The 144,179-nt window shown below is 44.7% G+C and overlaps 2 protein-coding genes across 4 annotated transcripts; one reads left to right on the plus strand and one right to left on the minus strand.

Moving 5' to 3' along the window:
• The first annotated feature begins 34,961 nt into the window (after positions 1-34,961).
• LOC8040715 (LIM/homeobox protein Lhx2) lies at positions 34,962-73,006 on the plus strand. Of its 3 annotated transcripts, XM_042293013.1 has the most exons (7): positions 34,993-35,014; positions 35,113-35,171; positions 50,578-50,899; positions 51,904-52,100; positions 63,619-63,738; positions 71,131-71,279; positions 72,728-73,006. In XM_042293013.1, exons 2-7 carry the CDS (start codon positions 35,168-35,170, stop codon positions 72,884-72,886), a joined length of 951 nt encoding a protein of 316 aa, XP_042148947.1. In that variant the 5' UTR covers positions 34,993-35,014; positions 35,113-35,167; the 3' UTR covers positions 72,887-73,006. The 3 variants fall into 3 exon arrangements, with proteins under 3 accessions (XP_042148948.1, XP_042148947.1, XP_029849933.3); XM_042293014.1 differs by lacking the exon at positions 35,113-35,171 and having other exon boundaries at positions 34,962-35,055; XM_029994073.3 differs by lacking the exon at positions 63,619-63,738.
• Positions 73,007-87,715: 14,709 nt separating this feature from the next.
• On the minus strand, positions 87,716-108,215 carry LOC121837206. Its single transcript, XM_042292765.1, has 2 exons — positions 104,534-108,215; positions 87,716-87,861 (listed from the first exon to the last, which is right to left on the minus strand). The coding sequence occupies exons 1-2, from the start codon at positions 108,213-108,215 to the stop codon at positions 87,716-87,718; spliced, it is 3,828 nt and encodes a 1,275-aa protein (XP_042148699.1).
• Between the last annotated feature and the right edge of the window lie 35,964 nt (positions 108,216-144,179).

Genomic DNA, 144,179 nt, shown 5'->3' on the forward strand with positions numbered 1-144,179 from the left:
CCTGATTGCGCAATCCTTATAGGCCCCGTTGTAATTGGGCTGTTCCTGGAACGATGTCGCGTATCGGTTTTTTGAGGGGATTAGTTTTTCCGTTCGCCAGACCGGCTCGCGAAGCAAGTGCGAAAAACGGGGAAATATTTGAAGGAAACTTCCTTCAGCACCCGCGGCGCGAACTCGTTCGCTTAGCGGTGCCGACTACGCTCATGACGTAAGACGGCGCCACACCTGTCGGCCGAATTCGGCCTGTCTGAGCCTTCGTCATATTCTGCTTAAAAAAGATGACAGGCAGTTCAACAGCTGACCTTTTTAAAATAGTAATTCCTGCTTGTACTCACAGTGTTAATTCCGTTGTAGGAATAGATAAGAAACGGCATGCAGAAAACCAGTGAACTGCATAAATATTTTTTTTTTTATTACGAAACTTTGTCTTGCTGTTTTACGTTGCGCTTATTTTTGGTGTCTTATGACCATTTCATTTTAACTAAAGTCCCTCTGTCTGCGTCCAACACAATTTGTATTTTGCTTTAAAATGCAAATGGCCTTCGTTTTGCTGTAAGCTGTAACCATGCACACAGTTCAATTAAGAATTGGACAAAATCTGCATCTATTTGCTCTGATTAGATTTTTGTGCTAAGAAAGCTCAATAGATATAAACATTAAACGGTTAACACACAGTGATGTCAAGAGAATATTAAAAAAGATATCACATTTTCGCTAAGTAGTTGGTAATTAGCTTTGTAGTTTTTATGATAAAAGAAGTAACCAGCAATCAATTCCTAATTGTCAGGGTGCCCAACGTTCCGAAAACATCTTGGATTCTTAATAAAAAAGATGGCGCAGCCGCGATCTTTCTTCTCACTTTACGCAGCCGTTTATTAGCTGTTTACGCAGCCATTAAACATCACCAGTTGTGAAATGACGCGGGGCAACTCTAAGACTTCGCAAAGTCACGCGTTCCGTCAAGCATAATTTTGTTTTCTGCGCCGGTCAGGAGGCAGGAGTCAAAATTGTGGCCTCAGTAAGAAAAAAGCAGCACTCGCCTTCACAAACGATGTCGCCGCTCTAGCAAGGCGCACCTAGCAAGCATCGTTGAGGCGCTCTGTTGAGGATTAGCTTCTTTTCCTGGCAGCGGGCATGACCGTTGGACCACAGCAGTTACTTCTTCTAAGAGATTGTCTTTTTTTTCGCCTTTGTCACATGACGCAGCCCGTTAGTGTATACGGCAGGGAAATTACCACGGCAGCTGCCATTATTTTCTGATGTAGTCTGAATGTTCTACGAACATCTTAGAACATTTTCTCATGAATAGCCTCAATTGCGAAGATGTCCGTGTTCTCGGAGTCAATACAGTGGTCATTGACGTCATCATGCTCAGCAACAGCGCTGTGCTTGTGGTCAAATTTGGGCACATCGCTTTTTCTTATTTTTTTTTTTTTTGGCAAATCATTTTTGAGTGTTTTTTTTTTAATTGTTTAGGCGATTATGTGTTTGGGCGACCCCCGCAGAGAGTCTTGCAAACGACATTCTGTGCTCTTTCCTTACAAGGGCGATTCATTTGGCGGTCGGCTGGTATATGGCGTCCAAATACTGAAACAAGCTGTATTCCTTCGACGGAACCCTTTCTAACCTTAAGTGTGTGCGTGTATGCAGAGGACACCGATGCGTCGGGAAGGGGGGGGGGGGGAGGGGTACTGTGTACCTTGGGGTTGTAGGGGTCGATAAGTATGACCTTGCCGACTGGCGACGCGGTAAATGGGGAACTGTTGGTGTAGCCGTTTCTCTTCAGATCGCTAACAAAGGTTTGCTCCTCTCTTTTTCTGTTGGTCTCTGATGCGCCAATAGCCTACGGCCCGAGCAGGATCGTCTGTACCACAGACGCTTTGTGGCATGGTGGGTGGTAAGAATCAAACTGAAGATAGAGCCCTCTACGTCTTGGCTCTCTGTATACCTTGAACTTCAGATTATCTCTCTGCCTTTTCGCCAGTACACCGAGAAACGGCAAGGTGTCCACTTTTTCACGTTTCACAGTAAACTGGATTGCGGGGTCGATGGAGCTGACGTTTTTCCAGGAAATGATCCGTTCCGACCTTTTTAGACTGCAGAAGAAGTCGCCTATATAGTGCGAGAATCATTCACGATGGGTAGAGAGCCTGCAGGGCTCTTTGTTTACGACTTTCATCGTCCCGCTCGCCGTGGTGACGGAGATAAATGAACCACTTGCGATTCAATGGTCTTCTTAAGAACTTGTCTTTGATTGCGAATTACGTATTGCTAAGGCACTCAAAGATGCTGCAGAGTTCTTCCACGCTAAAAATATATCTTTTGAACACGTTTTTTGTTTTTTTCTTGAGGGCGTATATTGCCATGGCGACGACCAGGGGAACCGGTACACTTGTGAAAAGTGATATAGTATTACGTCAAAATATACAGTACACTACTTACCTTGATTTACAATGTTCCGTTTCCCATTAAGTCCGACTGCATCCAATGCTACGATCCAATGAAGTCAATTAAGCGTCGCTAAAAGGGCTTCTCACGGTGATCGTCGTCTTTGTGCGTTTCCTATATAACCGTGCAAACCTATCAAGCACAATAATGCATTACAATTTCATTATAATCATAACCTTAAAATGCAAGCCTTTCACTATTGTTGGTGTGAGACTGGTGGCAGCTGACAGCTGACATCTAACCCCTGGTTAGCTCAGTTGATGAAGCGCTCCACTGGAATCGGAGAGGTTCCGGGTTCGATACCCGGACCAGGCGGATTTTATCGGTCGAGCAGCGATCCCCTAGCTGTGTTTGGAGATTTGAGTTTTTCCTTTTTCCCTTTTTGTCCCTTTTCTGCAGGGATTATTATCGTGGAGCATTCACTGAGCGTGATTGCAGCAGCCGGGAATCGAAAACCCATGACTACGAGGAACGCTTGGGACGAAAGAGTTTCGGCGCATCTTCATCAAACCCATCAGATTCTAAAGCCAACTCTAAGGTCGGACTTGCAGTGAAACGGAGTATAACGTTTGACTGAAGCGAACTTCAAGCTAGCCACGATGCCAACCCGGTCAACCACCTGTTAGCCTCCCTTACATTCCGAGATCACGCAAGGCGCTTACCAGCGCGCAACATCGCAACCGGAAAGCGACAAGCGGAATCGAATAAGCGACAAGAGAGATTCGGTCGACACTCCCGAGGCGCCTTCTTGTTTCCCGCTTGTCTAAGCAGCTCAAGGATTACGTGTGGGCCAACGGTAGAAAAAAAAAAAAAAGACGCAACTGGGGTCGGACTTCTCCGTTTTTTTCCCGGGGTGCGGGAGAGCCTCCCCCTTACGTGGCGTAGATCTGCATTCCTGCTCGAGGCTCCCCGTCTATATTTACCAGTCACGGCCGGTACGCCGCGAAACTGGGACAGCCAAAGCCTGGAGTTGGACCCGATGAGTGAGAGCTCGGTTGTGCGTTTTCCTCCAGTTGAAAACGGAACATACGTTTTACCACGAGGTACACGAGCGCCGCGGAGGAATGAACGTAACAACGCTTTTCGCGTGTCCTTTCGTTTCTTGTTGGCAACTGGCGGCTTCGTACTCGTAGACCACAAGCTTTACGGTACTGTGAGAAGGAAAACAAAATAACCGGGGCACGAAGGCGGATGACAAAGGTTTGCTTTTTCAACGAGGCGCTGCTGCTACAGCGAATCGGAGGAGGCCAAGACTTACCCAGGAAAACTTCTATCCTCGTAGGGTTTCTCAAACACAATGGAACGGTGAGAGCGATCGCAGTTTTCGGCGTTGGAAGTAATTGTGTGTGCTATCGCCGCAGCAACTCGCGGCGTCATTATGGGCACGAGTTCGGCTCGCTTTGGGTGATAAATGCGTGGTTTATTTTTATGCTATGCCCTTGTTGCTTCGCGGAACATAACACGTTGTAAGACAAACTCTGTTATATACCGTAGTTATGTCAACGTAAGGATGCCGATGGAGTGTTAGGCCTTCTTATTTATAGGTGGACGTGAACCTAGAAAGTATTTTCTTACATATATATATATATATATATATATATAAAACATTCGTAAGAACATAAATATTATTTCGGCGTTAAAATTAAACAAATCAGTTACTAAAATTAGCGCATTAAAGCGCCCACATGACGGCACCGACGTATAGTTTGATTCAAGAGAAATAGAAAAGGCAGTCTCCTGTGAAGCTACTTTTTCCTTAATTATACACTCCATTGTAACTGCTCGTATTCTCTATTACTATATATGCATATTTATATGACTGGAGAACGAGACACATAACACACGTAAATTATGTGCCAATTTATTCAACTGCCTAAATAAGCCCAATAGCCACGCTTCTTGACTTGACCAGGACCACAAAGAAGGCGTTTAAATATTAGCGCCGAGATGTTTGGATAGCTCAATCCTTTAGTGACGTCAGAGCTAGGATTTGCCTCGCCGTAACGTTACGAGTTGTTACCTTGGATAGTTATATTCAGCTGCAACGACAATTTTGATGGTATGTTTAAATAGCTCAGTGAATGCATGAAGCCATAACATTCTAATAGTAAAGCCGTCAAAGTTGACAATCGGGCAATATATTTATGCCCGGGGTTAGACCAAGTATGAAAAACTTACGTCATAGCGACGTTTTTGGTCACTCAGGTCGCTAATGTCTAACTTTCTGTGTTTTGTAACCTTCTTTTCTTTTTTTCTTCTTTTGGTGTACGCGTGCGCAACGGTCTTCTTGCTACGCTCGCTCTCCCTTCGCTTATGGTGTCGGATTTCACAAGACTCTGGCCCACTCACGCTTCGTTCCAAGATCGCTACGATCACGCCTTCACTTACTTGACCTTAGCCTACGGTCCAGCGATTCGCGGCCCAAGAGACCCGTAGGGGTCGCCACAATCTGGCAACTATGGCAATCTAAAACAAGTCGTGCCGTGCCATGTGCCAGCTGAACGCACAACGCTCGGGTTTCAGCAGGCAAGCAGGGGACTCAAAATGGTTTGCCCCGATTTTTAGTCACAAAGGTTCAAACCTGTGGCGTTATGTAGGCCTGTGCGAGCTAAGCTTGACCTTTTCCGGGGAAGCGATGGAAGGACTGCGGGGGTGATCGGACCCGGACATTTTAGTGCAGGGACGTTTCGGAGCACGAACGTTTGCGTGTACGGTCGTTTCTTTGTACAGGCGTTTCGATGTACAGACTTTCGGTGTAAACACGATATGTGTTTGGAAATCAGTAGTTCTATTTTCAGCAGAAGTTGCAGACCTTTGTTTATTTTAATATTTTAATGCATAAAAGATGCACGATGTCCTGATATGGATCGCATATTTGTCTTAAGTGGACTTAATTTTTTTTCAATTACGGAATATATAAAACAAATATAAACTTCAAGAAATAAAATTAATTGCGTCTCTGATTAAGCAATATTTTATTCGAAGTCATCTTGTTGCGAAGATAGATATCTGAATACAGTTAGCAAGGCAGACACTATGAAAAACTAAATATTTATACGATTTAAAAAACAATGCAACGTGTTTCTTTAGTGGCCGGCAGTGATGCAATTTAAGGGTATACTAAGGATAAGTTTGACTTTACGTTAGGTAAAGCAAAAAAATTACATAAAAAGTAACCACCTATACAATAGCAACAGTGTTGCCTGCGGTACAAGTAAACCGAAGCTAATCACTTACGCATTCGATTGAAAAACATAGAAAAAAAATAATTTTTTTTTGTATAGGCAGTGATGAAAGTCATTTACGCGAGATGTAACAGAAATATTGTATGAAGATGTAAAAATAAGCAGTGTAAGCATTAAGATGTGCGCAGTGTGTTCAGAAATAATCAAGAGATGACCCGGATTTCAAAGGATACACACCGGAACGTTCGTACACCGAAAGGTCCGCAACCGAAATTTCCGTGTTCCGAATTGTCCGCACCGAAACGTCCTGCAGCAAAACGTCCTTCGCCGGAATGTCCTACGCTAAAATATTGTATACCCAGTGCTCATGAACGTCTATAAACGCACAATGTCTAGTTCACGCAGTAGCGTCGGTTGCGTTTAGAGAGACCTGGGCAACATGCTGATGCGACAATAACAAAAGAGTTACACGGACAACTGTTCCACCGCGCCAGCCGCCGACAACATGTAAGCACTGAAGCCGTGGCGTCCCCCGTTCCCCCTTTTATATAGCCCTATCTACTAAGTACGACATCATGTTGTTAGTAAACATTTTAATCCGGTTTCTCGCTAGGTACCGTACGTCTTTCTAGAGTCGCGAACAGGCCAGTCTCCTGTTCATGTTTCATTCGCGCAAATCATTATACATTTTTGTCTCGTGCTGATAAAAATACCCTTATTATTTTCGTGTAACAGGGGAGAGTGAAGATTTCTCCCATAAGGCACGCAGTTGTGCCGTCGCCGGCTCAAGCATGGACCTACGGATCCGTCTGCCATTCAAGAAAAATTACACCTCTAAGTATAAAGCCCGTCAAATGCAAACAAACAAATCAAGCCTGTTTAAAACGATCGTTACATTGAAAAGCGCAGTGGCTCGCTTGCAAATTTGAAAACGGGTTTCCACAGGTAGCACGTGATTTTTTTTTTTTTTTTTAATATATAGCTGGCATTTTTGGGTGGGCGCCTACAGTGAATTTGTAACTACAAAACGTAAATTTAGACGCTTTATTTAGCGGTCATACGTTCGGCTATTTGTAGCTGTACGCATGGCTACTAGTAATGCAAAACTACCGAAAACTTTTCTATCGAGACTATAACGATAGTTTTTCCAAAAATATCAATATTGTCAAAAACTATCGATAGTGGAATATCGATAGTATGTCGGTAGCACCATAGATACTACCATCGATAATATTATTGATAGTTGACTATCAATAATACTATCGATAGTGCAATCGATTGTGCTATTCATAATACTGTAGATAGTTGGCTTTTGGTTGTCCATCCATAATGTCGAAAGTCAGCTTTCCCAAAACTATAGAATGTCACGAGAATGAAGCAGTACCCAAAAAGGGAATGACGACGAATACGTACGGGCAGACAACGCGTGGCTCTGGGAAAAAGATTAAATTGAAAGAAAACAAAACGCAAAGCTGCATTCTCATACAATGAATATCGCCGTTAAACAGAAACGGCGCTTTGCTCGTTTTCCTGCGCACATACATTCTATATTCATGAGGTTCAGACATTAGCCTCACACACGTTCGTATGCCCGCATTTGTAAAACATTGAAGTATATTCAGTATCTGTTTTTGTCTTCCAGTTTGAGAAAAGTCTCCGTGAAGATATTCAGCATCAGAGTTTTCTCAAGTTCGTTTCACTCTTGAGTTTTCTCGATTATTGAATTTTCACGTATTACTTTTCATAACCTTGACCACTGACCCGTGAAAATGAACACGCTTCTGGGCATCATTTTTTCTCCTGCTAATGTCCATTCAAGTGAAATCCCGAAAATCGGGAAATAGCTGTTGACAAAACCAGTTATACTTGTTTGCCCTGACATATTACCACTTTTTGTCCACTTCTGTCTTGGCAGATTTTAATAACGGTGGCTAGGAAAATATTTGCTTGTTGATATAAAATACAACTTCAAAATACAGAAGCCGTCACATAATCTAGAAACAAATATTTTTGAATCAATCATATATGTAACAGAAATTTTGTTGCGAAGACTTAAAATTGAGCATTTTCAGAAACATATCGCATGAAACCAACACTAACTGAGGCTTTAGTTTTTCCATTCTTCAAACGCAACAAGTTTTGGAACATAAGGTGGAGAAAAAAAAAAAAAACGTGAAACTTTACCGTGATTCAAGTAACGTGATTGGTGGAAAAAAGGCATTATTCCACTGAAAACAAAAACTGTGAATCCGAAAGGCATAACCTTGGAGACGCTTAAGCTTCGCCTTTAAGAATAAAACGCGTTAGCGTTATCGGGCCCCGTTTGCAAAGCCTTCTCAGTTGAAGCCGCGCCCGTGCCCAAGCCGTCCAAGCGTGTGTGTGTGGTCTAGTCGGTAGCGTCTCATGTCACGTAACGTCGCATGACGTCACCTGTTTTCATTCATTTTCATTCATTCATTCCGCTAAACTTGGCGGAAACGTTTCTCGTCAAATTTAACGGACCGATAGATTTATGACGTCACAGCCACGTGTGACGTCACACGTGGCTGCGCGCGTTGCATTATGTGACTTTTTGTTCCAACCAACGCCGACGCCGACGTCCGAGCCGGAGTTTTTGCGACACGAACTCTGATACACTATCGCGTTAATATTGTTTCCTTCCTTTCTCGCAACCTATTTGGTAAAAAAACACAAAAAACAAACTGCATTTATCTTTTCATTTGGGTAAAGTCATGTCCCCATCTTGCGCATTCGATCACCATGGCTAGCATTGTATTCAGGCAGGTTTCCGGATATATGCAACACATAGTTTCTTTACTAGGTACGACAAGGGTTTCCATATTTCTGATTGATCTCTGGCTATAATAAGCGAAGAGCAAACCCCGGAAAGCAATCTAAAAGAGTAAAAACCTTCGCCAACTATCAAGTTGATATTTTTATTCATACTTTTTTCCGTAGTGAATTACATTCAATATTGTTTAATAGTTTATAGTAGTCTCTGAGAGAAATTTCTACCGCTCTCTGATCGTTTTCCAATGGGCTTCGGCTTGTTCCTCAAGAATTGTGCGGAAGTTCCTAATTGCTACTGCGTTTTTTCCCGAGCTACACGACAATTCCTAGATAGACATATGACGTTCTCCGTCACCTAATACAATATTATCAATTACTTCGTGATGCTTGGCTAACAATATTTTCACAATATTCGGCTATAAACAATATCACGATAGTCGACTAATGGTATTATGTTGTCGATTTTAACGGTAGATCGATAGTCGACTATCGATTGTATATTATAAATAATTCTACGATTTTCGACTATCAATAGTCGACTATACATAGTATATTATCGATATAACTCTCGATAGCTTTAGGATAGTCGACTGTCTATAGCACTATTGATTTTTTTTCACTATCGATAGACAAATTTGATTTTTAGTATCGATAGTTTCAATGGTACTATCGATAGTTTAGCAGCACTAAATGTTACGCAACGCCATGATCATGTGACGTCACGTTACGTAATCCAGTGTTCGCTCGACCACGTGACCCATGGTGGCTCAAACCACGTGACCACTTAACCTCGTTGCCAACGGCTGCACAAACTATGTACCGTCGCACATATTTTAAGTACAAGTTTGTCATTTATCACCAAAAGGGTTAATAATCTAAAATACATTCTTACACCCACATTATGTGTTTCCAGCGACACGCCAAAGCGCAACAATACATTGGCTGCTAAATTTGTTGCAATATTTCGTCCGCTAAATTTTTGCAGACATTGAACAACATTGTAGCTAGTACAATAGTATGTGGTATCTGAGCGTACGACTAAGCAGCATTGCCCTAACAGTAACGTACTAGCCGTTAATTTTTAACATTTTACAAGTTAGAAGATGGCGATCAAATGCAAAAAGCACCAATTTAGCTATATGGAGTATCTCCTGACGTCACAATTCAGTGTACTACTACAGGGTTAAAATCGCTGTGTGCTGGTTACCACTACCAGAATGGTACCGAAAAAGTCAAATTTTTGGAAACGTTCCTAAAATACAAGCTTTCGAGACCCGAGAAAACAGATCCTAACTGAATTACCAATGAACATGAGCGGAATTGAAATAACTGCTCGTACGTTCCACTGATATATACTGAACATTTGGAATACCTAGGGAGGCACTTACAAAAACATTAAATGGGACATTTTTGTAGAACAAGTTCGTAAAAAAAAATTAGGTTATTAATGGCGCAGATGTATCACATTAAAGCTCTGGTCCCTGAATCCGTACTAAGAATAATATACAATTCACTGGGCAAGTCCGCACTTCAATATGGAATAACAGTCTATGCACACTGTGCCAAATATCCACAACTATAAAAAGAATTGATCCAAAAATGGATAGTTCGAAATACAAGTTGACTAAGTGAACAAACTGATCTGCAAAACGATACGCAAAAAAACTAGGAATGTTGCGTTTTAGAGACCAGACGAAGTATATTATTATTAAACATTTTTTCAACAACAAACATGAAGTGGAAAATGCCCCAAAAAAAGAACGTTAAGACAGGATATAAACTTTATTAAACCATTTTATATCAAGTTGGAAAAGCCATAAGAAATTATTGTGTCCCTAACATTTTTAATGAATTACCTGAAGAGTTACTCAAGATAAAATACCCCAAAATAAAAATAAAAGCTGTCGAAATCGTGGAAAATTGAAGGGGGTAAAAAAACACAACTTGAGAATTGGTTCGCTTCGATAATAGTAGTTAATGACGTGAATGAAAGAAGTAATGCCAAAATCTATTGTATGTTATATATTACTTCTGTAAAGTTGTTTAGTGAAACAGACTGTAACTATACTTTTCTGGAGATGGAAACTTTACTTAATTTGCGATGGAAAATAAATGTAGTTTATTTTGCATAGCAAGTTTCATCATTCCCTTTTAAAAATGCGGAGGCATCTGTCGTGTCCCACGCACAAGCCAGTATTGGTTTAAGTGGGATTCACATTTGAACTACATTTTGAGAAGCAAAAAAAAGTTTGCTTTCTATTGTATTGCATTGTAAACACGGAAGTGCGCTAATGCGCCTGTTAGGGCTAGGCGCCGATTAAATATGTTATCTCAATTTATTGATAGATTTTAATATATTAATTGATACATTAATCGATTGCGTCGACCTCTTAATATAATACCTAAAATATGTCGTTTACACTTCCTTGCTCTACCACTCATGGTGGAAAACGGAGCCTCATTTGAAAACTGACGCTGTATATTGCCAAAACAAAACAGGAAAATTCTTGTTAATGTTAAATATTTGTAGATTTGTTTTGAATTCTGAAATTTTCTCTACATTACAATCATAAAAGATGCTTGTGTTTTACCGTTGGATACAAGAACGCTGCCTACTGTAAAGCCGGGGTCACGCTTCTTATACTTCATACAAAAGACAGTGTGCAAACAGATCCGAACGCAAGTCACCACGATATCCGTGCTTCGAATGCCGCATAGCAATGAGTTCAAGGAGAAACTTCGGCACGCGGCATTCGAACCACCGATATGGCGGTAACTGATGTTTGCAGACTGCCTTTTGTATGATGTATCAGCAGTGTAACCTCGGCTTACGGCTTTTATGCGAATCTCCAGCCTCCTGTCTTCAAATGAACATCACAAAGCAACGCATGGCAATTGACAGAAAGTGTTTATTGCACTAGCATTCTGCTTGGGGGTTTCGGAATTGGGAAGAGGTGACCGAGAAAGCCTTGTGAAGGTGCGACGTCACTGCTGCAGCTGCCCGATCGTTCCCGTGGTGCCAGTCCACACCAAATCCTAGGGACGTGGCCGTCGAGGTTCGAGTCAGCGGTGAAGTCCGAACCATGTCACCGGGCCATCGCCCAACGTCCCGGTCATTAGCGGTCATTACCCCCGCGCAGGTCCCCCGTCACCCGGTTCCCGCGCAAGTCTCCTTCCCAATGCTCCGTTTCCCGCCTTCCCAACTTCACCGCTCCCGCGACCGCCGCGCGCCAGCCAAGTGTGAGCCTCGTGTCTAACGTGAGCGGTCTGCCACCGGAGCCCGCCGCCCATCTCTGTCGCACGTGTAGGCCCTCAGTCGACACTCTTGATCCTCGAAGCCGGACTGCCCTAAGATCTCGAGGGGGAGGGGAGGGTTGTCGTGTCAGTGAACCTGCGCATCGCCGGTGTTCTCCGGAGCCAAGCTTCAGTTCTTATTTCTTCTTCTCGACGTCTCTATTCTACTTCTTGATATTCGCTATGTTTCTCCCTGCTCTTCAAGTTGTTTTTCTTCGTCTTTGTGTCGAATATGTCTATATCATTGCACTGACCCTCCAAAACATCAGAGCTAAGCGTTAAAATTGAATTCAATTCTCGAATATTATGACCGTGTGGTGTAAAGCACGCTTCAATTTGGAACTTGTGTTCATTGCGAAATAAAGTCGTCGTCCTCTTGCTTCAGTGGCAAGTTGGTCAGCTATTAAAATAGAAGGCTAGCCACGAGCATAAGACGGAGTTCACCTTCAGGTAACCGGTCGCTTCGGAACACCCAGTGATTCTAGTCCATCGGTGTCCTTAAGCGGATTCACCAGAGTCGCTTGACGCGACAACCGTCAATATTTCTTTTCGGTCATCTGTCCAGGTGTAACGTGCGGTACGAAATAAATACTTATTTACGCAGGTTATTCCCGTCATTCGCTTGTTTTCGAGCCCACGACGGTGCAGCTAATCATATGCCGCAAATCGTGGATTTGAATACAGCAATTGTGGTCAAAAGACGATTTCTTATCCCGTTATGCACCGCTTCGAGTTGAGCGAATACCCCTATAGTTAGAGCCGGGAACCTTAACCGGCGGCGGGAAAGCAATCTGTCCCAACACCGGATTTATTTACCCTGCCAAGCCTGTGATTGCAGATATAAAACCACATCTTCTGTCATGCGCTGACTGTAATCAAGTTCTACTAGAAAACAAATCCTGCGCATTCAGACATCATTAGTAGATCCCTGACCCCACCTGTACGGGCGAGAGTATCCGGCAAAGCGGCAGACGCGTGTATGTGCTGACGACACCGCGTGCCGGCCTTGCCCGCGTTTGAGGACTCTGCCAGACTCGCACGAGGTGACGCGTGCGCGAGTTGGAAGACGCTGGGATTCCCCTAAAGAGTCCTTGGTCGGTTACACATCTTCGGAGCTCGTACGGTCGTCCGAAGCGACGAGCATGCGAGTGTTGCGCTGTGAATTTGTAAACATTGGATAGGTGCATAGTCACCGAAATGATTAGATAACGGAAGGAGGGTTTTTCAGGTGTCCCGCCTATAGCGCGAGCTTCGTATACCCTGGAATTTTCGATAACGCTTCTGAGTCTCGTCAGCCTCGAGGTGCGCACGTGCAGCCGAAGTACGACGGAAGGCACCGAGCGGATGGTGGATAAGGGGAGCATCGGAAAGACACGGCCCGCCGCGCTCATCCTGTCAGCGATTATGATCATGACGTCGGAGTTGACAGGTTGTTTTCCTTGTTTTTTAAGGCGGTATTATAGTCATTGAGGGCACGAGAACGGCAGGGCGTTTCGTTCGAATACCCGACCTCCAGCGCTGGCCTGTTACCTTCCGTCGTGCTTTGAGAGGTGCTTTGAGAGATGCACGCTCAAAGCTCACAAAACGAGGTTTGTTTGTTTGTTTGTTTGTTTGTTTATTTATTTTGAGTGCCCCAAAACAGCCAAAGCCTATACATTGGTGCACTTTTTAGTAACATTTCAGATAGCATATAAACGCAAACAAGAAAAGTATGGTCGCCTCACACACCTCTAAAGGAAAAACACAGGAATTGAATAGTTGCAAAGCATGAATATTATTTAAATACATGAAGCAAGCACTTCCTAAAATGAGGTTGGTTAGGGTTGAAAATGTCAATGCCATCTGATTCCAGATGATTGAAGTAGTTTTGCAGTCGGCCCGAAGGTGACGTGAAATCGCTGTAATTGACATGGAAAGTGCGACTAGAACGAACATTTCTACCTGGTGTAAGCACTACGCGCGCGCAGAAAGCATATTCGCGCGAGGTGAAGCGTCTACGCATGCGTCGAGCCGACAGCAGCGCCACCGCTGTGGCGTGATGTCACAGCAGCGTGTTGGTCTATATACCACTAAATGAATTAACGGCTGACGAAGTAATACTGCCTTTGGGGCGCTGGCGCACTTGAACACTGATAATGATAATACTAATAATAATAATAAATATTTATTTTCAAGTGCCCAAAAACAACCAAAAGGTTTTTTTCTTTGGTACACATAATAAATGAGGAATTAAAATAACAAAGACGTGACAAAAATACACAAACGTTACAAATTGGCAACAAGTACTTTCATTTTCATCGCGAACACCCGAGAGTCGCTAAATATATCCACTTCAGCATTGTTGATGCGGTTAAAAAGCAGTTGGCAGCGTAATAAAGGCGAGAGATCACAGACAGTATTAATGTAAAAAGTACAATGATTTCTAGTGGGTCGGGAGGGAACATGTAAATTAACATCACTTAGAAGCGAGCCACAATGAGATACACCGTTTACTAACTTATGAAAAAAGACTAAGTCACGTTCCGCTCTTCTATCGGACAAGTTTGTCAACGAAACTTTTTTAAGAAGAAATTCATAATCAAAATAGAAGCGACGATGAGAGTATCGATCATACACAATGCGTATTAACCTCTTCTGTACATTCTCAATGTTCAATGCCTGAGTTTTATTTAACGCATTCCAAGCTACTGAAGCAAATTCAAGTATAGACCTGACTAGGGCACAAAATAACCGAACCAAGAAGCCGGGTTATTAAAGTGCGTCGTAATACGAGATATAACACCAAGCATTCTTGTTGCACTGCCAACGACAAGTAACACATGGGCAGTAAACGTTAGAACATTATCAAGGTATACGCCAAGCTTTTTTATAACAGAAAGACGTTTGATAGGCATCCCCTCTAAAACATCGCAGTCTATTATGGTGTGACGCCTTGAGAAAGATACGACTTTTGTTTTCAATGGATTCAGAGATAAGTTATTCGCTGTACACCAAGTAGCAATCTGTGAAACATCATGCTGTAGAGCGTTGCAGTCGATAGAAGAGTGAATATTCATAAAAAGCTTGATGTCATCGGCAAACAACAAAATTTGAGCGTTATCAACATATGACGGCAAGTCGTTGATGAATATCAAAAACAACAACGGGCCAAGGATGGAGCCTTGAGAGACACCAGATGTGGAAAAGAAGTTTTCGGAATGACTGTTTTCTACACGAACTGAGTTCCGTCAAGATGATAAATAACAACGGAACCAGTTACATAGCTCTGGGCAACAACCATATGACGATAATTTGTTTAACAGCAATTCATGGTTTACTTTATCGAAGGCTTTAGACATGTCAAAAAAGATACAATCAACTTGTCTTCTGTTTGTAACAACAGGGGCAGAGTAATTTAAAAAAAAGAGCAAAGATTTGTTTCAACCGAACGTCCCTTCAAAAAACCGTGCTCACACTCTACAAACTTATGCCGAAAATAAAAAAGAATCCGGGAATACATAACCCGTTCAAAAACTTTAGAAAATCCAGATAGCAAGGATATTGGGCGGTAATTGCTTTTCACAGAGCTGTCACCTTTTTTCAAAACTGGTACAACAACCGCTTTTTTTCAAAGGGAGGGAAAACACCAGAAGTAAGACAGAGGTTGAAGATGTGCAACAAAATAGGTATAAATAATTCGCTACATCCCTTAAGAATAAAGGATGGAATAGAGTCAGCTCCTATAGATAGCTTCGGTTTTAATTTTTTTATTGCTTCCGCAATTTCAACGGCATCTACTATAATACCAGACAAGAAATCATGGCAGTTGGTTTTTATTTCTTGCGGCTGAGTGCTTTGCTGACAGGTTGAATAACAACTGCTGAAGTAATCAGCAAAAATATTGGCAACTTCTGTAGGTGAAGATACATAGTTAGCGTTGTTATCTGTGCGCAGACAAAGACCTTGGTTTAAGTTGCGCGTGTATTTCTTGGCATAGCGCCAAAGGATTTTAGGGCACCGGTTTAGGGTACACTCCACTTGTTCAAGGTGCAAGCGTTTTGTCCCTAGCGTACAGCTTTTTAAACAGAGCCCTGTAAATGCTAAACTCAGTATAAAATAGAGACAAACCAGTACGTTTGAAGAGTCTATGAAAATTGTCTTTTTTACAAAGGTAGATTTTCAACTCTTTGGAGAACCATTCAGGGTGAATTGAAGGCTTGGAAATGCGCCGTGGTACAAATGCATCAATTGCGTTTTTAACTATGGACGAAAACGTCTCGGTCACCAGCTCAACATCATTTATGACAAGAAGTTCACTCCAGTCAAAGTTTTGGAAGTATTTGTACATGTTCAGGTAATCACCTTTATGATAGCAGTACGTAGTGTAGGGATTTGAAACTGGCCTCTTACGAGGAAGAAAGAGCCCAACTGTGAAAGGTGTATGAAACAGATTCATTTGTACCATTGGACTCAAAGAAGGAGTTACATAGTGATTAGACACGTTAGATAAAACAAGATCAAGGGTATTTTCAGTGGTGTTCTCAGTTATGTTCAGTTGATTCAACCCATAAAAGTTCATAAACTCCAACAAGCATGTGGCCTTATAGCGTGTTATCAGGTTGTTGCTCTTTACATGACCAAGTGTCCAGTCTACTCCTGGAAGGTTGAAATCGCCATAAATCTGTACTCTATACTTGCTGAAATCTATATGAATCTTGAGTGCCTCCAGATGCTCAACGAAGACCATTTGATCAAAGAGTGGTGGGAAATAGTAGTTACCAACTAGGATAGTTGAAACCATCACGAGATTTTATTTCTAACCATACACACTCAGAACAGGATTCTAAGTCGAAACCACGATGAGAACAAAGAGATGCCTCGGCAGCAATTAAAACAGCACCACCAAGTTTGTGATCAGTGGTGTGATAATCTCGATCCTTTCGATAAACTTTGTAATTAGGTGTAAAATAGTTTGAGGTAGGTATCCCATTGCACAGCCATGTTTCTGTAATGCAGACAAAGCTTGTACGAAACAATTAATAGAAACCTAGTGGGTTGTACGAGTCCTTGAATGTACGAGCGTGTGATGCAATTCCCGTGACTCGCGACGAGCCTTGCTTCGACTCATGTAATACATGTGGGCTTTGGCATATGCAGTTCGCCAGTTTTGCGGCTTCTATAGCCTAGGTATATCTGAATTGACCAAAACGAGGGATAGGAGAAATTCATGCCGTCTACACCCCCCCCCCCTTTCTTTAGCTCGCTGGTCTAACTTCCACGTGCAACTTTATTTAATTTTTTTTATACTGGATGAAGATTAAAATTAGTGATTTCTTAAAAGTGTCTACGGGCTTCATAGTACAAGGCGATATCGCCATGTTCACCTTACAAATATTCTCGGGAGTCTATAACAAATGTCGTGTACTGGTAGAAAATTTGTCAATAATAGCTACTGCAAAATACACACATGCATGGGTTATTATTATTAAACTTGGCTTAGTAATAGGTTTTGTTAATCTTCCCTTTATGCTGTCCCAGCTACATGAACGGAAAAAATATATACAAAAACAGTTTAGATTTTTTTATATTTTATCAGAAAATTACACTTATCCCACAAGATTAAAGTCTATTTTAAGACATGACTTCAAAATAAGATATGAACTTTAGACCTGTACTTCTGCTTCGCTATTACTGCAATAGAACGAATAATTTTAGTCATTAACATGAGCTTTTTAGAAATTGGCCTAACTATGATGTAGCAATGTTTGTCAAAATATGCCATGGTATCCAGCGGTAATTGTTCAAAAGTTTATTTTACTGAATTTTGGTTAAAGTAATCTGAAACTGAATTTTAATGCCATGGAAGCACGCTCATACTAAAAAGAAACATTAAGATGTATCGAATTTAAAATTACAACATACACTAGCTATTTTCATGGATTACTGCAACAAAACTGCAAAACCATAGAGAGCGTGTGTTTGGGATGTTAAGATTTTTCGTGAGTTAATACAGGGGCCCTAAACTCGTCAAACACAAAGTTGGAGCTGACAGTTCGCGGAGCGTGCCGATTGGACGGCGCTGAAAAAATCGCGAAGTCATCGTCGTGATAGGCCAAACGGTGCGCTTCGTCAACTTCGGCCCCAATTTTGTGCTTCACGAGCTTCAGAGGCCCTGGGCTCACACGACGGTTCAATTCCATCTGCTTATGAGCTCCTTTGTGATCGTGTTAACGCAACATCTGAAAATTTTGATATTTTCTTTCATTTTTATCAAATATTTACCAAAAAGTCTCCCCTGCTTACATATATCCCAGATCTAAGTTTTTAGCATTGATGTATTTTGTTATTCGTTCTATGTGAAAGTGAGGAGTGCATTTTAATGGGTCTGAATGCCTTATACCTATGTAAGCATCACTCCAACCATTTGATTAGCATCAGTCCAAACTAATGGTTGGACTGATGCTAATTAACTTTTGAATTTTGTCGATTTTCATGTTCCTTGTCGCGTTACCAGAAATTTTACTGTCTTTTATACTCAAATCATGTCTCGACTCTCACCACTGTCCGGTATGCAAATTTCATTTAGTACAATCGCATCGTCTACTTTGGACATCTTCACAGATCTCCTAGTTTTTCGCCGGAACTTGGCAAGTCTAGTTAAAAGTTGAAACTCTATTACATTTTGTGTGAAGTGTGCGACCTATTTGTATTCATGCTGATTTGTACATTTTAAGCTGTGCTTGTGCTGTGTTTCTCCTTTTTGTCTTATGTGCGCCAATTTGAAGACCCGCGTGGTTGTTTTTTGGGCACATTAAATAAACAAATTATTATTATTATTATATTATCATTATGTTTTATGTGCATTCTATATTTCATACTTACAAGTGTGCCAATAAATTGCGAAGACACAACTAAAACAATGATTTAATAAACTAGTGCTTTAAATAATTAAGTAAATTTTACAACCCTCGCGACGATTTTTGACCTCAATCCTACTTCACAACCGGGCTATGAGCTAGTTCATTATTACTGCTGAAATGTAATTGTACTTTGACCACGTACAAAGTGGTTTAAATATTATTAAAAATACTTACAACGCTACTGAAAGAATAGACATCACTGTACGCCTATCCTGAGTTTTACTTTTCCATATTGTTTTTAATAGGTTGGACTGCGGAGCATTTATGGGCTTTCCTGGCTTTGCTTATCGAATTCCTTATTGAACAATACTGCAGATGGGGACGATGGTATCAAAAACAAACCAGCCAAAGTTGTTGCAGATTTATCATGTGCCCCACTGCGCTATATTTGCAAAATTGCTTTATCTACAGGAATTTTTATATACAACATGAACATTTCGAAGAGTTGTACGACACAGTGGAGGCGCTCTTGGTAGAATGAGCAATTAGCGGTCCATACTCCCACTGTTTATAAAAATACTTGAACCTGTGATAAAAAATCGGGTACGTAAATTTCTTGATGAGAAATTATTTCTGTTAAGGAACAATATAGATTCCAGAAGAAAAGATCTACAAAAAAGGCTCTAGTAAGTATCAAAGAAACATCAATAAAATAAATGTAGAAATTATACAATTCACTGTCGGATTATTTCTGGATTTTAAAAACGGTCTTCGACTCCATAAAACCCGGTAGTTTATTTTATAATCTCCCGTTCTCTAGGGCTAGACGCGCTGTGCTAAATTTGGTTCGTAGCTATTTATCAAATCGGGTGCAATATACCTGTCTGAATTGCTACCGATGCAAGAATGAAATAATTACCTATGAGTTTCCGAAAGAATAGATTTCGAAATCTTTTTTTTTTATACGTTATGTTAATGACATTGTAAAGATTCCTCAAACTCCTGATATTTTGTAATCTCACAATATTGGGCTCTTGCTCTTTTTTTTATAATTATTTGCGTGATCTTGAAACTGCAGCTAACTTGTAATGGGGACAGCTGTCGTCCTGACTCGATTCAAATCAACTACAGTTGAAAGTTACCAAAACTAAATTTGTGCTATTTAGTCGCAAAACAAATTGGATGACTGCGATTTTTTTCGCGGAATTGCATAATTGAGTGAGTCCCCGTCTACAAATTGTTAGGTGTTCTTTTTTAATAAAAGCTATTGTGGACCCTCCAATAAAATATTGCGAACATCTTTCGATCCATTTGCATAATATGCAAAGTTAGATCGTTAATTTCAAGCTTACTAATGCCTTATTTATATTACTTTTTTGTGCATTCTTAACTTCAATATTGTTTATTAGTTTGGGGTTCTACAACTAAACACATTTATATAGGATTTTTTATAATTAAAAAAATAGCAGTACTCTGTATCGAAAGTCTTAATCGCGTAGACCATATATACTGCTCCCTATTTTCTAAAGCACAATTTACGTAACTTTAGCCAATTATTTCACCTAAACCTTTCAATTTGTATACCAAATGACGTAACAAGAAACCATACAACATTTTTTTAGATCTCCCGTTGCAATATTATTTAATATAATTTCAGACATCAATCCTATAAAATACAGCGGTTAAGGAGAACCTACAGAAACCAGAAATTAAAACATTTATTAGCTCATTAATAAAACAATCATCTAGATATCATTTAAACAATACAAAATAGCGTTACTCATCCTTGCTACAAAACCCATGTAAAACGATATCTTCTGACCTGTCCGAAATATTACAGTTTGGCGACTTATTTCCACATAGCATTATGCTTAGCATTGTCAATACATTTTAGTGGTTTTCTTCAGTGTAGCCACCGTATTCATATGAAGCGCAGTTTTCTTCTTATTGAATGTTACAATATAATTGCGCTGTTGATTTCTCCCGATGTTTTTTTCTTTTTTTTAATTTCATTTTTGTTTTATTTTTGCTGCTAGCTGACTGAAAGTGTTAAGGTGATTGTGCCTCGTCAAGCAGAATATTTCTGCCTTTTTTCCTGTTCTTCAGAGACCTTCTGCCCACATAAAAAAAAAAGAATGATATGTTAAGTTTTTTTTTGGTGAATAATTGATCACAATGCATTTGAATCATTTGGATTTGTAACCATTGTTGTGATATGAACTATTCTTGTATAATTTTTGTTGTGGGCGGCAAGCTACTTTAAGCCAAGCAACCACTAGCGGGAGAGGTAGTGTTGTATATCGGATGATACACTAATGGCGTCTATACCGTGACTTAATGGTAAACTTGCTCAATGCTTTTCCTGATTTCTCTCCGGGATTTCCTTTGAAAAATCGAGCACTCCAATTCCCAGCTAGAACAACTGCTTCTGGTTATATATTTCTCGAACTGTGATGAATCCAGGTTTCAAAGTAATTTAAGGAATAATAGAGTACCAGATCTATATCGAGGTTGGGCAGAAAGACACGCAAAAGTATTTTGAAATAAAGATACCAAAAACATGAAAAAAACAGCTGAAATATTTATACAGAATTTCATTTATAAAAAGGTATCACGATAAGTATCAAAAGATCATTTGAAGAATAAAGAAGTATTTGGAAATACAAACAGAAGAATCTGTTTCATATGGTTCGCGGTACACACCCGTTTCGATCCTGTGGTTCGGTTCCCCTGTCCTCATTACATATACATCTAGGAAGGGCAACTTGCCCTGCTGTTCTGCCTTGCAAGAAAACTGTATCGCGGGGTGAACACTGTTTAACTCCCGGTGAAAATCGTTAGCAGGACTATTATCTAAAATGACGAAAGTGTCATCCACATATCGGCGGTAAAATGTGACCGGGAAGAAAACTTTTTTCAGCACTTTCTCCTCAATATGCTCCATAACGAGATTGGCAACACTAACAGATACCGGGCTTCCCATCGGACACCCGTTCACCTGATGATACGTCTCTCCACGGAAGGCGAAAAAACATTGGTTGAAGCAAAAACACAAAAGTGAAATTATATCATCAACGTGAAGTGACGTGCGTGCTCCCAGGCTTTGATCATCAAGTAGACGCTCGCGTGCGACACCAATAACAACATCGTTAGGAACATTACTGAAAAGGGAAACTACATAAAAAAACATGCCTTCAATCCGAAGGCATGTTTTCTTCTGCTCGCGTGCGACATTAATGGCAACATCGTTAGGAACATTAGTGAAAAGGGAAACTACATGAAAAGAAAACATGGCTTCATTCGGAAGGCATTCGTATCGCGATACTGCCCAACCCTGATGCATGCCATGAGTAGTATTAGTCCTCGTTCAGTGTTCCCCTAATTTCGGTTTGGAGCGAGCGGGTACGCTGGGGAATTTCTGAAATTGCAGGTTACTTAAAAACCCATTGAGAGCTGTTGACTGTATAAATTTTTAGCCGACAAACACGCAAGAGTTCTTGCCCGTTTCAAGCCGCGACAGCTAACACGAATCAGAAAGGCAGTTCATTTGAAAAACACCTCTAAGTACCAGACATATTCTCCGTCCCGGGCAATCCCGAAGCAATGGTCTTGGGATCAAGCGTGTGCGTCACAACCGGCACGCGCCGGCAGTGTTCAATTTGTTGTTATGCGAATCGTTGAAGAGGCAAATAGTACGAGGAAAGACGCTATCTTCTGAACGCGGCGAACGCGGAAAGTTTACGCCCGAGGCGACGGAAAGCAGGAAGAATTAAAACTTCTCACAACGGGTTTCCTTTTGTGTAATATTGATATAACTGATGGAGCTTGATTGTTTTGTCTTGTTTGTGTTATGCGCATCAGCGAATCGTATCATTTGTTCGCGCCATTCTGAGAAATATTTTTAGTCCCGAACGAGAAGAAAATGACTGGGCGTGGGCATGAGTGCACTCTTAACACATTTACCTTAAGCACAAGACGCACTTTGTTGGTGCGTCCGTTTTTACTACTTACTTCTGAGAAAGGTGGGGCTTTGCCTTCAGCGAACCACCCAAGTTCGTATTGTACAATGGGCCTATAATATAGAAACATCTCTTCTATTTTTCTAGCCATTTCTCGTAAACTTTGTTTTATTTTCTCCATCTGTTTAGAGTGCTGGCTCATTCGCTGATTTGTTTAGTCTTCTTTCTGTCGCCATAAACGCAAACGGTATTTTTTTGCAATCTTTGCACGCGTCAGAGAAAAATTATGTTAATATTTAAGGCCTAATAGTTCAAGGATTTGTATATATCTCTGCAATATGGTTATTTTGCAGTAGAAAATTTTGTGGAGACCGGGATTCTCATTCGGACCCCATAAATATTTTTTTTATTTACTAATTAATAGAACCGACTCATTCGAGTCGCTCAAAAATGCACGACATCAAAATACACCTCCAAAGACCTTAGGAACAGCAATACAACGAGACAGACAGACAATATATAACACCTAGATGAGATGATGTTCATTAGTTAGAAAATATTGTCACAAATGGTGATGATGATACAAAAATAAAACATTTTCGAAATATGTTTTTCGCGATTTTCTTCTTCCCGCGACGTTTGTGAACATTACGTTTCGCCAGAATAGAACTCGTTTAGTATACATAAACTAAACAAACATTGATAAGGGGCTATCAAAACATGAGCTTGTATTTACTTCCCGAACATTTCCTCTTAGAGTGGCTGTCCAAATCCTCCCTTTTTGTGCTACAGTTCTGTCAGACTCGCCACTTCAAGTTGTCACAAGAATCTGCAGAAACACATATTTATATTTTGTAGTCCATGCACCTTTTATCGGCCTAAGAAAAATCTAACAATCACATACTTCATTAGAGTTCATAGCATACATTACTAGCAAAATGTTTGTGTTCAAGCTTGTCATTAAATTGTTTGATATATTTTCTACTCATAACGTAATGACAAAACAAGAAAAGCATTTCAAATATCACGAGCCTATGTGGTGCAAATTCCTTTCTCATTTACATTTACTCGGCCGGTGTTATTAAGATCTAGGTGAAACAAACCAAGTACGAGGAGATGAAAGTTTCAAGCGAGACACATTTGTTCGACAACTCCAAGGCGTTACATCAGAGACGTAGCCACACTCCGGACGTGAACACCGCGACGGATTTGTCGGCTTTCGGGGAAACTGCCGGTGCAAGTGCGACGCCCGCAGAAGACTTGCAGCCAGTCGCGGGGCGGGCAGCCTTGCGACCCACATTCTAAATCGGGCCTCTAAAGTAGCCGCGATCCTCCTTTTTTCCTCTAGCCCACAGCCAGGGGAAGTGCCCAGCAAGTCTGGGCATCCGTTTCTAGGCGCCCAAAAAGGCGACCTTCCTGGTCAATGGACCTCTACTGGTTTGGAGAGTGGGTGGGAGGGAAGCTGCTTTTGACGCGGCCACAACAATCCGTGCGGGCGAAGGCACTGCGTCATTTACTATTTTTCTTTTCTTTATTATATTCCAGGAATCAATTGCTGTCGACTTTATCTTTTCGACCTGGCTGCCCAAATGATGAAAATCGAGCCCATGTTATTTTGTACGCTGAGCACATTCGAATCTCGTCTCTCTATACAGCAGTCACGGTCTAAAATTCAACACGGCCATTTATTTCTTCCGTTGTTTTATTTGAAAGATAAAGCAGGCCTCGGGGCGGTTCCCTATTAAGTGCAGGCGCCTTCAATGAGTTTTTTGATCAAATGCCTATATACATGGGCGTACAAACCGGGGGCAGGGCGGGGGGAGGGGCAAGGGGGCCCTTCCCCCCCCCCCCCACCCCAGTTCTCAGAGTGTGTGTGGGGGGGGGGGGGGGGGCAAGGAATATGTTATGTCGCCCCCCCCCCCCCCTCCTGGAACAGCCGCCATTGAGCAGGGCGAACACTGACCGGCGGCGCCCGAGGACTACTAGGGGCACTGCCCCCGTCCCTGGTGGAAGGGGGGGGGGGGGGGGTTGGTTTGCCCCCCTACACAAAAACAAGTTGATACGCCACTGCCTATGTATGTGCTCACCTTTCGCCTGACTGTACACACTTTACATACACTGGGAAATGATTTATCTATAAGTTGTGTATCCACTAACGACGGCGTCATAAACAGGCCGGATCTGCAGGGTCATGATGTCGCTGGTTCGATTCCAGTCGGGGCGCGTTCAGAATTGTTTTTTTCTTCTTAAGTATGTGCTATTTTTTTACAACTTGTGCCCTGCAGGACAGGCATTTTATAACAGTTTCCATGGCGTTCCGTCACACTATCCCCGGTGATCCCAGCCTTCGAACGCATTCTGTGTTAAAAATAAAAGAAGCTTACACTTGAACAATGTACCACCGCTAAACTAGTTACGACATGTGAGCATCAGTTTTCTTGAAACTCGCGCATTCAATAAGAGCGCCTCAGTTCACAAGGAACGCTTTGGAATAATGCCTCATTCACTCTGGCGATTGAACCGCATTCACGAAGCGGTTTGGGACGCTTTTTCTTAAAGATTCACTGCTGTTTCACGCGCGGTTGATTATGGAAACGAGCAGATCCTCTTGGCGGTTGCGATTCGGACGCCAGTGTGAATGGAGCTTAAGAAAGCTTAAGTTTACCATGTTTGTCAGCGTTGCGTTTCTAGAGGGAGCTTCTTTTATCAGTGCACAAATCGCGAGCGAACCCGCAGTGCCCGCAGGTCATAGAATACCCTCAACTAAAACTCGTTAAAAACAGGTCGTCTAAAACTTTATAAATTGAAACTAAACATACGTTAAACGCTCCTGGGTTCTGGCACTCGATCACTGATAAAATTTTATTTGTCGCACTGGCATGATAGGAAGCAAAAGTAATACTCATAAGCCATAAGCAAGTGCATTGTGTTCCATATGCTGGTATTACAACCGCCTAGTAGTAAACTATCTCGGCCAATGTGAGCTGAAACGCTGCTCCGCGTGGCGAGCGGTACTATTAGAGCCGCCTGTCGGAATTTTCTGCGAACCGTGATGCACGCTAAGGACAAAACAACCATCATCCAGTGCTCGTGGCATCAAACTGCACTTCCGTGTCGTGTGCTAGGGTGGAAGATGAGGCGACATCCCTTCGTTTAATCAAACCGTAAAGCGTATGCATCACACAGCATAATCTATCGCGAACATTCTCCAAACCACTTCTAAAGATCCCTGTCTTATGCTCACGCAAGTTTCAAACCACAGTTCTTGTTGTTGTTTTTTTCTGCTTACTTGTTTCGCTGATTTAAAGCGTGGGCAGCAGAGATAAGAGCGTGGTACTGAGCAGGCATCTGCATCTGCCTCTTATAGTTCAGCAGCTCGAGATAGTTCCAAAATAAAAATAACTTATACAAAGCAGTACACAACAATTCTACAAAACAATGAGTTGCTCAATTACAGGTGTCTCTCTGCATTTGCCAGAGTCTTCGGAAATTCGATAATGCTGGTAGGAGTGCGTCAGACATCTGAGCATTAAAAGCAGGGTTGCGCGAATAGTGGTTGAAATCGAATATTGCGGCGTCATTTAAAGGTTTGACAATGCAAGGAGAAAACAAGACGTTCGGTTCTTTCAACAATGCAGAAGCTATGGATTACGTTACGCCATTCGATTCGGGCCACTATTCGCACAACCCTAATTAAACTTTGTTAGGCAAAGGGCTGTAGTGTAGGAAAGGTCGTTAGCAACTGTTAATCGTATACTTCACGCCTACAGAGACGAAGATAGACATGGGAATGCACCGCACGAAAGGCGTTCTCGAGCCAAAAGGAACAAGGAGAGCCGCTTGTTCGTCGAAGCGGTATTGGTGAACCCTTTCCAATTAGGACGGGAGCTTTGAGAAAACCCGGTGATCGAGGCGTCCATCTGGACAGTCCTCCGACAGTTAAGATCGGACGTCTCAGTAGCAGACGACACGAAAGTGCAGCGTGGCGCAGCAAGCGCCGGTCGGTAGTTGTCTTGGTCTCAGCATGCAGCGTTCGCATAAAATGTGTCAGGCGGCTGACACATTTAGGGTGATATTACCGCGCTTCACGCAGACCTGTGTTTGAGCTCATATTGGCAGCGGAAGTATATTGTTCTAATCTAATCAGTTCTTGTAAGTAATTTGCTTTATTTCAAAATATTACAATCAAAGTGAAAAGTGGTAACCATATCTGAGTTCTGAAAATGCTCAGTTATAGTCTTCGAAATACTCAGCCACGAAATATGGCAAACAGATGTCGTTTGTCATCACGACCGTTAATTCTGTTTAGTCTGAATGCACTGCACGGTCTCAATATAGCCTTGTCACTTCTCATAACTCTTCTGTTTTAAAATACTCTCTCTCTCAACTGGCATTATCCCTTAACAGGTACCTTACATAGAAACGCGACCAAAATTTAGAAACGAACAAAGGAGATAGGGGAACGTAAAGTTTAAATAGCTCACGGAAAAACTACTCTAGGGCAGTCATGTTCCTCATATTTCGAAGAGCTTTCACGGGGTTTACTTGGTGTGTAAAGTTCTTCATGATTTTGTTTTCAAAAGTTTGTTTTCAGTTTTCTTAGGTCCAGCTTTGTGTAACAGAAGCCGATAAAACAAACTATTTGTAATACATGTTGAAAACTAGAGTGCCAGCATTTATTGAACATAGTTTTTCTGCACTTGTCAGTCGGTCGGTTGACGATACCGCGACTTGGGTCAAATATTAAAGAAAAAAACTTGTTTTCATAAGATTGTTGCGCACTTAAACGTCATTAAATTAAAAACCGTAGAAAATTTGGAGTCAGAATACACCTAAATATGTTTTGGACTCAATCTTTAGTCCCTTCAGTTACGTTGTCCACAGTATGTTAAACGTACTTAAGTAACTGAATTTATCTGCAGTAAGAAAACGTTGGCAATTGTTTCCGATTTTCCAGACCGGAGTCTTTGTTAAAATGTTTATTCAGATGGCGTACAGAAAAGGGGAAGTAATAAGAGTATACTACTACTAGTAATAATAATATTAGTGTTATTCAGCAAATAAAATAAGGCATTACAAGAACGCAGGTCTGCCTAGGTCAGTGTAAGGCTTCTGCGGCGTGACCTGGCAGTTGAAGCACATTCTTCACATAAGTGATAGTTCAGCATCAGGTAAACAGATGGCACTTCAATTTTGAAATGTCTATCCCGATCATTATACAATATGTTCAATTTTTTGTCAGATGAAAATTGGACTTTGATAAAAACAAAATGTAATCCGGCAAGGCGTTAAACATACTTTGAACATAAAACTGACAAAACGCCCTAACATTTTCCCTATAGCTAGTGCATTTTCGTGAAATTTCATAACGCGTTTTGCACCTCTATGTACGAGGGGCAATTCTTTTCCTTATAAAATCAATATGTCAAAAGTGACGCTGCACCACGGTGTGTAAAGAGCATAATAAAAACGGAACCCGAGCAGCGACAGTTGGGAGGCGAAGGAGGGTGTCCGCACAGCGCAACCCCGTGGGTATTTACATAGCCTCCTCTATGCCTGGCATTTCGACGTCGGAGCCATGGAGTTCCCGGTCGCAGATTTAAAGCGCGAGGATCCGGTAGCGCAGAGCATTTCTCGGGGAACCTGGACGTCAGCGCACAGCCTTTGCAGCGGTGAGGACCCGAAACATGGTTTTCAAACCCGATCAGAAAAGAAGCGGTTGCGCGAGGTACGCGAGGAGCACGATCGGACATTTCATCCCTCGGGAGAAGTGTGTTTCGGCGTCTCGCCGCAGCGGGGCGCCCGTCACGTGGCTCTTTTCTCATCCGTTGTCTGCCGCTCTACCTTTCAATTTCGGCGGCCGCTTCTCGTGGCGATCTGCCAGGCTTCGAGGAGGCTATTGCATTTCGCAAAGGCGGCTACGGGAGGGTGGGTGGCGAGGGGGGGTTTTAGGTTTGGAAATGAGAGCGTCACTGAAGCAAGGACGACGGTGGCCAACAGGAGAGAAGGGAAGGGGAGGGGGGGACGAGAAAGAGCCTTGCCGTGTGTGAGAAACGACGGAGAAAGGGATAGCAGTGTCTCTGCTGCACAGTGGGGTTTTGGATTTGTACATGAACATTTTTTGCTGAGATAGTGAACTAACAGCTACCGCTGTAAAACCAGACATTGGAAGATTAGTAAACAAGTCAAAAGTCTTCCTTTGCACACTGCGGTAGGTTGTAAGACACGCTCTTCAATATTATCATTAAAATATTGTCGATTTTGGCATACCATTGAAGAGAGGAATTAAAAACAAGTGTTACATCATACCTTAACGCACTGTAAGTCAAATGATGCATTAACATTTACCTGGTGGCGAATGGAAGAAAGACATCGAGATTAAAGAAATGGCACGAATAAAGAAAAAGTGTGAATTCCAAGATAAACAAAAATTTAAAAAAATATATCACGATACTTAATCAAAGGCATATATTGAACAGGAAGCAACTGCTAGGGCCACAGTCAGAGTCGTGTAAAAATAACTGCGGAAACACTGAATATTTTCCAGGGGCTACAAAAGCAAACAAGCTTAGTCCTTGAAGAATTCACACGAATTCTGTTCTCTCTAAACCAGTCCATGCCCGCGATTGCATCTGTTTGTAACGTTTGCATGGCAATTTCAATATCAGTGTGACTATTCATAAATAACTGTGTCATCTTCATATTGCAATATGTCACTGGTGGACACTGCTGATAGGTCGTTTACATAAATATAAATAAATGAGGAGATAGAATGGAACTCCGCGGGACTCCAGGGTTTAGAGGAATTTTTTTACTACAAATGCCTTCGAAATACACTAATTGCGTACGATACAATAAAAAATGATTATATTTTAAAGAATTAAAGCGTCTACGAAATAGATTTAGGCTGTAAAATTTACTTCGATCGGGAGGATTTCGTGGGTTAACGCGAGGCTTCGGACATTTCACCCAATAACGTAAAAGACAAAAAAATTGAAAAAGATGGGCACGTCAGTTGGGAATAAATATAGTGTAATTTCATTGTACCCGTTGATGTTTTTCTTTGTTGTTGTTGTTGCAATTTTCCTATTCGCTAGCCTGATCCTGCTTTCTTTTTTTTTTTTTTTTTAGATGCGTAGCACGCATCACGAGTTCTTAGAAATGCCTCAAGCATCATCTCGATTTTTTTTTAAATTGAGCAATAACGACCTGCTGATTTGCTGCTCACTATGCCAGTGGTCCGTCGGATCAGGCCTCGGCTGCAAAATTTCTTTCAAAATTGCAAAAAGTTTAGAAATTATATTTAGTGCCTTTTTGGAATAACTCGAGTACGCTGGAGGACGGGTCAAACTCTCCTTGGTTGGTAAACGTGAGTAAACTCTGTTTCTAGAATCTTGCAGCCGTGTTTTACTGGAGCAGTCCAAAAATAATGGATAGTTATAAATTTAAAAAAACAAAACAAAAAGGCGCATATACAAAAATGTTAAAAAATACTAAAGAAGTAGTGTTTACCGCTGCAAGACCTATTAGCAGTGGTGAGCAGACGAACTATATGCTGTTTACCTACAAATAATAGCTTCATATTTTAGTTAAGTTACAATGTTACAAGCCAAACGATGTGCTGGCTACCTTGATGTATTTCATACTGGAAGGATACTTAAAAACAATTACTAGTATTTGGTCATACCTTCTTTGTTTCCCTCTTTAAAATATTTTGTTATAGTGACTAAATTGTGCCACTGCATCAAGAAATAAAAATATATTTGTCGCGTTCATACTTCTCAAGTTATGGGGTGCTGATTTCCCTATCTGCCATTCCCCCCCCCCCCCCCCCCCGCTCCCCGCAGTGTTGACAATTCTGAGGCTGTGAAAAAAGGCAGATGTGCTGTAGCAAGTTTAGAATACACGAACTTTTGACACGGGACTTGGGAGAGTTAGTACACCTTAAATTGTTTTATCATAAGTAGCACAAACTACAATAAGGGCCTAGGTGTAGTAGACTCATACTTCAAGGTACATACTATTTCTATATAACCTTAATCCTTCCGGTCGGTATCGCATACCTATACTTAGGGGCAACCTTCTGCGGCATTTCCGAGGAGCGGAGGAGAGCGCGTGCTCAGCTTTAATCGGCGCTCAGTGTGGGAGAGGCTACGCGTACCCGTACCTTTGACTGCATTGGCACTGAAAGTTGCCTCCAAGTACGACACTGTTTTTTCTTCTTTTTTTTAAGCAACGAATACTTTTTTTTTTTACCATTGTATTATATATCCTTGGTTGAGCGCTGCTTTTTGCTCCTATAGTTCCTCTAAGTTCAACACCAATTAATCCAGAAACGCTTATGAACTGCATATTATTGTGTAACAAACCGTCTGGAGTGCTCTAAACTTTCTCAATTAAAAAAATACATAAAGGTGTGTTGTATGTTTCTGTTTCTTGTGTCGCATATGCTAGCTGTTTTCAATTGTACTGCTGGTCCAAAAGCTTTATCGCACGAGCTAAGATGTCTATTCATACTTGGAACCCTACAAAGTTGGCCGGCGCTGTGATGCTACAAGTATGGCGACAGACACTGCTGCCAGTATTGGAGAAGGCTAATCTTATCGTCTAGGTTTCGAAGGACAACTACAGCACGAGTTATTTGAGTTAACATCTTGATCAACTTGATCAACATCTTGATCACAGTGTAGGGAAGATAGCAATCCTTGCCGCACATTATTTTATTTCTCAACATTTTCCACATAATTGGAATCAAGTTCTTTCGTCGCCGCTAAGACTCCCAGTGAACTCGCGTCGGAACAAACTATATTTCGTTTCATTTTACAATGGACCCCAGAGAACGCCAAGAAACAATCAAGCCAATCTAATACCTCGTTAGTGTCACGTGATCTTCATAAAGGGCACAGCGACTTCGTCCCCCAAAAGGGGTTGAAGCTGCACCTAGAAGGAGGTAAATACAGTACGTTTAAGCAATTGCTGGTAATCCCCAAAAGAGGTGAAACGTATGGTGAATTACCGCCCAAAAGAGATGGAAACAGCCTTTTAAGACATTACCCCAACAGAGCCTAAAATACCTTCTTAAGGGAGCGATGTTACCCCCTAACCCAGGATGTAAAGTTGCAACCCTATTACAGGAGATAAAGTTACCTCCTTATGGGGGAGTCCACAGTGACAAGTCTAAAGCCTGGTTCAGACAGTTGCGTTTGACTGCGTTTGACTGCATTGCGGCAGCGAGAAACCAGGACATCCCTGCTACTTATATCGCGTGCTAAGATGATTCTTTGAATTGGATTGCACGCTTCATACGAAGCACAGATGTGCCGGTGACTCGCTTTCGGTTCTCGACGCAACGCAGTCAAACGCACTCAAACGCAAGTGTCTGAACCGGCCTTTAAAGTCCTACACCCGTTTTTTTTTTATTTCTTTTATTTTTTCTAGAGTGTAGACTGACTGGGACGAACCCCGCCCCATGCGGTCTATCGAAAGGAGAAATCTAGTGGAGTATTTTTCCCATCCCCGTACTCTGGAGACTTGCGCCATCTAGCTTCAGTCTCTCTAAACCCGTTTTTGTGCCAGTTCGGCTTTCCCAAACCAGAGGACGCCGTTGTGACGTCGTTCAGTGTGGTCGCTCACGTTGCTCGTGTGTGTGTTTTCTATTAGACACTAAAATATTGTGACAATATCGGAATACCCTTTCCTAATTCAGATGCAGTTCAGATCGTCTGCTCTCGGTGCAATCGAAACTGTGCATGGGGCAACTTTCTGTGGCGCTGTATTCAAAGGAGCGCATTCGGTCGCGCTCCTTAAGCGTCGATTAAAGCTGCGCGTGCGCTTTTCTCCCTTCTAAAGAAATTCGAACGATAGCTGATTTCTTTTTTGTCTTTCTCTGCAAGAAGAAACGCAGGACCTCTACCTTCGTGGGGCTTTGTAAAGCGGCGAGATCGCCTCCGCATTCCCGTATCCAGGTAAAAAGGGTGATCTGAAGGTATGGTTTATGCAAAATACAAGCCCCAATTTTTTAGTTTGAAAGCTGTGGGAAAGGTTTGTGTGGGGCGTGTACATTTCCGCACAACGTTATAGCACTTTTTGACTACTCCAAGAAAGCTGCATGTAATTTTGTTATGATTAGTAATTGACAGCTTATTTATGCAAAACTATTTTAGAAATATAGCTATTTCGTACGCAGTGGTCCATAATGAGCTCCCGGTAGCGGCAAATAAAGTGGGCCTCTCATGTATTCGACCATTTGTTTTCAGTGATAACGCGTTAGACCCACGTTCTCTAAAACGTTCTCTAAGTGCCAGGCATCAATTCGAGGCTGTATCGTTTTCAATGACTCCTTTTTACAGTGCAGGTCAGTCTGACTCGCACTGTAGAATGGAGTGATTGAAAACGACAGAAGCTTAAATTCATGCCAGGAACTTACAGGACGTCACCACGAACATGAGTCAAACAATGTTGTTAACAAAAACAAGTTATCGCACACATGAAATGCCCGATTCATTGGCCGCTTCAGCGCTACTAATTGTTTTAGTTCTCACTTGGGTTTTCAGAGCGCGCGCTAAATTAAAATCTGTACAAAGAAGCCATGGTTGTACGCATTTCATCTCAAGGCCGAGCAGTTACTGTGCTATACAACACTGATGAAATGACCGAAGAGAACGAGTGTAGTAGGCAGCCCCCAACAACGTTCCAAATAACTTTTGCAGCTAAGTAATTTGTTTACTTATCTGATCACGTGGAAGTATGGCCGACACCCCTTTCCTGATTTGTACGTTCCTGACGTAAATATACAGCGTGTTTCATGAAAGGTAGACAAATTCGATATTGCGAAAGCTACCCATCACACCAAAAAAAGGCTTGTGTCGTTTCGGTCCTATAGGCCAGGTGCCTATTTAAGAAAATTATTAAAGTTCGAGATAACTAAGTTGTTAACTATTTTCTCGTCATTATTATTTTTTTTAATATGGAGTTTAAGAGCATGGTTTGATTTGCAAACTTGCTAGACATACGCAGCAGAGGCCGGTTGCACTATTTCTCCACCATAACCATAACTACGCAAGCCTTTTTGGTGTGATAATTAGTTTTCGCAATATTGAATAGGTCCACCTTTCGTGAAACACCATGTATATTTATATATAAAAAAATGATCACCACCATATATGTTTGGCCACTTTTAGCAAAAGCCTGAACATCTAAAGCAGGGGTATGTTTTGCTTGGTGAGGTTGTTTTAACAAAATGCCGTAATTTGCAGGCTTTAATCCGCGGGTTATACATGTTTGAAACTTGAAATTTGAGGCTGGGCGGAATATCTGCGCGTGCAGACTATACAGGAATTTTCTTTTTAAATACCGTTCATTATTACAAGACGTGACGGATTTTGTGAATTAAAGAGTAAGTTAATGATGATTTATGTATAACATAAGCATTTTTGTTAGCTAAGGAAGAAGACATTCCTCAAGGTGTGCCGTGTATAACAAGTTTTTGGTGTCGACTAAGGACCAGGTGCCGACTATGCTCGGCATGCGGACTATCTAAGCAAAACTTTTTTCTTTCGGCCTAAATTGGTTCCTGCGGACGATAGCCCGGAAAATACGCTATATTTTATTAAATGAAAGAGGAGAGCACTCAAAAGCCTACGAAAGTACTGAACTAGGATTGTCTTGACGCTTTCAGGCTTCGAGTGGAGGTTAAAGCGTATGTTTCGCAAATAATGTCTTTGCCCTAGAACGTTATAAGAAAGTTGTCGGAAGGGATCACCTGTGCGTTCACAATTTTACGACAAAACCTCATACTCGATTGTGTATCTTAACCTTTCTCCTTTGTCATAAAAAGAAATAAATAAAACCCCGACTCGTCCAAAAACACAGTTTCTAGGAGACTTTCATTTGTAAAGATGTCTCAGTCAGAGCTGTCATTTTGGCATGTCTTCCACTTGTCCTTGCGTATTTTTTTCGCTGTTTTATTTCTTCTGATTAATCCCCCTCTTCCACGAACCTAGCTCTACGCGTTACCTCCATCTTCACAGACGCCTTTAAGCACGCAACAATAAGGTGAACCGACGATCCGTCTTATAAATACGATAATAAAAAAACAAAAATAATAAAAGGGGATCAGAAAGGATGACAAAAATAATCGCAATGGCGGACGTCGATTTTTACTCGCGGAACGAAGGGAACGCACATCTTTATTGACACAAATTCTCTCGTCTCCGTTCTATCCCCCATCTCCTAGAATCAGCCTGGATTGCTGCACGGCACCGCCCTTTGTGTTCTGATTGGCCACCAGGCTTTGATCATGTGACACGCGCTCTCCTGACAGGGGGGGAGGGGGACGGGGAAGGATGGAAGGGAAAAGGGGAAAGGGGGGGGGGGGCGGAGCATTGCTCCGCCCTAGGGTGGTTTCCGTCCTCGGATGCAGCGGGAGCTGGAAATTGATGCGGATGGAGGATACGGATCTCTGCTGACTCTGGCCTGGCGCAGCGCTCGAGTAGAGGGGGTGAGCCTACGCCGCCGGGGGTGCCCGTTACCCCTCACCAGGTACGCATAGTTTGCTTGCCATCTACATGTCTGTGTTTTTTTCCCCGTTTTTTTTAGGTAACTGTTTTGAGTAGCTACACAAAGGAGGATCATTATTCGCTACATCCTGGGCATGTGTAAGTGTATGCGTTCAATTTTTGAAGAAACAGGCATGCGAATTGTATATTTCAGTTATGCAAATTCACTTTTTTTTATCATTTCTTTTTTGCCTGGAAAGCAGAAGCCAGCTCGGATCCCCACCGCCCTTAAACTTGCATACCAAATTTCGGTGGGATTAGAGACCAACCTGGAAATGATTCTTCAATTTATAAATACAGTGGTCAGAACTGAAAAGTGGATTTCGAAGACGTTTTTGTTTTGTTTGAATTTTCGTTCTGGGCTTCATCGATGTTTGTGTGATATACGGCTGCGCCGCTCGCCATCAGCTTCGTGTGTACCGATGGGCTCACGGGTGGTGGTATCTTCATTAGTAGGCATGATTGCAAGTTTTACCAATTATTTTGTTTTAGAAGAAATTGTAGTTGGGCTAGCTAGTTAACCTTATGAAGCATGTTATAAGGCCCAAAAAACAACGGACACAAGAGAGAACACACACACATTTGAAAAGTGCAGAAAAAAAAAAGAAATGCATACCTCGTCATTCTTCAGACGTCCACGCATGCGCTTGGCCGGGGGTTACACAGTTCATCAGCCATTCACATAAACTTGTAAAAAAAAAAAATTAATATCTCCGCGTTATAGAGTGCAACAGATGTCTCGCTTACGCATTGTGCGCCCCTCTTCCTCTCAGGCAAATGAAATGTAAGTGTGAGCCGCGCCTTTCTGAGACAACGATTCTGGGTAAGGAAAAGCATGCGAGTTAATGAAGCATCTTCACCAGGAAAAGGGGCCCACACTCCGTAACCGATACATCTATTGCACTGTATAACGCGGAGATATGATTTTTTTTAAGTTTCTGTGAATGGCTGATAAACCGTGTAACCCCCGGCCAAGCGCACGCGTGGATGTGAGGAGGTTGACGAGATATCTATTTCTTTCTTTTTTGCACTATTAAAATATAGTTGTGAGTAGAGCTTGTGTGTGTCTTCTTCCTTGTGTCCGTTGTTTTTTGAGCCTTGTGCCAATCTTTATATTATATTTTGTCTAGAAGATTGTTTGAGCTGTGTAGCTGACACATTTTAGTTTTAGTTTGTGATACTGCGCTTCTTAGTGCTGGCGCAATTTTTCAGTACCTTGAACCTCAAGTACCGCCCTTAAAAAAAAGCTTGCGTTACTTCAACTCGCAACGCTCATAATTCGTTGGGTGACTGAAACTTTTAATGAAAGGTAACTGCTCTGAGATCAATTGTTTTGAAAAAGAATTAAACCCGTTCAGTAAGACTGCCTATAGATTACTTGCTCCTGAGTTCATGATCACGAAATGATCTGTTCAAATGAGATGGCTCCTCTCATACATGTAACCTTTTTCTGAAAGGGCGTAATTTAGCTCATCACAAAAATTACGGAGAACCTGTTATAACTCACCTGCAGGAAAAGTGCAGGTGTATTTCGAACCTTTGGTTTGGTATTTCTTCAAAATGATGAATATAAAGAGATCGAGAGCAGCTGAACTTCAATTATCTTGGTGATTGCAATAAAGCTATTGGATGAGGTGGCGAACAGAATGGGAATGATATCAAATGAAAGTTAGGTGCAATGCGCATTTTCCCTCACTCGCCTTACGAACACAAGTATGGACTTAGACATCTTGGTTAATCTGCATTTTCAATGTATTATGTATGCTCGACAAATAATATAGAGTAATGATTCTAAAAGAAACACTGCCACGTTCGAGGATGATCAACGTCAATAATTCGACGATGCCCTTTTTTCTTTGCGTAATGAATTTTTATGTTATGTGAAACCATATTTCGGCGAACAAACTCATTTGCAGATTAGCATATGAGAATGTGTTGGCTCTCAATAATGATATTGTGCAGTATATTTCATTATGGAAATATATGTTGATTGTGGCTAGAAATCGACACCAATCAAAATTTAGATATCTGTGCAATTTCAAAGTATTCGTTAAGAAAATATATATGTCAACAATGGCTCCAAACAAATTTCTATCGAGCTCTGTTGCTCTTTTCTGCAACGCAAGAGATAAACAGCACCGACGTACCACAGGTCGGAATTGCTCCAGAACCCGCAGTGTCAACGTTTGTGACTTCCACCATAGCTTAAACATGGGATTCTCTGAGAGAAACATTATGTAAACCCTTTGCTGATACCAAATAAGTGCCATTTAATTTATACTTGGGGCTTCTATGATATTATACGATTTTTTTTTAACGTTGAAGGGGTGATGTCGCTTCGCATGATAATATTCTTGGTGTTCAAATGTTTTTTTCTTGGTGTATGTAGTGTTGTCAGGTTGGCTGCGCAGGCAAGTGTTGTGTTTTTTTTTTAACACGTGCTCTGTGGAAGAGCCGTGTACACAATGTGGAAGAACTGTGCAAACTACGCAAATGTTAACACCGCAGCGCACACAAAAAGATATATAGACGCCAGGGTATAGTACGTCGATTTTAACGTGCCTCAGGATGCAGCCTTGGTCAAATTCTCCACCCACCAAGGATCGATAATGCTGATAACGCAAGTACAGGCGCTATGCGTGATAGCCTTGTCCATGTAAAAAAATCGAAGTAAATGACCAAAATGTGTTCTTGGCGAACACACCTGCAAGATGTCATTTGTTTGAGATGTATGCTTTGGAGCAGTAGCTGCTGCAGCCACTAGTACATATTAAACTTCACTACACCTATATAGTTAAAACTGGCTGTTTTTCCAATGTCTATAATTCACACGTATTAATAAGTGTTGTTGCAGAATTACATATTTTGCAAAAAAAATAGTTCCTGCATTACATTTTTTAATGTATTTTTTTGAATCCCTACACCTCTGTAATTGGTATGCCCGAAGCGTCACAGATAATGAAACAATGTTGTATTTCTTCTATGTAGGTGTATACATTTCTCTGCTCTATAAACTTTTTAGAACGCAAACACTACAGCCTTGGAGTGCACATGAGCTACGCATTACAGTGATAATGTTTTGATTGTTAGAGAGCCCTCTAACGATAGAAGTAGCATTCAAGGAGTCATGCCCAGCTGAACTGCTGTACTAGGCTGGTTATGTTTGTTTTCTAAAAGGAACAGAGGAATATATTGCCCTCTAAATAAAATGAACAACGTTCAGAGCGTCAGGCATACACTTTCACTTTCGCTTGAAAAAAGAAAAGTTGTGTCAAGCTACAAGCTTGCCAGTCAAGGGTTCCCCGATCGTTGGGCATAACATAAGGTTATTTGATACAGTAAAATTTGCACAGTACATGTGTTGCACTGCCGCCCAAAAGGTGTGCGAAAAGTGACACTCATATTTAACAAACGCACAGTAATATTTTATGCAGAAACATCACAGCCGAGCTTTCGGTTCCCGATAAAAACATATTTTCTATCCGTTTCGCTAACTCCACAATAAAACACCGCTAAAATAAGAAGACCCATGAATGGCACTGTAATGCGATTGATTTATTAGTCCATAAACAGTAAAGAAATAAAATAGCAATAAAAAGAAATATATTTTTTTCTTAGACGGACTATTACCGCAGAAATGTTTCGGTGGTGCTCCCTTATGGTATCCGTTCGTGATGTCACGACCAGGATTCGCGTCACGAGTTGAAATCTTGGCTACTTATTATCAGTTGAAAAATTAGTTCTCTGGTATTTGTAAAAGCATGATAGAAGCTTAGAGTCATCGCATTTTTGAAATAACACCATACAGGTTGACAGTCTGACATTGGTCTTGTTGCCGTCGATGAAAGAAGGATTACTTAAAATAAAGACATCATAGCGTTTATGCAACAACGAATGCCAACCAATCGTTCGCCCGTGTCACAAATACCCCCCGTTTATTTCTTTTTTTTCAGCTGTCAGTCTGTGTCATTTTTTGAACTTTTTTCTCTCGCCAGTCTCGCCTTTTACACAAAACGATTAACTATCATCAGCTCCCTTGCACACTTGGTTTTTTTTAGACAATATCAGTTCACAGAAAGATGTTCCCCGCTTCATCGCGATTTGGCGTGAGAAATACCCATCTGGGTAATTTGTTACTTCTGATTCTAAATGTGCTTCCTTACCATGACGATATTATTCACACGTTTCACATATAGTTCTGTTCTGCAGTAGCGGTGTCTGACCTCACCATTAATTTCCAGTAGTCATGTCTCAAAGTTTCAAATCCTACATAGCACATGCAAAAAAAAAATTAAAGACGTTTACAATTCTTTGTAGTACCGAGTTAGAGCGCAGCTCTTGAGGAGGAGGAGGGGAGGGTATGGAGAGGGGTTCACGTGTGACGTGACGAGGGCAAAATATTCCCGCTAAATTGACGGGAAATATTGTACGCTAGATTTAGTGAAAAACTTCTACCCTCGTGACGTCACACGTGACGTCCCGTCTGACGTCACGAGGTAAAATTTTCCGGCGAAACCTATCGGAAAACTGTCCCTGTTAAATCTAGCGGAAAAATTTCCCACCAAATTTAGCGGGACAATTTTACCTTCGTGACGTCACACGTGACATCACGGCTGACGTCACGAGGGTATGATTTTTCCCGCTAAATTTGGCGGCAAATGTTTCTGCTAACTTAGGGGGGAAATTTTCCCGCGAAATTTTTCCTTTAAATTTAATTTAGAAATTTCCCCGCTAAATTACTTTTCCCCGGTTGAGTGGCGTCACGTGTGACGTCATAATGGGAAACATCCCCCAATGCAACGCGCTGTTACGCCGACGGTGGAGGCGACCCGCTCGAGCCGGAAAGGTGCGCCTAAGAGCTGCGCTCTAAAAAAAAAACTGTGTGTGTCTGTTTGTCTCTTTGTGTGTTTGTTTGTCTGTTTGTGTGTTTGTGTGTGTGTGTTTGTTTGTGTGTTTGTGTGTGTGACGGGGGGAGGGGGGGTTACCGAACATAGAACTTTGCGACTTTGTTAATGAAAGTCAGATGTGCCATAGACGACCCAGGTGCCTCTATGCATAAAGAAAACTTTTTGCAAAACATTCAGATTACGTCGGCAGATACGGAAACGTCCCTGAATTTGATGGTAACAGAGGTAATTTTTACAAAATTTCAACATGTATGCAAATGTGAGTCTACACATGGCTCTACCTTCGATAGATATTAGATCATTCAAGACGTAGAAATGAAAACACATATGCAGGGTGTATATTTCTAAATTTAACAGATTTGTTTAAAAAACGTTATGTAATCTACTTACGCGGTTTCTTCAAGGGAGTTACACGGCCAGGGGCACATAGTACATGGGGATAATCATAACGATAAGTCGGCTAATTAACTAAAATTCGTTAATTAACTTTTTAACAAGTGAAAACAGATAGATGGTTCCATTTAGAAATTTGTTGAGCGTTATCAAAAACCACTAAATCAGTCATTTTCAGAAACACTTTTAGCGCGTGAGAAGCGTAGTAGTGCACTAAAGTTACCACTCATGGAGCAGGTACAAGGCTAGCGGTTGCGGTAAGGCGCCTGCGCGATTTTTCCGTCCCTTATCTAGCCCCAGCCTTGTACCTGCTCCACGAGTGGTAAATTTAGCGCACTACTGCGCTTTCACGAACTCAAAGTATTTCTAAAAATTACTGATTTAGGGGTTTCGGGCGACGCTCAGCAAATTTCTAATTGAAACCATCAGACTATTTTAACGAATTAAACAGTTAATTAACAAATCTTAATTAACTAGCCGACTGATAGTTATGATCAATCCCATATGCTATGTCACCCTGGCCATAACTCTCCCGAATAAACCTCAGGAGAGTAGCTTTCACAGCTTTTTTTAAACAAATCTTATAATTAAAAAAAAAAACGATATATATATATATATATAGAGAGAGAGAGAGAGAGACCAGAGAAAATAAGCGAAATGACTAGAAACCATGCACTAGAAACCCGACACCCGCATGAAAAGAAGTTGCCTACCGGGCAACTTTAAACACAGCTAAAGTTAAAGAAAAAACAGCTAAACTTGCAACACCGCTTGCGATTGACAATCACTGTACTAGCTCATTAAAAATGATGGCAGGATACTTCAGCTTCGTTATATGCAGTCTGAAAAACAACCTTTCAATGACATATGCTGTAGTGAAGCACACTTTAGGATATTTGGTATTGAACATTCAGTACGCTGCCATCAAAGCAGCTAAGCTTTCAGTGCTCTTGTTCGCTCAAGAGTTTGTTTACACTGCACGGGCAAACCGGTGCTCAGAAAGTGCTAGGCCGTCTGCATAGAACACAGTGCAAGGCGGGCCGCATGAAGTGCGTCTTAACTCGGTAGAAGCAGCAGGAAGCAGTCGTAGATATCAAGAACAGGTACGTGATCATCAGAAATGCAATGCAGTTTTGACATCTGAATAACTTTAATAAAATTTTCTCAAACTATGACATTCAGGAAATAAGCGATGAAACATAATTAATAAGCTAATGGTTCTGTAGATTTAATTTTAAAATTCATGAGTGGTTGAGAGCAGACTTGTACACGTTACTGAAAAATAGTAAGGAATTACATTTACAATTACTCAAGGCTAAATTGTAATTTATTACAATTACAATTACCCTCTCATGAAAGTAATTGACCGTTACCCTAAAAAGTAATCCGTTCCTTTGTGGCGTTACTTTTAAGATTATTGTCCTCAAGAAAGAAACAAAGGGAAGAGGGTTATTTAAGTTCTTATTGTTGTAACGTGTTCAATTTAATGACCTTGAGTATTTTGAGCAACAGCTGGCTCTCGAAAGTCTCGTTCGACATTTTGCTTTATCTCTTATAGAACATGTCGACCGCTGCGCTGAACACCATTTGAGCTGAGGCACTGGATGGGAGTGCATATTGTTCCTCAGGAATGTTTCATGCTCTGCATTGAGCTTTTTCAGCAAAGCAAGGGAAGTACTATTTACCTCGAATGTAGAGCAAAGCTTCGTCGTTGCAGCCGTTGCCTGCTATCCGAGAGATTAAGGAGATCCTTCCGATACCTCCGATACCCGCGATAACGGTACCCGATAACAGGGAGTTTTCGTAGACCGCGTTCCCCCTCCGCTAAGTCCTCCGTAACGAAGCAGCCGCTACTGCGCCTGCGCGCCTATAGCCTCGACTGTAGAGTTCCGGCTAGCGTAGCGGGTTGCTGAGAGCCGTTGCGGGACAGCGGAAACGATCTACGAAAGCTCCCTAACGATATGATGCATACGCAAAACGGCGGCGAAGTATCGGATATCGTTATCGGAGTCATCGGACCGATCTACTAAAGTACTCCATTGTCTAAATCGCGAAGCTGTGGAAGTCATCAATAGTAAAACATAGTTGTAACAGTATTAGATACCATTGGAGTGTGGATTTAAGTATGTAGGACAGACGTCACGCTGCATAAATGACAGATTAAACGAACACAAAAAAAATGTAAAGAACAATGCACAAAACTCGGAAATAGCAAAACATATTCATGAATGTAACAACTGCACGGCGCTCTGGTCGGAAATGGAAATGATACACAAGAGAGGAACGATGTAAAAGAGAGTAATAAGGGAGACGCGCGGATAATAGCGAGTTTTAGTAGACCGTGTTTCCCGCTCCGCTGAGCCCCTCCGCTACCCGGAACTCTACAGCCAAGGCCATCGGCGCGCAGGCGCAGTGGCGGTTTCTTCGTAGCGGAGGGCTAGCGGAGCGGGAAACACGGTCTACTAAAACTCGCTAAAGTCTCTAGGCAACTGCATAAGTCAGGCTTCACTACAGTTTGGAAGCAATTCAAAGGGGCTTCTAAAAGTGTAAAAAAAAAAGAGTAAAAAAAATTGTTTTTTTTGTCATTTAGGTTGTTTTAAGTGCATGTGATTTGCCAAAAACCTGTAAAACTTTTTTTGCTTTGTGTGGGTCTACACGTGTATTTGCCCAACTAACGTTTCAGTGTTTCTTTTTTTTGTTTGTTTGTAGAGAGGGCGTGTTATGATTCAGAAGTATGAACTGTGTATAGAATAGTAGGGGAAGAGATCCTTTTGTTCAAGTTTTAAAGTGGATGGATGTTGCCTTATCGTACCGACCTGTAAACGTGGTGAACGTTCTTGCATTGTGTGATAAAGGCTGTGGCGCTTGATCTGTATAGACTTCATCCTTTTGTGTTGGTGGAGATGACCTTGAGATTGAGGCTATATAAGGAGGTGGACTAAATAAGTGAATTAGTTGAGTTTGAGACGTCGTTCTGACTATTTTCTGTCCCTTCTACGTTTTGATGTTTGTTCTCTACCCCAGTCTCGGGTTAATTCAACATGGTTAGGAAACAAAGGGATTAAATAAAAGCGAAAATAACAGAACCCTTTTTCTTTCTTTTTTTTATGTAGAAATGTTTATTTGGATTTTTTTAGATTATTTTCAGGGTTAAAATGCTTTGATAAAAAAATAGATTCAGCAGCTTGGTGTTGCAAAAACAAAAAAAGGCTTCGCGGAACTCAAGAGTGCCAAGCCTCCCTTTGCGCTGCTCAATTCGCGTCACAGTGTCACTGCGCTCGTCTTTACAAAAACGGCAAAAAAAAATTATTTAGAATAAAAGAGGGGAGGGGGTTCTGACAAAAAAAAAATGGAACTCATTACAAGGAATTTGTTGCGTCAAAAATGTAAGGGAATTACTTTAAAATTACTCCAGAAAGTATATAATTATTCGGTTACTAAATTACTCATAAATGTAAGGGATTACAAGTAATTTCGTTACATGTAACGGATTACGTACAAGTCTGGTTGAGAGCCTCAACAGCGAGAAGTTCTCACTGGTGCCAACTTGCCTGTTTTCAGATACAATATTAGTTCACTAAGTAATTAAAGAAAAAAAGATTTTGTGCCTAAATGGTGGCCACCTAATTTTTACGACCATAGCTTCATTTCAAACCATGGTCGGTGACAGCTCAAGAACGAAGTGGAGGCTCCTCCCACTGCTTTCCACTTTAGTAGGGCGAACACTGGAGAGGAGGCGACCTCCCCTTCACCGTTCGCTCCGCTGAAGTGGAAAAGGGTGGGAGGAGCTTCCACTTCGTTCTTGGCCTGTCACCGACTATAGATCTTTGACACAAATGAACTACAAACAAATAAGGGACCAGTGCCTCTGTTAAAAAAATAAAATCCTGTTTCTTTACCGCAAGGAAAACAAAAAAACGAATTGCATTGCGCACCGTCTCTACCGAAATGCATCGATAGCGGTTTGCACCAGATGCCAAAGTTTCAGAGCTTTTCATTATCTGGTCCAAAAGTTGTAAGCAATTTTCCTAAACTTACATTGAGAATTTGGGGTCCGTTTACTGTATCTGTATGCTGAGGCTGCCTTTATTGAAAAGCTTCGGTCGTTTAGCATTTTTTACGCACATTATTTATTTGTTTATTTATTAAGGTTACCTCGCAACGCCTAAAGGTCATTATTGCTAGGAGAGGATGCTTATACGTTTCCATAAATATACGAGGTGTGATCAGAAAATTCAGGGACTGATTTTGAAGCGTAAGAAGAGAGGCTAGTGCAGTAATGCACGCTCAGCAGTCGAAGGAAGGGATCTTCGTGCTCTGTGAGCATTTGGAGCTGCGTTTCACGAGAACTCGTGACCATGTGCATGGGCACAATGGCGATTTTACTATAGACTACAATGCGCGAATGTCCCAGTAACTTGCGGTCGTATCTCGACTTCAACCTGTACTTAAACGTTTGTTTCCCCTCATTCGAATACTTTCGGTTTGAACCGTAAACATAAACACTAGTACAGCTTGGTTACTGAAGCGTAAACGAGTTCTTACTGGCGTCAAGGGAAAGCACAAACTGAAATATGGCGAATGAGGGCACCCAATATACGGAGCGAAGTCTGCAGTTTTTAAATTCCTAATCTACGACTGGCAATCCCGATTTTTTGCCCACCTCGAAAGAAAATATGTTTGTATTCAACATTCTAGTCCAGAGAGCACTAATAAAATGGTCACCTGCTGTTACGCTGCCATGTTTCCGTTAAGTTTTTATCGTACACACTTATTCAAGTGATAAATGTTCTAAATAAAAATATGCATTGACTTCGATTGATAGGACAACAAGCGGCATACGGAGAACGCGAGAATGTATACGTTGTTACCAGGTTTATATGAGTCCTTTTGATATCATTTGAATCTTATAATTAATCCAGCTCCTTGGCAGATCAATATTGAGCATTTATATTGATGATCAGGCTATTGACGTGAGGTAGCGTCCCACAATGAAGGGAACATATCAAGGCACTCTTTACGACCCTCGCTAGGGTGCCGTTGGACGATCGTTTAGGGGACCTACTATGTCACGTTATATTCAGCATTGAGACGGTGACCATTTTTAGTCGCAGGGTCTGGCAGAACCTGTCAAAGCTTGCAATCGTGTATTTTAATATAATACACTGCGTTTTTTTCAAAGAAACTCGCAGACACTGGTTTGGGCTGGGAGGGAGGGTTGCAAATCGTTTTCCAGGGCTGGATGCAACTACGGGGGGCGCGCTTTAAAACAGTTTTTAGAGTAACAACACGAGCGGACGGTTTCGTAATCGCTTTCCAAAAACACTCTCTTTTAAACCTTGAATATCATAGGTCTATTCCTGGAATGAGGCGAGATACGCGAAAATACGAGTATTTAATTGGCGGTTCGCGGTTCGAGGGTAACACCCCTGGCTTGAGACTACGAGAGGAGCTGGTTCTCTTTCGAAGTGTGCTTCAAATCTCAAGAAGCTTTTAATATTCAATCATGCATTTAGCTTAGACTTCTAAAAGTTAGAAATAAGGGCATAATTTAGCCAAGACTTCTTCAACTCCAAAATAAATATATAATTTTAGGACAACGCTTCCACTTATTCTGGGGTTCTCAGCCGGGCTTGAGTCGCGTTTAACAACTTCACCGGAAAAGAGTTTTAGCAGCGAAGAAATTGATTTGTCTGTGTATTACTCTGAAGATGACCCGGATCATTAAAAAAAATGTCAAGATTTAGTGGTTTTCATTGATCGACTTACATTTTGTGAACTGCTATTGCAGCCATTGCCATCTCGCATAATTTGAGCACTGCGTTTAGATATGTGCGTATAAAAGAAGAAAAGGATAACTGAAATTTAACACTTATTAAGAACGCGTCGATAAAAGTCAAATTCAATTCAATGTTAAAACAATTGTTTTCTTTAGCTCCGGTACCTAATAATATTACTATAGTGCCTGGAACCCATTACTGACAAGTGTCTATATTATCTTAAACTTCTCTCTCGTCACAGCTTTCCCTAAAACAGGAACAAAATATGTCGCTGGTAGCCGTCGAGGGAGAAGCGCGGCAGATTGCCAAGAACCTGGTTGGGTCTTGTACGCGTTACTGAAAAAAGCAGCCGATTACAATTACAACTACTTTACTGTAAAAAGTAACCGATTACAATTACAGTTACAACCTCAAAAAAGTAATCAAAAAATTACTCTAAAGTAATCGATTACTTCCCACGTTACTTTTCATTCAACTCTTTTTTGGTTACGGTAGCATAATCCTTGGGTTCTCCTGCTCACTTGTTCTGAAAAAAAAAGCAGAAAAAAAAACACCTTTATTGTTTTTGCTTAAGGCCCTGTCACACTGGGGCAACACGACGGGAACAGCTACACAACACGTTGTTTAACAGTCGGGCAACTTGTTGCTCGCTCCCCGTGTTGACCGACAAACCTATCACATCGCGGCAACAGCAGTACTACATGGACGGCAACTAAAATTTTGCCTCGGTATGACAGCTTTCGGCCACAAAAACAGCGGCAACTTGGGTTGGACAAAGTGTGTTTCCCTGACCACTGGCTGAGCGAATTTCGGGCCGGCAACACGACAACACATCTACCTTCGACGGCAGAGCTAGTTTCCTATCGCTAACGTCTTACTCAAATAAAGGCTTGAAAAATGTTATTTAACAATACTTAAGGCTGGCGTGCAGCTAAAATAATTTGGTGAATGTTTTTACTGCGTAATTACGGAAAGCGATTGTCGAAATGGTCACAGCTACGGTCGTGAACGTTCAGACTGGTGCTGAAATTAGAACTGTCGAGAGACCAGCTGACATTACTGGTAGCGAAATAAAATGGCATGCCCACTCGCCGGCTGATAAAGTAAAAAAAAAATATAGAAAAGGGAAGATTAAAAAATTGAAGCATTAAAACGAGCACTTTTGTATTGAGTGTTGATGCTTGGAACTTGGAAACAGCCACTACCAGAACCCTGATTTGCTTCGAAAATACCCTGGACGTTTTGAGAATCAAGCGATCGCATAGCAGGAGGCAGGCAAATAGACAGCGTTGAAAAATATTTATTCCACCGACTGTTATGAAAGCCGGACGCGTCTGTGTCGCAGTTTTTAAGCACTGTTAGTTCAGCTCAACACCACGGTACGGAAATCGCTTTGGGGCACTGGCGGTGCTAACTCAATTTTACAGTATAAATAGAAATAGCATGAAAGAAAGGACCGTGCAGAAACACTTCATACGGTGGCGTAAATCGCGTAAATGCCGAACATATATCAGCGATCTCACTTTCCTCGGTTAGGGCTATCTGCTTTGTCAGCGAATGAAGAACATTTTGATAAAATAAACGGTGAAAAATACTCGCCGTTTTAAGTTGTCAATCACAGTCACTGGTTGATGTCGTACCGTGGTCATTTTCGGCACTTCGAATGCACTAGCACTTTGTAGAGTCAGATTTCCAGCAACTCCTCGACGCACACGAACGAAGGTAAACAATCAAGATTGCGGCATATTCCCCGTGTTGTCCCACCGTCAGCGCGGTGTGATAGGGTTGTCGGACAACAAATCGGACAACACGGTGGCCGGGCAACAGCAACATGTTGCCCGACTGTTGTTGTTGCCTCAATGTGACAGGGTCGCCGGTAAGACGATTTCCTTGTGTTGCGGGATCGAGTTGTCCAACTGTTGCCTCAGTGTGACAGGGCCTTTAGAGTTGAGTGAGCTACGCCAACAGACACAATCTCTCTCGTGAAAACAATAAAAAAAAAAAGAGAGCTCTTTAAATACATGACTCACAAGAGGCTGGACAAGGTCATTTTGCATACCCTGAAGTAGTCCGCGGTGTACCAAAATAAAAAAAATGTATCCAGAAAACAAGGATAGTGAAACGGCCTACTAATCCTCGAGGTCCTGTTCTTGGTGGTTTCGAAACAGATAAGAAAATTGACCGTTGCCCAGAGCTGAGTTACTCCAGCACATCTAACCCCTTAAAAAAAATACAAATTGAGAAACTTTGTAACGGGTAATTTTGTAATCGATTACAGCAAAAAAAGTAATTCACTTACAAGGATCGTTACCCCTTAAAGCAGATAATTGAAACGTTACAAGATTACAGTCAAATGTGATCGATTACAAGTAATTCATCACTTGCAAGTATGAGCGCAAAAAAAATGCGAACGTATGAAGGTGTTGCTGGAGTTGCGGCATTTGAACTGCAGCCAATCCCCATGGTTGCTTCAGTTTCCGTTAACTTTCTGGCTGCAAAACAAGCTACTCCAATACAGGTTTCTGACGTATCCGTCTCATTTTGTGTTCCACCGCCAGGACCGTGCAAATCTTTTTTCTGCGCTTGTGACGTTAATTCCTTAAAACCGAAGGGACAAACTAACGTCGTGGTAAACAGACCAATCAGAAAATGCGTTTCGTACCGTTATACCGAGGATGCTCCCTGAGTTGTTAAGAACCTTAAGATATAGGACAGCGAGGAAAAACCCCTAGCGAAACTAACTGGCGATAGTTTCTTATAGCATGGCAAATGGCATGGCGTACAGACTTCCTCCGAGCACAGGTGGTTGGGCAGCCCAGGGTAAAGGTATCTATCCCTCTGCCCAGCGGCGAGTGACCTTCCCGCGCGTTTGTTTCGCGCCATAAAGCGCGCACTGTCGCATAAATCCCGCGCGAAAGCTGGTTAACCAACGCCCGCGCCGACTCGCCACCGGCCGCCGCTGCCACTCGGATCCTTTGTGATGCAAGCGCAGCCGGCCATGCGTGAAGTCCGGCCCCCGCCAGGGTCGACGCTGCCATTGTCGCCACGCTCGTGGGGCTGCGACCAGCCGTGCCTTTGCCACAGGTACACAGCGTCGCACATGAGGGACAACGCGGACCGCTGGCCAATTATAACAGCCAGCACGTTGCGGAGGTAGCAATACGCGCCAACGCATGAGGAATGAGGTGCACGCCCGTTTTGTTGCTGACGCCGCTTAAAGCGATTCCTTACTAGTTGTTTAGTTCTTCTTTATTTATAGCGTCTTTTGTCTTTCGTGATTGCGAAGGTTGCGCGCTTCTGTGGTGCTGTAGCTTTCTTTGTTTGTGGGAGAGCTGGTGTATTGTGCTTGAAGATGCTATCGATGGCTTGAAAAGACGGCGGCGGACCCGCCATAGACTACGGCCAGCGAAGGGGGAAGAAAGAAGGAAGAGTTCGTTTTGAAACTTTACAATCATAGCGACTTCGTATTTTTTGTGTTGTCAATTGTTTTATATACTGCTGCTGACTGATAGTATTAGCGATTTGGAGCTGTACTCTGGGCACGTACTCTTGTCTGCGTACGAGTTTCCTCTGGTGGGCATGGAGTTGGAACAAACTATTTCGTGTGAAATATAGTATCTGCAGCCGTTACGCCAAGAAATTAAGATTGAAAAATAAAGGTATTCATGAATGAGAATGTGGAGTTATAGTTTTTATGTTCATAAGAAAATAAAAAGAAATGCCGCATCAGCAAAATTCACCACGTGCGACGGCAATGCCGACGGCAATGCCAAGGATATACTGTTCACTAACTTATCTCTTCTTTTTACCGCTTTAGTTTATTACAGCGATCACAGAAGAGGCTATAGTACTTGAGAAATAACTGCCATGCTGTCGCCATTTGTGTGTTCACCATGACCGGTGATAGTGCAGCTCTGCTCTGCCAGATGTGGGAATTCACCAGCGGCGTTAACATATTGGGTATTGAAAGCGTGTACCTATTTTCCGCGCGGATTAATCGTCGCAAGCACTGGGATGGAGGGGCGAACTATGCCCAATTTCACCCCAGCCTGGAACACAGCGAAGGCTGAGGGCGCAAATTCAGCACACAAAAAGCGCAAATTCACTTGAGAAGTTCCCAAGCATTGGGACTTCATATCATTCAACATTTACAAATCGACTCCTCACCATAAACACTCCACATCCCATCATGAGCACGTTAATCGCTATTTATAAAAGCAAATAAAAACCGCGCCACAGCAAAAAAGAGAAAAAAAAAACGCAGAATGGAAACAGTTTTTAACACATAAGTGGTGTATACTCGTCACAATTCATGAGCAAGATGGTTACATAATGTTGAAAACGCGCGAACAGCTTATGCTAGCTGCGTTTCTCAACCAAAAGGCTAAAGGAACCTACGTCATTGCGTCACCCCCTCGCTTGCAGGCGATGCTGGCATGATCACAAGCTCCAGCCCGGCGAATCCTTCTGCATCAAGGGATCAACAACCAAAGACGTCACCCGATGGCCACGACCAGACCCCCTCACATGACCGGCCGTGTTCCCCGAAGCCTGGAGTCGTGGAAGACGGGTCTTTGTTGTGCTCGGGATGCGAGATCCCAATCCAGGAACGCTTCTACCTACAGGCGTTGGACAGACCCTGGCACACAGGCTGCCTGCGCTGTTGCCGATGCGGGGCTGGACTAGACACACAAGCGTCCTGCTTTGCCAGGGAGGGACGAATCTACTGCAAGGACGACTATCTAAGGCACGTCTTCTTTTTGTCCCAAGGAGTTCCTCCCGATCTCGGCAGTGACACAGTAAAGATGTGCAGATGCGTACAGACGACGTAAACAGTACTGCCCATACTGGGGAGTATTTCACTCATTGTTTACCCTACCAAAAAAAAAAGCATAACTTTTCACTGTTTGGATTATGGAAGTGGAAATTTGTTTCTGGAAATCTGATATCCAGATCGCAGACAAAACAATAATTTCTGAAAACCTCAAGTCCAAATAGGATCCAAATAGATTTTCTGTTCCATATTCCAGGTAGCGTGAAGTTATACTGGGTTTTTCAATAGAGTACGCGTCAACGAGTTTCACAGGTATTCTAAAATAGTGCTTCAACTACAGAACCTCTTCATTTAGGAAAGGGACGGTCGAAGAGAATTTAGGAGCTCATGAAACACATGAGGGTACCAGGGAGCCCCAGGGTTTCTAGGAACCCATTTTGAGAATCCATGGTCACAGATACTGTCATGTTGTAGAACTGGCGGTGGACACAAGAGTATTGTAAGCAACGAAAAATTCACCGTTTGCGTGTCGTCTCTGTGAAATGAATACCAGCTTGCGTGTAGCTGTCCTGCTGAGCATGCGACGGATCACTTGCTACGAGGATGGAAGTCGCCATATTTCAAGACATAGATTACCGCTGAAGACTAAATATTAATTTCGTTAACTTCCTTTTATACGTTGCAAAGGAACATGAGTGCATTCGCACCCAATCTCCTGCTCTCAACGTGAACTTTGAAACTTTGAAAGAGGAAAAAAATACAAAACAAAATATCGAAGACTTTGAAAGATTCGTTTTAGCTTACTTCTTCTTTGAGAGAGGAAACTCGTGTATATTTGATGTACAAAGAACACAAGAGGAATCCTCGAATAAAAAAATTTACTTCACTCAAAACCTTATGAAAGCGTTCTTATGATAGAAAATGTAACATTACGAAGTTTATTTGACTGAATTCCAAACTCTTTTTTTTTTTTTCAGGGCCTTCGTGCGCTGCTGCGCCTGTGGCAGCGCCCTTGCTCCCCGGGACCTGGTGATGCGAGTACGCGGAGTATCGTTTCACGTAGCATGCTTCCGGTGTGCCAGCTGTCACTGCCCGCTGCTCAAGGGAGACGTGTTTGGAATGCGCGACAACAGGGTCTTCTGCAGGCTGCACTTTTTGGGCCACAGTCCGTCAGGTAAGGAAGACGCCAAAACGGGCTCATAGCTCACAACGCTGCACGCCAATAGAGTGAATAGAACCGTGAAGTACACGACAACCACTACAATACATAGATGAACTCGTATTAACACCTCCGTGCTCAGTGGCGTAATAACTTGTGTTTGAGTTGGGGGGGGGGGGCAAACCAGCCCCCCCCCCCGCCCCCCCCCCCCCGGTCGCATATTTTTACTAGTGATGGGCCAAACATTTGCCGAATCGAATATCTGGCGCAACTTTTGCCGAACTTTTCTAAAGATTTGGAAATGATTCGGCAAAAATGCACTGTTACCAGATTTAACATTGACATTTAGTTTTTGCTGACGAAAAAAGGTTAATATGAAAAGACAAGCCCCGAAAGACTAGGACAAAGTAAGGAAACCACGATACAAGGCGCACTTGCAACTGAAGTTTTATGTTTGAAAAAACATAGTTTTATATACACTTAAAACACACTACGTCACCTTCCACGCGCCCACTCTTTATCTAAGAATAAACGCTCTTTATCTGGCAGAGTAACGGAAGGTTCACTTATGCACTTATCTGCACCCTTCTCTTTTATTGCATACGCCTCATGAACTTCCATCCTAATCTTTTTGCTGTATCGCGTCAGGATCGCCTTGTCATTGAAAACTGGTGTGCGCTCGCATCAGTTGAAATGCACAGCCAGGTGCCCAGAAGGTGACTGTTTTAAGGAAACAGCGTCACAGTGTGCTCTTTCGCGCCATCATGTGCACAACGCTGCAGTTTCCGCTACGTAAGACCCACCGCAGGAAAGCGGAATGTCATACCAACACCGGTCTTACATTCCACGAACTTATTCTGGTGTCTTCCTTACACTCGTCACTCTTCCCTTTAGAATCATTGATTTTCCTGCATAATGCAGATAGCATTTTAGAGGCTGAAAAGACGACTGGAACGTCATAACGTTCCGCTACCTTTTGCAAGTTATGAGATACCACGTGAATGTTGTAAGGGACTACAAATTACATTTTAAGGAAGCACGCAAATACCGTAAGTGTCAGTTTTCAGTCAATCAACTACCTCGTTGCCTCAATGGAAAGGTCAAATAAAAATTACACTATCCAGAATGCACCGCATCATTTGTCACTTGTGCAGTGGACTGCGGAAATTACTGGTCGATCTTCTGTTCTTGAGGATGAAAATATTGAAGAGAACCACACTCGCAAAAGTTCAGAAACGCAGAGGTACCGTGTCGCCTACTCCACACCTGGCCGTGACCGCTGGTTGTACTGAACTGTGCGATAATAACCCCGCGACTGCGCGGCGTCCATTTGTGATTTATGACCCTGTCGCGTTCGTGCGCGTGCGCATACATTTACTCAATTTTTGCCGAATCTTTGCTGGACTTTCTTTCAAAATTTCGGCATGTGCGGAACTTTGCCGAATCTTAAGTTCGGCAGATTCGGTCCACCACTAACGTTTAAGGCGTGTGTGTTGTAGGCGTCGTAAAAGAGGGGGGGGGGGAGGGGGAGAGGGCCAATTGTGTATGCGTAGCGGGCGTTTTGGCCACTAGCTCCTCTTACGGCGCAGGCGATAGGCCCCCTAGCAACGACGCTCACACCGAATTGGCTGCTTGGCAACGCGCGGAAACTTAAATTTCAGATTCGGACGGCGCGTGTATCACTCGAAGCGCGTTAACCCGCGCGTTAACCCACCCCCGCGCCTGCGTTCTCGCCGCTTCGCGGCGACAGTGTGCGATTGCTAATTACAAAACGATTAACCAACTCACCGTCCCCCCTCCCTCCCCCGTACACGCCACTTTGCGGCGTCCAGCCGGCAACCCAAACCCCGCTGTCCCCCATGCACCTCCGTAAACAGAGTCCCATACGATTTAGTTCAGCGATGTTTCGTCAGCAACATTCGTTTTTTTTTCAGTGTTAATCGTAAAAAAGATACGTCGTAAATATCGCCAAATGCCTCGACAAAACAAAATGTTCGAGGAAAAAAGCATAGAAGAAGTAAGCCCACACCATGAATAGAACCCGGGTCTGATACGTATGAGGCAGACATCTTACCACTAAGTTTTGCTTCTGCTTCGGAAACTCGCATTATAACCGCTGCCTATGTTGACGGTGGCAGCGCGCCTACCTCCACGAAGCAGCCAATCCGGCGTGAGCACCGTTGCTAGGGTTTGTATCGCCTGCGTGTTAAAAATATGCCTCCGCGGGTCGGGAGGCGGTGTCCTTGGTATTCCATGGGCGCCGCCGGCCAGTGTTTGCCCTGCCCACTGGCGGCTATTTCAGAGGGGGGGGGGGCAAGCGTCCCCCTTGCCCCCCCGGTTGGTACGCCCATGCGCCTGCTGAGAGCAACCCAGCAAACCAGCTATGACTAGTTAATTCTATATTCTTTTTTTCTTTTTTTTTTTAACTATATTCGTCTTCACCTCAAGTACCGTAGTAAAAAATGTTCGGCACCTCGCGGAGCACTACTAATGTCCCCTTTTATGTGGAGAATTAAGATATTCATAGGTTCATTTTAGATTATATATATGTTCTATTATTTCCCTTTAAGTACGACCGCAGCCGTTGCTGGGATCCAATGGAACCAATCAAGCAGCGCCAAAAGTGCATGGTCACGGTGTTTATTATTAAAGCGGTAGCTTTAAAGACCAGTGGAGCTCTGTTTCATGGGCTCTGCCATGTTTGTTTATGCTGAAGCCATGACACAGCAGCGGGCTGCGCATTTTTGCGAGACTCTGTTTTTTAGAAACCTTCGTACATATCGTGGTACAATAATGTCAGAAAATCATAGTGACGAAGCTCCAAGAACATCACCGATGCCAAGATTGCGGTAAAACGAAAAAAAGTTGTTTAATGCGCAGCTCCCCTCTTGACAAGAGCCTGCGTTTAGGTTAGTATTTCCCATTTTTATCGCTGGGGGCTAGGATTCTGGAGACTGGTCTATAGGTCGAAACACGCTCAAGGTAGTTGCCTCAGAGTCACGTAACTCCAAATCATAGTCAAATTTGGGGGTTTTATGTGCCAAACCAACGACGGGCATCTGGCACGCCCCAGCGGAGGACTGAGGATTAATTTCGACCACCTGGGGATCTTTTGACGTGCAACCGAAAGCTCGGTTACACGGTGCATTTTCCGCAATAAGGCTCCGTCAGATTGCGGGCACCTCGGCCGGGATTCGAACCCGCCACCTGGGGATCCGTAGGCCGGCGCTCTCGCCTCAAAGCCACCGATTTTTTTTTTTTTTTTTTTTTTTATTGCCAGGTTTGCATAAAGCAATACCGAGTAGATGCGAACAACTGTATGTTGGGAACGGTAATAGACACGCGTTACAGAACCCACATCTAAAAAGTTGAGTGAAATCTAGCCTGTCTTGCTAGAGTAAGTGAAGTTAAAAGGTTTTTAAAGTTGCCAGCTCATCCAGAACAGGCAGCCACTCAAGGTCACTATTAATCTTTTTGTAGCATTCCTGGAGGCGTTTAACGCTGTCAATGAAATACTCGCGGACAGTACGGGCGTTTACGTCTGCATGACGTACCGCCATTCGACTTTTCCATATACTGTGGAGCCCCAGGAGCAGGATTGTGTCATATGGTACCGGTTCACTGTCTGCCGTTAGAAAACGAATCCCATGCGCTGTTAACGGTAGTTCCTTTTTGATTGTGCGCTGGAGCACGTCCCAATATAGCAAAGCATCCCAACAATCTAAAAAGACATGCTCGATACTTTCTGGCTGCTTCCATAATTGGCAGTTTACTCTCCAATACAAATTTATTCCTTTAGCTTCTAAAAAGGTTTTTACGGGTAGTGTTTCACTGTGTAATCTAAAAAAGAAAGTTTTAACCCCAGGGGGAACCAACGCTTTTTTAACACGTTTTAGCACGTCCTGTCCGGGTGCTCCAGCGTATATGGTCCTATACCATGACAAGGGAATTTACACATGCACTAAATCTCGCGTCAACCTTTTCTGCGATACAACAGACAAATATTCCCGCGAAAACCGTAGAAACAGGAAACGACATGATGATGCAACTTCTCTCAAAAAACGCGATAATGTTCCGTAACGAACACGGCATGACGAAACCACATAACTGGGCAACACATCAAAGAGCTTTGTTTGTATTACCTTGCGCAGAAATGGGTCAGATTGATCGCGCACAAACATAAATCGTTTAACGAGTTGACGGATGAAGAAGTGACAGAGACCAACACCACCATCTCGGGGTCGAAGGAAAGGATTGGCTCTACTAGTCCGCTCCCACTGAGACGCCCAAATGAATACTGCAAACACCCGGTGAATTCGCTGAATATTGACTCTAGAACAATGTAGTGCTTGAAGAACGTACCATGGTTTCGACGTAAATAACAAGTTACAAACTGTCGCACGTGCGAAGATCGACAATTCTTTCGTTACCCACTTTTCCGCGGTTGCCTTCAGTTGATTAGTTTCCACCCGCCAGTAGTCGTTAATTTCGCGATAATGTTTTAACGGGACACCCAGATACTTTTGGGGTTCCCGAGCCCATTGGATATTTTCAAAAAAGTTTGGCGCAGAAGCCCACTCTCCGTGCCATAGCCCGTAACACTTCGACCAGTTGACCGCACACGCTGTGACGTCACGAAACCGCTTAGTCGCTTCCACAGCCCTTGTGACGCTTCTAGAGTCTCAACAAAGAACAGCTATATCATCCGCATATGCTAAAATTTTTACTTCGCACTCGTGTAAAGTGAAACCCCTAATGTCCTTACATTGAATGATGTAGCGGCAGAAAGGTTCCAAAAAAATCGCGAAAAGTAACGGGGATAAAGGACACCCCTGCCATACTGAAGAAATAACGTTTATCCGCTTAGTGACTTCTCTGTTAATTATTAACTTTGCTGAACAGTTTAAATAAGCCATTTTTGCTCCTTCGAGAATGAAAGACCCGATTCCTACGAGCTCTAAAATTTGAAAAAGTGCGTCATGACATACACGATCAAAGGCTTTTTCCAAATCGATTTGGAGCAGTGCCATTGTCCGATACTCAGCATCACAACACTCCAGCACACTCCTAGCTGTGTGTATATTCGTACAAATACTCCGGCCTTTAATTCCGCAGGTTTGATGAGGCCCTACAATTTTCCAAATTACACTTTGCAGCCTCCTCGCTAACACCTTCATGAGAACTTTATAATCAACATTAGCAAGGGTGATCGGTCTATAGTTGCTAGTGAAGCGTAGCTTGGAGGCGTCGTTACCTTTCGGTATCAAGACTGCATGTGTACACAAAAAGGAGCCCGGTAACCTATGATTCCGATAAGACTCATTAAAAACCCGATGCAACAACGGTGCGATTGCTGGTTTGAATTTCTTGTAAAAGGCAACGCTCAATCCATCCGGGCCCGGCGATTTGCCTGCTCTTAGTTCATCTATCGCTTTCTCGATCTCTGTTACGCTGACTGGTTCTTCCAAAACTTGCTCGTCATCATGGTCTAACCGTGGAAGACTTGGCAGGAATTTTGTATTAAGACCCGTCTTTTTTGGTTTTTTTTTTTGTCGAACAATGTTTCGTAGTACTCAACAAATGCACGCTGGATAAGGGCCGGATCGCTAGTCATTGTGCCTTCGTACTCTATTTCCGCTATCTGATTTCCGCTAGCATACTTCTTTTCAAGGACAAGTGCCCGTTTGGTGGGCGCTTCCCCCAAAAGCAACCTCTCTGCTCGGGCACGAACGATCGCCCCCTTATACCGCTCTTCGTCAATTTGTTCAAGTCGCGCTTTTATGCTGCTTATATCATCTTTGAAGATTCCGGGTATCCTTCCTTCCTAAACGTGCAGCCTCTGTAAATCCGCGCGAAGACCGTTTTCTACTTTTCGATCTTCACGCTTAATTTGACATGCCCTCTCTATCGCATCAAGCTTCACTTGTTGTTTAAATAATTCCCACTCCCTGCAGACTTCATTATCAGTTACACTGCTTGTTTGCTCCAGCCTACTTTGAACCTTTTCAGTAAATTGCTTATCGTCCAAGAGCTTAGCGTTTAGCTTCCATAACTCCCAGGAGAAGCTAGAGCGGTCCTTGCAATGACCCACTGTGAAAGTCATAAGGCTGTGGTCACTGAAAGACACGTAACTGACTGCATAATTACCACATTCAGGCACAATGCCGACCGAAACATACGCTCTGTCCAGCCTCGCATGACTGCTACCTTGGTGGTGCGTGTAGATCACACGATTACCGGTTGACGTACATTGCGCTACGTCTTCAAGTTCGAAATCTTTAACCAAATTATTTAGCTGCTCCCCGGATTTATCTCTGTTGTGTGATCGGTTTGATCGGTCTTCAGGTGAACCGATGCAATTAAAATCTCCTAATAGCACCGTGATTCTATCACTCCGGAGGTAAATAGAAATATTTTCAAAGAAAGTGCATCGCTCGCTTTCCACATTGGGGGCGTAAATGTATATAACCCTCCACTTTAAATTGGAGAAAGAAAAGTCACAAATGACAAAACGACCCGACGCACATGCAATAACATTTTTGTCTATGATTCCTGCTGCTTTCTTCAAAAACAGGCAACAGCCGCCTGACCTACCGACAGAGTGGCTCACACATACGTTGTACCTCGACATAAACGGTCGCACCATGAGGTCGGTCTGACTCGTACTCTCAGCTTTTGTTTCTTGGATAGCAAGTACGTCCAGGTCGTTCTCCGTGAGTAGGCGACTAAGTTGACACTGGCGGCGACGTGCCGCTAAGCCCCTAACGTTCAGAGTTCCAATACGGAGCCCGGACGTGAGCCCTACCATTTTTTTGTTGTTGTTGTTTTTAGTGTCGACAGACCAACCTCCTGGTGCTTACCTGTCGCTTGGCTCCTGCAGAGCTCGGCTCATGGCGCAGGGGGTCTCTGCGACAGTTCCCCATCGCGCGTCAGCGACAAGGACCGCAGCTTGGTGGCGTAACGACCTTTCTTCCCGATTTGTTTCCACTGGCCTTGTGGGCGATGTAGCTCCTGTGCCTAGTTGTCCCTGGTCTCATCATCCAGTCGCCGCTTCACATTCGCGAAGTCCAGTTCCACTAGTGGCTCGTTCACGTCACCCTTGTCCACGGCGTCGGTGCCTCCCGCCGTCGTCGCCTGCGTCTCCTTTCCAGGTTCCTCAGCGTCGGGCGTCGAGGCCTTGGCCGTCACCTCTGCTGCGTTGGTACCGTTAGTTGCATCACCTGTCGTGGCTTGCTCCTTTGTCTCCGGTAGGTTCGAAGGCAGCGTCGCCGCCTCCTTCGTTTCTGTTTCGTCCATGATGATTTAGTCATCATCATTGGTGGCTCGATTAACTATTGCGCTAGCATACGAGCGCACGCACTCCTGGGACACGTGGCCGAAGCCTCGGCACTCGCCGCACCGAGGCACACGGCAGTCACGTCGTATGTGTCCTGCCCTGCTGCACCGCAGACAAACCGGCGCTCGTCCGGGGACGACAACAAGGCTCGTGCCCCCCTTAAGCTTCAACTGGTGAGGCAACTTGTCCGGCGTCATTCCCTCCTTCAGCGTGACTTTGGCAATCCTTGTGGTGGACTCGATACCCTCAAAGCCATCCACACGCCACTTTTCCTTGCTCACCTCGTTGACAGTCCCGTACTATTCCAAGGCTCTTCAGAGAACGTCGTTGGGGACGTCGAAAGGTACCCAATGCAGCTTGACCAGCACTTCCTGCCTGTTGGGGTCCATGGGGATGCACAGTTTACCTTTGACGGTAAGCCAGCCCAGTTTGAGAAGCCGCTCTTTCGCGCCGCACTCTTCAGGCTGCACAGCCACACGTGTCCCATCTGGCATACGCCGAGCCCTGCAACTTATTTGAGCATGTCGACCTTTTCCAACGGTTCCTTGAAGTCTCCAATTCGGAGCGGCCTGGCATTTACGTCGCAGTGAAAATAAACCTGGTTCTTCGTTTTATCGCCCACCGGCAACGTCGGCAGTAGAATCCGGTAATCAGCGGGGATACAAAAAGCCCGGTCACCACGGCCGGCAACGACCGTTATCGTCGCTCGATCGGAACCGCCATCCGTGCGTCCGCACTGCTCGGCAGCCGAAACACGAATGGAGCCACCGAGTCACGCAACTCCCGCAACTGAAGGGCTCGTGGCTAAAGCTCAAGGATGTGTTATTAAGGCCACGTAACGCCCGTGGCTGAAGTGATGGTGGCCGAAGCGTAAGCTCCGGTCGCGTAAGCTTGCAAGCGCTTCCTGCGAAAGCGCCGGATGCGTAAACTGCGTTCGCGCGCATGCGAGAAAGAGAGGGAGAGATGGAGGCTAACCACATTCATGGTCGCGTTATCAAGGCCACGCAACGCCCGCGGCTCTATTGAAGCGCAAGCTCCGGTCGCATAAGCTCGTAAGCGCTGGTCGCGAAAGAGCCGGTTGCGTTGACTCCGTTCGCGTAAGCGCCGCTCGCGTACACTGGTAAGCGCCAGTTTCTGAAGCTGACGTGACCCGACGTGCTTCACAGCCAGCCTCCTCGAAGTCGTCCTAGAGGTCGTCATAGATTTCGTTTGGACGTCGTCTTCTATGTTGTCGTCTTCTATGTTGTCGTCCTCAAAGCCGTCCAAGACGCAGTCCTTGAGGTCGTCCTTTACGTCGTCTTGACGTCGACCTTTAGGACGCCGTCCTCGACGTCGTCCTAGATGTGTGTCGCCATTATACAACCACTTCCTTTCCTGACTGTTTTCACGAACGATGTTCCTGTAAAGCTACCACTATTCATCGCGTTCTGTCGAATAAAAAAAAGCTGCATCAATTCTCTTTATGGATTCGCTATCACGGGCTAAACCAATCACTCACAACAAAAAGCACAAGATGGTGGCGCATTCACCGCGCGTGATTTGTTCAGCTCATAATACCAAACGCACAAAGGCGATGAGACCTATGACAGTGCACTATATGCGCTGCTTGATTGACACCATCAGATGGTACCATCGGCTGCGGTCGCACTTAAAGCATAACGGAATGAGGTCTTCCTAATCTTTTACAGACAGGCTGTATATAGAACTCGCCGGTCGAATTTCTTGAATTTTTTCGTGTCGCCGTCCTTACGGGCAAAAAAAGAAGACGTTTACAATCCCCTGTAACGCCGAATTAGAGCGCAGTTCGTGAGGAGGAGGAGGGGAAGGTCCGAAGAAGAAACTATATCCCTCCTCCTCATCCGTACCCTTCCCTCCTCCTCTCCTGCTACCCTCCCGTTTAGCGGAAAGTTTTCGCAAAATTTCTCTCTAAATTTAGCGGAAAAAATTCCCCGCTAAATATAACCGGAAACATCCCACTAAACTCAACGAGAAATTTCGCCGCTAAATTTAGCGGAGCATTGTCTCCCCTTAATTTAGTGAGGAAATTTTTCCACTGAATTTAGAGGGAAGTTTTTCCGCTAGGTTTAGTGGCGAAATTTTTCCGCTAAATTTAGCGGGGAAAGTTTACCGCTAAATTTTGCGGGGAATTTCACCCCCAATGCAACGAGCGGTGACGTCACGAGTGACGTCACTCGTGAGCATCGTGACGTCGCAACTGAACATCGTGAACATCGTGACGTCGCAATGGGCGGTTACGCCGACGGCGACGCCGACGCCGCTTAAGCTGGAAACGGGCGCCTAAGAGCAGCGCTCTATAACCTTCTGCGATTGAAACGAAAAAGTGCATACATGAGGCATACGACATGCAGCGCAGGATTCGTTCCAATAAAGAAGGAGCAGAAAAGGAGCATCCGAAGCAGATAATTTATGAGAAGGCAATCCTGATAACAGTGCGAAGCACGTGGCGCTCAGCGCATACGTTTCCCGGTTGTTCCGGAAGCTGCCGCTACAATGGCAGCTTGCGACTTCGGGGGTGACGTCACTAGCCTTTCATATATAAAAAGTTTTGGTGCAGTTCATTTACTTTTCTTTGGTTAATCATTTGGTATAGACCCTTCGCTGTTTAGAAACATGAACTGTCTCCGGCGTCCCAAACGACTTTCGGTCGCACCGCCTTTGCAAGCCTGTTGAGCTACCTTATGTCACCAGTGCTATAAATGCTGCACATACGTCAAAGTTGAAGATATAACAAGTGCCCTTGGCTGGAAAATTTAACGTCTTCGATGAGGCAGGTTGGTTTACAAGAATATTCGAGAGTTTTTAACAGATCTCGTGCTTCTTCGGTTTTTGGCGTTCACCTCGAGAATTGGTGGTTAAACGTTTCATCGACGTTCCAAGCAGCGGTCTTAGGTCGGGCTTTGTTCGCTATGGTTATAAACCGGAAGTTCTCTGGGACGTCAAAGACTGGAGCATCGCCTGGTGGCTTTTGCCATAAAAAGGGTTTATAGTGTAGCTGGCAATTGTTGCAGGTGATACCCCACCTTCATTGGCCAACCTCCTGCACAGAGTGGATTAATGGATCCCCGATTTTTCTTTTCTGCCACGTAACTCGTGTTATTGCGTTCAATCTCACGTGCACCGAACCTCTTCATCTACGTACTCCATTTTGTGCACTGTCATCTACCCCTCCCCTAAGGCGGGCATTTATATTTTTATTACGTGAGATGGTAGTCGGACGTTTAACAATTTCAAACAATACTCTGAGCGCATCAGAAGAGTTGTCTTTTTTTTTTTTTGTTAATCCAAAATTTCATCCTATATGATTTATAGGCCGATCAAACGTCCTTGTAACTTATACTCTCAACGAATTTTTTTGTGTGTGTGTGAAAGCAGACACGCGGGTTGTTTTTGGAGTGAAGTTAAGGCACCAACCTCTAAATCAGAGATTACGTATTCTTCATTGACAATATTGAAGATCTGTAAAATGCATTGAAGCCAAAAAGAAAATACTGGTTTACAATCATATTTGTTTTGTATCTCTATCTCCTAATATAAGCCACTAAATTGACTGGATACTTCTCTTTTTTTACATAACCAATCACTGACCTGATGGCCACAATTAAATGCTAAACATCGGAAACTTGCGAGAGCAACTTTGTTTTTACTAATATTTCAGAAGTCAACGTTTTACTCTAACCTATATAAGCTCTGGCAGTCATGGGTCCCCACCTCTTGTGTCGATTTTGTAAGTTACTTCCTCCTGTTTTTGTGTTTACGGAAGCGGAAAGGCAGAAAAAACATGACGGGCTCTAGTTGTGATGGCTAAGTGCTTTACGGTACCGTACAATCACTCTAAGAAATCAAGGTCGACTCCCACGGCTGTGCTGAAAGGGTCTAAATACTGAGAAGCACATGTCCAGCTCATGCCCCCGTCCGGTGGCATGGGCTGAACATGAAAAAACAAATTTTTTTGGCCGCTCGTTTGTGAATAAGCACTGCTTAGCCGCAAGACAGGAGTGCGCGTGCGTAAAGGCGACTTCAAGCAGTGTGTTTGTTTAGGCGTTGTAAAATTAAATTAGGGTGAAAATGAGAGCCAATAGTGTACGCGAAACGTCTTTAAGCCGTGGTAGACACATCTGTGCCGATCTAGGAAAGGCCGCTATTCACAATTCCAGCCCACCGCTCGCCCTCGCGCAGACGAACCAAAAACCAGAGGAGTGGGGACGACTGCGGAGACGGTGGCAGGGACTGTCGGCCTTGGTGCTCCTGTTCTGGTCGGCGTGTTCGTGCATCATGCAGATGTCACGGGAAAAACGAGTGCGTTGAAATAGGAATTGCTTTGGTCCCCTTCGCAACAGTGTTGCACAAGGGGACCGGGATGTCTCATATCATTAGGACCTTTTCGTAGATCGCAAACGCTGCGGATTTCAAGTCCTGCGGGCGCCAGCACAAAATGTACTCAACGTGAAGGCAAAAGCTCTTTCTAGTAGTGCAAAGCTCTTGCGTACAATCTACAAAAAGTGTACTTTTTCCGGAAAGTAGTAGAGAACTGCGTAACGGTGTATACAGCGAGAGATATCAGGAATTGGTTCGCATTAAACACGCTGGGAGGCGTAAGAACATGACAGTTTTTTTTCAAGCACTCCCAAAAGACAAACTACGCGTTCCTGCGTTCAGTTAATTAGAAAGGCAAAAAAAAATGCTTGCAGCGTTTTAAGTGCGTATGTGTGCCGATCGTGAGGTGTGCTTAGAACGGGCAGCTTTTGTGAAGCGGGTCTCGACGTTCCGAATCACACGGTACACAGGTGTAGTGTACTGTATATTTGAATATTTATCTTGAGAGAGTAACAACTAGAAACCCCAAACACACCAATGACGTTATTATGCAGTTCTTGCATAGCGTCACCACAGGCTAACGTGGTTACGACAAAGCTCCTGGCGCGCGCTAAAAATCATGCTTCAAAAGTGCAGCGCGAACTTCCAGTAGCTATATATCTCACCGTGCGGCTACACTATGCTAAACGTGTCTATTGGTAACCATGGCACAGGTTGATAACGTGTTGCAATGCACTACAACCACGGCGGTGCGGATGAGCTGTGAGTTTCTGACAGAGACATCAATACTGTGCTCGCTGCTCTACTGGAGCTCGGTCACCATGCGCGGCTCACACTTTTGGCCAGGCAAAGCGAAAACACTATGATATTTTCGCCACCTACAAATATATTTGGCCACACACAATGATGTGACCGGTGCCCAAAACACGCTCGCTTTCCACAAAGCCTCACGAGTTCAGTGATGTTTCCGCAACTTCTCAATAAACAACATGCTGATTTTCCTAACGTACGTCAACATTTCCGTCTCCTGTGATACGCTTCTGTCCTGACCGTTCCGCACTTGCAACCAAATAAATAAATGTAAGCGCACTGACCAGCGTGAGCGAGCAGGCTCACGGAGAATCTCACTCCGTCTCTTCAATCATCTTGAAAGTATACCGCGCCGCAATTATAAAGGGCCTCTTGTGTTCACTCCCTCTGCTTTGTGATTCGTTCTTCAACGCTCTTGTAAGCCAATGCCACGAAATCATTGGCTGAGGAGCGATAATGAGATGCTCGGAACTCACCACGCCCTGCGTCTCCAAAGCTCTCAGTGACTACTGAAAACACTATGCGGAGCGCAATTTCGTCTTCTTCTCTGTGCAGAACTTGTGGTGACGTCGGAACGGCGACGAGCTCCGATTGGCTTTGATTGAAAGGATAGTGGGCTGACCTCAAGGCAAGCTGCATTGAGGTCTACCCTCTATTTTTCAATCAAAGCCAATCAGAGCTCGCCGTCGTTCTGACGTCATCACAAGCCCTGCAAAAAGAAGCAGACGAACTTGCGAGCCGCATAGTCGCCGAACGCTAAAGAATCGAGGGACGGGACGAGACCTAAGCACCTTATTATTGCCATGGAGCTATGAAAAATAAGACATCAGCCGATTAAATTGCCGAAGGACAAATCGAGAAGCAAGAACCCGGTGAACAAATCACCTACATCCGGTGTTTCTTAACATGGCAATGCACATAGCGAAATGCAGCAGAGAAAGAGAGGAAAAGGCACCTTTTCCCCATCCCTTTAGTAATTGAACATGTTTTTTCTGATTTTATTTTTTTCATTGGGCTCTTTTTTTTTCTAGTCGTCATGCTGAATATTGGTCAAAAAACGATGTTTTAGAACACCCAGAAACGCTATAGGAGCACCAGAATACTGACTTTTAAACAAACCAGACACAATCTGCCAACCTGCAGACTTTGAACGGTGGGCATCGCAGAACTGACCCACACCTTTTCACAGCCACATACGAGTTCTATGAGGGCTTTCCTTTTCCTCAACTAATATTGCAAAATTTCTTTTCTACTGCTCTAATTAGCGAGATAATTAACTCTCAACGCATGAAGATACAAGCACATGAGACAACTAAGAGCCGATGCCCAGCACACCACGGACCAAACCCCAGTTCACTAGCATTTAACCCTTTTTGTAATTCCGCTCAGAAAAGCAAAAGCCACTCTATTCTAAAAAATTTCGACTGCGGGCGTTTCTTGGATAGGGAGCGATCGGGATATAAGCATGAAAAGAGTCGCGGTGTGTGCTGCCTACGCGTGCCGTTCTTCGAATCTTCGTGAGAACAGCGAACCCCGAAACACCCCCCTCCTTCCCCCAAAACCGAGTTGCCCCAGAAGCGGTACACGACACAACAGTCACCAGCAACACTCATGAACAGCACCGCCGGACAACTGCCAACGCCGCCCGACCCCGCGTCTCGAGTTTCAACTCCGGGATTAACCGCAACATTTCTCTTGCCTCCTGACAGGGCTCCGTCGGACAAAACCCGAACGCGTGCCTGGACGTCGCACGGGTGCTAATCTCTCTCTAGCTTAGTGCAAGCGTTCGCCGTCCAACGGGCTAATCCGCTTCAGCGGCTGAGAGGGCTAATAACGCCACTTCTGCTTAGTCCTGTGAAGGGTGGGGGCTGAAGGCTGAAGGGATGGGGGGGGGGGGGGGGGGTGGAAAAGGAATAGGGAGATAAAAGGAGAGTAAAAAGAAATGGGCAATCGATATCCAGTTCCGATTGGTACGCCCTCGCGGCGCCGTTTGTTATAATCCGATCAGGTGACCCGAGAATCCTTTGTCAGAGCGAGAGCAATCCGGGTTGTACCAAGCTGAGCTGACGTGTGTGCTCCGTTCACCCCTAAGCTGACAGTGTTGTGGGAACTACGCTCTCGATGGACTTGTCAACTGCCTCCCTTTCATCTCCTGACCCCTCTTTGTGCGGGTGGAAGGGGCGGAAGCGTGATCACGTGATCATTACGTGGTCAAAGATAGGCGTATGACTGGTCCAAATGAGCTCGTCTACCCTCTAGCGCACCGTCAGCTTAGGGGTGCACGGAGAACAGCTTGCTGCAGAAGCTTGTACCGCGTGCCTCTGCCGATCGAGGCGTTTTGCTCCCCCCTAGGAAGGGTGGAAGTTCCAGCATGTACCTAATATATGTCTCGTGTCTTTTTAAAAAGAAAAAAATGTTTTTTGTCAAACTGGAAAGAGAGCTGCGGACGTTTTGTCGACGGCATTCACGCTGCGCGGGGGACTTGGAGCAGGGCAATTTTGTTTCTTTTTGTCGCGAAGAGAGCGCCGGCCAATATTTTGGGGATTATGGATATCATCATGTTTAGTTGTATTTGCATAGAGTTCCGGGCGTTGCCATGGTGTTTAAGCGGCTCTTGACGGCTTGGTTGCCCCGCATCATCCCGCGAGCGGACTGCTTCGCGAAGCTTGATGCCAGACGCCCTCTTTCACTTCAGCGCTCCATTCGTGGACGCTGGCGTGGTAGGTTTACGCGCCTTCAAGGTGCTGTGGGGAGAACCCGTGATGGCTTAAGGCGTGGAAAAGTATTGGGGAATCGAGTGCTGCAGAAGCAGTTTGAAGGATTTGAGAAGCTTTCAACCCACTGAAGGGTCCGTTGAAGCGCCCGCTACATCGTGTTGTTATAGACTAAGGAATCTCAAAATACTGGAGGAACACCTTTCGAGCTTAAACATAAGCACTCTGAGCTTGTTTCTTAAATTTCGCAACAACCTGCAAAATTCACAAAAAAAAAAAAAAAAGAAAATCCCCAGGGGAGACACGAAATAAATCCAAGTAGTAAGGGAATTTTTGTTTCTCTGACTCGAATAATCGAACTCAAGCTACTACTCCGAAGCTTACTTATTCCGCGATTTATATCCAGCATTTTAAACGAAGAGCGAAGTTCATTTTGGGAAGACACCTGAACATCTGAAGAAATATATCGTGAATGGGGTCTCCATTTGTCCGTGTTTTTATGTTTGTATTTCCATCGACAAGGCAAAGGAGTATGCGAAGGGTTTTTACAAACTTTGTACAAAAGGTATCACAGAGCAGTCAAACAGCGGAAAAATATGAGGAGTAAGTAGACTTCGAGCATGCTGATATATGGGCAGGACTGTCTCCTGGTATGCCTCCTTCTCGACGGTTAACAGCACACTATGATTTAAGTTTCTAAAAAAAAACCACGAAGCCCCTGATAAAGCGCAGCTAACATATAACAACGCGTTTTTCTTTCGACGAATCAAATGGCTGCACGAGCGGACATTGCATAAGGAGTTCGTCATTGCATCATTGTAGTCTCACTGTTTATATACGACAAAATTAATTCTTCTAAGCAGATGTATATATCGATTAAAAAAAGTATCCGTTCCAAAAACATTACTCCCTAACCACGCTCAACCAGTGTTGGCGGTTAAGCGTTACAAGTAGCGGCGTTACCGGGAATGTGCTACTTTTCCCGGTAACGTTGTAACGTAGTCGTTACATTTCCAGAGCATTAACGGGTGACGTACTTACGTTACTCTTTTCGAGTGACGACTAACGTAGTTTCGTTACACGTTACTTTTTCTTTTCCAAAAATTTAGAACAAGATACGGTAATATTTTTTCGTCTTCTTGCTTTTCTGTACCTTCTTTTTTCTTGTCAGTACTTAGGTGAAACCGTAAACAATATAAGGTAGTTATGGTCAGTTTCTGGATGAATGCATATTTACTGAAATATGGCACGTGTAACGTCATAAGATTCAAAAGTGTTAATCCATAATTTTAAAAAATACCATAAAACTAAATTGCCTTACTTTTTAACAGTAACGTAGGTCGGTGACGCGCTCTTTTTAATTTAAGGTAACGTAGGACGGTAACGCGTTCCTTTTATTTTCAAGTAACAAATAACGTGTTTCATCACTTTTTTTTTTACGCTAACGCCCACAACACTGCGCTCAACCTACCGAAAAATTACGCCCTCATCATTAGAGCGCCCCTGCGCTAAAATATCCGTCCTCTCACCGAAGACCTGTCAAACGAAAGCCTGCCAGTCTCCACTCTCCAAATATATAGTCATCCCAACGAATGAAAACAAACACATATTCAAAGAAATAAAGCTTTTCCACTTGCCGACCCTTCTCTTTGCGCCTTCCTCTCCAGCGCACTTTACGTCCACCGTTTCTCTTCTTTTTTTAGTAATATTGTATTGACGTTTCTTTGCCCTCTTTGTCAGGGCCGCCCGTCTTCCGACTCCGGATTGGCACGTATATCGGAGAGTGTGCCACGCGCATGCGCATCCTTGCAGAAGCGCAAGTGTGCTCGGCTTTGTGCCCTGGTCCGTGCCGCAGCATCCGCCGCCGCCTTGCGCAACAAAGGCACTCCCCAAAGTCACGTGTGCTCCGAGCGCTTTTCCCAGCGGTGGGGGGGCCCCCGCACAATACGAGCGGGGCGTCGTCGTCAGCGGCCACCAGGCACGACTCATCGGAACAGACAACTTACGACGACTTTGCCGCGCTTTCCCCACGCCAACCGGGGGTCCGACATGTAGACGACAAAGAAAAACAGCGAGATAGGGAGGGGGAACGGTCGGTACATTTTGCTGTACTCCGTTTCTCCTTACGCTGGACCGCGGCGTATACGACGATCCGCGGGAACCAATCCAATACCGCGTGAAGGTCACGTGACCTTCGGGAGATGCGTATACCGACGCGTGCGGTGAATAGTCACGTGGGATACGTAAGCGTTCGCGCCGTAGGGTATATGCTGCAGGATAGCTCGTTGTGGACCGCTGCAGTCTATCGCAAGGTGAAACGGAGGGTTAGTGAGGTCCCGTTTCCCCTCACTCCCTCATTGTGTGCGTTCGGCTTCCCCCAACCCGCCTTCATCCCTGCCGCAATATCGCCTTTCTTTTCGGCGCCACCCGTTGCCTTCACATACGTTCTGGGGGGAAGTACTCGAATTTGCCGCTTCGCGGTGCTGTGTTCTCCACGGGACTCTTTCTACGGTTGGTTCGCTTATTATGAAACCGTGACTGAGTTATGTATGGGCGATGTCGCGGATTAGGGTTAACTTCGTAACATGAGGCTACATGGTTGACTTTCGAACCTATTCGGTTCCGTAGTAAATAAACCAAACTTACGAAATGTTATTTCATACGATACTTTTTTTTAATCTGACTTTTTGCGTAGGTTGTTTTTTTAACAAAATAAAACGGGGGTAATTGATTTGTAAGAAATTCAAAATCCTTTTCTTGGTCGGTCTTATTTTGACCAGCGGCACTCTTTGAGCATAATAAAACTTGATGCATGTAGGGACAAATCTCTTGCTACTACGGGCTAGTATAGTAATTAAGTACTAAACAATGGTAACCTAAAAATAGCTCACATTTTAAACATACTATACGGTATTTTCTGATAAACTAGAAATAACTGCATTGATATCCTAGAAAAGAGGTTTTGTGAAAATTTATAAAATGTGTGCAAGTTAAATTATATTTACTTTTTAATTCATGCAGCAGCCGGTGATTTTTAAGATATTTGTTCGTGGTCCTCGCGGTATTTCCGTTTTGACTGTTTTCAAACACTCTTAGAAAGTTAACATTTTTATTGCGTACTGTATTTCCTTTCCCTGAATGTCATCGAAAATGTGACATTTTACTTTTTATATTGCTGGAGGTAAAATTTGAATTCATTTCAGGAACAAACAGCAAACTTGGCCGCTGATTTTTCTCTCCGATTTGGCTACCTAGGCTGCTGTATTTAAATGCCTGCTACTTATCGCGAAAGCTCTTCCTCTTTTCATGCAGATTCATTTGTGTATACGGATTATACTTCCCTCGATTTTGTCAACAATCTCGAAATATATGCCAGTAGTTTTAGAAAGGTTGCGAGGAAGAATGTGTCCAATACATTGCGTTCACCTTCTCAAACTTTTTAACTATACATTATGCAAAAGGAAGGTGCCACTATTGATGTAATTATAAGTACGTCACCAGAGATTGATGTTCCCAACCCACTGAACTGAGCAGCAAAAATCCAGCGAAGGCGCGCTAACCAGTAACAGCGTAGTCGGTGCAGATGCAAACCTATTGACATTTCAAGTTACGCTGGAAAAAATCTTTCCCGGGGTTATATTCCGCGAAGTGAGATATAGACTTATGTCACGTTAATACGGGCTCCGGTTATATGAATACCCCGCTTTTTATATAAAAAAATAAATTTCGGGGACGAGCTTGTAAGATACATGCGTTTTCGTGTCAACATTATGTACAATTTCTTGTGGGAACCAATGTGTCCACATTAACGAGACATGACTGCACATTCCCTCGTTCCCTCGATTTGCAGAGCGGAGCAGCTACAAGCGCATGCGGACCTCGTTCAAGCACAGCCAACTCCGCGCCATGAAGGCCTACTTCACGGTGAACCACAACCCGGACTCCAAGGACCTCAAGCAGCTCTCTGCGCGCACCGGCCTCAGCAAGAGGGTGCTCCAGGTAAGGTGGGGCTTGGGCATTTTGCTCGCGTCCGCTCCGGCCTCGGTCGATGCGTTCGTCCGCGATGTGTGTGTATGTCTCTTCTGCACATCTGTCAATCTGTGACTTCGTTTTCCGTGCCTTATTACTTGATATTTCAGCATAGGGTGTCTTTGTTTTCCGTGTCTCATTACTTGTCGTTTCGGCATATGACAACTTGTTCAACTTTTATTTCTCGGGAAACCGAAAGGGACGTTCTCAGTTGAAATGAACGCTTTCCTTTTGACGATACGAAACTTCTTTTCTAAACGATGTGAATGGCCATGACGTAAGTAGACAGTTTTAGTTGAACGTTCCGATAATTCCGGTAACGATACCCGATGTTCCGGCGACGCCTTTGTGCATGCATCGCATCGATCTCTCACGTTCGCTATTCTAGGTGTCGGAATGATCTAGTAAAACTCCCCAAGGGTCACCTTGATTACTTAAAGAAAGAATACGAACTTCCTCTAAAAATGTACATATTTGCGTGATCTTTAAAAAGTCGTGTCATCGCGATAGCTCTGAGACCATGATGTGCTGTGTGTTTAATCGCAAGGAATGTGTTGTTGGATATGCTTTTTTTGTATTTAGTGAAAAACAATGAATAGTATGTGTGTTAAGGTTATTTTCCACTCTCCAGATAACATCCTACTTATGACAGTGATGACCTCGCAAATTGATGTGTGTTCGTTGGCAATTGTCCGATGTCCATGCCATTGCCAGGCATTTCATTTGTATACAGCTAGGATTCAAAGAAGAATACATGAATGCAGTTCGATAATCACGCGCTACTCCAACTTCGTCATAATAAGCAAACTGTTTGTGCGCGAGCGCGGAGGGGACATTCATGGCGGAAATGATAAATGGAGTGCATCCATTAGCAAGCGAGATTGACGTAGAACAGAACATTGCTTTATTGAAAATGCGAAGAGGTTAACCGAACTGAATAACCATGCGCTCCGTTTCACGTTACGCCAAACCGCAGTCAACGCTGTAGACAACGGATCCTTCCGACGGAGCATATGGAACTTTCCAGCGTTTCTCACCCAGGCGGAAAATGGCGATCACTGGGTTGCGGACGCGTGCGCGGCGTCTCATATTTCATCGAAGAGATGCACTGCGCACGCTCAGAACGCCTTTTACAGAGCAGAAAAAGATGGGGCATCGCCAGAAGGCGATTATTGGAAGGGTCTGAAAAGCAGCATAGAAAGTGCACGATCATGGCCCCGTCGTCTTCGTGCGTTTGTTATATAACCGGTCAAACAAATCCCGCAAAAAGAAAACAAAAACGCTCGTTGGATGGCTTCGTCGGATCGCAGCGCTGGCTCCAGTTAAACTTAATGTGAAACAAAGTTATAGATTTCTGGTCGTAAAGACGCCTTGGCGTTTGGATCAATCGTGGCGTTCGCCGGGTCCTTCTACCGCAGGTGTGGTTCCAGAACGCAAGGGCCAAGTGGCGGCGGAATCTGCTGCGCCAGGCCAGCCACGGTCCGGAGGTGGCGCAGGACTCGAGCCCCCTGCAGGATCTGGGGGCCACCATCACCCTCGAAGAGCAGACAATCCACTCGTACGCCAACCTGCTCTGAGCCAAGCATACAGGCCACTTCGTTTCGCCTGTTTAGACGATCGCTAAACAGTTGCAGCATCGTCGTGTTATTGGAGGTGAACGCAGCTTGCTCGATTCTACAAATAAATTTTAAAAAATGATTCGAAGTTTTGGAACAGCTCTTTACCACATGTATTTCTCCCTATTCTCTGTACTCTATCCAACAACACGCTGTTTATAAGCGAGCCCGAGTTCGCCCATAGTGCGTGTGGGCATTGCGTGTGTGCAGAAAACCGATTCGCCCTAGGTGAGGTATCTGCGCATGTGCAGTGCAGACAGCAGCGCCAGCGCAGAGGCGAGACGTCAGAGAGTTGAGTCGGTCTATTGCTCAACAAGATCTACAATGGTTTTGTCTATCGCTGAAACAAATAGCCCCTTCCCCTGGCAAATGCCGAGCGCTCCGCGCTAGCGGTCGTCGAGCGGTCGGCCTCCGTGAGCGATCAGTCACGTGATCCATCCCAGTGGCACGCGCTGCGAAGCAAATCGAGCGTAACGCTCCGAGCGCCACCGCCTCCAGAGCGTCTGCTCTCGCTCTTGAACAGTTGCGGTTCCCATTGCTATCTTACTGAAAGCATGAAGTTTATGCTTTGACAAAAAATTGATTCTTTACTCCTTAACTAACGGTGACCCCGGCGTTCAGACACAATTTATTTTTCCTTACAGTTATATAAGCCCGATGAAGACAACTAGAAGTACTTGTACGAGCCTTAGGATGCTATTGAGCAATACCAAACACGTATGCCGTTAAGCGATCGTCATCTCCAAAGGCGACTTCCATCTGCGGAGTATTTGGCGTGTTGTCTTCTAATTATTCCAATTACGTTACAGGGACCACAAAACAAACAAACGACATACCTAGCTCTTCATCCGAATAGGCGCGCACAACGCCTTCGACGTAACGCGGTATCTTGGGCCTCTTCGCTGGCCAGCCAAACGACTCGGCAAACACTTCGCCGAGAACGGGTCCTCGTCGTCACTCAAGCTGGAGCTAAGCTGGTATCTTCGTCATTGTCACTGCGTTTTATTAGACCTCCTGAAATTAACTGCAACAATGTCATCGCCGCAGTATGCTCGGGCGAGTCGGTCATGACAAGAGGAACGAAAACAAGCTCACCAAGAGAGCTTACCCAGCAATCGAAACAAAAAAGATGCGAAACTCCACTCCCCCGCGGGAATGTCGATAACGAAACTGAAACGTTGCGAGAGACGACTACAGATCGTACTCCTCCGAAAAAGGCTGCGCGGAGAACTCCTCCGAACCGCTCGCCGCGCTCCGCCACTTTTCCACGGAGCGGTTGGAGCCGCTCGGCGAGCGCCCCACTGGCTCCAGATCTACAAGCGGCACACGGAGAGATTGCACTCATCTCGAGAGGGAAACAAGAATCCGCTCGGCGAGCGCGCACCGAGCGCTCGCTATTTGCCAGGGGAAGGGGCTAAAGGTCGACCACATTTGTTTTAGATATTCAAAAATATTGCGCACACCAGGCGCTCTAATCTTGACATTCGGTAAACAAACGTCGGCGAGAAATTCGACCAACTTGATCTGTCTGCGCCAAAATCAAGCGCGGCGCCAGCCAATCATGGCCGCAGAATTTCTCATCGACGATTTCGCCAAGCGTTTAGATTAGAGACTCAGATGTATGAAACCGCAATTCACCGCTGAATAGAAGGTGGAATTGTACGAAGTTGATTTGTGTTTTCTTCATTCGAATCAAATTGTATTTCCAAACCTTCACTGCAAATTGACACTTTCCACCATAAAATTGTGTCCATGCCTTCATCCAGAACTTGTGTAATACATGTCATAAACATACACAAAAATGTTGTTTGAAGGAAAAAGAAAGCGTAAAAACTGGGCATGCGCAATTTGTAGGAATATAATGTTCGGAACAATCGGACCACATCTCACGGTAGACCGCGTTCCAACTCCCCCCCCCCCCCCCCCCCCCCCGCAACTTGCTCACGAATCAATTGCCACAGTGTGCGCGCTCAAAAAGGCGCGAAACAAAATAATCAAATAATAGCTAAGCTTTCCGGTTTCTCTCTCAGAAGTAAACGATTGTTATAAAGACTAGCAGTTGGTACCAAGAAGTTGGTACCAAGAAGGAGCACTTAAAGTGCTCCTTCTTGGTACCAACTTAAGGGGTACAGCACCACGGCACTGATGCTCATCAATACCCTCTCTGAGTAAAATGCTAAAGGTGTCGATGTCGAGTTCGTGCTCTCTTCTACGGGCTGCAGAACCTTGCTCGCGATTTCACATGTAAAAGAGTACAAAAGAACTACAAAATAAATATGCTAATGTTCGGTTTTCTTATTCCTAATTTTACTTTAGTTTTTTTTTCTGTTCCCGCTCCCCGTCGGATGAAGTAGCATCGACACACGTAGTATCACATTTTAAAACGGGCCAGATGCAGTAGGAAAGGACTGCCCTAATAGTTTGTTAAAACCGTAAATTTGACAGCAGCCTAATAAACAAACCACGCAGTTATAAATGCCAGTATTTCTTCCACAGAAGCGCAAATGCAATGGATGTTCACAACTAGAATTCTTTCTTTCACAATTAACAAGGCCTCAAAGGATATTACGAAAATACACCTGGAGAATTACCTCGTCTGAGGTTATGTTAAAAAGAAAAACTTTCTTGTTGTTATTTATTTGTGGTCAAACTTTAGACGTCTTATTTTGCGATTGAAGTGGAAGGCAGATTATCAACGTGTTTTTAACATGGTTATTCGTGGCGGAAGGATGCTGGTGACGTTTTCGGCGATCTTCAGTTTACTTAGTGCACGTGCCCTTCGAGTCGCGCGTATTTTTCATTTCATAAAAGAAAGAAACCTGTTATAGCAGACGTGTCGTCCCTGTTTAACATCAGTAGAAACTCTTCAAGTATGCTCACTTTGTATTCCTAGCGATACGCACCACTAAGGGATTGCCAAACTTCACAGCGCCAATAGCAATGAAATACGCTGATCCCGATAGTCTTTTCTGGTCATGTCTTCCTCAGTATTTTGAGAAATGGTTCCATATGCCATGTTACGTTTAAACGTCTTTATCTCTTTTTAGGCTACACTCCTGACACCGTACACTTCTTAGCCCTCCGAAGGCTCTAAATTCCACACATAAAACCTACACTTCTTCGCGTCTTCTATTCTTCTGTCTCCCGTTCCTGCCATGTACCGTGCGCCTCCGCCACTGCTGTGCGCCCGTCCCTCATGATCCTCTTCCCTTAAAAATTCGGCTGATCCTCGCAGAATTTCAGACACTGATCCGCGCATGGGCCAGCCCTGCTGATTTTCCAGCGTTTCGGTCTTCCAAACGACAGTCATTCGCCCCTACCTTCCCCACCACCATGAAAGGAGCAGAGCATATATAGGCCAGTTTAGCTGCCAGCCTGCCACGCCTTTGCTGGCATCACTCAGGTTGTGCAGGTCGCGGAGCACCACATCACCGATCTGAAAGCTCATCTGCTGTCGATATTTTCTGCAATAGCACCGCTGCTGCTCTTGAGTCAGTCTTTGATTTTGCAATGGAAACTCGTGTGCCTCTTGCAGTCTGGACGTCATCTTTGCCACGAAGCCTGGAGCGCCGCTGCCTGGCGCAGGAAGTTGGCCAGGGTTTTGCTGCCAAGGCTTGGGAAGCTGGCGTTCGTTACACAAGAGGGCGGATGTGTAACCCGTGTTCACACTTTCACACGTTCGTCTTGCAAACGCAATTTTCGGGATTCGTTTATCCCAGTGTCGACGAGCATTGCAGTTTGCCATCAGCATTGCAGTATGCCTTATGGTTGGATTCTGCCTCTCCACCATACGGCCCGCAGGGCAGTATGGAACCGTGTGACGATCATTGATGCCGAGGTGTCTCATCGCCACTTTGCAGAGGTTGGAAACGAAGACACGTCCATTATTGCTAGAAATGTTCGTGGAAAAACCATACTGACAAAACACCTCCAGGATTCTATCCAAGATGGCCTTACTGGTTGGAGCTCAAAATGAGAAAACTCAACAAATTTCGGAAACTTGTCGCTGACCACTAAAATATATCTGTGTTGGAGCTTAGATCTCGGAAACGGTCCGATTATGTCTACGCTCAACTCTTCCATGGGTTCCTCCACTCAAGTGCTGTACATCAGACCCACGGGCTTTTGACGACGGGATTCCAAAGTTTGACATGAGATGCAAGATCGAACATAACATGAAACGTCATACCTCATTCCAAGCAAAAAATAGAGCTCTGCTGCTCGCTTCAGTGTCTTGAAGTATTCAAGGTGGCCACTCAGAGGATTATGTGAGAGCTAGAGTACTGCCGGGCAGAGTTGCTTGGGGATCCAGATAAGTTTCTTTTCCCCCTGCTATTTTAAGTAGCAATCCATCTTGGTTAATTTCGCTGTCATGAGCAATGTCTTTTTTTCGGCGCGCCTCCGCTTCGTTGGTCGGTAGAATCTGATCCTGGGGAAATCGGGTTCTTGTGGACATTTCACGGTCCTTACTCTACTCGTGTGCTAGCTCGAATAAACTGAGGAGAAGGAAATCTCTGTCTCATTGACCACGGCATTCTTCTCGAAACAGACCAATTATCTGGTTCTAGAGACCCGATAAGAAACCATTTCTCTGTTTCGGTGTCTGGTTGGCTCCGTTGGCATTTCGGCTGTTAAAAGGAACCTGCTCAGAGCATCAGCTTCGATGTTTGTCATTCCTGGCCAATGTCTGATGGCGCAATCGAAATCCTGCGACAAAAGCACCCATCCATGTACCCTGCCTAAAGTCTGTTCCTTGGTAAACATCCACTTACGGAAGCGTGGTCAGTGTGCACCACAAACGAAGTATGTTTTAAATACAGTCGGAACTTATCAATGTCCCGAACCACAGCCAAACACTACCACTCTTGCACCGTGTAGTGCCTTTCCGCATCACTCAGTGATCGGCGAATAAATGACCTGGCCGCAGCTGCCCCTTGGTGTCTTGCAAAAGGACGGCTGCGATGCCGGTGCCGCTTGCATCTGTCTCCGCCATAAATGGTCGGTTGAGATCAGGGATTGCAACAATGCCTCAATCGCCAGTTTTTAGTTGCTGAAATACCACGTCTTGCGAAGTCTCCCAACACCAAGAGACAGACACGTAGCCGGGAGGGGGGGCTCATGGAACCCGGGCCCTTGCACCCCCCCCCCCCCACCCAAAAAAAAAAAAAAAATCTTCCGTTTTGCTGGGACCTCGATCCTCTCTTCCACTCCATTATACAGCATCTTGTCATGGGCAGGCCCTTCCCGCCTCCCCTCCCCCCCGAGTCAAAATCCTGGCTACATGCCTGCCAAGAGACGTTCTTGCGATCGAGGAGTGTCAAAGGTCGAGGCACTTCTGATGACTTGGGCTGGAACGCCCGGTAGTATCCGGCCAATCCAAGGAAGGCTTGAAAGTCATTGACACTCTGTGGGGTTGGGAAGTCTCGGACAGCTGCAGCCTTAACTGTGTCAGGCCGGCATTCTCCCGGTGAAATGACATGACACAGAAACTTCAGCGATTTCTTGCAAACTTGTGTCTTCGCTGTCTTGATGGTAAGCCCAGCATCTTGGATCCTAGACAAGACATTTTCAGTATGCAACATATGTTCTTCACGCTAACCGGAGTATATGAGTATATCGTCTGGGAAGGGTCATGCAAAACAGGTGTTGGATCCCGATCAGTACATTGTCCATGAGGGCTTGGAATGTGGCCGGTCCACCAGCAACATCAAACGGCCTTCTTTTAAACTCACATTTTCCGTGGTGGTGGTGGAATATAACTGCAGTCATAGGGATATCTTCATGTCGGACAGGAATCTGGAGAAAGCCCTGAGACTGGTCAAAACTGGTGAACCATTGGTCTCTACCCAACTTTGCCAGTACCTATAGTCTGTTCTTGGCATTGCTTATATGGGGACCTCGGTTTTGGCATTAAGTGACTGGTAGTCCACAGCCTGTCGGTACCCTCCCGACGTTTTTGCAACTAAGACTGGGGCAGATGACCAGTGGCTGGAGCCTGGTTGCAGCGGATCATCGAAGCAGGCGTCCATAATATTCATTTGTGGGCATTGACCGACCTGAGCTTGCAACGCGTAGACATGGAATTTCCACTTGTTGATGGTGTGCTTTTATTGAATATTGTGCCAAACCTCTCAAACGTATCTCTGGATGCTTTGTACAGTCGATCTCGGCTGTACAGTTATATCACAGGAACTGATCTTCTGTTGGTAGTGTTCTGTGCACACCAGATCTGTCACTTGCCAGAGCAAACAAAAGCTCTAGGCTATAGACAGGATCATTTGTTGGTGGACCGGTCTCTTCAGTCCGGCTTTCACTTTTTGCGACGTGGACAAACTTTTGGTGCTTAAAGCCCAGCATCCTAGCGTTCGACGATATATGTACTGAGATTACAGTAGCGTTAAGGAAGTCCCTGCCCAGCGCAATGTTCCGGCAAAAACCGGGCATGTTTCTGTCTGACAGTTCTTCCCCCTCCCACCGCTGCTCCAATCGCTGCACTCCCCTTCAAACTGACGCTGGATCTGGTGTCTAGAAGGGCTCGGAAAGTGGTGTCTCCGATGCGGAATTCCAATAGTGGCTAATTTCAACCGGCTGTTGCAGTGACCTGTACTACAAAGTAGGCACCTGCTGGTATGGCACCTACCGACTGTCATTTCCTGGACAGCGTGCTTGTATGTCACCAGGCTGGTTGAAGAAAAAACAGCGTGGTCAACTCGGGCGTGTGCCAGTAGGGCACTGGCGCGACTTGTGACCCACGCCTCTACAACGATGACACTGTACTTGGAGACCATGGCCGCTTTACCGAGGCCCTGAGGCCCGATAGAAACGCCGAGGCCGACCTTACATGGTGTTACACTAAGCGCCACGGTGGCACCGAGTTGGTCCCTGTAGTAGGACGGTTGCATGGCTGCCAAATGCAGGCGGCAGGGGAGTGGGTGTGGCGTTATGAGAGCAGGAGTAGCACATGCTGCTGCACTTTGAGCGGTTAGCAGAAGTGGACACGTCGGAGGCGTAGTCGACCGACTTCAAAGTGCGAAGTCCCGGGCAAATTGATATGATGGTTGGGGAGGCGGTACATACTGGCGACGACGCTACATTCGCTCCATTAGGCCAGCGGCAGCGTCGGCCAGTTCCTTGGGTGTGGCGAAGGTTAGTCTCTCGTCAAGATCTCAGAACTGCGGGTGTATCTCTTGGAGTACCCTGCGCTTCCATCACAGGCTTGCAGATCCTTTCGTAGTAGCTGCTGACTGTAAATACAAATTGTTTAAGGTGATACTCGGGGTGTTTGGATTGTTTGCGTTGTTCCTCCTTGAGTCGCATTTTCTTGTCAACTGGTGGAAACGCACGCTCAAAGACCGCAAGGTTGGCGGTCCAGCTACTGAACTCGTCTGCAGAGCGGAACTAGAGCTTCGCATTACACCATCAAGGGCCGCAGGAGCGACACGGGCGGTGCGGTCTTCGGCTCTGACACTATGAATGAGGCAATAACTCTCAAGCCTGTATATGAATTCTCCTGGCGACTGTATATCTACAAAGCCAAGAATCTTACGAGGCTCGGGAACAATCCATCGGGTGCGCGTGGGGTCTTCATCTGGCGCCTGATTGGTCGCATTCGCGGCTGGCTGTATTAAAACATCCGTTTCGCCCTCCGCAAGTTCGATAGGTGCTGCAATCGAGAGTTCACGAACGTAGGCAGCCATCTGCTCACGTTGAAGTGCTGAGCCGTCCGTTTGCTACATCATGGTGTGCAGGAAGTCCGGCGACACGAAAAGCGGTGATTGAGACATCCTATCCCGGACGAGCCCCCTTTGTTAGTTTTAAAGTCTTTATCCCGCTCTAAATTACACTATACCCCTTCATATTTTAACAGTAACGCAAGGTGCGTCGATGCACGAGGCACGTGCAACGTGCAGCCCTCGGGAAGGTTATGGCGGCACAGCGCAGCACTGGGCTAGATATGGCACCATGTTCTTCCCAGAAATGGCACGCGGCACGTGTCTCGAGCATTTTCACGACAATGAATGGCGCCACTTTTTCCAGGATAGAGAGAGGCTCTAGGTTACACTCCTGAAACCAAACACTGCTTAGCCCTCCGAAGGCTCGTAATTACGCACACAAAACCCGCGATACTTTGCTTCTTTCTCTTCTGTCTCCCGTTCCTGCCGTGCACAGCGCGCCGCCGCAGCCGCTGCGCGCTTGCCCCTCACAGACTAACGATAGATATTAAGACGGGGTGTCACTTAAAGCTTTTTAGCCTAATGCATCTCTACCTTTAATACATTTTATTTAGAATACCTAAAGTGTCAAAATATACACATTTTGGGTTTACTATTTCTCGCTGTGCGGTCAGCGGCACAATATAGGCTTATTTGAAACTTGACGCTCGGCCACAGAACAAAACGCACAAAAGAGGAATTTCCAAAGTGAGATTGTTCTACCACAATATTCAAAATTGATAATCGTTCTGAAGATGAACATTATAGGAAAATCTAAAACGCTCTATCGCGGATTAAGACAGTGCTGTGTCTTACAATAAAGGCATGAACACCAAATATTACAGCAGGCATTTTAACTTTCCGCTAAAACTTTCTAACTAGGGACACAACCGATTAACGAGCTGAAATTATAATCGCGATTAAAAGGTACTTGCCAAACCTTCAAAATCTCCAATTATTCCGTAGCGAACGTTACACACCTAGTTTAATTTCCACTCGGCAAATTATTCGCAGTCTATACTTGAATATCGCACGGGACGGTTATTGTTTATGTTATTCGTTCAGTGCAGGTGTGAGGAACCAAGCTATAGATCAGTGTTGCGGAATGGGCACCCCCATTCCATTTCAATTCCATTCCGGGGAATTAGAGTTTTTGATAAATCCATTCCTTTCAATTGCTAGGAATGGGGGCACTGAGCCCATTCCCACTCCGGGAATGGCTGAATCGTTCCATTTCATTCATCTAATTCCTAAACGTTAAAAATGTCACTTGACAGCTGCATTGTGTTGGAGGGTTGGGCAGAAATATTCAAAAATGTATTTGGAAATACAAATACTGGGATAGATGAAAATAGTTGCTAAGATACTGATACTCAAGTCTCCAATATATCTGTAAAAACGTATCGCAATACGTATCGGAAATACATTTTAAAAAGAGACAAAAAGACTTTGGAAATACAAATACTGAGAATACATTTTAGGGAGGGCAGAAATATAAATACTGATAATGCAATACACTTTTTCAAATTTCTTTGAGAAGCCAACTGAGATGAGGCTTTAAGTTTGAAATGGAAGTTTTTTGTTGTTTTTTTTTGGTCCCAAAATTACTTTTCTGCAGGCTTGGCACTTCGCCTTGGAGGTAGTGGTTCCGGACGAAGAGTCCTCAATGGGTTTAAAAAAACGTTCCATTAAGGATTGACCACGGTCCCTTCCCTGGCATCCTGTCTCACTGACCAGTGATGCGAAAAGGCTTCGACCTCTAAATAAATTCCATCGAAACATCACCACTTCCCTCTCCTATAAGGGCGCCCCTGTCCCCACTGATCACATGACGTCACGGTGGGATGAACTAGTATTCTTGAATCTGTAGGTGTTGCGTTGAACATGAAATTTTACCTACGCTGCTGTATGAAAGGACAATACGTACTCTCCTTGTAGGTGACCTCGTTGAAGACCATGCAGGCAGTTGCATTTGGAATTTCCGAGAAAAGTGGACCACCTGAAGCATCCTGAAGCACATGTCTTATCTTTTGTTACGGTTGAAGAACCGATACGGTGGCATTCCTGTTGTGACGGTCCTTCCTGCCGACTCTCCGCCTCCAACGCATGAATGGCAGTCTTCAAGTTTCGCCTAGCATCATTCAAACAGAGACCTCTTGGATTGCGACCTGAGATGGCCGGCACAGGTGCGAGCTCTCTGAGAAACAGCGCGCTCGAGACGAGTCGCAAGTCGCAGGTGTACAAATTCTGGGTCCGCACAGCGAGGCCACATCTGGCCTCCTTTCTGGGTATTGGATCACCAGAGCAGCGGGTCACGTTCACGTTGGCTGATAACGTACCCTTGAGCCGTGCAATATTACAGGCGCAGGCGCATTCGGATATGTGTTGAACTTCACTGGTGAAAGGTGCCACCGCCCCCCCCCCCCTTCCCCCTCTGTTCTTTGCATTCCCGCTTGTTTTTTGTATTGTCTCTTTTTTTTTTGCGTATACGTCTGTTAGGGCCTTACGCGGGTTCGCAGTTTCCCGCTCATTTTATTTCTGAACAACCGGCTCCCTGACTGGCTCGGTATAGCTGAACGTAAAAAAAAAATATATATATATAAAGAACCTGTCTTATTCCATTCCCATTCCATTCCGGGCAAAAGACATCTAATTTCATTCCCATTTCATTCCCCTGAACGTGGCCGCCATTCCATTCCCATTCCATTCCGGGGTCGCTAAAATGCGGAATGATTCCGGAATCATTCCAACTCCGGACTGGCAACTCCGCAACACTGCTATAGATCCAGGGCATAGCATATTGACCCGCAAAACTCCTACGACTGCACATCATAGGTAGCATCTGTCTGACATGGGTGAATGACTAATAAGGTCACGGAAGCAAATATCGTGCGCCATTTTCTTTTTTGTAAACCTTTACTCACGTAGGTATGGGCACTGCGCCAGTTCAAAAACAAGATTCGAGTGATGAAGCTTTTCCTCGTGCGTCGTGGCGACAAAAGCACCACCACAGCGGAGTGACCTCAAAGCAACCTCTTGGTGTGTGCTCCGTAATGTGCTGTCACAATATCACCAAAAATATCATTTTTGTTTAGTTTAAAATACCAGGAAGTATTAAAAAAAATAAACAATGTATTTTTATCGAGGTATTTTAATGTACCTTCAGTAAAATGTGTGATGAAATAAATCACTGTTGAGCATTAGTGGTGCCCATGCGTTCACTGTACCAACATCTCTATTTTCAACTCAGAAATTCAATTAAAGCTTCAATATTTCGAAGCAAAGCGTCAAAGCTTTAGTCCACAATTGCCGGTTTAGCGCCCGGTGAGAAGTCGTCGCCGGCGGGTCACGCGACGAGGCCATGGGATAGCTCGGCACGTTTCAAAGATTCTGGCATAGCACCAACCACGGGGCTGCTCGCGCCATCTCCCGGAGTCAAGACAGAGCAGCCTTAGCGGGTGACCTTCCGGTGTGTTCATGCGGAGCATCCGAGAGAAACGACAGGTGACCCACCGGTGGGTCATTGCCGCGTAGGCATCAGGGCCTCAAAAAGGGCTGCCGCGTGAAGCCGTGTTACTTACACATGGCCCGTCAGATATAGCTTCCCAAACCTGCTGCCGCAATCGTCGCCAAGCGGGAAAGGGCGAAGCCGCCCTTCTCCCCTCGCCCACAGGCAGCTTCAATTTGTCCAATCTCGCTCCATTCATTCGTCGTCTAATATACTACCTCACGCGAGCAGACAGCCTTTCCAACTCGCCGTCGGCATACCGATGTGTAGCGACTTTCCAGCACGTTCCGGAGAAACTAAGCGTCGAGTGTAATTGCGTAGATAAGTCGTTCTCTGAAGGGGGCTCCGTTTATATCCGTGGGGGCGGCCAGCTTCCCCCTTGAGGCACTCTGCGCGCAACGCGCATCCCCTCCCCCCTTCCCCCCTCCCGCTTTGTCGAATAACACATTGCAGAAAAAGGCCTTCATCGTTCTCCCTCATACGTCATCAATAGTGGCTTCAAGCAGCGCCGCGCACCTTGCCTCAGCATCGCCGCCAGCGAGTTTCGCAGTGTCTGGCAACGAGCGCGACGCGACGTCTCTCGTCGCGGTTCAGCGTTTCTGCCGCATGGGATAGGTCGGGGACAGGCTAACAATGACGTCACACGCAGGCCTTCTTTTCTAGGTGGTATTGCCGTGTACCTTTCTTCCGGACACATCGGCCGCACATTCCGGCGGACATAACCGCAACGGCGTTGGCGGTGGTGGAGAGGCGGTATAAATAGAGGCCCCGAAGCCGGGTCCGTCAAGTTTTGGGCGAGCTCGTGAGCCCACGGGACAGCCCGTGACGGCTGGGAAAGACAAAATAAAAATATAAAGCGCCGCGCAGACGTTGGCACGTCGGCGGCATGTCACGTTCACGCTCTATACTGTCGTTTTTGTTTTGTTGTCTACCTGAGTTTTTTGTTTTTTTTTATTTTATTACGTTTCCTTTTGATCCGTCCTGCGCGTGGCTCCCGCTCACTGGTTATAACGGAACTGAGTTCTTGTTTTGTTGTTGTTTTTTCAACGGGTGCACGGGTGCCTGATTTGGAATCGTCACGAAGGAAGGCACTCGATGGATGGGAAGAAGCTTAGCAAAAGTGTTTTTTTTTGTTTTGTTTTGTTTATAGCCTCGCTATAAACAAAAAGCTTAGCAAAAGTGTTTTTTGCTTATGGCGAAGCTGTAGATGACTCGTCGGTCGGGTTTTTTCGCGTCCGTCGACAGAACAGTAGTCGACAGAAAGCCATTGCGCGCGTCCTATCAGCGTTCGCGCGCCTTATCATGTAACATGTTGTTATGACACTTGTTTTAATAAAAAAAAAACACAAAACAGGTGTCAAGACAACAATTTTACAGACGATAAGCACATAGCGCTCCCAGCGTGCGTTCCTCAGCGAAAATTGTGGCTCTACAAGCTGCCTCCGTAACGGCAGAGTACGAAGTGGGGAGTGACGTCACTAGCCTTGCTAACAATGCGAAGCAGGTAAAGCTCCCCGCATCCGTTTCGCGGTAAAGATTGCGGTTGCATAAGCTGCCTCGGTGACGGCAGAGTACGAAGTGGGGAGTGACGTCACTAGCCTTGCTAACAATGCGAAGCAGGTAAAGCTCCCCGCATCCGTTTCGCGGTAAAGATTGCGGTTGCCTAAGCTGCCGGGGCAACGGCAGCGTACGATGTCTTTCAAATGTAAAAAAGTTTTCGAACAGTGCATTTACTTTTCTTTCGTGAATCATTTGGTATAGACCCTTTTGCTGTTTACAAACTTGACCTGCCGCTTGCGTCCCAAGCGACTTCCGGTCGCACCCTCTTTGCAAGCGAGCTTGCTTATGTCACCAGTGCTTCAAAGCATAAATGCTACGCGGACATCAAAGTTGGAGTTTAGCGAGGGCTTTCCGCTGTACAATATTACATCTTGGAGGAGGCAAGTTTACAAGAACACTCGGAACACTTTACAGATCTCGCACTCTTACGTTTTTTTGGCGTTCACCTGGAGAACCGGTAGTTAAAGATTTCATATACGTTTCAAGCAGTGATGTTAACGTGGCCTTTGTTCATTATTTTTATAAACCGGAAGTTCTCTGGGACGTCAAAGACTGGAGCACAGCTTGGTGGCGTTTTTCATAAAAAGGGTCTATTGCACAGTGGGCAATCGTTGCAGGTGTTACCAGAGCCTCGCTGTCCGAACACCTACACAGCGTAGATTGGAGCCCCAACATTTTTAACCTACCAGTGTATGGTAATCTCGTTTTCTTGGGTGGCACGAAGAAGATAGAGAAGATCTACGTTTTTTGAACGGTGTCACCTATCCGAGTGAAGTTTGCCTATATGGTGGGATGTTCGAAATTCAACTGGCTTTGTCAAATATGCCCCCGCACTTTGCAGGTTTCGGCTTTCAATGCTAAAAATGTATTCGCGTCTGACAGAAATAATTGGTTATTCGTTTCAAAGCGTGCAGTTGGCATACAAAGCGCACAGCCCGAGGCCATTCACGCACATCATTGGTAAAAGATGAGATCCAGCGTCTTCTTCAACGTGCAAGCCAAACCTTATTTCTTCAACGCCTTACCTCTTTAGCTCACATCATTCTTTAAACTCGGACGGAGTTATCGTACCTTCCTATCACGACACGACTATAGGAACTCCGAAGGAACACGCATAAATCCCAATTTTTCTGCAAGCTTCACTTACGTCATCCGTGCACTCGCTGAACTTGAGCGAACTTCTAAAGAATAAGCAAAAGCATTGGTTAGTAAGTAGAGTCGTCTCTCTCTCTCTCTCTCTTCATTATCTGTCCATCAGCGCCTCACACTCACCCACGTTTAGTTTCCGAGGTCTATGTCACACTCCCCGCTTTTCCCTTCCGCCATCATCAAACGGATCTCCAACATAAACGCGGCTTCATTCAGGACGCTCGTTTTCCGTCTCCTTTTAACGCGGTAGCTCGGTTCCAGGTGAACGGGAGCACGACCGAGTAAGAAACGAATCTAGCCGGGGTTGATGATGTCGTGGTCGTCGTCATCAACAGAGGGTCCCTCAACGTCGTTCCTTACCAAAGCACCAACACACAGACATCCCGTCCCCACCACACCCCACAGAGCGGAATAACAGCGCCGCCAGTCGGCCGCGGCACGACACGGGCACTTATCTCCTGGAAAGCGCGACGCCCGGTGGAGGAACGCGCGACCGGCCGTGCACGCTTGTTAACAAGGCCCGCTCCTCTTTGGTAACAGCGTGAAGCTCTTGCGTGCACCGAGCAGGCTCGCCGTGAGGCTATATCTCCCCCCGGCATGATAAAAATGAGCCCGGGCTTATTTGGGCACTTGGCCAGTGGGTGGTCCCCCGCGCAGAACCGCCGCCGCCGCCGCCGCGGGCAATTTGTCAGCAGTTGTTGACACCGCCACACGGGGCGAGCGGAAACGAAATTGAGCCATAGGCTCGAGGGAGTCTGAACCCTGTGGCTCGGAATCCGGTGCCCGAATGGCGTCGGGAGATCCCGTTCTTTTCTTACGGGTCTTCGCCGCGCTCCAACGCTCCGCTTTCTTGGTTTTCTTCTAGTTCCGTTTATTCTTGTCATTCGTGGATGCGGCTGCTCGCAGCGCCATCAGTCTTGTGGTGTCGGCCGAGAGTGAATGCTGGTCTTGGAAGAGACGCTGCTGCAACAGAGGTGAAGCAATGGACGCAATGTCGGGTTGCATTTCTGCAAGAAAAGCAAAAAAAGAAAACAGGAGAACGGAGTAGGAGGGAAGGGGGGGGGGGGGGGCTCGCCAGCTGCTGGGACTGGGAGAGAGCCTTTATCCCAGTTATAGAAGATATGTTTCATGTCTTCGGAGCGTTGGATGTTGAGAGTTTGGGTATCCAAATACAATCGTCTCCAGCCTGGCGACCTTTCTCTGGTTTACATTCGACAAGATTGCTAAAAAATACGAAGCAGAAGATAAACGCTCTGCACTGAGTACTGACATTGCCAGAATTATTTGGAAGTGTCAGTTGTGGCTATGCGACTTTTGCAAAACCCTCCATATCACTTATTTGTCTCTTTTGGACTCCCTCTACGCGACGTTTTTGTAATATGCTTCGTTTGGGGATGATGTTTTCATATCTTATTTAACGCTGCCCACACTGAAATCAACTAAATTTACTTGAACAAAATTGTCTTCAATGGATAAGTCGCACGTAACACTTAGCTTGAATGAAAGCCTATCTACACAGAGCTTTTGTGACCATTGAATCAATTAGAGATGGAGCAGAATAAAAACATAATTTGTTTAATCAGTCAGACTCATTTCAGGTGTAATAACTAACGATCGCACAGATGTTGCCTATATAACATATATAAGTTATTTATATAATATGCTTTAAAGTTATTTTTTTTCTCCTATTAAGAAATTGTACAATTGTCGTTCTTATCTGATTAGCACAAATTACGTAACAATATTTGTTTTATTAGTTTTCGTTTCATAAGTTTCGCAATTTTGTACGAGAATGTTTATTCTGACTTCACCCGATTGATTTTCAAAACATCGGTGAGGCGTTATGATGTGTGAGTGAGTCATGCCCCTATGCCAAGAGCAAGGCCTCTGCTTCTTGAGCAGGGGTTGCGGTGACGTCAAAGCTAAGCCGAGTTCTGATTGGCTTAGATGGGAAGGATAGTGGGTAGACCTTAACGCTAGGTATGCCTCGGGGTCTACCCGCTCTATTTTTTATCAGCTAATAAGAGTTCGGTGTTCTGGCATCATCGCAACCCGTGCGCATGACAGAGACGAACTTCCGCCAAGCATTGCACGAAAATTCAAGAACCTTCTGAGCGAAGGCCTTTTTAAAATTATTATTCGTGGATTAGTTTGGGATCTCGACTCTGCACATGACCCTTAGCGTGCACTGACTCGCTGATTCTCCAAGGCCTTCGTTTGGATGGCCCGTGAAGCAGCACACTTAATGAGGTCTCCGAGTTTTGTTCCTGGCAGAACACAGAGACAGTCACTCGCGGCGAACATTGAAGTACACCAGCGAATACTCGATATACGACTAGTTCTAAAAGGTGCGATGTGGGAAGTAACAATGTGATAGTGAATTGTTTTGCTCATTGTCGCAGCATTTCTTGGTCTAGCATTGCCGTTTGCTGGAATACTTATATTGTTCGCCGGTATCGGCTGTCATCGTTTTGTACGGAAAAGTGAACTCGCAGACTTTTCTTTAGAAATAAGGGTGTAAAAACATTTCCGTAAATATTTAACGCGAAACGTTTGTTTTTTGGGTATGTGTTCTGCATTTCGTGCAGCCCGAAAGTGAAGCTCGCATAAAAGCGTTACCGCGTAGCTCGACGCCGATTGGTTGACGAGGAGCGAGGTGCTCGACGCTGGTTGGTTAATGGGGAGGTCATGTGACGAGAGTGGTAGGTGAGAGGGGTGAGGTAGGTGACAAGGAGCTCGAGTATCTGTACGCGCTGAGGGAGAGGCGTTCGCGAATATGGAAGACTCTGGAAGATCGCCAGGTTTATCAGCCCGATTAGCGGTACTATCGCTTTATTCAAGGACAACTATCAGGAGTACACGTGGCACGCGTTAAACTATGTGACGAAGAGAACCATGAACCTAGGCGTCTGGCGTCTGGGTACTCAGAGCATCGCTAAACGTTAGTGATAATAGAACATTTCACGCGTAACACAATGGCCTAGCTATTTGCAATACATTTTTTTTTGTTTATGCTCAAACACATAAGTATGTCATTTGATCGAGATACATGTAAATAATAAAGCATGGTTAGGTCTGAAGCAGTTCACAGATGGGAAATGTTTTTATTCTTATTTTCACATGTGCACTGCCATCTTTGAAGTGCTGCCATTTCTAAAGAAGAGAAGTGATATAGCCCAAATCCTTTATATAGCAATGCAGACAAAAAAGACAAAAACGTGGTTTCAAAAAGTGTTATCATCACTAACCAAATCTTGTTTTTTTTTCGAATATATTTCTTTGCGTTATTTTTCTTTTAAAACATCACGCTGCAGCCTTCCACGTATAAAATTTTCAAGATAAATACAGATCAGGCGATTATCTCACTCCCAGGCTCAAAAAAAAAAAAAAAATCAACCATATGGACAAGTTTCTTTTTGTTGTTTTTGTTTAGACATAGGAAGAGAGGGTGGCCGTCGCACATTATCTGGGGGGAAAGTGGGGGATCATTATCAAAGCTTGGTTAATTACGTTAAACTTGTTATAAAACACTGTTACGTTTTTAATACAGTTGTGAAGTCGTATTTGTAATTATATCAGCTTGAACTTTAGAAATATCTAGAACACAAAGACAGAAAGGACAGGATATGACACAAAGCTGACTTCCAACGATGTTTTAGTGTAAACTTCGTCCTTGCGCTTTTGCTCCTTCCTTTTGAGTCCCAAGTGGAGCACAATAACCTGTTATATAAATTGCCCTATTCCACTAATAAAGATCACTCCCGATATTTACACTTATACAAAAATATGTACAAATCATTTGCACAGTATTCCTAGCAAATTATTGTTTTTGAACTAACCCGCCACTAGCTCGTGCTGTTGTTGTTTGGGGCGTGTCATTCTGTAGGTACTGTCTTTCTTTTTTGTGGATGGTGATTGATGGCGTGCTGACACAGTCCTTCGCGTGCTCCTCGATGGCGAGCGCTTCGAGCATTTCGCGTGCATGAGGATTGTTGTGTCTTCCAAGGATGGTGGTGCTGTTCAAAACTACACTGCACTGGCATGTCCTCCAATGAGCTGCCAGATGTCCTGCCGCTGTTCCCTTTAGAGACGCTGCATGCTCACGGGCTCTGTCGTTGATACATCGGCCTGTTTGGCCGATGTAGCATTTCCCGCAAGACAGGGGAATGTGGTATACCACTCCTGTTGAGCATGGGAGATATTGCGTTCTGTGGGCCGTGTTGCAGGATTTTTTTTTCTTTTTCGGTTCACTTCACTGCACATATAGTATGCTTTGTTGGGCGCGGAGCATACTACTTGTACGTCATTTCTTGCTGCACTCTTTTTCAATTTGTGGGTGATCCCATGAATGTACGGTAGCACCACGATCTTCCTTCGAGTTTTGTCTGCGTCTCCGTTTTTTTTACTTGTATGCTTCAATTTTTGGCAGATGTTTTCACAGACTGGCACCATAAGACTAGTTGGATATCCCGATTCTCGTAGGCGGCACATCTGTTTTTCACACCTTTGCCCTATTTGATGCTCACACGATTTGTGTAGGGCAGAGATTAGAGCCGTGCTAGCGACACTCCTCTTGATGGTTCTTGAATGTCCGGATGTGAACGGCAGAAATCCTTTCGCTGACCGGGGTTCGTACCTCCAGCACACGTGTCCTGATTGAAAGTCAGATTGAGATCTAGAAATTTTATATTTTTGTCGACAGGTGCTTCATAGGTGAAAACCAAGTCGGGGCAACTTTCTTTGAAGCATCTAAGAACTGTTTCTCTGGTTCCGTTTGTCTGGTCGTCGACTTCCGTGGCACTTAGTATTAAGAAGTCGTCCACGTAACGGAAAATCGCCTGCACGCTTGTATGTTTCAGGTTGTCTTCGATGATCTTGCCGCATGCCGCCAGGTACTTATCACATAGCTGTGGCGCCACTCGAGATCCAATGCATACTCCGCTTTTTTGCACCATTGGTTCAACGTATCAACGACAGAGCCCGTGAGCATGCAGCGTCTCTAAAGGGAACAGCGGCAGGACATCTGGCAGCTCATTGGAGGACATGCCAGTGCAGTGTAGTTTTGAACAGCACCACCATCCTTGGAAGACACAACAATCCTCATGCACGCGAAATGCTCGAGGCGCTCGCCATCGAGGAGCACGCGAAGGACTGTGTCAGCACGCCATCAATCACCATCCACAAAAAAGAAAGACAGTACCTACAGAATGTCACGCCCCAAACAACAACAGCACGAGCTAGTGGTTCAAAAACAATAATTTGCTAGGAATACTGTGCAAATGATTTGCACATATTTTTGTATAAGTGTAAATATCGGGAGTGATCTTTATTAGTGGAATAGGGTAATTTATATAACAGGTTATTGTGCTCCACTTGGGACTCAAAAGGAAGGAGCAAAAGCGCAAGGACGAAGTTTACACTAAAACATCGTTGGTAGTCAGCTGTGTGTCAAATTCTGTCCTTTCTGTCTTTGTGTTCTAGATATTTCTAAAGTTCAAGCTGATATAATTACAAGTATGTACCAACAAGCTCAACTCTTAACCGTTACTCAGTTGTGAAGTCAATTACTAAAAAAAGCCGCCTCGGTGGCTCCGAGGCGAGAGCGCCGGCCTACGGATCCCCAGGTGGCGGGTTCGAATCCTGATCGAGGTGCCCGCAATATGACGGAGGCTTATTGCGGAGAAGGCGCCGTGTAACCGAGCTTTCGGTTGCACGTCAAAAAATCCCCAGGTGGTCGAAATTAATCCTCAGTCCTCCGCTGGGGCGTGCCAGATGCCCGTCGTAGGTTTGGCACGTAAAACCCCCAAATTCGACTTTGAATTACTGCTAGGGGTTAAATCAATTCTAACATTTAGTCAAATTGCAACGGGCTTTGATGTTCATCCACCAGCTGACGGGTTTTTGCCGTTTATGGCACCTCGTGATTAGGTTGGCAGCGTTCCACCGGCGCATCCGCCAAGGACAGCCTGCCTAGATAATTAAATACCAGGGGCCCGAAAAGATTACGTGACTTCTTTACGCATCATTGTGGGAAGGGTGCGCAGCGTTTCTTCAAGGGGTTTCCCCAGGATTTGAAATTAGGGTAGCGTCTAAATATTTAAGGGGGGCGGGGGGGGGCGGGGGGGGCATTACGAATAGAGGAGTCGTTGAGAATTAAGGGGGTGCCTTTGGAAAAACAAGGGGGTGTCCCCCCCCCCCCTCTCCCGGCTAGGGGGAGTGCAGGAAAATCACTGGTTTCTTCAGAACTCAGTTTCAAAATGAAGCGATAAAAGCTCGAAAACTGATCAATAAACATATGAAAACCTGTTGGCATTTCGCAAATTATTGAAATTGTTTTAGCCCCTAATCATAACTGATAGTCAAACTCTAATTGCAAATGTGCTGCATTAAATTGATGAATATTTATGAGGAAAATACTAAAGTTTGCTTAATTATTCAATTGATCGTCACGATTATTCCCCATATAATGTACGCACGAGCCTGATGAACCCGCAGATACTTCACTCATGAATATGTAACTGCGACCCCTTTTCTTCAAATGCCGTTCGAATTTTAAAATAAAGCACTGTATAAGGTATATCCCGCCAGAAATAGGAAAAATTGAAGTTTGCGTAGTAAAATATTTTACATAAATAACACAAAAATACCGTACTTCATTCAAACAGTTGAGTATTCGACCTCATCGCTACTATTCATCCGGATTCCGAAGTGGGCGGATGCAAACTCAATTGCTCCGTCTCCTCAATGGTAGTTGATACCCTGGGCATCTCAGCTGAGCGACGTTACGATGGTTATCAAGTAGTTCACCGCTGTTATTCATACACTCTAAAAAAAGCTCGTGCGTCTACTTTCCCGCACAACACTCGGAGAGCCAATCACCGCAACGTACGGAGCCGGCTCAGCGAATGACGATGCCGAAACATAAGTTTAGACCAAAAAACGCAGTCCGAGTTGTGACGTTACGCAACGCAAAAGTCACGCTTTCATAGCTTAGTGTCACAACTCAGACTGCGTTTTTTTGTTGTTTGTTTTGTTACAACATATGTTTTGGCATTGTCATTCGCTGAGCTGCCTCCGTAAGTTGCGGTGATTGGCTCTCCGAGGGTTGTGCGGGAAACTAGGTGGACGATCTTTTTTTATAGAACAGGCTCTCACGTTCGGGCTTTTGATTTATCAGATAACGGTGCAACTGATTTCTGCATCGAGAACTTTAAGGCAAAGCTGAACAATAGAGGAGTGCTAAATCGCTCTCAGTCCCAAGTCGCTCTCAGCCAAGAAAAGGTTCGTGGATGATCAAGCCCTTATGGCCGGCGGTGGCAAAATAAGGCACGTCAATGAATTCGAAAGAATTCATTTGACGGTGGTATAAATCGGGAGGATTCCACTCAGCTCCTGCAGCCTCCACTCCGATTGCTTGGATGAACTGTGCCTGTCGTGGCCCTTGGAAGCGTTAGGACGTGGACACCGTCTAACTGGACAGATCATCAAAAAGTGTCATGGACTCTATTTCAGGAAGTGCTGGCACTCCGAACATTCTAGGGAGAAATTAACGATCGGAAGACCTTTAACGCGGTGGACGCCACAATAAGCAGTTTTCGTAGATCATTTTCGCTGTCGCGCAAGGCTCTCCGCAACCCGCTACGGTACCCGGAACTCTACAGTAAAGGCCATCGGCGCGCAGGTGCAGTTGCGGCTGCACCTGTAGATATATATATATATATATATATACAGGTGAAAGTAGGGTGCGGAGGCACAGGAGCCGTAGATTTATAACAATAAAAAATCTAATTTAAGAACGAAGAAAGTCACAAAAAATGTGTAAAATGCAGAAACAAAAGTTTTATTAGTTTACAAAAACAATCAAGGCTAGGCGCAATGACGCTAGGTACGCGGAGAGTACACTTAATATGGCAGAATAAAAGTTAAAATTAAACGCACAAACTTAACAAAACAAATTGTTACATAGAAAATAGAATAGATAATTAAAAATTAAAAAAATAAATAAGAAGGGGGCCTCATGACCGTCGGCGTTTCGACAGGGCCACTGTCGAGACGTCGACGGACGTCAGGCCCCTATTGATCTTTTTTTTAATTCTTAATTCTATTTTCCATTTAACTATTTAATTTTGAAAGTTCTTGTGCTTAACTTTGACTTTTATTCCGTATTTTTTAGTTGTACTCTCCATGTATCAAGCGTTCTTGTGTCCAGCCTTGATTGTTCTTGTAAACAAATCCTTTTGTTTTTACTTCTTACTGCACTTTACTCGTTTTTCTGCTGTAACTTTTTTCGCCATTAAATAAGATTTTCTTAATTGTTATTATTCCTCAGCTTCTGTGTTTGCGTACCTTACTTTTGCCTGTGTATCAACGGAAGCATTTGTAGACTATCATCACTTTATTTTTGTTTATGTTTATGTTCGAACTGGCCCGCGGTCTGGGTGTAAGATAGACAGGTGGGGAAACGAGAGCCAAATAGGCGACCGGATTTTGTCCCCCTCGGGTTTCTCTTTTTCTGTGGCGCCATCTATGTGGAGCACCGCGAACTCTCACTCAGGGTAGGCGACCGGTGGCGACCTGCTAAACTGACGGAGATGGTTTCTCGTAGATTTTCGATGGAGGACTGTCGTGCTCTCGGTTTATTTTGTGCACTCTCCCATAGAGTTCCACGCAAATCCGATTCCGATTTTTTTCCTCTCGCCGCAGCGCCATCTGTCGCAAATCGGGGGTACCCGCAAGCAGACGTGTACACAATCCGGTCACGGCGCTGCGGCAGGTTTCTATGGGCCGTTTCCCCACCTGTCTATCTTACACCCTGCCCGCGGTGCTCGGCGCGGGCCACGCGAGTTATTGGTGATGGCGAGGATGGTGGCGATATGATGATGCACGATGACGACGATGAGGGTCTTCATCACATTACCCCCTTCAGGGGGGGGGGGGGGGGGGGGGGAGGGGGGAGGTGGTGGAAGGCAGCTATTGCAGAGGTGGGTGGTAGAGTTTCAAGCGGTTAACGTGCAAAACTTCCGAACTTCGACGGCGGCCATCCCAGGAGGAGAAAATGGGCTCGGCGAGGTACGAGACAGGTGATGTTTCCTCGGTTGTTCGGTAGGGACCGATGTACTTGTGCAGGAACTTGTCTACTTGGCCAGGTTCTCGGGCCGGAGTCCAAACCCACACAAAGTCACTAGGAGAGTTAGATGGGTTCGTGTGGTGCTTGTCATAGCGGTCCATGGTGACCTGTTGATGTCGCGACGCGCGGAGCTGCGCGGGATGGCGGCATGCTTCGGCGCCAAAGATGAAGTTCTTTAAGAGTTCACTTTGATTGTTGATTGAAAGAGGAACAGGAAAGACGATGTCCGTTGTGCATGATGCTTCGCGTCCGTACACTAAATGAAAAGGGGAGTAGCCCGTGGTAGACTGGAGAGCAGTATTATAGGCAAATGTTACGAACGGGAGTGCAGTGTCCCAGTTTGTATGGTCGGGAGAGACATACATAGCTATCATGTCTGCAAGAGTCTTGTGAAAACGCTCGGTTAAACCGCTTGTCGGTGGATGATGAGATGATATTGTTTAAGAATTATATCACAGGATTTGAGAATAGCTGTAAGTAAACCAGAAAGAAACTGCCGTTTTCGGTCGCTTTAGAGAACTTGTGGCGCGTTATGACATAGAAGTATGGTGTGTTCAAAGAATTGAGCATTATCTTCAGTCTCGGCGTATCTAGTTAAGTGGTCGACCGCCGCGACTATCTAGCGATGCCCATGAGAAGAAACGGGGAACAGATCGAACAAATCGATTACTACTCGTTCGAAAGGCGCAGACTTGTGCCCGTTACTCCAAAAAAGTAATTAATTACAATTACTTGGCCTAAAAAGTAGTGGATAACCGTTACAAATTACTTCCCGTAAAAAGTAACGGATTAATTACTTCGTTACTTTACTAAATTACTTTTGCGTTACTTTAAAGAAACACACAAAATACCCGCAATATCTACTGCGTGTTTGTGGGGGGAATTTCGGGCCCCATCAAAAATAAAACAGATTCAGTATTATATCTACCGATCATTTTAGGATAATTATTTTACGACGATGGATCTATAAAGCTCTAAAGGACTGGAACAGGTGTTCGATATGAACGAATCTAGCGCTGTCCACCCGGGACAGAACTGAATCCATGAACATGCGACGAATGTACATGGTTGGCGGAGGCACGCACACCATTCGAAATATGACTTTAGAACACGACTGTCCTGAAGATGTGGTTTTTCTACGGTTGCTATATATTGCCTAAATAGGAGCTGGTTTAGCCACTAAAACCAACTGGCTGTAAGACGTACATGCGGTACTTGCGTTTGGGCAGATTTCAGAGTATCCGCTTGTTGAAGGTTGTTATCCAGCCTTGACCCACTTGGATCTTTTTTCTTGGTCATCAAACTAATCAAAACTGAAACTTCTCACGAAGTATTCATCCACAATCTTTCAGCTAAGTTGATTTTTCCGTTTAAAAAATATTGAAAAAGCACAATTTTCAGTGGACAGCAGGCTTCAATGTATCTCACGCGTTTACAGCCGCTTTGTGCTGCCTTAACTCCTGTGGAGGCACCCTACTGTGTCCAAGTCAGCCACTGTTTATTCTCAGAAAACTCGGGCTGGGTGTTTCCTTTCCCTAAAATGTCGGAGTAAGTTCCCGTAGGCACAATTCGCTGACGAGAACTCCAACATTCTCGTTTCTAGGAATATGGGTTGAGCTTCGAAGTCCCAAGCCATTTTGGCTGTGCTCCCCGGCCACCTTATCGCCTGCTGTCTAAAGTTACTGCTTGAACTGACAGTAGTGTTGATGCTACATTCTTTTTTTGTTCCAATGCGCTGCTGCCATCGTTTCCCTTATGTGTGTGTGCCTTACGCATCCGCTAGTGCGAAGTCAAGTGACAAAAACCACAAAGCTGGTTTGTCCAGCCAGTATTTAGCTTTCACAGCGCTGTCAAAGATGAACAAGGTCAAAATCTCGTTACAATTTTTTTTTTTTTTTGTCTGCGGGGTGGGTGTGTGTAGGCAGAACATCGACAAGCAAAGGACGGTCTCGTGTGACAAAAAAAAATGCTGATTGGTTTTTGGGGGACAACACGCAGGGGTTGGGGCGGAAAGGAGGGGGGGGGGGGGAGGGGGCGAGCGGACATCTGCACCACGGTCACAGTGTCCACGTTCGTACTCTTCACGACTCCCACTCGATGGTTTTATAGGCCATTAGTTTTCTGCTCTTTTGTGCGCTCGAAGCAGTCCGTTCGTTTTCCAAATCGAAGCTTGTTGCCGTCATGTAGACAGTCGAATCCTCCCAGCCTGACTGCCCGTACGAACAAGTCCAGAAGCGGGCTCTGGCTGGGCTGTCGCGGTTTCCGTGGATTCCTTTCCTTCACCAGCACTAGATCTCTTCGCGAGCTAACCCCCGTCTTGTGTGACCATGCTAAAAGCGCGAAGGCCCCTTGCGTCGCCCTTCTTCCTCTCTATTTTTCCCTTTGACGGGGCGAAAGAATTGTAACGAGTAATTTCAGTAACACGTTACTGAAAAAGTAATTAAATTAGATTACAAACTACATTTACAGAAAAGAAACGAATTAATTACAAAATTACTAGAAAAGTAATTAATTACAAGTAATTCCGTTACTTGTAACGGATTACTTCCAAGTCTGGAAAGGCGCACTGGGGCAAACTAATAGTTGCAGCACACCAGCAGAGGCAGTGGTTGGACGTTTTCTATCCTGGCATTTCAAACAGGACTGAACATATTTAAAAGCAGATGTCTGAAGCTGGGGCCAGAAGTAGCGTCCTATTGCCAGCGTACGTTTTGTTAAATCCTATGCGTTCTGAGGTATAGGTAATCATAAAATGATCCGAGAATGTCAGTGGGCATTTGGCAAGGAACTACGAGGAGCTAGCGATTTCCTGAAGGCGAAAAGTTAGGCCGGTAGCTTATACCATCTTGGAGCGAAAAGTTCTGTAACTCTTTTCGCAACTTTCTATTAACGAATATATTCGGTTTATTAGGATGGTCGATGATGCCTTTTATCTATAGATCTTTGGATTGCTCGTGTGTAATAGAATCGAAATTGAGTGCTGAGACATTAAAAACGTCATCCATGTTTTCAAGCCGTTTATCTGGGTCGTCCACGGGACATCAAGATAGACTATCAGCGTCTGTAGTTTGCGCCCAGATTTGTATACTACTGCATAATTGTATTACTGAAGCGCAAGCGTTCATCGGCCAAGTCTGCTAGTGAGATCTTTCAAGAAAGAAAGCCAACAGAACGCGTGGTGATCGGTCACGATAGTAAAATGTCTACCGTAAAGATATCACCGGAATTTGTTAACAGCCCAAACGTCAGCTAGACATTCTCGGTTATAGTGCAATTCTGTTCGGTGTCGGAGAGCATTCGGCTCGCATAGGCTACAACATATTCTTTTAGTGTGATGGGATCGCTCTGCAATAGAACAACACCAAGGCCATATCCACTGGCGTCGGTGTGCAAATCTGTAAAGGCAGATTAAAGTGCCTCAGGATTCGATCAGACTGGAGAGTAGCTTTGAGAGGGTGAAATGAGTCTCGATATTCAGGGGGCCAGATGAACGGTGTATTGGCCCGTAACAAACGTGTAAGTGGGGCAGCCAGTTGGGCGAAGTGTGGTACAAAACGGCGAAAATACGAGCAGCGTCTTAGGAAACTACGATGATGTTTGATGTTAAGAGGAACAGTAAATTCGTTTACTGCCTTGAGCTTGTCTGTGTCGGGCCGAATGACATCTTTATCAACTACATGACCAAGGATCTTAATTTCTCGAGAGGCGAATCGGCACTTTTTTCGGTTGAGTAGGAGGTTAGCTTTCGTGAGACAAACTAATATTTCGGACAGGCGAAAGAAATGGTCGTTAAACGTACGAGAAAAAAAAAATATTGTCATCAAGGTAGCAAAGGCATATCCGCCATTTAAGACCACAAAGGATGTTACCTATCATGCGCTAAAATGTTGCTCGCGCGTTGCAATGGCCAAGAGGCATAACGGTGAACTCGAAAAAGCCATCAGTTGTAATGAAAGCTGTTTTTTCTTTGTCTTCTTCCTTCAGTGGTATATGCCAGTAGCGAAACTTTAAATCCAGGGATGAAAAATATTCGGCTCCTTGTAGGGTGTCTAATGTGTCATCAATCTGTGGCAAAGGGTATACGTCCTTGCGAGTGATCTTATTGAATCTTTGGTAATGAACGCAGAAACGTATGCTACCATCCTTCTTTCTTACAAGGACTCCTGGTGAGGACCAGGGGCTCGAGGATTAGCGGATGATCCCCTTACGCAACATTTCTGACGCCTCTTGGTCAATAATACGGCGTTCTAAGGTAGACACGCAATATGGGCGCTGGTGAACGATTTCTCCTTGAGGCGTATTGATCGTATATGCTACCGACTTTGTTGTGCTTGTGAAGGACGCAAAAAAAAGCAAAGCACGATGGAAAACGAGTTAATAAAAATAATTAATCGCTTGTTATTAGCGCCTTCTAGGTCAGAGTGATTGGCATTCAAAAGTATATTGTTGGAAACAACAGCTAACGTTGGAGGGTCAAAATGTTCTGTTGATTCGAGCGACGCAAATTCAAAAGAATTATCTGGTTCGATACTTGCGACAATATCCTTTACGAAAAGAAGTGGCTGGGGGGTAACGTTACATACAGAAAGTACAGTTTTGCCGTCGGTAAGTTCAGATAGAGAATAGAGTACGATGAACCCGTATGATAGCAAGATGTTAGACAAAGGAGTTACTAGAAAAGTCCCCGAATGCCTTGGTTCGCTCAAAAAATTCATCAGGAACGATGCTAGCGGGGGAATGAAAGTATCTTCACAGGCCCGTAATTTGGTTTTATAAATTATGGAATCAGACTCGCGATTATTCGAATTTCCCAAACTGACACCTTTGCACTTGTTAACAGCTTTAGTAGATTGAAGAAAATCCCAGCCTAGCATCAGGTCGTGCGTGCAAGACGAGAAAACCATGAATGAAATGGTGTGGCACGTACCTTCTATGAAAATGCGAGCCGTGCACCGAGTGGTGGGATGAATGATATCTGTGGACGCCGCCCGCAATGAACAATCATGGAGGGGTATTCTAACTTTGTGAAGACGTAAGCAAATGTCCTCTCTGATCACTGAAGTGTTCGCCCCTGTGTCAACTAAAGCGTACAGGAGTAAGCCGTCGATATGTACCTCGATGTTATTGGATGGGTCAGAGGGAGGATGATGAAGGCTCTCCCGTGAAGGAGTTGCTCCTCCAACAACTGCGGAACCTAGTTTCCCGTATTTGGTCGCGCGTCTCTCCTCGAGATCATGAGTGAGAAAGAGCGAGGATACGGAGATGGGGAACGGCGCCGGGGAGCTTCTGGACGACATGCTGGATAGGGATCCGAGGGTAGGAACTGATCCCGCGGCTGATTCCAGTACCCTCTGTTGTTTTGCTCTCGGCTGTAGTAGTCGCGGGTTTCGTAGTCCTGTTGTCTTCTTCGGTAAACTCTTGCCACGTGGCCGGTAATCCCACAATAATGGCCGATTGGACGCGGCCGATATCCCCACACTGTTAGCAAGTCCCGTGTATTTGGCGAATATTTGGGGTGAAAAACACGCCATTTACACAAATTACCATAAATTTACACGATGAGTAACGGATAATTCGTTCAGAAATCATGCGAGGTTGTAAGAAACGTGTTTTGGTTCGGTCATACACGCATAACCGTGTAGCCGACCTCGAAAACACGCATCGCCCCCGTCGACGACCGCGGCATTGCCGGCTATCGAAGCACCGGAATGCTTGGGGACACACTTAGAAAGGACCGTCGAGACAAATGACGCGGAAAGAAACATGTCTCGGAGACAGATATGCACCAAAAGCAATTGCGCCATGTCGCAGGATGTTGGCGAAACCCACGCTTACCGGGCTCGCCGCCATCTTCTGGTTGATGGCAATGCGGCTTGCTTCATGTCGCCCATGTTTGTATTTAGTTTAGGGGTCCTGATAACAGTTTCTTAGACACTACAAATAGAGTTATGGGTCTAATTATTCGATCCAAAAAGTTAAAATGGATATAAAAAGCGTGCCCTCGATGTGAACACGTGACATTGCAGTTGGTTTCGTTTTTGCTTCAACCTTCAACTGCAAGCGATCTGGCGATCTGGCCACGGCGCAAGCGCAACGCCGATGTACGCTCATAGTGTACGCTGGAAGCAAGCGCCGGTTGCTTTTCGTTGTTTTTGTTTGACTGGAGAAAATCTGGCAAGTACGCATGGCGTCGCTACTGTTTTGGTTTGACGGGACGCGAGAAGCTTCGCATAGAGCTTCGGAGTTTGCGAGCACATAGTGAAGACGTGACCGGAGAAGTGCCCCTGTGATGTTCCTGGAAGACGGAAAGTAGCATTCGTAATCGTCGTGTGTGCTTTGAAAGCGAAGGGAGTCACAGGGTCCACGAGTTCGCAACCACAAGCCAAGGTTCACGACAGCGCGGCGTTGACTTCGGCGATCTCGTTCTGTTTGGTGCAACCCGGCGATGCGAAAAAGAGCTGAAACATTCGTCGTGTGTGGTGCGGTGCTTTGTATTCCGGGTCTGTTTGAACCACGCTTTTAACACGGACCGCAAATTGTTTGTTGCGTGGTGGAGGTTCAACGGGTACAGTCCCGTCGTCGTCAGCTGATCCGGTCTAGCTGGTCCGGGAGGACGCAGCGAGCGTTTTTAAAAGTAAATCTTCCCTCGTTCCGTTTCGAACTGTGGAAGTATCCCGTGTAAAGACTCGGGGCTTGTTCATGTCGTCGATCTCCGCTGGAGCCATGCGTCGCCCAGGACATCGGGCAGAGTTGGTAGCGAGCCAGGGTGTCTCTTCTCAAACTGTTTATTTACATACTATGTACAGTCTGCCGTTCGGCATGAGAACAACGTGAGAACACGAAGAGGGAGCGTAAAACCGCTCTTCTTATAATGTCCCCCTTCCCTACGTCCCTAGGCCAGGACGCCGTTCCCCAACTGGTCAGGCACCGCCCACTCGCACGCACACGCACACACAGAAGATAAGTGCTCTTCCGGTTCCTCCAGGCTTGTATAGTGGCAGCCGTTTCTTCAGTGACACTTGAGATTTGGCCTTGCTCCTGGAATCTAGGTCGAGGTGACACCTAGAAGCTCATTCCCAAACGTCCGGGCACCGCCTATGAGCACGCCCAAACGGACACACCGGTTTATCCTTTTGTTGGCTCTAAGAGAGCACGAACGCCCGGAGGATACCGTCCCACTCCCTGGTCGGAACGGAGAAGACCTTGGACGCCGATATCCGGGCAGTTCCCGTTCACGGCTTATCTCCTTCTTTCGGCTTAGCAGGAATCACCGTGGCCGTTGGTTCCTGCTTGGACGCCTCAAAGAGAACGCATTTCCGTTTCAGCACCCAACTTGAGCCGGTATCGACGACGGCTTGTCTTGCTCTTTTGTCGACGGTACCAGGGCAGCGGGGAAAATAATCCCAGCTTGAGATTGTCAGCGAAAGGCGCGTCCTCGGGAATGTTACAAAAGGGGTGGCGATCCGCGTCCAGGTCCGGCCGCGAAGGTCGTTCGTTACAGCTCCTCCACGCAAAGGCAGATCTCGGAAGGGGAGGAGTATCAGCTGCTTTCCTGGAGAGATCAGCTTCGAAATCGTCGTGAGTAGCCAACACATCAACAGAGACACGAACCGCTACAACCAAATCCAGCGAGCGGCAGCACCCTCTCCCCAACCGCCAGGCCTTTTTTCTGCGGCAATAAACCTATCACTTTTTCTGCCATTGACACCACCAAGAAAAGCCCGCGATAGGGCAACATTGCACAAAGCGAAATCGCTGACATGTGTGAAGATTACAAAAAGTAAAAGAAAACGCAATGAAACTTCTTAAAATTTGGCCCAACTCGCAAGGCAACATCCAGAACAAATAATCTCAAAACGACCTGCTAAGTCCGTCTACGTTGGAGTTAGCTGCCCCCCTCTTGTACTTAACCGTGAAGGTTAATTCTTGTAAAGCCAAACTCCACCGCAGAAGTCGGGCATTTTTTGTCGACATTTGAGTTAACCATGTCAAAGGACAGTGGTCGGTGACGAAAACGAACGGAGCTCCGTAAAGGTAACAGGAGAGCTTTTGAGTTGCCCAAATTAAGCCGGCGCATTCCTTTTCCGACGCACTGTAAGCCTCCTCTCGGCCGCTGAGTTTCCGGCTTGCGTACAGCACGGGGTGCTCCTCTCCCGCATCATCCTCCTGACATAAAATCACCCCCAAGCCGCGATTACTGGCATCGCACTGTACTATAAACGAGCGACTATAATCCGGGGCCCGAAGTATGGGGGAACAGCAGAGGGAATTTTTCAAGCACTGGAAGGCCTGTTCTTTTTTGTCGTCCCTCCGAATCTTATCGGGTTCGGTCTTCCGCAGCGCATCGGTTAGGGGGCTAGCCTTTTCTGAGTACTGAGGGATATAGCGTTGGTAATACCCCGTCAGCCCCAAAAAAGCCCTTATGCCAGTTTTTTTCTGAGGTCGCGGGAAGTCTCTTACAGCCTCAACCTTGAGTTCGTCGGGCCTTCTTAGCCCCTGACCCACGATATGGCCGAGGTATCTAACCTCGCCTCTCGCCAGCTGACACTTACTTGGTTTCGCGGTTAGACCCGCGCTCCTCAACCTTTCAAATACGTCAGAAAGGTGGTTCATGTGATCTGCCCAAGTTGTCGAAAAAATGGCGATGTCATCTAGATACGGTAGCGCGTAGCTTTCCGCCCCACGCAAAATTCTGTCCATCATTCGCGAGAAACAGAACGGAGCGTTTTTAAGGCCGAAGCTCAAAACCAACGGGCGGAATGTGCCCGTTGGGGTCACGAAGGCTGCGTAATGGCTAGCTCTTTCCGTCATCGGGACCTGCCAGTATCCGCGCACTAGGTCTAAAGTCGAGACATATCTAGCCCCACTAACCGTCTCAACCCTTTCCTCCACGTTGGGAATCGGGTAAGCCTGGTCTCTGGTGATTGCATTGAGTTTGCGATAGTCAATGCATGGTCGGGGATCCCTTCCCGCAGCCTCTACGATGATCATAGGGGAAGAGTAATCACTTTCACACGGAACGATTACCCCTAAGTGCAGCATGCGCTCCACCTCGTCCTTTAAGATAGCCTGCTGCCTTGGTGACATGCGATAGGGACGGGATCGTACCGCGACGTTTGACGTTAGCTCAATGTCATGCGTGGCAAGGGAGGTTCGTCCGGGAGACATTGAGAACAAGTTCTCGTACTTTTCCAGAAGATCTCTCAATTCAGCCCGCTGTGAGACCGAAAGATCTTCCGAACGAACCGCCTGAGCCATGACTTCATTTACTCCGACCGGCGCCGCTCCAGCCTCCCAAAGCAGCGGAACATCAGTCTGAACTTCCTCTGGGGCGTTTAGTGTCAAGTTCACCACTTCCGTTTCGCTCACGTAACGCTTCATCAGATTGCAGTGATAGATTCTGATTTCCTTTCTCTTGCCTCTGGTTTCGATTGCATAGTTAGTATTCGACAGCTTTTGAGTGACTTTGAATGGTCCCTCCCACTGCACCTGCAGCTTATTTTGGCGTGAGGGACGGAGCAAGAGGACTTGATCGCCCGCACGGTACTCCCTGACACGGGCGTTTCGGTCGTAATACCGTTTTGCTCTGCTCTGGGCCTCGCGCATATTAATCTCCGCCACCTCTCTCGTGCTTCGGAATCGCTCTAGCAGATCAAGGATGTACTGCACCACGCTCGGATCGGATCCCTTGGTCTCCCAAGTTTCGCGGAGCAGCCGCAGTGGAGTCCGCAAACACCGTCCATACACTAGTTCGGCCGGGCTGAAGCCGGTTGCCTCGTGAGTCACGGAGCGCAGCGCGAACAACATTGCCGTCAGGCAGGCGTCCCATTCGTTCCCGCTTTCATAAGTTAGCGCCCTCAGGACCCGCTTCATAACTGAGTGACACCTCTCGACACTGTTTGACTGCGGGTGATATACGGAACTGTGTATAACCTTTATACCGCACCTCTCGAGGAAACCAGTAGTCAAAGCGCTTGTGAAAACGCTCCCTTGGTCGCTCTGGACCTCTTGGGGGAAGCCTACCCTCGCAAAAATTGACAGAAGTGCGTTCACCACCTCCACTGAACTCTGTTCCTTCATGGGGACCGCTTCGGGGAACTTGGTAGCCGCGCACATGACCGTTAGAGCATAGCGGTACCCCGCCTTAGTAGCCGGAAGAAGACCCACCACATCAATGACCACCCGCCTGAATGGCTCCGAGATTATCGGCACAAGTCTCAGGGGCGCTTTGCATTTTTCATTGGGTTTGCCCACTCTCTGACAGACATCGCACGCCCGCACCTGAGACTCGGCATCTCGGAAGCATCCCGGCCAGTAGAATTCCGTGAGGAGCCGATCTTTCGTCTTTTTGTTGCCCAAGTGACCGGACCATCCCGCTCCGTGGCACAGGCGCAACACATCCGCTCGATATTTCTCCGGCACTACCAGCTGATCGAACGTGCGACCCGACCGATCTCGGTAGTGTCGGTACAGCACACCATCACGGACAGGAAATGAAACGTTTTTCCTGGCCACGCCCTCCTTGGAGGTTTCCCACACCTTATCTAGACTAGGATCAGCTTTTTGCTCCTTGATCAGAACTTCCTTCGTTACGGACACGAGTTTCTCAAGGTTTCCCGACGTCGGGGGCAATATTAACTCGTCCAGTTCGGTTAGCTGCTCTTGGCGAGTTTCTTTTTCGACCGCGACGTTTTCCTCACTCCCCCGGTCTTTCTCTGCTTCCCCGGAACTGGTTTGCTCCGAGACCCCCGTCGGCGGATCCTTCGGTTTTCCTGGGCTAGCCTCGTCATAACTAAGCCGCGTGGAAATCTCGCGAGCTTTAGCCCTCGTGAGCGCTTGAACGAGTCCCTCCCCGAGGCTCTTGCCCTGTTCTTTCAAAATCCTGTCTGTTCGGTTCGAAAATAGGTAGGGGTACTGTGGCGGCAGTTTGTCTGAAACAGCCGCCTCAGTACGCACCTCTCCGAATGGTCCAGAAATCAGAACATCGGCCACAGGGAGACACACGCTCCCCTCGTCCAGCACGGACTTGATCCAGCTACATTTCCCATTGTAATGGGTCTCAGTAACGTACGACGGGTGAATTAGGTCAATGGTAGCCCCACTGTCGCGCAACACGCGGCACGACTTTCCGTTCACTGTCATGTCGAAAAGATACGGACTCAGGAGCTCCTCATTCTCCTCGCACTTACTCGCTAAGGCGAAAACCACCTTTGGTTTTTGACATCCCGCGGCAATGTGCCCAGTTTCATGGCAATTGAAGCACCTTATCGGCCTCCTGGCCTCAAAGGGTTTCTTCTTTTGCTGACTGTCTGGCCCGTTGCCCCGGGAGGTCGTGGAGATATTCTCCTCCTTGTCTTCCTCCTTTCGCGACTCTGTTCTTTTCCAGCCCCCTTTTTTCCGCTCATCTCCGCTTTCCTTCTCAAAGGTTCTCCTCATTCCCTCTTTTCCGCCTCTACGGGAACTGTACTCATCCGCAAGGTCTGCGGCTCGATAAACAGAGTCTACTCCTGACTTATCTTGAATCCAGGTTCGCATGCTTTCAGGAAGAGTCTTATAGAACTGTTCGAGCGCGACCGTCTCCAGCATTTTCTCTTTGTCGTCATACGACTCGGCGACCTTCATCCATTCGACAAGGTACGACCGAAGTTCGTATGCGAACTCCGCATAACTGGCTTCCGACTTTTTGGTCACGCCCCTGAACTTCTGTCTGAACGCTTCTGCCGACAACCGATACTTCTTGAGCAGGCAGCTCTTCACGCGGTCGTAGTCGTCCGAGTCGTCCGCGGATAACCTCGCGATTACCCCGGCTGCCTCGCATGGCAGAACACTCAGCAACCTTCTGGCCCAAGATACCCGATTAAAACGGGCCCTCTCGCAAGCTCTCTCGAAGTTTACCAGGTAGAGGCCCATGTCCTGTCCCACCTTGAAAGCCTGAATAAGCTTCGTCATGTCATAGAGACTTCGGGTGCCCTCTACCTCCGTTTCCCGTCCTCCGCTCGTTTTCCTTAGCTCCACCTCGAGACGAAGTTTTTCTAGTTCTAATTCCTTGAATTTTGCTTCGTCTCCTTTTTTTGTTTTGATTTTTTCCCACATCTCTTCGATTTCCTCGTTGTCAAGATTTTCGTCCTGGATAGCCTTAACAAGCTCCGGTTTTTTCATCGATGTGTTCGCGTCTACCCCGAGCTCCTCACACAAGTCGAGCAACTGACACTTTAGCAAACGCTGCAGATCCATGTCTGTGACCTATCTGGGTGGCAAAACTCTGCACTACCGACACACAACAACCTTAAAATTGCCTTTTCGGTAGTTACTTACGCCCCTGCAAAATACACCTCGATCTTACAGGCCTGGCGACAGAGAAAAGATGCCGTCACTCACCAGACTCGACTCACGGCCCATGAGATCCGTTGTTGCTGCCGCTCAATGGTCGTAGCTGTCGATCCCACCGTCCGCCATCCAGTTGTAAAGACTCGGGGCTTGTTCATGTCGTCGATCTCCGCTGGAGCCATGCGTCGCCCAGGACATCGGGCAGAGTTGGTAGCGAGCCAGGGTGTCTCTTCTCAAACTGTTTATTTACATACTATGTACAGTCTGCCGTTCGGCATGAGAACAACGTGAGAACACGAAGAGGGAGCGTAAAACCGCTCTTCTTATAATGTCCCCCTTCCCTACGTCCCTAGGCCAGGACGCCGTTCCCCAACTGGTCAGGCACCGCCCACTCGCACGCACACGCACACACAGAAGATAAGTGCTCTTCCGGTTCCTCCAGGCTTGTATAGTGGCAGCCGTTTCTTCAGTGACACTTGAGATTTGGCCTTGCTCCTGGAATCTAGGTCGAGGTGACACCTAGAAGCTCATTCCCAAACGTCCGGGCACCGCCTATGAGCACGCCCAAACGGACACACCGGTTAATCCTTTTGTTGGCTCTAAGAGAGCACGAACGCCCGGAGGATACCGTCCCACTCCCTGGTCGGGACGGAGAAGACCTTGGACGCCGATATCCGGGCAGTTCCCGTTCACGGCTTATCTCCTTCTTTCGGCTTAGCAGGGATCACCGTGGCCGTTGGTTCCTGCTTGGACGCCTCAAAGAGAACGCATTTCCGTTTCAGCACCCAACTTGAGCCGGTATCGACGACGGCTTGTCTTGCTCTTTTGTCGACGGTACCAGGGCAGCGGGGAAAATAATCCCAGCTTGAGATTGTCAGCGAAAGGCGCGTCCTCGGGAATGTTACAAAAGGGGTGGCGATCCGCGTCCAGGTCCGGCCGCGAAGGTCGTTCGTTACACCCGACACATACCGTGAGTAAGAATAGGCGGGCGTTTTCAAGAAAATTACGTTGTTTTAATTGAATAATGGACTCCGGATTGTTGTCTTAAATCTGCCGTTTTTTATGCTTCGTGTTGGACTGCGTTTGCATAGCGACGCACACCGCTCGAGTATGATTCGGTCCTGCAACGAGTTTGTTGCGGCAATCATGCGGCGTGAATAAATAAGGGCAAGGTTTCCTACCTGCCCACAGATGCATGTACTGAGACCATTTTTTATGTTGTGAACGTAGTGCTCTTTCTTTATTTTGGAAGACGCGTTGGTGCATTTATTATGGTACAATCACTTGAGAGTTGAGAAATTAGAGAGCGAGCAAGCTTTCTCAACTTTGTCTCTTTCTCTCTGGCACTGCCCTGTTTCAGTTTCAGTAGGCATATCTACTAGCAGGTACAAACTGCTCTAAAGCAGGTAAAAAACGGGAAGCTAGGACGGTGCGGACTCCGTGTTTCGCGCTTTTCGCAAGGTGACAGGGTAAATGCTTTTGTGAGATATGCGGAATATGCAAGCGATTTTGTTACGCCCGTCGTTTGCGTCTCTCCAGCAAAACGAATAAGATGATCTACTACAAAGGCGCAATCACAAGCCAAGATTTAAGATAGCAGTCGTTTGCTTCGGTGATCCGTGTAGCTGTATTTTACCCTGCTCTCTGCAACACCGTGTCATGACGAAGAGCTGGAATGGTCACGGTTTGTGCTGGCCTCCCGGGTGACAGAAACCCGCGTCGCCCGCATCGGCACCGAGTGCGCTTGGGCTGTTGATGCTCCAGCCTTTCATCCGCGGCTTGTCGCCAGCTCATCCTGCTGCTCAACGGTGAGGAAGCGGCGAGAGTAACCTCGGAAGTGAATGTAAATCCTCGTTCATTCAGTTATCCGGTGTCAAAGTGTGGAAGACGTCCAACGTGCACTGAGGGCGGGAACTACGAGCGTCTTGCCTTGCTTTTATAACCGAAACCAGAACAACGAGATATCTGCCTTGCGTACTCTAAAATGACGGAAGCAATAAGTTTCAACAGGTCGAGTACGTCACCGGGGATGTAGGCGAGACGGTGCACACTGTTTAAACGCTTGCAGTATCCACGAGTGGTACCAGGAAAGCGACGTCAACAGAGAAGGAGCTCGCGATTCAGCATAATACACTGCTACGGGCCAGTGTATCTTCAAAGTTCGGGGTGGTGGCAGTATAAAAAAAAAGACGCATCAGCGCCCCACACCAGTGTTCACGAATAACACCGGTCACAAACTCCCAAGCCCCACCGCTCTTCTCGACACCGACACGACATACGACAACAAACTGCATCAAAACGCCCCAAAAGTGAAGGCGTCTGCTCCCGTACTGCAACTGCTGCAACTAGCGGAAGTGAAGTGTTGGGCGGATGTCCGGATGTCCTTCACAAAAATATATAAAAAATGCTTTGCGCAAGGATCATTTTCATTTATTATTGTATACGTAATGACAAAATCCCAATAATTTGTTTTTCTATCTGATTCATGCTAGTCGGACTGCTCATAACACTGGTCAAGCAAGAAAATAACATAAATTTGAACTTTTTCATGACCGGTTTAAGATTTATTGTTAACATATCATTATTTATTGCAACGGACTAGCATTATAGATTTTGCCTCCATACTTTTTAAATGCAAACAGTTCTAACACACGGCTGTCCATTGCGCCGTGTTTTGTGTATTCTTCTATAAATCTGTAATGGTCAGTGACCAAGGAGCTCACCCGCACATGTCAAGCTTATATGCGCCGCGGGGAGAAATGGACATCGAGTAGGAAGTGTCGGGCGTTGTGTCGGCTGTTGTGTTTGTGTATATGTCGGTGCCGTGTAGCTGTGTGCTGTGTTGCCTGCGTTGTATGTAGGGTTGCTGTGTGGCCGTGGTCGTTCCCAGTGTTGACAGACTCGTCTTTTTTAAAAAAAACAGGCTGCTAGAAATCTCGATAGGTGGCGCAAGTTACCGCCCGATTCTAAATAGTTTGCTCAAGTTATTTATCCATGTGAGTTCGGCATTCGTTTTTTTTTTTTTTTGTCTAGCGGCTCGTTGAAGCTATTGACGCCGCCGGCCGCCGACCGCCGACAACACACGTACGTACCTTTGCAAGTAGCTACGTCCGCCGCTTGGAGACTTTACTGTGTATAAAAGACATCGAACGAGAACTAACGCGCCCTGTGTGCTTTCAATTCGGCTGAAAGGCGCGCGGCTCGCTGGGCTCGTCTCTCGCCTGTTCTCGGCCGCTGGCCGCCATGCTTCATAAGGAACACGCTCGAAACGGTTTTGCGGAACGCAGACACGGTGTAGCGTGTTAAGTTTACACAGCAACTCATGTGTAGACGAAAAACACAGATGGCCTCGTGTAAAACGAACACGTTTCGACGTGTCCGCTATGGGACAACGGTTTACACGTCTGGGCGTGTTATTTTTGCTAACAGTGCAGGATCCGTAGTTGGGATATGTGAGGCAGCCGCGCCAGAGGGCTAAAGGACCCTTGTTAAAAGCAGGCGGGATGGACGCCAGAGCATTAAGGCCTGGAATCCTATGGGGAACTTCCAAACGAAGAGTTTCATCAGCAGTTCGAGTCCATCGGTGAATTAGAGTAAGTCGCTATTGGTGTGGCGACAGAAGCAATTTCCTGTTGGATAATGCGGCGCAGCCCGCTGTCGTCGCTCTCAATCGTGGGGTGGCTTGCAGCAGGTCGGAGAAAATGTGAAAGTTTATGTCGAACAATCTCTGTATCACTTGCGTAAGGTAATCGGTCGATAAAGAAGGCATGGTAATTGAAGAGCCTTCATGCAGTGCTCGAATTTGAAGACGGGAGTTATGGGCCTCATCTAGCCGTTGGCAATGCGTGGTGATGTCCTTAACAGTCGTGGAGTTTTGCACAAAAAAGACCTTAAACGCCTCTTCAAATATCCCTTTAATCACCTGGCGGACTCGGCCGGCCTCGGACATGTCCTTGTCGAAACGGCGGCAAAGTGAAAGGACATCTTCAACGTAGGGGGTATACGTCTCGCTAGAAGATTGAATTTGTGCTGCCAACTTTCGTTCTGCTATAGCTTTGTGATTGCCGGCTTTGCCGAAGGTTTCGGCTAGCTGGGTTTTGAATAGCAGAAATTTCGTGATTTCATCTTCATCTTCATCTTCATTTCATCAACCAGACTTTGGCCACATCGGATAGATAAAAAAGAGCATTCCGCAGTTTTGCCTGGTCGTCTCACTTGTTATAAGCCTCACTCGCACGTAGACCTCCAGCCAGACCTCCACGTCGCCCTCTCGGAGTCCGGCAAAGGTTTTGGGATGTCGGAGCTGGCTGGGGGCAGGGCTGACTGCAGCTGCAGGGACAACGGAGAAGGATTGGCCACTGCTGGTCATTGTCACTGCTCACCTTCTGGGACGAACCTCCAGAGTGATAGGAACGTCTTTACTGGAGTCGATACCCCGGCACTTCCACCAATAATGTCAGGAAGACAGAGGCTCAACAACCGGTTTACTTATGTTTATGTTCGAACCGGCCCGCGTGACCCGCGGAGCCCAACGCGGGCCACGCGAACCATCGGTGATGGCGATGATGGTGGCGATATGATGGTGCACAATGACGACGATGAGGCTCTTCATCACAAGATATATATACGACAGAAAAACGTACTTGAGACAGTTGTTTGGAGTTTTATAACATCTTATTCGCAATGTTCGTCAACGTTTCGGCCTGAGTGACACAGACGTTTTTCAAGACTGTATATATATAATGTGGTGCAGTGTAACGGGGGAAACCAAACCAGGAGGATTTTATTCGACGTTTCGACCTGAGACAGGTCTTCGTCAAAAATTGGGTTACAAAAGAAATGTGGTTCTTCCTATACAGTTCTTAAAGGAGAGAAAGTTCGCATACAAAGGCACTGTGTGCGGAGAACAGATAGGGGCTCTTCACCTCTGTATGTATGTATATATATATATATATATATATATATATATATATATATATATATATATATATATATATATATATATATATATATATATATATATATATATATATATAAAGCATTTAAACTGTTTTCACGGACTGCTACTCCTTCAGTGCGTGTTGGGAGTACCAACACTGGCTTATATTTCAATCTAGTATTTCGCTCACTATTTTGGAGTTTAGAGTCGTTCGGGCAGCTTCCGCCGTGTGTGCCGTTCCGGAACGAGCAGTCCGGCTGCTTTCTTCTCTTGATCGTTTATTTATCTTTCAATTTAACGGATGAGGGATCAGCCCCATGAATGTTATCCGGACCGTGTGCGGACGTGCGGTAAATGTTTTAACGGGTACCCTGCTTTGGTCCCCGATTCGGTTTCTGCATATCCGCCGTGAAGTCCGAATTTCTTCCGAGTTAACTAATATAACCATCTTTCGCTATTTCTGTAGGTCAAAAGTGAAGTTCTTGATAATTTTACCTCCGTGTGAACGTTCTCGGGTAAAACAAACAAAAAAACTTCTCGAGTGCTGGCAGGCTGGTGATAAAGGGAACATGAAAAGGAGTCTGATGTTCTCTGTCCCCTCTTTTAATTATGTTCTCATCCAGTCTCATGGTTTGACATGGTGTTTATTCTCAGGCTTTTTTTTCCCCTTGCGTCATGTTTTTATTATGATTTTAGTTTTTACTGACCTTTTGCATAAATATATTTGATTCAATAACATATAGCGGTACAGCCCCAAGTAATCATTTCTGGCCACGTTTATTAATAAACGAGAATTGGATTACCGTCGCAGTTGGACAAACTCCCTTGATACAATTCGTTTTGATTTTTCACATGACACTGACCGTAACTCTTCCTGATTGCCAAGCCTGTGCACTGAATTTCTATTGCAGTGCCGGCTCTCCATTGCATGCAAAATCTTTGAGCTATAAAGACTGAAACGACTGGCCTTCTTAATTAACTGGGAAGCAGGGGAAGGCAGCAGTCGATGGTCGAAATAAATGGACTTTAAAAAGCTTAGCAAACATCTTAATTACAGAAGCGCAGAGCACAGGGACAGGCCAAAGAATGAACAGGACAAGCGCTTACTAACAACTGATTGTGTAATGCATGGCAGTCAGTTGTTAATGCATTTGTTCAATGCATGACGATCATGCATTAACGGATCAGTTGTTAGTAAGCGCTTGTCCTGTTCATTCTTTGTCCTGTCCCTGTCCTTTCCGTTTCCGCTTTTGTAGTTAAGATGTTTAACCAACTAGCCGAACAGTTAATTTGAACTTAGCAAACATATCTTGCAATATTGATCGATTAACTAAAAAAGTGTAAACTAAATGTGCAAAAAAAGTTGGATGTTTCTTCTTGTTTTATTTTTTGTTGTTATTTGCGACGCAAATGTTTCATAACATGTTTCCTGATTAGTGTTTCAAAAGGTTATTGTAATGTGTAATCTACTTCGAATCACAACAACAAATAGGGCCCGATGCTAATATTTGTTTTTGTCTTTTTACCTTACGTGTTTTGTTTTGTTTTTGATTGTTGTTTTTTGTTTGTTTTTTATCACTTGAGTGTTGGGAAGACATGCCGGAAGCAAATACGCTCATACCGTCCCTCTAAGTACCGAGGCTGCGTGACCGTGTTTCATCTTGGGACAAAAAGCGAAGCCTATTATTGGACGGGAAAAATCATAAACACGCAGTTGGGGCTTTGGGGAAAGCAAGGCGACGGCAGTTTTCAAGTCGTCTTTCCTTTTTTTTAATGTTTGGACGTGTCAGCTTTCGTTCCCCCTCAACTTCTGCGCCTCTTCTCACGCACTATTTGTAACCAATGCCAGTAAGTTCCGTATTTGCTCATGTAAAAACCGCACTTCTTACGAACAAGGCCGTTGCGTCTACTCTCCTGCAGAACACACATGCATTCAATCATTACATTCTAAATAAAAAATTAATAAAAATAAAACGCAGCGAATAACGAGGATGAGACAAAATTCTCCCTTAACATACGATCCGAGCAGATAGCATTTTCGGGTGAAAACGTAATTTCTCTCCCGTATATCGCTGCCAATTTTCTGCCCATCGTTATGATTCGCTATTCCAGTACTCCGGGAGAAAGCCGACCCACGGCTCTGTTCATAAACCTCCCGGCTATTACTCGAGCAAATACGGTAAACAATGCTAGCCATCCGGAAAGTCGAACATCTAATAGTTGTAACTTTCCCGCGCGACCAAGAGCGTCCCTCGGGTCGGCCATCCACGATTGGCTGAACGTGCACTGTGACGTCCTGGAAATGATGATTTCAAATGGTATTAATAGAGACAAGGGAAATGTCAGACTGTCGACTTTGACGGTGTTAGTTTGAGGACGTGATATGACTCCATGCTTTTTACACACACGGTAAAAATTGTCGCTGGCAAGTGGTAATCCTGGTTTAGACCTCACGGATGACAACCGTAAGAAGGAGCTACCAAAGCATCTAGTCGCCAATAGTCACTGACGGCTTTAAGAAACGGGAGACGTGACTCACTATGTATACTCTTCTTGGTTCCTGATTCATCCTTAGGAGTTCTAGTTTGGCAATGTCGGAAGCTCGTTGGCTGCGAAACGATGATCAGATGCACGGGGCTCGCCATGCCCTACGGTTCTTAAGCTACCTATGGATCTACACTCTAAAAAAAGTTTGTGCGTCTACTTTCACGCACAACCCTCGGACAGCCAATCACCGCAACTTACAGAGGCAGCTCAGCGAATGTCAATGCCGAAAAATATGTTTAGACCAAAAAACGCAGTCTGAGTTGTGACATTAAAGGGGCAATGCAACGATTTTTGTACTTTGCGCAAATTCCGCTCAGGACGAATCCCTGACGCCAATGAACTATGCAACGCGCGTTCGTTTTTCACGACACGCAGTATCAGTCGCAGAAAAAATGAAAGAAAAACGAGCAGCGTTCACCTCCTCAACTCGCAGCCAGAACAAGCGGCCACCTGATCTGGAGCCGATTATATGCCGCCAATGTTAATCGTAGCCACGCGCTGGGGTTGGCAAGCCACAGGACACGCGCTGAGTTCCAGACATTGTATGTCTCGGCTATTGTCGTTATCGAAGCGATTGGACACGGGCCACTACCCGAATGCTTCTCGAGCTATTAATTATCACGAGCCCAAATCGAGTGCTCACGCAATGCTCGCGTCCAATCTATGAGCCGCATTTAAATATCGTCCCTGGAGGATGCTGCTACCACCAGGGTACGTCATCAAAATTTGCGCAGGAGAGATTTAAAGAAAACGCTCGCTTTTCTCCTTGAAATTACACCGCAACAAAGAGGTTTCTTGGTCAGCGGCGTTGCGTGCGAGTGTACTTGGGTCCCACTAGTGCCAGTCAGCTCATACAAAAAGGAAAACGCTCAAAACGAATATCGTTGCACCGCCCCTTTAAGCAATGCAAAACGTCACGCTTGCATTGCTTAATGTCACAACCTAGACTGCGTTGTTTGGTCTAAACATATGTTTCGGCATTGTCATTCGCTGAGCTGGCTCCGTAAGTTGCGGTGATTGGCTCTCCGAGTGTTGTGCGGGAAAGCAGACGCAAGGACTTTTTTTAGAGTGTATAGTCTTGCAAACGTATTAAAGCAGTTCGTAGCTGCGATCAAACAGTTTGTGTGCCCTGCGCTACGCCACGTTTGCTACGCTGGATGTCGGGACATAACAGAGCTTCAACTGTCCCATTAACGCGTTCACGTAGCTACACGGTGAATATACTACGGGTCGATTACGCTTTTGACCGACGATCTTAGTTTTTTTTCTTTTTTTTAGGGCGTCTTCGTTTATTGTCCTTTTGATAATATACCATTAAAAATATATATATTTTGGGTGCTCTAGAACGGGTTCCCCGAAAGTTTCTTACAGACAAAACGCCAATCCTCTCTTTTTTCCTAACAATATATATATATATATATATATATATATATATATATATATATATATATTCTTTTACGAAAAGGGCATGCATAAACTTGGTGTGCTGCACAAGCGGCTCAGTATCCCAAGTTATAAACATACACGGTGCGCTCATAATCGCTTTAACCGATACAGTTAAAAAAATATGTAAATAAATCGCGTGCGCGTTTCTTTATGACGGGCGAAGTGCAACGCACAACCGAAGGAAACCCATAAGAAAACAACGGCGGTTCGCTGAAATTGAGGCACCTCCTTGTGTTTGTTTGTTGTTTTTATTAACTCGGCAATAACGTCCTTGACGTGAACAGACTCAACCGCCGGGTATGGAAAAAACAAAAGAGCCCGCCGCACAATGGCAAAAGGCCTCCTTGCATTGCCGCGGGCTCGTGTTTTCAGCACGCACGAAAGGGGCAGGGACGAGAGACGAACCAGGGAGGGAAAAAAAAAAGAGAGGTCGTAAGCGTAGAAACAACAACAACGACCTCCACAACGAGAGAAAAAAATAATAAAGTCTCAATTGTATCAGGTTTCCAGCGTCGTCGTTTCCCGACTGCCCGTCCGTCCACTCACGCAAGAATTGAAGCGCGGGACACGAGAACCCGCGGTGGGTCCGGTACGTCGGAGCGTGTTACAAGGTTATTTACGACCGTAAGAAAGAGAGAAAAAGACGGAGAGGGAAGCCGTCGTTCGAACGAGGGCCCGCCGAGTCTTTACGAGCGAATTATTGAAATACCTGACGTCGGATCTCCATCGCCACGTCTATTTCGCACACTTCCACCGGTGTTTTCTTCCTCCGCGCGCTGCCCTCCCCCCTGTCTTGCGTTTCTTTTACAACGAGCCTTCTTGCCGGCCTCATCTTTTTATTAGCGGAGTCTGACGGCACACGAGATCGTAAGTCTTGTCGGGGGTAACGCGGACAACAAAGGGACCTCGGGGTGGAAATAAAAGGACAAGTGAACCGAGCAGGGAAACGAAATGAAAGAAAAGAAAGGATAAAAGTGGAACATTAAAGGGATGAAGCCCGCTGTAGAGAGGTGCCGGCGTTTTGGTCGTCTACAGGCATATATATTTTTTTTTATTGGCTTTTCCGGCATCTCGGGTCGCTAGCCCATTGGGTATCGTAAATCGCGGAGCTGGCCGGTCAGGTTTCCCGTGTGCTTTAATGCGGTTCGGGAACGCGAGTAGAGGGTGTTTTGCGGGGACGGACAAGCGCGTGATCTAACGGAAACCAAACATGTTTGTTGCGCAGGAAGTGGTGTTTTGAGGAAATAGTTTGTGGAGAGGGCATACCTTGAGATGCTGTTGCGTCATCTGCCAAACGGGAAACATAAGCGTGCATGGAAACACGTACACTATGGCGAGGCGCTTCTCGAGGTTAATTGAATTACCACGTTTGTCTTTGTTCCACGCACGTATGTACTATCATTGTACTACGCGTAAAATGAAAAAACGAATTAAGCGATAGCTATATTTTCCGTAAAGGCCATTGGTATTTCTCTTTTGCAACAAACAAATTTAGCCTTCAAGTCTGCTGCGTAATCTTGAGAAATTACTACAAAAACAATAGCCCTGGAAATGAAAACAAAATTCGTGCTTTGTTTGAACGGAATACTATCACTTACAGTTTATTCGAATTGAGCTCTGCTTAGCGACGCTTTAAATTAGTCTTGTCCCGGCCAGACAAAATTCATCGTAAGTTTAAGTAAATTTATTTATTCACGAGCAATAGAATATCGGATCATCTTATTCAACTAAGTTAAGGACGGAGCACGAAAATCATACCGGTTACATTAAAAAAAAAAAAGAAGAAACGCATAGTAAACTCGTACAAAGAAAAAAGCAAAAGTAAAGTAAGAAAACATTACGCTCTATCAAACTGCCCCAACTTACTGGCAAGCTCTTTTTGCTGTGCTTTCGGAATGCTTTGTTAGACCGACGGCAACAGGCCCGCGTAAACAGCTCCACGCTGAATATTCAGATGATCACAGATCAGGCACAGCGCCGTCGTCGCCACGTTGAATCCGCAGCGCAAACACCGCGCTCTTTGCTTGCACAGATCGCCGTCCATGTCATACCCTCTGTCCACGAGAGTTTCCCGCTGATCTCCCACGAGGTTTAAGCCCCGGAACCCCCGGTCTTTTGCTGACATGGGCAAGAGGACGCCCCTGCCCGGTTCCAAGCGTTGCCGTTTTGCCAGTGCATCTCCGATGACACGAGCCATCTGTCCCTCTTGACTGGCTCCCGCGTCCCGTTTGAGTGCGTGTGTGTGTGTGTGTACACTGCGACACCCGCTGGGGTCATGAGGGATCAACATCATCGCTGCGTGCTATCGAAACGGGGAGAAGCGATAGGCTTCTCTGTTTAACCCCGAGTGTTCTCTTGCGCAGATTAGTCACAGAATCTTGCCGAAATTGGTTAATCACGGGGATCCCACCCGCTTCATTCCCAGCGTGAAACGAAGTTGTTGATATAGTAGGGAATACTGGTCTAAGCCAACTCGTTCAAAGCAAACTCGTCGACGGCCAACTCGTCGACGGTCAACTCGATGACGGTCAACTCGTCGACGGTCAATTTGTCGACGGTCAACTCGTCGACGTTCAACTCGTTGATGGTACTCTCGCCGGCGGCCCATTGCTCGAGTAGGCCAACTCGTCGTGATAGGGCAACTCGTCGAAGGAAAACTCGTCGAAGAAGCCAACTGGTCGTCGCTTTTTCAACTTTAAAATATATCAATTTTGTCCGGAAATTTTAAATCAAATACAGCCCTGCCATTATCCGTAAAGTCACCATACGGTAATTGACCTCCTGTGTGCTTCTTCTTCTCAAAGGTAAACAACTTGCCGCTTTCGCTGCTTTCACGGTGCAGTGGGGGGGGGGGGGGGGGGGGGGGGGGCATTCAGTGTACGTGGCGCGTGTTAACCTGCCCGGCCCACCCGTTCACACCGCTTCGCGACTACAATCCGCGCTGCTTATTTCAAAAATGGTAACCCACCTGGTCCATTCGTTTACACCGCTTCGCAACGACAGCCTGCGGCGGCTCATTAAAAAAAGTTATAAAGACAAAGAACAAAAGGACGATTCCGAGAAGAGACATTTCTCAACTTCTCTCAAGATTCTGTCATGTCTTTGCCCTTTGGTGATTTTTATTTCTTGTAACCTAACAAGGACGCTGTCCCTAGTCCAAACATGAATAAAAATTTACGTCAGAGGATCAAAAGAAACCACGAATTTTTTCCTCAGAATGTCATTCAACCCTCTCGATGCATCGCCCTTTGACTAATTGCCCTTTTCGACTAGATGCTCTTCGACGAATTGGCCTAGACCCGTATTGCTTACCTTACCAACACGTTCGTTTTACTGAACTCGTAGAGCTCACTTTTTAAGAGTGTTTGCATTTATTGCCCTGGTGCACGCAGCATTTTGTCATCTCGACGCTTGAGGTATGGTATGGATTGGTTACCTAAGGCCGTAGCTCGGTGTGCAATTCCCGCCTTGCTCTATAGAGCACGGCGGGAATTACGTCCGCATTTCCTCTCACAAAAGGAAAAGCGTCTTCTGGCACGCTTCCAATGGGCGATTTAAGTCCGTGCTCCGGAGCGTGCGAGTTTGCCGCTCCTTTCACTAGTTAGACAGGAGCGCTGCCGGAGACTGACACTCGAGCGCGCTCTTCGAGCACCGAGTATTTCTCGGAGAACGAGTGACTTCATCGCGCTCCGTGACATCACGTCTACAAACAAGATGGCTGCGCTGACCGCAGAAGTAAGGCTGTTTACGAAATTCCTTTTGGCTGTGTCCGCGTTAGCATTGGAAAAACGGCTCGGTGTTTCAATGAGAGAGAGCGCGAATATAATCTGTCGGGTACGAAGAAATTTGGGTGGTAATCTGGCTGAGCAGGTTAAACGATGTGGGTGTAAGCCGCTTTTGAATTTGACTAAGTTCCTGAAGAGAGCAAAGGACAAGACGGAGAGGGAATTATAGAGGCGTTTTTTATCAAAAAAGCCGTCGGTGTGTCTCATTGACAAAGAATTATTTTTCCTTGGTGGTTTTATCTAAGGATCGGATCGTGGTAGATATACAGTCTTAATGTATAACTACTTCTGTGTTTTTTTTGTTTTTTTTTATGTCTGCAGGCGAGGGTATACATTACTTGGTTTGATAATGCAATAAACTTAGTTAAAAGTCAGCGCCAGTCCTGTCGTATGTGCGCCTCTTTTATCCTTGTCTAGTTCACGCTATTTTAATCATGACCGTAGAATTGTAACGAATTGCCTCGAAATGGGAACAAAACAGATACAGATATATAGCGACTGGGTGGAAACCCAGGTCAATGTTATAAAGTCAGACAGAAAGATAACGGCTGCTAGAGCCCTGAGTTGTCCCGCCTTGAGCGCAAGCGTCGTGTATACTCTAACTCATGTTTACAAAAAGAACGGAGCGCCCCCAGAGGCAGGCCTCTGGAGGCGGGATTGCGCGATGGAGTGTGCGCAGTAAACTTCAAAACACCTATAACGGTGTTTGGAAGGTGTTTCATACCGAAAACAACTTTTCAAAGCGCTCTATATTTTATTATTAGGTTAATATCTTTTGTACATGTACTTAGCATATGAAAAAGGTGTTGTTACACATTTTGACGGCTTCAGGAATGTGTTAAGAACATATTACACCTGTTAAAGAAACCACCTAAAAACACATTTCTTCAAGTTTGCCGGGATATAAATTCACTGAAATAATAGATCGGTGTTATACTCCCTGCGTATAAGAGATGTTAGTGAACAAAAGGTTAAGACGCAAACGAGGTGGTGATGGTTGAGCATTTTACTAAAAACCCCGAGATCTCGTGTTTTCCCGTCCCTTCTCCCCCCATTGAGACCTTGTGTTCGTCCATCCCTTCTCTTGCCAGTCACAGGGTTTTTAGTCATATGTTTAACATGTATTTTTGGGAACGTTGGGGTAGAGGAAAGGGGGGGAGGGGGCTAATTCAACCAGAAAGAAAAGGAAGGATTAGGCACAAAATTAGAAGTGGCCGCGTTTCTCATAGTTTTAGTTTGGAACTCTACACCGCAGAGACGACCCATCGCAATCACTATCAACAAGAAGACATGGTGATCGAACAGGCGGGTGAAAGTGCGTCGTTTGTCAGTCAAGGTAAGTGCTTCATTATTTCTTCAAGTTTTTACAGCAACTACACGACTTGGAAATGTTAATATGTGGCTAGACAGAACTTCCGATCTATGTTCGTCAGTTTTGTAATCGGAGCCGTACTAAAATGTTGACTAGATTTCGTTTCGAGGCGGACGAAAATCGAAACTGCCAGTCGAAACTATATATATATATATATATATATATATATATATATATATATATATATATATATATATATATATATATATATATATATATGTATATGTATGTATATATATATATATGTATATGTATATATATATATATATATATGTATATAAATATATGTATATATATATATATGTATATAAATATATGTATATATATATATATATATATATATATATATATATATATATATATATATATATATATATATATATATATATATATATATATATGAACTTCGCTGTGTAAATTGCGTGTCTCCATTCGCCATATTTCGGTCGATGATTTCCCTAGCCGTCAGCAAGAACTCGGTCACGTTTCAGTAACAAAGCTTAACGGTTACAACCCAAAGTATTAGGATAAGGAAGAACTTCGACGTTTAGCCACGTTACGTCGAGATACGACTTCAACTTACTGGGACATTCGTGCTTCGTATACCGCGTCCCTAGTCCCTCGTTGAGTTCGTGGCCTCGCGAAGTGTAGGCACGAGTGTATCGGCCTTAATGGCCATATCTCGGGTAAACCCCATTGGGACCTTACCGTTACTTCTGTTGAAGCCAGTCAAACGAGCGCCTCTTCATACGCTGACGCTTGTAAATTTATGAAAATATATAATCCTCCCCTCCTCATAATAATACCTGGCAGGCGCGACGAGGTAACTTGAATAAATAAATAAATTCATAATTAAATAATGTGCGTCGCAAAAAAATGCAAAAAAAGTGAAGATTTCCAGTAAAGGCTGATTCAGCCTCAGAATGCGAATGCATAGAGATGAATGTTGTTGGTTGTATGAATGGGCGGATCGGTGGCCGATTGGGCTAGCGCTCACCAGCTCGGAGCACATGGAGTGGAGCAAAAGCTCGCGCTGCAGAACCCACGATCCTGGGTTCAATCCCCACCCCTGCCCGTTTCGGTCTGGACGAGCATCGTACCGGCGTGCGGACGTGTATCACTACTGCGTGACGCACGTTAAAGTCCCCAGGTAGCGGTTGTACTGCACTGGCTAAATCTCTCGTCTACAGCTGGGAGACTCGTCACCCGTTGAGGAAGACCGAGTTCTAGGTTGTATAACATACACACCGCCAAAAGGTGTTGAGTACAGAAAACTTGCCAGAGTTTTATCATATTTAGAAAAATAGCTTAAACCTTTTGGACAAGATTGATAATTTATCTAAAAACAGGAAAGTTATCCATTGTGGGGCAACTTCTCGCAGTTAAAACTTAAAACCACTCATGCATTTGGAAATCAAATCTACTGAGGCATTAGCCTTATGAATTATGTTTTATCACCAATTTACTGAATGCCATATTTTGAAAGAAAGTCCTAATTGTAATGACACATATGATGCTCCTGTACACGTTCTTGTTTTACTATATGACTTCCTGCTGCTCCTACTACAGAGTGAAGTCGCACTCCATAAGGAGTGCCTTGTGTTGTGTTCCATAGGGACGGCCTAGAACTTTGCAAACACCTGTTTGTCCATGCATAGTCAATGAAACTCTTTAGAGCGATTAACATCACGGAAGGTCAATCAGCTCTGATGGCAGCGTTCTCGATGTTCAATATCAACTATGCTAAAGGATTCTTCAATGTGGCACTTGTCATTGAAGGGTTGTTTTTCAGATTTAATATAATAAAGCTGGAGCATCCTGCCGTCATGTTCATCAACTAGTAAAAGGAACTAGTTGTCATTTGCATATTTTTGATGACCTTTAATTTTTAAAATTTTCTAATTTCCCCGTCATGAATGGCTTGATTTCTCGTAAGGTAGAGCCATGGGGTATAGTCACCTTTTCGTACTTGTAGCAAGATTAAAAGAGGACACCTGTTACCACAGATCTGGGTCTTCTGAATGCACATGTGTCTTTCAGAAACCAAGTCGCGAAGTACTGGGTTCTGTGGACCCTCTTTTTTTAAGTGGCTATAGTACCCAAAACTTCGAGACATGACAAACTTACAAGTGCTGTCAAAAGACACAGATACCGCTACTGCAGAAGCGAGCTGTGTGCAACACACGCGAATAATGTCGGGATGATATGGCACCACACCTAAAATTGGCAGTAACAGATTACTCGTATGTATTGCTCGCACCAAATCCTACTGAAGCATGGGACATATTTCTGTGAACAGATATGGCCTAAAAAAAGACAGTGAGTGTGCATGCGAGATGGTAATAGTTAATCATATTGTGTAACAGCCGAGAGTGTGGTGAGGAAAAAAGCAGAAAGTGACACAGAACGGAATGTCTCAGTAGAAACAGGTGGAGTTATTGGTTACGTGGGCGACCAAAAGCGTCGTTGGGATCGGTATTCAAAGGTTGTCCAGATGCTCACTATGTTCTTTATATTGAATAATTGGGCTTTCATCGACGGAAATAAGATTTGATGTTGTTACTTTAATAATGCAATGACTTCCAGCTCTCGTCGTGCTTTCTAGACACACCACTGAACTTCGTTTGCAAGTGATAAGAAGTAGCCAAATTTATACCTCGTGATATCACCGCGAGGTAAATCCTGGTCGTGACGTCACGAACGGGAGCCACAAGAGGGCGCCTCAGAAAGATTTATGCCCTAATAATCTGTCAAAGAAGATATAGCTTTTAACTATTTTACTTATTTATAGTGTATATGAACTAATCAATCAATCAAATGCATTACCCTGTCATTCGTGCCTCTTCTAAATTCGTGTTTTTTTTGTTGAGTTTACAGAACTGATCATAAAATTTACCTTGGTTACTGCCCAAATATCTGGGCATCCTTGACTAACAAAGCAAACACCCGGACGAAACTGTTATTATTTTTTGTTGGAAAGGAAAGTGCAGTATATATTTGTTGCTTAGAATGATGTTACTTTTTTTTTATAGAGCCATTCCTTTCTCTCTTGTATCAACCTTAATTAGAAATCAAACACAAACAACCTTCTGGAGCAATTCAGCCCCACACAACACAGTGTATGTTACTTCTATCGTTAGAGCGCCTTCTAACAGTTGAAAACATTTCAAGTGTCATGTGTAGTTCAAGTGCTCTCCAAGGTTGTGTGTATTCTCTTTCTAAAAAAGTCGGCCCAACAGTGAAATGTGGGACCCTATAAGAGAGGAGGCAACATGGCTTCATTAGGTGTAATGCTTCAATTGCAGCACCTATACCGGTGTAATGATTAAAAACCACCTATAACAAAGGTGTAATGCAAATACTTCAAATATGCTCGCAAAAAGGTGTAATACTGCAACAACGCCTGTCAGAAGGTGTGTTATAGACATTGGATAGATTGACGATTAGACATATATAGGTGTTTTCAAGTTTGCTGTGTGGCAACGGAAGCGCCGCGTCCACAAACCATTGGAAAGTGATGATTTCGGCGTCGGTGGGAATCTTCGTGCTCTTTGTCGTGTTGGAATTGTTGATTCTACGTCTTCCGAGGAGTCTCTTACTACTTTAGACGCCAGAGCGAAATTAGCGAGGCTTTTTACACCGCGAAACTTCACGTAAGTGATGTCGGCGTGAACGCCGTAGAACGGACTTTGAAGCCTGATATACATGATGAGTTTCTGCTCGCTATTTTCAGTCGCGACGTCGCTCGGGCTGCAAAAAGCGTGGACGGTAGCTTCCGTGCTCGACGTCAATACTGAAAATCGCAAGCAGAATCAGACCAAGTGAATCAGGCATAACAAGTCGGTGATGGCAACTCGTAATAATGATCAACATCTCCTTGTATCTACTATTTAGATCGAGCCTATAACCCAAACAGCCTTCAAACTTAAACGTCTTTTGAGGTCTGCACTTATTTCTTACCACTACCTTCGTTCTACTGGCCGCTGCCGTTTGAACAAGCAGACGAGTTTGGACGAGCTTCAAAGAGCAGACGACAGGTTGAACGCGAAGACGCAGTGCAGGTGGTACGCGGGTGAGTCCGGGCAACTTGACGGTTTTCATGCGTTCATGTTGGAACAAAACATCTAGATGTAACGACATTAATATTTGTGAGTTCAACCCAAATTTCTTCCTGCACAAGCAATCGTGGACCGGCGGTGTCTGGTTTTTCCTTTTCACGGCACCCGTTCACGGCCTAGGACGAACCGAGCAGGCAGTGATCTTCACACCTTTCCCGTCTTTTTTGTTACGGCCCCAGACTCGGCGTTTTGACAAGAAGACAGGTATTAGTCTGGTTCTTTCTAAAACAACACAGTAATGCCTGTCCCGCGTAGCGACTTCCGCCCAAACCCCAACACCGGAAGTGCGGCCGAAGCGCGCCGCCACCGTGGCGTGACGTAACAGAGTTCAGTTGATGTATATACGTTCAATAATGCGTCGGCGTCTCGCGAGTCTCGCACTTGCACGCGCAGTCGAAGCACGGCACTAGTCGAAAAGGACGTGCTGGAAGCAGGGCATCTGAAAAAAACGATCTGCCAATCTCATCCTGTCAGTGACTGTAGTATGTCTGAAGATGGTGGCTGATGTTTTTAGTTAAGAGGGTAATTCGGTAAATGCTGTATACTTGTTGATTCTTGTTTGTAACGTCCTCCCCCTATACCTCGTTTCAGCTTTGCTCCAGACGCAGTCGACGCTACGAGGTATTGGGACCATCAAGCAGCGTCAAAAGCCTAATTCACTATGCCTTTTTTTGTTTATGATTCGTTTAGCGATAGTACAATACGTACAGAAACATGACAAGGATCATGATTGCGCGCTTTTGACGCTGTGTGATCGGCCCCATCAGCCTGTAGCGTCAGCTGGGTCTGGATTAAATGTGAAACGAAGTGTAGTAGCTATTTCGCAAATGTAGGCCGGTGAAATGCCTGTTGATCACAGGGTCAGCAGGAGTGAGATTTCTAATTCCTATTATCCGAGTTCGTAGCACACAGTGGCTTTATAAGTTGACGTGGTGCGGTGAGTTAACACCCCCGTACAGGAAACCTTTCTTAGTTCTTGTTTATTCACCTATAGATGTGCTCTTCTTTGTATAGTTAACAACTCGAGTCACATTTTAGGTTTACAAAAGTGGGAAGAGTACCGAGAACGGAAGAATTCAAACTCCCAAGGAAGTTGATGCGATTAAAAAAAAAAGGCTCAGATGGAACGATCCAAATTTGCTGCCGCCAATTGATTGCAAAGCCTTGAGATTAAGCTTTGGAAATAGCTCTCCAAATGAGGTAAACTACAAAACATATTGTTTGTTTCGCTTTGCGTTATGTCAAAAGCTGTAGATATTAAAAATAACCTATGAGTCTACACACGTTTTGGCTAAGGGCCCGGATTAGGGATATGTTGCAGTCTCGAGGGCCTAGCAAAAAGGAGTAATTTATAAGTAAGAAAAACTTTAATAAGTAAACCTAGATACTCATGTGAGCACATAAATTATTGCTACAGTAGGCACTAAAAATGCTAGGGGGGATGAATACCAATAGTTTAATTGGAAATTTAATATGTAACTAGTAATAACATTACACAGCAATTGAGGGCAACAAAACTTACCGGGCATAAATCGACGCGCATAGGAGCTTTAGCACACTCTCCCAATGCAAAAAAAAAATTAAAATGAGTTGTTAGATGACAATAAGCACGAAATATCTGAGAACGCAAACGCATTTTAACATATACGTATAGTTACACAGACACGGACCAGGGGTTCAAGAATTGTGGTTGGTGATGACGATGTTCCTTAAAAAAAAATATTGTAACAGGACCCACGTTACGATGCACTTTCTCTCGTTCTGTCGATTATTTCCTTTGCACATTTGGAGCGTGTCACGGGGCCGTTTTTTTTTTTTTTCTTTTTTTTCTGTCCATACTTTTTTTTGCGCCCGTTCAGAGGTTTTGCTGGTACCGAGACGGGGGCCGGTCCGGCGACATCCGCGGGATGGATCTGGCCCTTTGGTTCCGATCTGAAGAACCCTGATTTAAGCGACCTACTGAGTAGAGCGCTGTTAACACATCTTTGAAACAGAGAGAATTTTTTCTTTTATGCATAAAAAAAGCAAATTCGTTCAGTAAACAATAGGATATGAATAGTTCTCCACGTCTTGATTTTAATTCTGTGTCTCTTGACTATTCATGACAAGAAAAAATAACAAAATAATGGGTGCCTAGTCACTGTTTTATTTAGTGGTTTTAACGCTTAGTTTTCTGCATAGCACCGTTTATCATGTACAGTTGTGTGTTTTTACTGACATCGTTGCCATATTATTTAAATATTTCGGGTGTTACCCTACTATATTACACACTGTTTCATGGGCTCGAACAAATTAATAGTCAAATGACTGTTCCAAACTCGGCGATCCTCATACGGGAGGTCCTCTGACCCCAGAGCTCAAGCCATACCCCGACAAATGTGCGTTCATGCGAGCCACATATACAGGTCGTACCCAGCCAACCGTGAACACAAGTCTCTCTTCAGTCAAACACCGTGTACATCCAACTTCTAGTCGAACCTTGGGGGCAAATGAAAACTTAGAGAGACCTCCGACCGCGAACAGGACGACACACACAAGTACAAAGAAAGCCCGCGACAAGCAAAACCCCGCTGTGTCCTACATCATCATTCGCTCATTCGGCCTTTTGGCGATGCTTTCAACGCACACGCATCATTCTTCTCTTTCTTTGAAATACTATTTTCAACGCTCCGCCGCCATTCGGTGAACAAAGTTGTTCGACCTGCTTTTGTGCGGTTACGTATACACTGTACACTACGCTCTCTAAATGCAAATTTGTAGTTCGGTTTCACAAGCCGCGGTGCGGCGCGTTTGAAAGTTTGGAATTTCCCACCACGCGCTCCGACACCTACGGCGTTCGCTTTTAAAACTCTCTTTAGAAGCTCTTTCAAAACCCATAGGTTGCGCGAGTGAACACACAAACACACACGCAGCACGGGCCACCGGAGTTTTTCGGGGTGTCCCCGCCGCGGGCAGAGGTTTCGGGACGGAGGGTTTCAGAAAGGCGGCTACGCGGGGGTCCAAAACTCCTCGTGGGTTCCGATCCGAAGTCGCGTGGGAACGGGACGATTCGGTCGGGTGTCGGAGCAAGTACGAAAGAAAGAGCCCGCTCTATAAAAATGATGACTCTATTTTGGATAGTCCTAGCGGTTTGAAGGCGGGTTTGGGGGAACGCCCGTGGTGGGGATCCAGGAACGTTAGGGTGCCTGTTTATGAAGGGGGGGGGGGGGGGGGGGGGTGGAGTGACCGGAACGGGGGGTGAGCGGTGCGGCGCCTTTAGTTTCGCTTGTAGCTCACTACGGGAGGTCCGAACTCGACTCTGAAAAGGAGGTCAGGGTGCTCCCGTTGTCTAGAGTCAAGGTGTATTCCTAGCGGGTCTTCGGGCTCGACGATTTTTATAAGCGACGTTGCGTTGACTCAACTGCGAGGCTTTCCTTTTGTCGGTGGCTTGACTGGCGGCTATGACCCATACGATTCGGGTCAAAGGTCTCCGGGTTGCTCTCTGAATCTGATGGCTTGACAATTAGCCACTCTTGCTCTTGACCACGGCAATCAGGAATGAACCGAGATAGACCTATAAGATTTGGGGGATGCTTTTCCTGGGGAGTAGGCTTCTAGAAGAGTATACAGCCTGTGCCGCAACTAATTTGGGGAATCGCTTGTTTATTACATTAAACAACTCCACCAGGAAAGGAGGCAGTGCTGACGCTGCAGAGCTGGAACTACAGAAGCATACATACGTGAACTAAAAAGAAAAAAAAAATTGTAAAGACGAATCGAGCTCGTTAGGGTCCAGTGATCTATACACGTCCCCCGCCCCCTTTTCCATTTAAGATTACCCCGATACTCCAACCCCTGAATTTTCTACTCAAAGTACAAAATCATATATAGTACACAGACACCCGAACCCTTCCAGAACACCCTCCGAAATTAATTATTTGGCCAAAACCTTTCTCCCCTCTCAGGGTCACGCATTCCTTTTTGCCTGCATTTGAGGTGCCGATCATACCCCGCATAAAATATTCTTGATAATAAAATTATTCGTATAAAAAAGACCTTGTCCAGATTATTCTACCAAAAAATGTTATTCGTAACAAGTTTTTACCGAAGTCAGCTTAAACTATACGTGTCCCTGAATATGGAAAATTAACGTCCTATCATAATTATTCAACCAATTCAGACTCCTTATCGAGATATGCAACATCTACATAAAACAACCTTGAAATGGAGCTGCCTCAGTTGGGTTATAAACACAAGCTGAAGCCATGTTATCTGTCGAATACAATTTTTTTCTGGTGACATTTTACTTCCGCCACGTACTTCAGCTGTTTGTCTAAACCGACAAAAAAAGACGAAATTTTTTTAAGTTTAAAAGCATTGAAACAGAGGAAACATTAATCTTCCCAGATTATCGATATGAGAAATATTAACGTGTACGAAACACATTTTTCACACTCCGCAACTACCCTATAAATAGTATAAAACCTGAAACCATTAAGCCCAGCAAACACTCCATTGTATGTTCATATTTATTGAGATTGCATCAGGATTGCGACACCAATTTATTTGAGGACACCACTTTAGCGTGAAAAAATACTCTGAATACGCCATGTACATTAAACGTGTTTCTGCGCTAATTTAGCGCAGAAAAATCGGAAATTTGCCAGTGGTCTTGGATGAGCTGATAAAAAAGAACTTAGTGTCCAAAGCAGAAAGTGCGATTAATAATTTCGCTGGCGGCATTGCGCCCTTTTATACTTGATGCATGGGACATGGCAGGGATTTGACACAGTGCTTTAAATTGAAAGAACGTTTTTCATCATAAAACCCAAAAACCGCTAAGCACAAGGATGAAAGGATGAATGGAGAAAGAAAACAAGAAAACATTTATTGCATTCCGAGTGGGAAGTAAACTCCCCTTTCAAACCAAGGTGAATCACACAGAAGATGTTACTACGGCGGTCGAAACCACTACCGCCAGCGCAAAATCTAAAAAAAAAAATAACATCACTGCGGAGAATTTCCCATCACTTTGTAAACTGCTGGGATAAAAGCTCGGCGGTAGACAGATAAAATATAGCACAGATAGAACGCCGATAGACGTATTGCTAAATAACCCAAGCATCAAGGAGAATGCCGGGAATGTTAGTACACGTGCCACACGCGGTCGTACTCCCCGTAAAAAAAAAAAAAAAAATGAAGTAAATAATCAAAATAAGGCGGTGACGAACGCGTTCGCAAGATGCCATTTGTTTAAGACTTTTGCCTTAGAACAGTCACTGATGCAGATGCCAGCACGGGCAGCTTGTGCAAATACACTTGCAGCATGCTCCTTGGTTTTGGGGTAATTTAGCAAAAGGTCTATTAAGTTTCGCGTGAATACCTTAATACAAAATAGCTTCCGCTTTCCCGCAAAGGAAGTGAATTCGAGGCAAAGCTGAGTCATTTCAGAACCCGTCCGGTTGATATATTTATAAATAAAAACAACATTGTAAAGTTGAATGTTACTAATTAAAAGAGTGTGTACATTTCGCGCAAAAACTGTCAAAGGGGAGGCGAGCTGGTGCATATTCATCATGATGCTCAAACCCTGAGACCGGGAAAGAAACTTGAAGACAGAATAGAAGGGATAAAAGAAAGTGGACAGACAGCGTCTTAAGCTCAACTGCGAAATTATGTAGCTGAGCTTCTTGTGCTACTAGTTGAGATGTTTCCATTAAACTCTAACATACTAAAAAAAAATTGCAACGCGATTTGGTATGGTGTGAGAAGACTGCCTAATTAAGACTGTAAATATCAATCAATGCCCAATCAGTACTGTTCGCGAGCGCTTTGTTTTCGCAAAACTCGCGAATTAAAAAATTCGCAAAATTTAAGGGCACACGAACATTTTTCGCGAAATTCAATGGCCGTGATTATGTCCTCCGTGACCGATTCGCAAAAAAATAGGGGCCGGAAAGATAAAGGGTTTCACAGTAGCTACAGCATCACGTATATTTTTAATAAAGTTAAAAAGCGCTACTGCTCAAAACCGAAATCGCTACTGGACTGGGAGGAAGAAGATATATGGAGGAGAGATTTGCCGGAAATCACGTAACTGTGCAGTGTTTTTTTTTAGTTAACATGTTTGCAGTTTTTTAGAGATTACAAAAATGGGTATTATATTTTTCTATTATTTTTAATATTGAGTGTTTTCCTTGGATGACCAACGACTTTGCTTTTATTTGGTGGCTGTGTCTAAACCATACAGAACGGCACGTGACCACGAAGGAGAGAGTGAGCGCGATTCAAACCGGCCTGCTCTCGATCGGCGGTTTTCGGGCGGAAAGAAACTGAATTTCGAGGAGCAAATTGTTTTCTGGGTAGTTAGGCTCTTATGTGTAATGTACAAATAAAAACCTTGGGGAGAATAAAGACCCTGTCAGTGTGCCTTTAATGCATTGAACCAATTTTGAGGCAAATCAGTGACCCCCCAAAATTTCCCCAGAACTCTCCTTTATACATCCTTTCCTGTCTTTTGTTTATGTTATGTTTCCATTAACTTTTCTCGTTGAGCCTAGTTTCCGTGATATGACTATGGTGAACTTTTAATGTTGGCGAATTTCGACACTTAAAACGGGCTTTCTGTCAGTTGAAAACACTCTAGAACTTATTTCTCCACCACACCACGACTAGGAATCCATCTTAGCGACCTTCTATTTCACAGTCCCGCATTTCGAAACAGCGGTATACCACAGAAACATACCACGCAATAGGCACGCGCACAAGTCAACGAGCCGTGACCAGACATAGCTCAGCCCAACTCGCAAACACCATGCCAAAAAAGAAAAAAAAAAAAAAATCTTGGAAGAAAAATGCAAAAAGGTCATACAAGATCCATTCGTCAAACAGCCGCCACCGACGGAGGAGCGTCCCAGTAAAAAGCTGGCGACGTACTCGACTCCGCTCCGACGCAAGCCACTCGGCACTCGGCCTCCCGTGAGAGCAAAAGCACACAGCCCGCACGCGCGCGCGTGGATTGCAAACCCTGCGCCTCTTACGCCCTCTGTAGCCGCCACCCGCAGAACGCTACTTTAAAAAGCGGCGATGCCGGATAGCTTTGAAAGCGAGCGCCGCGAGTCGATGGGCCGTCGCCCGGGGGCGCCATTGTGCTCGACCTCCTGAGCGACCTGAGCCTGTGTACACCGGACCGATTGTACACCCGCACGTGAACTCGCTCACTCCGGGTCACAAAAGCAGGTCGGCGGGAAGGCGGGGGTCGCCGCGAGACAGCCAAGCGAATAAGAAAAAATGTATAACGCAACCGAGCAGACGGAGGGGAAACTTTGCCAAGTCCCTGTCGCTTTTGTCCAGGGATCAAGTGGGGGGAGAGAGGGGAAAGGGGGGGGGGGGGTAGGGGATCGTTGCTGCGTATACATAAGAAGGGCGTCTTGTCTGAGTGCCTGTGGTCTTGAAGCTGTATCGAGCTTCTACCGATCGTATGCAAGGTTGCGGAGATGATTCTTCTTGCCACACAGTTGATCGTCTTTCGAGTGTCATTCACTGGTTGAGGTCGCAGTTGGTGTAGGAACGTTTGTGGCAACTTTATCAATCGCTGCGAGCCTGGGAGTGGATGTGACGGCGCGGTCGCCTTCCCTCTGGTGTGCTTTCTTCCGACACTGCTCGCTGGTGACGTGAGCGGTGCGGGTGCATTCAACCGTTCGGTGAATGGCGTTGCGTCAAGGATTGCGTTAGGGGGCTTTGATAGCAGAGGGGTTGCGACACCGAATACTCGTCCCGTGTCGTCGGAGAATGCACTCTCCTCGCCCGACGGGAACTTGCTCTGGGCGTTCTTGGTTTGTTCCTGTCACTGACATCTTAAAGGCTTGAAAAACACAAAGGAACAAAGCATGTAGGGACGAAGACAGACAGTACACTAAGAATTGTACTGCCTGTGTTCGTCCCTGCAGCTTTTATTATTTCGTGTTTTTTTCAAATCATAATCTCAAATCCGCTCTGTGTTCATTTTCGTACATCTTCAATGTTCACGCTGTTCTACAGTTGGAGGGCGAAAGAAAAACAACATATCAGAAAGTTTAAGGTTTTAGAAGAAAGTAGTACCTTTCCAGTCCTAAAATACGGAGTGTATTTAACTTGTGGTTTCATAAAATATTACTTAGTGTGTGCCAAAAAAAAAAAAAAAAGAAACGGCAGTTCAATAAAGCTTTTATTTGTCAAGCCTACTTCAAACACCCCCTCCGCATACAAGCGCACGTTCACGTTTTACGTTGCAAGTAAAACTGTATCCCGTAACTGTGACACGAAACTTTTCTCTTTACGGAGCTTCCACTTTTTTCTTCTTTATGAACCTTAAGCAGTAACGTATTTTTTATATTTTATCCCGGAGTGAAAAGTAGCGGTATTTTATTACCTTTGTTGAGGAACCCACAAAAGATCAGCCGTTTCTTTATTTTGTGCCCTACTTTAACCATTCTTGATAGATGATTAGAAAGCGCTAGATCAACTAATGAGAAAGAACGCAGGCCAGCGTTGGCGCTATTGTAGCTCTTGCCGCTGTCCGCATTCCACCCCTTACAGCAGTTCCAAATGATTGTACATCGGAACTCTTAAAACGGGAACAATTCAAGATGCTTGATCGTTTCCTACCTCTCAGTTTCCTTCCTATCATCTGCTAGATAATAGTATCGCTCAGCTACTTTACAATATAAGACGGGCACCTCTAATTAATATGAAGCTGCTCCTCTGAAAACACAAAAATGCTTCCATATGGCCTCTGGTCACTGGGCATTAATGAAGGTTATCGGCGGACACCCCTAAACAGAGTGCAGAATAAAAATCAATATAATTTAAATCGTGACTTAATGTATGGTTTTAATTCTGATGGGAATCACACCAGTTTTACACGAAGACTTAAATCAAACCTTTCACTCAGAAATAATTTCCAATATATTTATGTTTACTTACAGTTTTTCTCTCATATAATGCTCTCGATGTGCATTTGTTTTGTATTTAACTTCTATATTCATCAAGCAAGATAGATTTGTGGCGCGCTGAAAACAAGCAAAAACGCAGTGCTCTTATGAGCAAATCAAAACGTTGAGCCTTTTTTCCACCTTCCACTTCGTTTGTAAATAACATTAATTTTTTTGTTTTGGGGTTTTCTTTTTGTTTTTATAACAAGAAAATCATGTCGCGAAAGGAAGAAACGAAAACAAAAGTAGAAATCCCACATTTCAAGCAAATCAAAACGTAAAAAAATGTTATTAAGTTTTCCTACTAGCTCAAAAAATAAAGCGGCATCTGTTCAAGTATAGTGAGGTTTGCGTCAAGAAAAAGTTCTTAATTAAGGTGTACTTTAAATGTAGAGTAATTGTTTCGTACGCATTGTTTTAATAGTCTGCTGGATTGGTCAATCAATCTGCCATGTCCTAAAATAAATCAAGTGATAAATTATCGCTTTTTCGGCTGCAGGGATTTGAATCAAATAAATCTAATAAATCTAATATATCTGACTTAAATCAAATAAGTTCTACTTAATTGATTAAAGAAGACATATATCTGTTTTTTCTTTCACTTTGCCTCCCTCCAGGGCGTGTATCGGAAAGCGCCTTATTGACCAACCTCTCTGCTAGCCTTGACGGCTGCGCACATATTGGATCGTTAGAGCGAGCTATGGGCGCAGCAACGATAATCGTTTATCATGACCAACATTCTTGACGGTAAGAAAGCTTTCTGGGGAGCGCTCCACCTCAAAGCGCGCAGATATTACCGCCCAGTACTCCGTATAGTTGACTTCTCTGTTCCGCACGCGAGCAAAGCGCGAAAGCAGTCCCATGATTTTGCTCGTGGATCGGAACACAACGGGTATGCTGGTCTTACATGTACACGCTGTGGACGTAGTAACCTTGTGTAGTGGAAAGATTCCACGTAAGGGACTAAAATTGGCGATGACGAATGCACGTCCAAAGTGCAATTTGTTTGTATTGTCGCTTATTAAGGATACTGCTGCGCAAGGTTGGAAATTTGTTGGAAAAAGTAATTAAATCACATTTCCAATTACTTTTCTCATAACAGCTCAAATGCAATTAAATTATATTGCAAATTACGGCAGACTAAAATAATGACATTACAGTACAATTACTTTCGAAAAAAATGAAATTACTTTGACATTACTTTTAAATACCTTGAGGCAGTACTAAGTTTCTTTACAGTATGTGTACCAAAACTCAGATCTCCCTGTTTACACTGCCACAGCCTTATACGCCTCGAAGTGAACCATACTTAAGAGTCGTTCTGCTGGCGACCCCGACATAAGTGTTAACCATGACGAATAGCTTCTTCTTTGAATGCGAGTTAAAAGACAGTCGACTCACCGGTTTCGCTGTTCATTCAACGGTGAAGGTTCTTAGTTAAAGAGGGATATGCTTACGTCTTCCTCATTTAGAGTATGTTATAGTATGTGTCAGCACGTTAGCTCGGGCCATGGGAGCTGGTTCTTACAAAAAGTCGTCACGTGAAACGTTTTCCTTCTGCCTCAGACGCAAACTAATCCTATTCTACCAAGAGCACTAGACGTATTTCCGGTCATTCCTCTCAAGGAGGATTGTTGCCAGACACCCCAAGAGCCCAAGTTATTGCGCGTTGTCAGGTGAGGGGCTGGATATTTGCTTGGCAGAAGCATCTCCAGTTAAGGAAAGGGATGGCGCGAGTTTCCTAAAATGTGCACTTTCTCAACAAACGACGGGCGATATCTGTTCGCGTGCTTTATTCACGAATCAACTCCCCAAAAAAGGGCAGCGAGGCCTACCCCGAGCAGCACTTGCCTTGCTCGATTCCCGTACTTTCTGACTTCGAAAACCATATTTACTTAACAAGGCCATGGATGCGCACGAAATGTTATGGGGCCATGACAAGGTATTTGGGGTTAACTATTTATTCCTGTCGTTTGTCGTTCACAATGGTCGAAGCTCACGGTTTGACCTTGCTTGACGAAAGAGCAAGAAAACTGGGGGTCTGTTAGTCCTGTCCTTTCAGGATTTAAAATGTGTTGACCTCACTGGTGAAGTGCCCTTCGCCTTTTGGCCTATAAGACGTTCATCCCTAAGCTGACAGGGCGGCGGACGCTACGTGTTCGTTGGGACCTTCACATGTTTATCTTTCTTCACGTAACCACGCTGTCTTCTATACCCAGGCGCAAAGAAAAGAACAGGTCAGGTGATCAAAGGAAGGTGGTTGATTCGTTCTGGTGAGCACGTAGCTCCTGCCGCACTGTCAGCTTAGGGTCGAAAGAGGTATAGTATGGTCGTGATGACGTGACACCGTGAATCTGTCTTGCCTGGAGTTTGTGAGTTTTGACCTTTCAGCGATGTTTTTGAACGTAAGCTTTTATGGCCTTCTAGTCCACCTTTGTGTGCCTGTTGAGTTCTTCGTACGAGGCTTGGCGCTCAGATGGCCGTCGTTTATTTGCTCTGATGTATATTTCACGAGAGTTAACCATGCAAAATAATTGTTATTTCTTTAAAGCTCGCAAACGAATCTTCACATTTGAACAAAAGTAATGAGTATTTTTTAATTAATTTCTGAAAGTAATTTATTACATTACTAAAATACCAACATAAAAGCAATTAATTATATTCCTCATTACCACAAAGAAGTAAGGTAATTAATGTAGTTTTATTACAGTAACTTCATTACTGCCATATCTGCTGCTGCAGACGCCAGCACGTGCAGCGCGGCTGCCATACAAACCCACGATGTCGCTGTTGGAATATTATTGCAGTAGTAATGTAATTTTAGCACATATTTTTTTAAATATAAATGTATTGAATGTCTCTCTTAGCAGAATGTTTAGCACTAACCATGTTCAAGTTTTGGCAACAGTTGACATTTTTAAAAATCGATTTTATCAGTTTAGGTTTATATTGCATACAACCAGGAAACAATTAAGTTGGGCCAATCGCCAAGCAAAGCGAGGGATTACCATTTCGCATCCCTAGCCAAATGTACTGCGTTCCTTTTTCTTTCTTTTTTTCAGGCACAAGTTTGATTAATCAGGCAATGATTTAAATTTGTCTTCACTTCCACGTTTTCATTTGTAACAGTGAGACGTTTCGTCATTCTAAAGGGAAGGGCATTTATTGCAAATTTAATTGCGCGTAGTGGCAGTAAATCTTGATAAAATATTTTGAGGATGTTAGATGTTTTGTAGAAGTTTTCAGCGAGAGGTAAATTAGATCTAAAAAAATTGCCGCATCAAAACATCTAGCTTCACAAGCTAGCGAGGTGCCCACGTGGTGGCAGCATTAATTACAAAACACCATGATGTCTAAAATACAATCAAGTATTCAGTAGCAATTGCTGCAAGGTAAAGTAACTATCATAGGAAACATTTTTTCCCCTTTCCAATCAAACCTACGAAAAGGTGTTTCAGACGTCGGTCTGCATAACTGGGTTTATTTCACACTAGCCACTATTTCTAGATGCGCCTTAAAGTCCGTAAGTCAGTTGTCTTTCTGCAGTGCAGGCCAAGTTGCTCCTCTACAGTGCAGGCGATTTCTCTTGCGAATAGTGGTGCTGCGTTTCATCCTGCTCGTGCGGGGGTTTAGTAACATGAAATATCTACCAAACCTCTGTAGGTATGAGTTTAATTCAGAATTATTTGATGGGTTTTAAAACATTCTTGTTGCAGGGTACTAAGAAGACATGCCTTGCCAAGATAATAATGTACAACCTCTAGCAAGTGTATACATAAGCTCTTTATAGACGACTCAACCCAACCCGGCAACTCTCCTTTTCCAACCTGCCCTCCACCCTTTGTTTTTTCTTGTTTTTTTTTGTCCACAAAAAATATGCAGCTTGATCAGTAAAACAAATTGAAACACCTGAAGGGAAAGGGTTTTTTGGGAAGGTACCACAGTCCGAGCAGACTCTCAACCTATAGAACGGGTCATGTTCTCCGAAGAAACCCTCATCGGGAGAAGAGGAACCATAAGCTAGGGAAGTTCCGGTGCATCTTCAAAGATGGAGGCACAGAGCTTATAATCCCTAGAAGCACGAACAAAAGGCGGCACAGAGAGCCAAGACGAGCCAACTCAAGCGAATGCCCTGCCGCCAGACCATAACTATACAAAGAAAACAAAAAAACGCGAGCGACTAAAAGAAAGAAGAGGAATGAAAGGGAATCCGTCCAGAGACGCCACCGCGCTTCCTCTCCAATCTTTTTTTCCGTCTTGTGCGGTTCTTCTGGAGCAGAAGAACTATAGCGCGGCGACTGCCACACACCGTCGGGCTCCGGCTCCAACTTGGCTCGGCGCGCGCGTCGGCGGGGCTAGGCTAGAGCCACATAGGCTTGAGCTGGCTCGACGCAGGGACATTCCGGGTGCTTGTTAAAACTAGATCGATACCCGGCACGGGAGCTGAGCGTCATCATTAGAGCTCCGGTCTTGGGAGGGGGAAGAAGAGAGAGAAGAAAAAAAAAAGCGCGGGAAAGTCCCGCCCCGTGACTCCCCCCTCGGGATTCGTCGGCACCAATCCAGGTCTCGAATGGGGCCAAAGGATCGGCCCCCCTTGAAGCTTCGCCTTCGGTCGTGCCCCCGGCGATACTCAGAAGAGGAGAGTTGGCGGCGCTGAGCAAAATAGGGAAAAGAACGCTGAGAGAAATAAAGGGAAGGGAGGGTGTGAGAGGCGCGCTGAGATGTATGCGCGGGAGCAAGCCAAAAACGGGATAAATACTATCTATAAATAACTTGGTCGAATCCCTGAGCCACGGAGGAATACTGGAGACGAGAGGGGGATGAAACAGAGAAAAGGGAAGGAGAGGAAGGTGAAGGAGGAGTGAGGAAAAAGGGTCCTGTAGCCAGGGGCGGGGTCCCCTTGGCGAGACACTATACTTTCTAGGACTTGACCTAACAATTTTTTTTTTAAGTTTAAAGTTTTATGTTATTCCTCCTAAAGGAGGAATAACATAAAGAGCCTCAGACCGTAAGGTCTTAAAAACAAGCGATCAAACCCTGATCCTGTAACCCTAGTACAATGCGACAAAGCGGAAAAGAGCAGAAACTTTCTTTTTATCGTTTTGCTTATATTTCTTTAAAGGAACGTTTTCGCATTTTAACTTTTTAATCATATGTCAGGTGTAAGTTGCAGCGAATATGTTCGAAATGGCAGTCTAGGCTATTTCTTTGTCTCGCGACATGCTCCCCCCGTTCCCATCTCCCCACCCCTTCTTCCGGTTCTTGTTAGAAAAAATCGTCATCAGGGACTTAGTTTCGCAGCCTCTGGCATTGTGATTGTTCTTACATTCAGTAGATTAAAACGTACACAGGGTATTATAGTCACGTATATCGGCATCCTGTATTTTCTTTGAAGAAATAGTAGACGTTTAATTATTTTATGTTTTACTAAAGTCTTCCACATAATGGATGACAGCATAGACGATTGGAAGATAGATTACCTTTGATCACCGAGCTAGGCGAACTTCACCTTTACACCGTCGTGCTCTGCGATGACACCTTACAGAGTCAGTTCCGTGGAATGTTTAGTACCTTGCAAGGTACACAGTCGACACTTGTATTATTAATTCCAGTAACGGGCTAAAAACGAATAAAATCCATGGCTCGTTTCTAAAAGCGATCACAACAAAATAGGTTTAAAATTAGGCAATAACAGCATCAATTCAGTTATTTCTATCTTAAATAGCGCGTCTCAACTAATAATAAACCAATTGCGTATATAGTACGTACACAGCTTTCTCCCCGTTTATTCCTCCGCTACCCGCTTCTAAGGCATCATAAAATAACCTACCCAGGGTATATGAATGCATGCTGTAGTTAAAGCCTCCATTGTGCATGCGAAAAGATGTAAATAAAAATATTTATATCGCGATTTTTTTTTACATTATATTTTGCGTTTCGTTATCACCGCCAGCTTCATTTATTGTATACTAAAAGCGTGAGAACCCGAACACTGTTTAACCTTATTGACCTGGTAAGTGGTCCCTGCTCCCAATTAACGGTTGATAGGTGCTATGCTATGAAAACAAAATGCATAGAACTGAGACTCGCTCTGAAAAGAGGATGGTTAAATATCAAAAGTAAAATGTAAATGTCTAAAGCAGTATTAATGCAAAAACCCTGGATATCCTACTTATCTCGACAGACGCTTGCAAAGCATCGATTCTTCCTGAAATATTTGCGATTGCAACTTCTTCCGATCATCGAAACGTCTCGAGATGCATCCGGTATCGACGTACCACGTACGCAATCGGAATGAGAGAAGAGCATAGGCAGTCTGCAACAGTTTGAATCATTGGAATAATTATAAGATTTTGATCTTTCATATATCGAGAACGTGAAATGTCTTTGGAAACTAATCAGGTTTAAAAAAAAAAAAAACACGTATATTTGCGTGCGGTACAGAGTACTGTTCAATAAAAGTCATACCACGAAGAGGTCGTTTGATGAAATATATATATATTTTACGTACTACGTCGGTGAGAAAACATCTCTTCTATGGGAGTTCGTATCAAAACAGCGTGAGACTATTCTTTTGATTGTACAGACCATCGCGATGGATGCCGGGCGATTAATTCGACACTTACGCGACGAATTGAAACACTAATTCCGTTTGCAGGCTCGCGATATCGGAGGAAGTTTTGCACCTGATTGTAGCATCAGATCACAGAAAGCAAGATGCCTACTGATCCTTCCAGTTTCAATAAGACCGCAAAAATAAACAGATAGGGCTCAAAAATAAGGCAAACTAATTATTGTAGCCGTCGCACTGTTCGCTTCATTTTAATATGCACCGAAGCAAGCGTATTTTGCGCCGCCATCACCTCTAGAAACGTGTGATAGCCTGAATGTGACGTTCATACACTTAAAGTCGTCGCCGCCGATTATCATCATTACGGGATACCACTTCATAGTATTCTCAGTCTTCTCAAATATTGGAAAGATATACGATCGGAGGTCCGTGTGTTCGCGCAACTTAAGCATCGTTCAAACCAGTTCACACTCATTGTTCGCTTCCAAAATGACACAGAAAGTTGTGCCAGAGAATAGCAGTTTTGAGGCTCGTTCGCCATCGTGATTCCACATATCAGAGCCTCTTGCTCACAAAGGACCACTGGACCCGTGGATCCTTCATGTCATCAGTCACGAAAGCAAAACCGGTAGTAATACTGTAATACTACCTTTTATTATAACAATATGGGTTGAGGCGATGGAAAAAAAAAGTCCTCGTGATTAGTTATAAATAAGTCAAGTTTATAACGAAAATGTATCTTTTTTTTTTTAAGTGCAAGTTGTAACCTCGCGTCAAGTCCCGGTACATTGCCTAAATAAAATTAAATGAATAAATTACTTTTAAAAATAATTTACCGAATCACATACTTTACTCGCTATTTATTTATTTAAAAATATTGTCAATCTTAAAAGAATTTTAACCAGAGTGAACACACACATACAAAAAAGTGCATGCATCTTACCTTGTACATCAACGGAGATCACTCACATACCTATGCTTATGAGCAGTAGGAATTTGCCAAGAAAAGAAAAACATAATGAATATAACACCCTAAATTATTAATCGCATTGTAAGAGAGTATCTAGCTCATTTAGTAACGAGTTAGATACCCTTAACAGTCCGAACAGGTGGTGCTGTCAGTAATAGTATCATCGAGTTGGTTCCAGTCTCTGATGGCGAATGGAAGGAAATAGTACCGGAAGCAGTCATTTTTTATGGAATATTTGACAATGTTCTGCTATGATTATGACTAGTCAGCATAGAATCAGGAAATAATAAATACTTAGACCTGTCATTTTTAAAATAATCTTGAAGTCGAAGGTAGAGGAACGTAAGTAATAGGTAAAGGACTTGTGTCTTGTAGTTATGTTACTGGTTGAATCGTGAACACTGTCAGGCAGGTGAACAAGTTGGGTGAGGTTTAAGTTAAATATTGTGTAAAGAAATGCCTATGAGCATATTGAGTTACACTGAAAGGTAAGCCAGTTAATATAGGGTATATTCAAATCACCCAATATAATAAGTCTGCGGTCTTTAAGATAACTTTGCATATAATGATGTAATGCAAGCATGCTGTCTGCAGCTTGCGTTCGGTTTACGATAAACTCCCCTTACAAATACTGCACGTTCATCAAAAATTATTTTGCGGAAAAAGGCTTCGCCATCGGTCACATCAGGCAAGCCTGAGAATGCAATGTGTTTTCTTTTGATAAGGACTAACCCACCCCCTCGCGACTGTATGTCATTTTTTATGATAACATTGCTTAGTGGCACAACTTCATGACCGAAAACAAATGGCGTCAACCAAGTTGTCGTGACAGTGATGATATCAGGCTCGCGGTCGGAAGGTTTCATTCAAAGGCGACAGATTTATTCAGTAAACTTCCGGCATTTAGATTAGTCACTGTTAGCTTCGTGGACGGCTCTCACTTTCTCTTTCTTGGTTTCTTTCTCTTTCTCTCTCTCTGTGGAGAGACAATCGCGCTATCTAGAAGTAGCCCCCCAATTCTATATCTTTTCTCCAATTTCCTCTTCCTTAAAAAAGAAGCGCCGATTTTTAGAAATCGCAAATAGAGTTTATTAGACGATTTGCTCAACAGGATGAGCATTTCGATTTATGATAGCGACCGCTACTAGGAAACAAATTGGTGTAAACTGAAA

Source organism: Ixodes scapularis, unplaced genomic scaffold (genome assembly GCF_016920785.2).
Source record: "Ixodes scapularis isolate PalLabHiFi unplaced genomic scaffold, ASM1692078v2 PGA_scaffold3__209_contigs__length_174095766, whole genome shotgun sequence".
Classification (NCBI taxonomy): domain Eukaryota; kingdom Metazoa; phylum Arthropoda; class Arachnida; order Ixodida; family Ixodidae; genus Ixodes; species Ixodes scapularis.

Coding starts and splice junctions, on each gene's coding strand:
- LOC121837206 (XM_042292765.1), bottom strand. CDS start 108,215: ATGGATCTGCAGCGTTTGCTAAAGTGTCAGTTGCTCGACTTGTGTGAG. Junction 87,862..104,533: donor GGGTCTAACCGCGAAACCAA/GTAAGTGTCAGC, acceptor CTTTTCTTGCAG/AAATGCAACCCGACATTGCG.
- LOC8040715 (XM_042293013.1), top strand. Junction 52,101..63,618: donor TTTGGGCCACAGTCCGTCAG/GTAAGGAAGACG, acceptor GCCCTCGCGCAG/ACGAACCAAAAACCAGAGGA. Junction 71,280..72,727: donor TCAGCAAGAGGGTGCTCCAG/GTAAGGTGGGGC, acceptor CTTCTACCGCAG/GTGTGGTTCCAGAACGCAAG.